The sequence below is a fragment of the Passer domesticus genome, chromosome 1 (genome assembly GCF_036417665.1).
Source record: "Passer domesticus isolate bPasDom1 chromosome 1, bPasDom1.hap1, whole genome shotgun sequence".
In the NCBI taxonomy this organism is placed as follows: domain Eukaryota; kingdom Metazoa; phylum Chordata; class Aves; order Passeriformes; family Passeridae; genus Passer; species Passer domesticus.
Window position 1 is genome coordinate 66,872,226 of NC_087474.1, and position 109,549 is coordinate 66,981,774.

At 38.7% G+C, this 109,549-nt stretch overlaps 1 protein-coding gene and 1 long non-coding RNA gene across 11 annotated transcripts; one reads left to right on the forward strand and one right to left on the reverse strand.

The window, feature by feature from the left end:
* Window positions 1-11,490: 11,490 nt before the first annotated feature.
* Window positions 11,491-19,978, forward strand: LOC135301625 (uncharacterized). 3 transcript variants are annotated; one of them, XR_010363398.1, is made up of 3 exons: window positions 11,491-12,368; window positions 14,191-19,142; window positions 19,664-19,978. It is a non-coding gene; the product is annotated as an uncharacterized LOC135301625 (long non-coding RNA). The 3 variants fall into 3 exon arrangements; XR_010363399.1 differs by having other exon boundaries at window positions 14,191-18,825; window positions 19,092-19,978; XR_010363402.1 differs by having other exon boundaries at window positions 14,191-18,825; window positions 19,108-19,978.
* A 2,859-nt stretch (window positions 19,979-22,837) lies between these two features.
* TPPP (tubulin polymerization promoting protein) lies at window positions 22,838-95,357 on the reverse strand. 8 transcript variants are annotated; one of them, XR_010363396.1, is made up of 8 exons: window positions 95,200-95,357; window positions 81,760-82,011; window positions 52,605-52,758; window positions 40,583-40,773; window positions 39,803-39,853; window positions 30,484-30,591; window positions 25,837-25,937; window positions 22,838-22,973 (listed from the first exon to the last, which is right to left on the reverse strand). XR_010363396.1 is itself a non-coding variant. In XM_064421850.1 (6 exons), the coding sequence occupies exons 2-6, from the start codon at window positions 82,005-82,007 to the stop codon at window positions 22,888-22,890; spliced, it is 780 nt and encodes a 259-aa protein (XP_064277920.1). In that variant the 5' UTR covers window positions 82,008-82,011; window positions 95,200-95,357; the 3' UTR covers window positions 22,838-22,887. The 8 variants fall into 8 exon arrangements, 4 of the variants coding, with proteins under 4 accessions (XP_064277920.1, XP_064277931.1, XP_064277945.1 ...); XR_010363394.1 differs by having other exon boundaries at window positions 29,868-30,591; XR_010363397.1 differs by lacking the exon at window positions 30,484-30,591.
* Between the last annotated feature and the right edge of the window lie 14,192 nt (window positions 95,358-109,549).

Genomic DNA, 109,549 nt, shown 5'->3' on the forward strand with positions numbered 1-109,549 from the left:
ACTGAACAAAATACTTCTTGCAAGGTTATATGTATGCTATGGCTTGTAAATGTTCTTCTATAAATGACAAGCTCTTCTGAACGCGAGCATTTTCCCATTCGTCATCTGTACACATCACATCATGTTTCAGCCAAATTTGCATTACAATCCAATTAATAATCAAAGTTTTTAAAAGTGATCAATAAAGACACTAAGTGCCTGAGTGATATGCTTCTGTCTCTGCCTATACCTATATTTCATTTAATGTAAAGTCCCTGGGATAAAAAATGTCTATGATTGCCATGATGAGCATACTCAGACCCTGAGGTTTTACAAAAAGAGAAACTGAGTGATACTCTTACTTAGATCTTATATGGAATTTGTTAATACGTTGTGGAAAGAGATCAAAATCATTATAATTTGCAAATCAGGATACAATAACATAAAGAAGATTGCCTAAATTCACTGACTACCTCAAAAACTGAGCTGAGAGCAGATCAACCCTGCTTTCTGTCCCTGTCATTGCTTGAGAAACTACAGGTCCTAAAGAGGGATGGCTGCATTCAGGATCTGTCTGTGGTCTTAAGCAATGCAGAAGCATATCCCTGTCATTTAACTTGATGCATGACACGTGACAGGAATCCCTGTCACCAAATGCAAGTGAAATTGCATCCCTCTGCCATTACTATGCACCTTAGAAGAGCAAGCCAAGATATTCTGGTAAGGTTATGCCAGCTGAAGAACTGTCTAGAACAGGAAATTGTTTTTTACTTTTTCTATAAAAATGCAGTGCTTCAGCCAGCTTTCAGATGTGGATGAATCCTTTGAAGTCTGAACTTAAGTATGGAAGCAGAGGTGCTCTGTCACAGTACACACAATAGGGGAAAAGCTAAACTGTCTAAGTGACCTAGTGACAGCAGAGCTGTGGGACCTCTAACAATTCTAAGAGATAAACAATTTACAAAAAAGTCACCATTGTTCTCGGTTTGCTGATGATGTAAACACAAAAAACCCCATCTGTAAACACAGAGAAAGGATTTCCCGCAAGTTAGATGGGGTATTCAAAGCTTGCATCTGACACAAATTGAGCCAAAAATGGAAGACTTCTTAGGGGATGTGCCTGTGTCTCTATGTGCGCATGTCAGTAAAATCCTAAGTGCTTCCTATTTCTTAATTGCTGCAGGGGTTATGTTGTGCTGTTTGCACAACAGCAGTTTCCTGTTACTAATATTTATGTATTTTCTTTTTGAAAGTATTAAAGTCAGGAGCAGATTTTACAATCTTGGTTTTACTGTCTGAATCACTGAATGTGCTGTCGATTGTCACTAGATATTAGTAAATTATATTTCTGGTACTAGAATGTAAAAACACATTCATGTGGGTATTTTAACTAACATACACTGTGGTCTCAAGAGAGTACCCTGTAACAATTCATAGAGCTGGCAATGAAACCCTCAGATCAGCAGAAGCTGGTCTTTGCAGACTTGGCGATGATTAAATGCAGTTCATGTGGAAGTTTAAAAATGCATTATTTTTCAAGCTAGCTAAACACATATTAAGTTGAACTAAATTGTGTACTTTAGAAGGGCTTTTAGTAAATGGGAATGAGAACTTCCTCAAATACATGATTTTATAAGATGACAGCATAGTAAGGAAGAACCTTATTTAGCAAAGATGGCTTATCAGTTCCCCCTTTCTCAAAACTCATGCCTTCTGACTGCAGATGACCAACAAATTTCCAGCACCACAGTTCATCAAATCTCATTGTGGGTGGAATGTTGTCATTAAGATCCCAAGTTTCTGCTAGGAGAGATGTCTGGACTGCTGGATCTCTTCTGCTCAAAGTAGCAAATCAAGAAATTCTGATTCAGAACCAGACATCTGACAGAGAGAAATGCTCATAAGATTTTTCCTCTTGTTGAAGGATGGAAAAATAATGGTCAAACTCTCAAGTTCTCATGAAAAACTCTGTTACCAGGTTTGTTCAGTGTTTCTATAATTATGATCTTGCTAAAAAATGTTCTGCTAAACAAAGATCGTTTGTTCAAACTAAAAATCATACATTTCACATCAACATAGAGATTGAGAGAGACTCTCTTTAAACCCTAATGTAGTTCCAGTCAGTGCTGCAGCATTGTGAACATGTGAGTCTCACAATTAAAGAAAAGCCCTAATTTCATTATAGCTCAAGCAAAAGCCCTTGGTTGCTTTTTTAACTAAGTGAATTACTTAACTAGTTGAGTTGAACATCAATTCAACTTTTTTTTTCTTTTTTTCCTTTTAAATAAAATAGCCTTTTGCTCTACTGGGGAAAAAACAAAAGCAGGAATTTTCCTTGACTCCTGAAAGGATGCAAGTTAATGACATGTCTAAATACCTGACAAATCTACTTTTTCAAGAGTCAGCATTTGCCTGAAACTTGTCTCAGTAGTTTCTTTGCTAAAAAAATACCATGCCCTCACAATTATATTAACTGATTAATGAAACATATTTTTTAACTGAGGGAAATACTCCTTTTTCTCACCCTTTATTTCATTAAGTCTCCAACTGCTGTCAGCTGAGCTGTTTTCACTTGTTTAACACCTGCTGAATCTACAATCAAACTGAACGCACAGTCCTGAAAGACAATGCTAATCTCTGAACTATCTCAAGTGAATTTTCTGTGATCAAGAAAAAACCGGGATTAGATAAGGCTCCAGATCCACTTGCAAGGATTGTAGGAACAAAACAGCTGCTCTGCCTTAGGAATTACCAGTTTCCTGAGCCAACCTCAAGCACCTCCAGAGTTCATGACAATGAAAAAAGAACAATACAATCTTAATTACTCTTCGCGCTGGTCCCAATGTGTTTGAATGGGTTTTTAAAGAACTATGTGACAGCAAATAGCACAATTAACACATATATAGTGTTAAATGCTGAGTGCTTCCATCTACTGAGACATGCTGTAGAAGAGAACAGCAGATTACTTCTAGATTCATCACAGGACCCTTGTCTGCCCCGCCATCACTCACAGATCACAATTATTTGCTAGTTATACCCCATAGAACTCTGGTATGTTCATGCCCTTTACTCATCTTAAAATATACTAGAGAAAAACTGAAAAATATTGTAAAGTGTTTTTTGCTGATAGAGTTTTCATTATCTTTCCACACCTTGGGGCTAAGTGGATGCACAGAATGACAGAAAAACTTAGAATCACAGAGTCACAGAATATGCTGAGTTGGAAGGTGTTATAGGCAACAACCAGATCAGGCCAAATCAATAATTTGAGAAAGCCAGTGTTATATATATAGATAAAATTCCTGCTGTTCAGAATATGAAATGAATATAGGTTATGATGTTTTAGATTATTTAAATTTACATGCAGATTCCGAGAAATCCCACAGGCTATAGGAAGACCACATACCATTGCAAAATCGCAGTCTTAAGCAGTCTTAAGGGAACTAATTTGCAATCGAAAGGGCCTAGCCAGGATGGGGACCACCTGCACATATGGGAGATCAAGACAGTGAGGACCATTGAGAGAATTGCCTCCAAATGCAGCTATTGCTGTCTGCCCGGAATTGTATTGTACAACACTACACGAAGGAAGGAACAACATACATATGCCCGACCTGTGTTCATTGGTCGACAGGAACTGAATTATTCAGTTCAGCTCAAAGAAAGGAGTCCACGTGAATATGCCCAACCTGCGTTCATCGGTGGACAGGAACTGTACTCTTCAGTTCAGCTCAAAGAAAGGAGGCAGCATGAATATGATTTACTATGAAAAGAACAAGAGGAGACCCTGCCTCAGGCCAGAAAAACAGTATAAAAACAGACTGTACCAGACCGCAGTTGTGAACTGTGGGGGATTTGGGTGCGATAGAGGCCAAATCTGTTCACCCAGTTCCAATCCTGGGGTCGGGGCTGTCCTTGATTGTTGGCTGTCGGGACTGTATATGGGTCGCAAATAAATCCTACTTTTATTTTTATTAAATTGGCTGTATTGATTTTTACCTATAACAGCCAGATTAAAATAAAAGGGGAATAGATTTTATTTCGTGAATCGAAATACAATCTCTGTCAGCCACAATCAAAAGGACAGCATCGAGCCCGGGACTCGACCCTGGGTGAACACAGGTCTGACCCCCTCTCGCATCAGATCTGTGAAGTTCACAAAGTCCGCTCTGGTGAGCTCTGGTTATATACTGTTTTTCTTGCCTGAAGCTAGGTTTCTTTTGTTTCTTTTTCTTCGAATATTCATACGGTCCTCATCCCCTGTCTGGTGCTAGAAGAATTCTATCTTTGAGTAGACAGAAAAAGTGTCTGGGGAAGGATTCGAATATTCATGTAGTACGCTGTCCCCCTCTGGTGTTGGAGGAATCCCGTCTCCTGCTGGGACAAAGCTGTCCTGGGGAAAACAATGCCGCGTCCCTGAAGGGAACAGAAATATGTAAAATACAAGTTACGGGAACCAGCATTCACATGCTAGTCTAGAGCTGTCCTCACCAGCGCCGAGATTCGCTCAGAATTTCCGTAGGACCTACTCCCTTCACTTGCTAATTTGGACTCTTGTTCCATGAACACCTCTGTGTGCTACAATCTAGTGAGGTAACCAGTTTCCTAACCCTTGTGTGAGATTTTCTAAAAATCTGGGTGCTTTTTGTAACATATTCTAAAGCATGATTCGATATACATATATATATTCCTATATATTCCTAAGTACGAATATATTTATTACATTTATTTGAGCACGAATTTGATACATTTATTACAGAAGGGAACCATCAGGATGATTGAGTCCAACTCCTGGCTCATGAAGGATGAAGACAGAGGCAAATAATGCATTAAACACTTCTGTTTGTCCCTGTTTGTGAGAGGGCCATCCTTAACAGTCATTTGCTGTTAACATATTTGAAAAAAACTCTTTTTATTGCCCCTCCACAGTTCATCTCTAACATCATCACAGCTTCATCTCTAACTAAGCCTTGACTGCATAAATTTTCTCCCAACGCTGGCAAATAGCATCCCTGTATTCTTCCCAAGTCACCTGACCTTGCTTCCACTGAACATAACCTTCCTTTTCCATTATTTTCAAGAGAAGATCCTTGTTCAGCCACGCTGTCCTTCAGCCTTGTTTGCTTGACTTGTGACATTTAGGAATTAACCATTTTTTATAGCATGAAACTACTCAGAGCTGCCGTAATTTTTTTTTTTTTTTTTTTTTTTGAGGGCAAAGAAAAAGGACCAGAATGATTTTTTCAAATTAGTATAATGAAATACTTCTGTGGCATTTTTGCACTCATACCATTCCAGCACTAAGGCATAATTTTTAGTTCTGATTCAAACTAAGTAATGTTTATTACACAGCCAATCTTTGGAAAATAAGAAATTCTGTCTTCCCTGGAACAGTATGTTTGTTCACATACTCCACAGTGAGTGTAAAGCTCACAGTAAAACAAGCTCAGATGGGATGACGATAAAAAGTATGAATGAAAAGGATAGGGAGTGTTCATAGAAACAGCTCTGTAAACAGATTTTAGAGGCTTTATATAGCAACAGGAGCTAGCTGACCACTAGAAGCCAACTACTACTGCTTGGAAGCAGTAACTTACTTGCTTATATGAGCAGCCAAATGATTTACACATAAAGCATAGATTTATACACCCAGAGAAATGTATCATCTCCAGAACAACAGCACATTCCAATAAAGGTTACATGTATTCTAAATATTTCTTCCAGGAAATCAAGACTTGTATGCACATGAGATAAATACTTACCTAGGGTGGGAAAAGTAGTGGATAACTTCTTGGTGTCTGCCAAAGCTTCTGTTTGTGTTTCAGGAACTTGACATTACCAGTGTCAGGAAGGTCAGACAGCCAGCTATGTAGAATGTGTGTGAAAGGACTAGTCTAGAAGCCTGTCATGTTTTTAGTCCAACAACAACTTCAAAGATACAGTGTTCACTAGAAATATGTCATTGACGCTGAAATATTCGTCCAGACTGGCAAGTTGCACAGGACCTAGAATTGATGGAGTTGTAATAGAGCAGGGTCACAGCAAATCATTTCGACATCATGGGCAGCTTGCCAGGTCTTGCCTAGGAGAACTTTTGCTTTCTACAGGCCTATTTTGAGCAGGTGCAAGGAGAGGTTTTTTTTCACTTCTGGAATCTTGGTCTTTCATTCTTATGGATGTGGCACTGTATTACATCTTGGTCTTACCTATATATCTCATTACATGTCATATCATGTAGGTGAATTTTCCATATGCAGACCGAACACTGGTATACCACAGAGGAATATTTTTCTCTGTTTATGAACATTGGGATGTAGAGTTAAAAAAAACCCTCAAACATTTTGACAATCAATAGACTTCTTTGATTTAGAGAATGCCAGCTCTGTAAAATGATTTGGTTTTGGCTGAGCCTGAACCAGGCTTTCCTTTGCAGGTCATCCTGATTCACAAGTTACTCTCCACTTTGTATATGTTGGCAACAACTACCTGTGTTTATCATAATTTGCTCCTGACTGCCTTTCTTCACTACAAAAAGAAATAGGGTAATAGAACCAAGTGGGCAATAAGACCAATAGAAGGGAAACTTTGCTAATGACAGAGGAGCTTCAAGTTTGAATGAATTTGTCCCACTGGGCAGTGGGAGTGTGCACAACAAGCTTTGTACAAACCAAGTTAGACAACAAAAAATGAATAAGTCCAGCACAATGATCACAGACGTATCACATGGTGTCGTGCTCCATCTGCTGTGGTAAGCATGACAGAGACAAGGTGGGTCACTGGTGAGAAGCATCCTGTAATAGGTCATTCCCATGTGGATGCTGCAATTGTAAATTGCACATCCCCAGCAAACATGGATTTGTTTGCTCCTACTGTTTCAGGCACAGTGCTGAAGATTTGCTTCTTTGAGTGGAGAGATAGAGAGGAAATAGCAAAATTGTGCTGGTCTTGCCTTCCATGTTCCCTTTGCTGCTGGATGTGTTTTGCAGACGTTCAGGAGAGCAAGTAAGAACCTTGCAAAGGGAGTAGAAGAAAAGCAAGCCTGGTAAGTCAGAAAGGAGAACTCACTAAAATGAGACAAAATCAAAAATGAGGAATGTATTGCACTCACATACTGATAGTAATTTCAGCTTTTCATCAGTATGCATTTTTTCATAGAAGACACTCTTAGGAATGCTGCATGTCTTCTTGGCTCAGTGTACTGTTTATTATAGTTTAATCAGATTTGATAAGTGTTACCACATTTAATGGTTTTTTTTCTGCACATTCATGCAAGTTTGTAATGCAGACCTTGTAACAAGGTTGACATTTCTGTGTTATTTCAGAGTCTTTGAATATGTTATGATGATGAAATAAAAGGAGGATCAATGATCCAAAACAGTCATCAAGTCTTTTATTCATCAGATAGCAATACCAAAAAACTAACTTATCTTGTAAAAATATTGTAGTAGGCTTTCATAGCACTGTGTAGATTCAAATGACTACTTCGGTATGTATGTGAAGAAGTTGTTGGCCTTTGCATCATCATTCATTACCCCTTTCTGCTCCCCACTCTTTCTTTTGCATGGCATTAGAGTTACAAGGAAAACAGGAGAAAAAGTTGCCTTCCTCACATGCATAGCTACTCCCCAGGTGCGATATGAAGCTTCACACTGAAAACTGGTAGCCTTGCCAAGCCACAGAATTTAATGACCACTGATAAGCTGGAGGCTTCTGTGAATATTGTAAAGATACATATTGACAGTATATTAGTGGAAAGCTGAGAGTTACATGTAGCCATAATATTTTATCAAAAATCCTTTGCTTGGATTTTTCCCTCCTGAGGAGCTGAGGGCCTCAGGAAAGAAATGTAAACAATAATTATCTGCTGCTGTGGAATGCGACAGGTGCATCTGTGATGGGAGCATGTTGGTTGTTTTTAATTAATAGACAATCACAGATGCAGCTGGCTCAGACTCTGAGAGTCACAAGTCTTTGTTACGCATTCCATTTTTGTTCTTTCTAGCCTTCTGAAGGATGCTTTTCTCTCTATTCTTCTAGTATAGTTTTTAGTATAGCATTGTAATATAATATATATCATAATATAATAAACCAGCCTTCTGAAACATGGAGTCAAGATTCTCATCTCTCCACTCATCCTGAGAGCCCACTACAAAGCATTCACCACAGTTACTCTTTGATCCTCTCAAAGATATCACTCACTCTTCTCTGTAAGTCTGTCTTTAAAACTGTCACCTGAACAACACTCTTTTCAAAGATTCAGAGTGAACTCGGCAGAAAGGAAGAGATGATGAAGCACCATGATCTGGGATAGAGTGGGACACTGTTTCTTCTAATGTGTACTTAGAGAAGTAGGGAAGTGCCAACAGGTCATATGCAGTACAGCTGAACAGAAGCCAGGATGCAGGCAAGGTAATAGGCAAAGCACTTAATCCATGAAACAAAAAAAGGCTGGAAAAATGTGCCATTAACTTATTTAAACCTCCCTACCCTCCTACACTGAAGGTGAATATCATTGTATTAATTTATATTTACTGGATTTCACCCTATTCATTTTGTCCTCTGCTTGTGATTCAGGTTGATTCTTCAGTTTTCCAGGGTCTTCTAGTTCCCCGTATGTCTGTAGGGGTTTTTGAGATGCATTGTGTTTGACATTCTCGTGTTTATGTTACTGAGACGGCTAATGCCCACTTACCAAGATATCATCAAACTTTCCATAAGAACACCAGATCACTTATAATTCTTATCCAGAATATACTTCTGAGATATTTGGCAAAACCAGATTTAATCCCATTTATTCCTTCATCTGTATAATGGTGACTTGTTTATACAACTGCAGATCAGTTTAAATAATGCAGGTTTTCTCCAAGCTTCTCAGAATATGACTCCATCCAACATCATATATGGCAGATGAAGCACCAAGAGCTTTGGTTTGTGAACTCCTTATGAACTCAGCACGACCACATAAAAGTCTTCAGGTCAGTGTTTAAACAGCACAAAAACAATTTCTATAATATGTCTCCAGGACAGAAAAGGCAACATGGATGGACAGAAAACATAGAAGCAGCAAAATAAAATAGAAGAACAATGGCAGGTTTCGACAGTCTTGCAACATGACATGTTTTGCAATGCAGATCATCCATACTGATTTTGGCACAATATTATTTTGGCACATAATATTATTTGAGTAAAATTCCAATCATAAAAGCGCAATTTAATGTCAGATAATTTACAGTAAAGCATTTTAATCTGAATGTAAGACATTGTAAAATTAATCAACTCAGAGTAACCCACAACAGTTTTCAAATGTAGGCATAATCCAATGACCTCAGAACCAAGCACACTTTGAGATTTATTTGTCCCTGACTCTTTGTAGCACTGTAATAGCTTTATTAGTTTTATACTATCACACATTTCTGACCAAATCAACAGACTCAAAAGGAAAATACTCAGAAAAGGTTTCATGTTCAGATACAGCAAAGGGTGACACACTTGTAACAGACACAATTACAGATCAGTTGTGTGCTAAGTACCTGCATAGGAACATCTGGGTTTTACTACTGTGTGTTCATATAGTGCACTATGATGGTGTTCATTCATCAGCTGCTACTGCCATCTACTGGGAAAATTATTAAAACACAAAAATTACATTATACTGCTAGCAAGGGATCTGGAGTACACTATCCTTTCTGGAAATAAATTCTCAACAAATTATTGCACATGAAAACTGCTTCAAGGACATTATCAGGGACTGTTACCTTAGATCCAGATACATTACAGGTATGAAAGTATAAATGAAAGAATTTTAGCTTAGTTCAATTTCAGAACTGTTTTTAAAGTTTGCTTCTAAAATACTAAGTGTTTGTAACTGTTTTCATGCCCATGCTCTGCCCCACGCAGCTGTGCTGACTGCTACTCTGTTGCCTATAATCCCTGTACTTGCACTTGACTTGTGACACTCAGAATCTAAATTTATACACTGAAATGCTGCAAGATCTTAAGTATTCCCAAGGAAATCAAGTTATTAATTTACTAGTTGCATGACACTCATAAATTCGTTTCTTTCTAGCTATAAGTGGAAATTTTCCAGCTATTCTCCAGTTTTACACATAAGGATCTGATTTTTATTTTTTTTTAATTATTGGATTTCTTGATTGTTGCACAACACAGGGTACCTGTAAAACCTTATTCTGAGATTTAAGAAATTAATTTATGTGACTTTACTTTTCAAATGTAACCATTTTTCAAGATAAGAATGGTGTTCATCAAGTCCAGATTCCTACATTTACAAAAAAAAAATCCTTGCCACAAGGACCACATGATCCAGGCATTTTTTGTGCAACTGATTCTGGGGTGACATTTCTTTCTAACCACCTATTTCACAATTTCAGTAAGAAATATTTTTCCCTTCTCATTCTATCTCGAAGCAATATGGCACAAAATGTCTTATGACCTGCTTTAGTTTCTTATGAATAGCCTTAATTAGCCTACAGCTTCTGTCAAATTACTTCAAAAAGGGAGTAAAAACTGTGGTATGCTGCTGATTTGGATAACCAACTCATTTGGATTTTATCTAGTAGAAATATTTAGAAAAAATGCATTAAAATACTCCAGTTATACCACTCCTTTCTGGTTTTTTACACTTCACTCTTCAAAATGTATTCAGTCCTTTAAGCAATTTAATAAATTCTGACTTCATGTTCATCAAAGTATATAGAATTTCATTAGCGGTTATCAAAGTAGAGTATTATCTCTGGCAGGCAACTGAAATTGCCAAAGAACTCAAGACAGAAAATACGAATGAAAATATATAAGGATTTTATTGATTTATATTTACATACATCGACACATACATATACATATAAAATATAAATGTACATACTAGAACTGAAGTCAGAATTTAATGGAAATTGGTGAATTCTAATTTCCTGTATAATTTCAGTCATGAAATTCAGATTTTTAAGAGATTTTTAGATGAATTAGGCATACTAAACTTACAGAAATAAAATTTAAAAAAAAAAAAAAAAAAAGAAAAGAAAAAGAAAGGAAAAAAACCACCCCACTTTGATTTTGAACTAATTCTTTACCACAGTGGAGAATACAGATCTGAACTGAGAATTAGTGCCCAACATTCCAGATTTCTTTCTCTCTAGACACCCAACACAACACAGTAAGCTATACACTTGGCTTTGCAACTGGAAGAAGATTTTAGAATTCTAAAATTACTTCTCAAGTCTCTAAATTATTTTTTGCACTGTATCATTGACCTGCAAAAACATCCCTTTTTGTTGAAATGAAGGTTTATATCAGTTGAGTCAAGGAAATATATTGATACTTAAATGAGGAAAGACCAAGACAGCTGGGATTTAGTTTAGCAGAGAAGGCTCAAGGGAGATCTTATCAAGTGTTTATGTATATCTGCATGGTATATAGAATCACAGAAAGGTTTGGGTTGGCTGGCACCTTAAAGATCACCTGATCCAAGTCCACTGCCTTGGGCAGGGATACCACCCACAAGATCAGGTTTCGCAGGGCCCCACCCAATCTGGCCTCCAACACTTCCTACAGTGGGGAATTGACAGCTTCTGTGAACAACCTACTCTAGTGCTTTACCACCCTTTGAGTAAATAATTTCTTCCTGTCCTCTTTTAGTCTAAAGCCATTGCCCCTTGAGCTGTTATTGGCTGCCTGTATAGAATCACAGAATCATGGAACCATAGAATGATTTGGGTTGAATGGAACCTTCAGAGATCCAATACCACTCTGCCAATGGAAGGGTCTCTCTTATCAGATCTGCTAGCTCAAAGTCTTGTCTTTCTCTATCTTTCTTATTACTCCCTTTATATATTGAAAGGTTTTCCCTGGAACTTTTTATTCTCCAGGCTGAACAATTTTTTTTTTTTTTCCTTCCCCACAGGAGAGGTGTTCCATCATCCCTCTAATAATTTTCATATCCTCTTCTGGCCCTGCTCCAATAGATCCATGTCTTTCTTGTATTGAGAACTCCAGAAGTGGGTGAAGTACTCAAGTGGGGTCTTATGAGACCAGAGCTGAGAACCACCCCCTCAACCTGCTAGCCATGCTGCTTTTGATGCAGACAAAGACATGGTTGGCTTTCTGGTCTGCAAGTGCACATTGCTGGGTCACGTCCTACTTTTCATCTACCAGTATCTATCCTCACATCCTTCTTCACAGGCCTGCTCTCAATCCCTTCATTCTCCAGTCTGTGTTGATATTGAGGAATGCCCACATCAAGTTGTAGGACTTGGCCTTATTGACCTTCATGAGGTTCACAGAGGCCCACTGCTCAAGCCTGTCAGGGTACCTCTAGATGGGATCCCTGGCCTCCTGCATTAACTGCAGCACTCAGCTTGGTGTCATCTGCAGAACTGGTGAGTGAGAATCCCACTGTATATAAAGCCAGACTCTTCTCAGTGGTATCCAGTGGAAGGACAACAGGTAATGAGCATAAACTGAAATTCAGGAAACATCATTTAAACATAAGAACAAAACCCCTCATTGTTATGGTGAGGTCAAACACTGGATAAGATTGCACAGAGTTTCCGTCCTTGGAGATGTTCAGAAATGACCAGACAAGGTATTAAGGAACTTACTTTAGCCAACCATGCCTTGAAACAGGGGGGATGGCGATTGGGCACATGGTCCCAAGAGATCCCTTCCTTGACATGCAAGAAACAGTCTCACACAAAGCAAGAACTGGCTCCTAGTCTGGTATGGCAAACCTTAGAAACAGACACAAGAGTGAATTCCATTCACTTACACAATCTTCAAAGTTGCTACACTTTGTAGCATGATTTTATGATTATGTAGTGTCAGATAGTTTTAGATGCCCTTAATCTTCCTGTCTTTCTTTTTCCAACCCATATTGGTAACTGTTTCCTGAAACATGAGATGTCAGATCAAAACATTTTAATGAGTTTGAAACTGAGGTAACAAATTTGCAGCTGTTTTAATGCTAATATTTTCAATCCTCAGATTTTTTAAAAAACATTTTGTAGACGTTTTTTAACCGTACCCATTATCTTCCAATTCTCTCTTTTTCATCTGGTCAATAAATCTGGGGTTCGGATCTTCTTAATCTTCCCCCTAAATTAGACTCTTAAAAGAAAATGTTGTCTTTTATCTTGAATACAGTGTATTTCCTAGCTTTACTATAACTCCATTCAGAAATTGATTTCCTGTAGGCCTTCCACAGGAAGAAATTCTTTGGGGCACATTTTTCAAAGGTAAAAACAGCAGGTAAGAAATCAATCATCAATAAAAAATATTGTCCATTGGGTCCCACTTTCCAGCAATGCCTTTGGAAATTTCCTTGCATTCCTTACATGAGACCTGCAAATGAATGTTAGAATAACAGACAGAGATTAATTTCTAATGGCTATGCATCATTCTTGATGGCGGAACAAAAAAATAGCACTTCATGAACTGCAGCTGTCCTGAGCAGAGGGAACATGAGCACAACAAACAGCCAGTTATTTTGGGGCTAAAATAACTGACATTAGAATGAGATGTTCAGATGGTGAAAATTCTGGTATGTAGTACTGTGTTTGAGTCTCTTCATTGGCAGTATAAGGAATCTGTTCTTTTTTTTTTTTTTTTGCCATAATTTATTTAAAGTAGATAATATGTTGCCTGCAATAAAAAATTTCTGACTGTTATAGACAAACTGTCTATACTGCTTTGAAAAATCTAGCATTTAGCACTTACAGAACTGTGTATGCTTGCAAAAACACATTTCCACCATGAAAAAAAAAAACATCTTCCCAATGCATAGAAATACATTACAATGTCTGAGTTCTCCTATGTATTTGTTGGAGAAATCCTACTAAAGATAATATAAACAATTCCAGACATTATCATATTAAAACTATATTTAAAGATAAACTTTTGAACACTGGCAAAACATCAAAATACTTTATCCTGTGCTTCCTTCACAGAACAAGCATTAAAATATTTTAAAATCTGCATTATTTATACAACTATGATTAATGAAAAAAAAATCCCACTGAACAGAACATTATTGGGCAGCTTCCAGCTGGGGTATGCCCGGTGGGCTGCCTTGGCCAGGATAGCTCAGTGGTGCTCAGCACAGTATGTCCGAGCTCCCAGCCGCAGGCAACCTTAACAAGCTCAAGTGATATTAGCTTTTTGTGATTATCAGCTCTTTGTGATTTCAGCTCTTTTGCTTGCTAGGTGCCGCAGCTGACGCCGGGAGAGAGAGGAGAAGCACTGTGTGTGGTTCTGAAGAATTTTTTATTGGGATCTTCCACGAAGGTTCTCAGTGACAGCTCTTCTACTGAACTGGGCAGAAGTAGGGGTTTATATACCTTACAGGGGTTTTGGAAATTGTCCAATAGTAAGGGTCAAAGGAAAGTGACCTATAGGCTTACAGAGAGATAAGCACAAGTCCAAAGGTGGAAGAGAGGGGCTTCTAAGGTCCAGTCATCACGCCTTGGCATTTCCTAGCTCAGGCTTCTGACCTCCAAGGAGCCATTGCAGGCACTGGGCATGCAACATGGATTAGACACATTAACCCTTCAGTGTGTGAGCAGAATGCAATTTCCACACATACGCAGGAGACTTATTTTTCTGAGTCAACCTAGGGGGAAAAAAAGAGAACTCTGCATAAAATCACTTTCTTTTCTTATGAATCTTGTTTTTTCCTATCAGCAGCATTCAACTGGTACTCAAAATCCTCTTTTAACTGTTTTCTTGCAGGGACTTCTTAGCAGCATTATATGAAGTGGGGCTTGTTTTTAATAGGATCCATCAAATAGGATTTGGATGTCAAAAAGATTTTGGGAAAGTAATGTTTAATTTCTCCTGGTTAATGTCCAGTTGAAGGTACTCTGGGAGCTAACTATACTATTTTAAACTTGCAAGAGTAGCTTTTGTTTTAACAAACTTGTATTGCAAAATTATGTAGTGGTAGAGATAAGTTACTGTTCTATGTCTAAATAATATTAATTTGAAAAATATTTATGATCTGCAAATTTCTTAGTTTTCATATCCATTACTATGATGAACTATGGAAACATTGAACATGGAAAAAAATTATTGAATTAGCATTTCCACTGATGAAAAATCAGATGGGCTGCATTGCATGATCAAGTATTGCTGAAAATCAGGAGACCTGTAGAGGAAAATGCTGCTGACTACCATACCCAGTATACTTGGTATATTCATTTGTAGCCATTACTTTATAGAATCTTTTCCTCTCATTCCTGGCAAAATTTGTATGGTTAGAATAAAATGGGGGTGGGGAGGAATACATCTAAATTTAGGGTGAATGGGCAATGTACATAGTAAATACACTGTCTCTTTTTAATCCACTTTAATACTTACAGAACTTGAATTGAGAATAACATTAGAATAAAATCTGGGCAGAAGTTTGACAGATGTATGCCAAAAGCCTCCTGTCTGACTTAGTCAGGATAGACAGTGGTCTAAAACTGTTCAATCTCTGAAATTTTTCTTTGACCATAAGAAAAGAGAAGAAATCCTTCCCAGACCTACTAGCAAAAAAAGTGTCAGATTGTTTGCTTGAATGTGATAACATGAAAAAAAACCTGACTCTACTTTTAGAAGTTATTTTAAAGGCAATGATATTTATTTGACCCTGCTGCTTTTCAAGTTTCACCTTTGAGTTTTTGTCTTGCACACTAATCTCAAAGTAACTAATAATGGCATTAATAGATTGATGAGTATCAAATACTATCCAATTTTCAAAAACTGAACAAGAACTGAACAAGCCTCCATGCATAGTCAGCCATATATTATAATGGTGATAAAATTAGGCCTTAAACAGCTAACATAAAGAATGGCAGGTAGCCTAAAGTAGAGCAAATAAAAAGGTAAGATGATTGAGCCACAAAAAGTCTTATAGGGAACAACTATGTTTACTATGAAAAATGAAATGAAGGAAAAAATATTTTAAAAACATCTCCTACTAAGAAGAAAGAACATTAGGAGACAGGATGGAAGGAAATGGCATAAAGCTGTGTCAGGGGAAATTCAGTTTGGGTATTAGTAAAGAGCTTGTCACTGTGAGAGTGGCCAAACACTAGCACAGGCTGCCCAGGAAGGTGGTCATGGCCCCAAGCTGTCAGTGCTCAGCAAGTGTTGGATAGCGCTCTGACATGCTGTTCAGCTTTTAGGCTGCTTTGTGTGGATTTGGGAGCTGGACTTGATGATCATTGTGGGTTCCTTCCAAATCAAGATACCCAATGATTCTGTGGGTTTGGATTTGCTAGACAGGTATTTCGAGTGACATGAGTATAATCAAAATAAAGGTGCTATTTAATGTATAGGAATTAAGAGAAAAAAGCACACAAGTCAGATGTTTAACACCATGATGGATATTAATGTTGCAACTACTTTGCTCTATTGAGTCTGTTTTCTTCTTTCTTCCTAGCATCCCTTAAAAACCACAAACAGCCAAATATACACGATATAACCTGCACTTCAAGTTATAGAGGAATATAGCAATAACCCATCTGCACATTAACCTAACTACATGCATTCTGGCCCTCTGTCCCAATTCACAGTACCTCTACAGATTTTACATTTAGCAGTTCTTAAGGCAGAAGATCATGTGAGAAGATCAGATCTTGTGAAGAGATTTGGTTTCTTTTCTATTTAAGAAATTCACCACTACTCAGACTTTTTATCGGTTCTTTATCATTAATCCAGTTCCCTTTAAACCAACAGAAAGACTCCCTATTTATACTGAAAGAAAATAGATTCATAATCAACATGATGTAAATATTTTGGGAGGATCAACAGAGATAAAACCAGTTAGACAATCAGTGCTCCAGAGAGTTTGTCTTTATATAATTTTTTTAAAAGGCTGGCAGTATGGGCAGGTAAAAAGACAAGACTCTTTCAAGGCTGAATATAGTAATGCAACATGGTTACAGTTTAGAGGACATTACAGACTTCTTCACAAACACTGGGTCTAAGTTTGCTGTTTTAAACTGAAACTTTGTAAAAAACTGATCTGCTGCATTCACAGACTATACACATACCACAGCACAAAATGTCCTCACAACAGAAAAAAATTCATGAAGGCCATCAAGTTAAAACATATTTTATTTTCTGTCATAATGCAACCTTACACCAAAATGTAATTACTTTCTCATCACCAATAAACAAAACATTTCAAGTGAACAGTTTACAAGGGGTAGCAGTGCAGCAGGCACGCGCGCCGAAGGGAGGACAAGCGCAGGGATGCCGCATTGGCTGCGGCCAGCCGCAGTTTGCTGGTGGGGCTGGAAGCGCCGTCCCAGGCCCGGCAGCCTCCAAGGGCGCAGACCGGGCCGCTCACGTTTCCCGCCCGGAGCCAGGGCCGTGCCCGCGGCCCGTTCCCGCCTGCCCCGGCCCCGGCCCTGGCCCCGCGCTCCTCCTGAGCCCACACGCTTCCCCGGCCCGCACGGAGCCCAGCCCCGCTGCCCGCGCAGGGCCGGGCGGGCGGCGGCTCCGGCCGGGAGTGCCCGGGAGGGGAAGCGGGAAGGAGGGAGCGCTGTGGCCGAGACAGCCCCTCGCAGCGGGCCGAGGCAGAGACGAGTACGTGCTACTCCAGTGCTCCCTCGGCTCCCGCTCGCTGCAAACCTGAGCGACCGCAGTTACTGTAATATGGGAAAATTTAACTGGTGTCGCTTTCCCCTGACCAACAATTCATGCATTGATAAAATGACACCACAGTGGTTCATGTCAGCAGACCATTAAACCCAAGTTTGGGGATTTGGCACCACAGATGAATATTTAATCGTAAGAGCTGTTCTGTGTTTTGCCTACAAATGTAGCAAATAAAACGTGTTCCCAAACAGAAGAAAATATAGATAGCGCTTTGTTGGTCAAGAGTTGCCAGGAAAAGAACCCAACCACACCACAAGAACACACTGATTTTTATCTGCTGTGTACACCATTCGCCAGAATAGTTATAGTTTGCTGATTCATTAAGTCCCTTGTCACCTTGCATTTTAGGTGGTAGTTTGTTTTATGTGCTCAAGGGATATAAATCTCTACAAAATCAGAATGTGTAAATTCTTAGTCAGATGTACATATATTACATAAAATACAGCAAGAGAGAAACATACTCTTAAATTTGATTTCTTAATACAGTAAATTAAAAGGTAGTTGATACATGGAGGTGTTTTGTTTTTGTTTTTCCTCATTGCGCTTCTTTCTCTTTTCCTCATTTCTAGTGCTGTATCTTTCTACTTTGCACCATCTCTAGTGCTTATTATCTCATGCAGCATTACAATTAATTTGGTAATCCAGAAAAAAATTCTTGCATAATTCTGGTTTCATTGTCTGTTAGTCCATGAAAATTTATTAAATTACTACCAGAGTCAATGCAGAATACAGAAGCAGGAGAACATACCTGGAAGGAAGGTTGATATGGGAGAAGCAAGATTTAAAACTGTAGGCTGTAGGTAAAAACCCCTCAGGCTGCCTTATCTTCTTTAAATATGCCAGAAGGCTTGGAATTCCTACATACTAATTTCTATTGGTTCCCAAACTCCTTTCATCTGTTTGCAGGTAGGGCAGCAGCTATTTGTTTTGGCTGAGCTGACATCACCTTTACCTCTATTAGCAGATTATAGATCATAGAACCACAGAATGGTGATGGTTGGGCCTTTGAAGGATGACCTTTAATGCTCATCTACTCCAATACCCTGCAAGAAGCAGGGACTTCTTCAACTTGACCAGAGCCCTGCCCAAACCTGGCCTTGAATGTTCCCAGGGGTGGGACACCTACCACCTTTCTGAGCAACCTATTCCAGTGTCTCACCACCCTCATCATAAAAAATGTCTTGCTTATAGGTAGTCTGAATCTACCCTCTTTTAGTTTAAAGCTGTTTCCCCTTTCCTATCACAGAATGCCCGGTAAAAAGTCCCCATTTTTGAAAATGATGTAATGCTGTCCCCATTTTTCTTATAAGCCCCCTTTAAGTACAGAAATGCTGCAAAAAATTCTCCCTGGAGCCTTCTCTTCTCCAGCTGAACAACCCCAACTCTCTTTCTTCAGAGGAGAGAGGTTCCACCTCTCTAATAATTGCTGTAGTCTCTCTCTGGAATCACTCCAACAGGTCCATGTCTTTTCAGTGCTGAGGACCCCAGAGCTGAATGCAGGACTCCAGGTGGGATCTTGCCCCAAGCAAAGCATCTCTGAATCACCTCCGTTTACCTGCTGGCCACACCGCTTTTGATGCAGCCCAGGATGCATCTGACTTTGAAAGCTAACTTAATTTAGATGTGCCACTGACATGCTTCAGTAAATTTTGAATTATTTCTTGAACTTTGAGTAATGTGAAATACGAAGTATTTTTCATAATTCAGTGCTTGAAAACTAAACAGTTTTTGAAAATGATGTAATGCTCTAACATCCCACGGTACTTGGAAACATTGGAAAAGCATTCACTTGGAAAGCATTCTCAGATACGGCAACTAAGCTCATTAAGGTGTATAAATGCTTCAGAAAAGAAAATGCTACATGTGGAGTTAAATCAGGGGAGGGATAAAGGTAATGCCTGATACACAGACTGAGAGTAGGAGATCTCAGTTCAGAAATATATTCTTTGCTTCTTGTATCCTGGCTAGATTTTACTCTGGATGCCTTCTGCACTGTATTAATACCTTTTCTTTACATTTGTTCCTACAGAAACACTGTCATAGAGTTCAGCAGAGATAGGCCCAAGACCACTGCAAAACCCAGGGAAATGCACAACCCACCTTCTGTCTCATAAATTACCTCTACATTAAAAAAAATAATTATAACTCATATGACTCATCTAAAATGTTCTTTGTGGGCAAAACCCTAATATATTTAGAAACCGAGGTTTTATTCTTCCACATTTCTGTCCTAAGGAAGATCAAACTCAGATCTATGTACCTGATGTGTGTTCTCCCTGTATATGAGAGTGATTTAATTCACATAATATGCACCTGCTATAAATACTTGTTTTCAAGGAAAAGTTGGAAGCATAGAGGTTATTTTGTTCTGCAGAGTGATATGCAGGGTATTGAGCAAGGTCTGGTTTCATATTAAGTGGCATTTGAAAGACGTAATAGTTCTTTCTAGCATCCTTTTGCAATGCTTACCATGTAATTAATATTACTAGTTCTGCCATTTAAGAAACCACCAAAAAAGCCCCTCAAACATCAACAAGAAATTAAAGTTTCCTATTTTTGTTTAATACTAAATTCTTGATGTACTGCAGAATAGCTTCATCATGCATTTTGTATTAATCCAATTAAGTATTATAACGTGTAGAAGATATTACCCGCCTTTCTTATAAATATGCTGAAGTTATGGATGTTCCCAGTCATGCCCACACCTGGCCTGCCCTTTTGCTCTGAAGTAGGTGATGCACCATCCTTGCTCCTTTCTCACAGGAGAAAATTACTCCTTTTTGAAATTCTTTGAAAAAAATCAATCACCTGAAATCCCTAGATCTCTCTCATAATGCATTGGTTAGTTTGGAGGTAAGGATGTTGGTTGGTTGGTTGGTTGGTTGGTTGGTTGGTTGGTTGGTTGGTTGGTTGGAGTTTTCTTAACAGCTAGGATTAGGAAAGATGTAACCAATACACAGCAAGTCTTGAAAGCCTATGGAAGACAAGGTTAGAACAGTGTCAGCTGTGCAGAGCAACATTGCAATAGTTACGTTTTTGAAATGAGGGTCTTTCAGTGCCTAATTCCAGTTAAAACATATCACTGTAAATAAGGTGGTGATTCCTGAGACATGTATCCTAAGAAGTGGGTACATTTCATGCTGAGGTGGTAATTGTACTTCTGCACTTGATCCATCAGCATCTAAATCTTATTTTCCTGTAGCTATTCAAAAGGCACTTCAGAATGCATGCATGGATTTAGTCTATTTCAAAATGAACACCCAAAACAAACCAACCTGTGGCAGTAGTCTGAGTGAAGAAGACTTAGAGCTTGGATAAGTATTTCAAACTTTTTGTCTTTCACAAAGATTATATTGCACCAGTGGGTGTCTATGCAGAAGGACAAATTGCCTCTACATGTTGAGCTGACAACACTTGGCGGAAGTTCTCTTTAATAGCAAATGTGATTTCACAGGAAGTCAAGCACAGTAAATCACAGAACTCTGGGTAACATCATGGGAATCCCAGGTGCTTCACATGGGGATCCTGAATATTTGTTTTGATGCCATGATGATTTTTTGCCTTTTTAAAAAATATATATTTTATATACCGTTTTGTATCTTCAGCACTCTCAGCATCATCCTTGTAATTCTTTAAGTCTGATAACTTAGCATAATCCTGGTATTCTGTTAGACCAAACATCCCAGAAGTCTCGCAGCTGGAGGCTGGAAGGCCCTATGATGTCTTGAGAAATTAAAGTCCTCTTTAAAGTACATCCTGTAAATTAGGAATACACCCCTCCAGGGGGGAATTCTTCAGGATGGGGAGATATCATGCTATTCATTCAAGCCTCTCATTGAGGAATCTTTATTAAATATGCTAATTTGCAAGGTCTATAAAACTGTATGCATGATCTGCTGGGGATGTGCATTTCGACACATTCCACCTTGGCGAAGTGGTGCACCATAAAGATCCTTATTAAATACTGAAGTAAAATCCCTTTACCCCTTAACCATGTCTGACTCTTAAGTTTTAGGACCAAGGAAAAGGCACCAGTTTCTGTTCTAGAGTTATTTTAGTTACTTAAGTCTTTTTTACTGAAAAAAATGGCATCACTATATTACTACTTTTGAAGTTTTTCTGACTCAGGTGGGATAGCAATTAAGTCTATAGGTGAACTGAAGCTGAGCAGTAGTGTCAACAAAACAAATGTATCTGCTACTTCCTATCACAAACACTAAGACATTTGTATGGCTGAAGGCTAAAAGAAATGAAAAAAATTTATATATATGTTTGAAAACCAAAAAATACCCCAGTTGGTTATCTTTCAACCAGATCAGCTTTCCAGTTAACTGTAGCGATATAACACCTGACTTATTCAAAAGATATAATATAAAAAATTGTGTAGGAATAATTGACTGGAAGTGGCAAAGGAGAAATAGCATTTAGGTTTCACATACTGCTTTAAAACCTGGTTATCATGCATTACACCAAGATTTTTTTTTTTTTTGAATTACAATGAAACTTGCCAGTTTCACTTCTACTTTTTATAGTTTTTCACAGTGGTAATACAAAAATAAAACCATTCATTTTTCCAGGTTTGTGACAATGAGAATATTTTCATTACAAAAATGAGTGAAATTAATGCCTTGCTGATGCAGCAAAGAATAGCTTTTATTCCTGTATCCTCCTTGTCATGGCAGAGATCCTACCTCACTCCCTGATCCATGGCTCCTGGCCACACAGTCCTGCACATTCCTTTGCTGTCCCTCTGGAACTCATCAGACAATTCTTCAAGTCAGTTCAGTTCATTAATTTATCAGAGAAGAGTCTTCTTTTTCCTGATCAACTTTCAGGGTATGTGAGCTTTTCAATCAGGTCATCTTGACACGTCACAGTCTCAGGTTGATGAATGTCAATATTAAAGGAGAACAGAATTTGTAATTCAGTCTTGTTTCTCTTCTAACTTTATGCACATCTAAATTAAAAGGCTTTTGCTTTGGGCTACTCTGGCTTCTGTAAAATACAAAACTTCTATTACCCCAGACTCTATTCTGGAAATACAAAATTAGTTCAGTTGTTTTGAAGTAGACATAGAAGTAAAACTCATGAAATACAAAACAGTACTATATTTTGCACTTAAGCTTTTATATTACTGTCCTATGAGGACATGCCTTGATTAATTCACAGGTATTCACAGGTATACACAAATCTCACAAATTGATGGTGTTTTTGAGGAGACAGCTTTATTTCTTTTTCCTTGGAAATGTTGTCTTATCTCGTGCTCACAGTAGCATCAGGGAAGAAAACTAGATTCTGTTTCCCCTGGGAAGCTGGGCTGTTTTTAATTGTCTTTGGAGCTGCAAAACAAATTGCCATATTACTGCTTTGTAAACTTCCATCTGTCATCCATATTGTAGTTTATTGCTTTATCACTGATCTCAAAGGCCACAGGGAAGATAGCTACTTCTATTTATAGTTACTAGTATAACTAACACTATTGACTGACTAAACAACATAGCAAGAGGTATATTTGGAGTGGAAATCAACTGTGACACCTTCTTAAGTTTTCCGTGACTTTTGTAAAGTTATTTTTGTACTATTTTTGCAAGTAAACGTTGTTGTTCAATCTTCCCTGTTACCAAACTTCAAAGCAGACAGTTTGCATGCTTACCTTTATATGAATGAAATCACTTCATTTCATAGGTAAGACTAAGTTAAAGGACAGTCATCGTATTCAAACAGTATTCAGAAGCTTTCCTAGTTGTACATGAAGTACCAATGCTATTGACATTAGTGATCAATTTTGGCCACAAAGCCTAATGCCAAAAATTCTTATTGTTCAGTACCAACCTAAATTGTCTACATGCCTTGCTGTTGCATGTTGTTGCTCTAAATTTGTCATGCTTTCTTTATATTCCTAGATATATATTGTAAAAGTAACATAAAGTCAGCAAGTTTGTTCCTAATGCTTTCTTTATAGCTCTAACATGTGCTGTCAATGGGAGATGTATAGTTCATAATTGATTTTCTCAAAACAACCATTACAAAGTAACCTTTTCCTGACACAAATTTTAAAAAATTAAAATCCTTCCTCTGAAAAATGACTAGATTTACATGATTTTTCAAGGTTTTGTGTACAGTTACAATGTCAGCATCGATTTAATGTCCTAAAGTGCTATCTTGAATGCACTTACTTTTTTCATTAACATTTATTACCCACTTCAGTATTGATTCATAACATTACTGAATTAAAAGACAGTTTATCAATCAAATCTGAAAGGTTTTGTGGCATTGCTCACACTTCCTGACTTGAATACTTGTACAAGTCCTAATTTTATAATTTCCTTTTGTAGATGATTGTCCAGTGAGTGATAATTGAGTGAAATGCATCTTTGGTGCAATTTAGTACAGATAATACATTAAAATTAGGTTTTCCTGAGCAACAGAATCAAACAATTGAAGGTATAAATGCATTAATTGAAACGGTGATATTGCAATGCTGTCACAGAAGTTTGAGCTTCATTCAAAAGTGAATAGTTAGGTGAGTTCAGGAAAAACCTGTAGTGAAACACAACAACCTACAAGACTTCATTCGACATTTGAATTTTGCCTAAACATTTTGGAAAAATAATTACAAATATAGTACTGCAGCCTTGCAGTGTGGTGCAGTGGTTACATACAGCTTCATGCTTCAGTGGCTGGAATGTTTCTGGTACATCACATGTCTCATTTAAAAATAGCTCTCTCACAGCATGCTCAGCAGCACAGATATAGCAGAGACATCTAACAAGTCTTGTCAGTTTCTTGCGCGTTAATTCACTTTTGGAGGTGCCTTTTCAGTTGGCATCCCATGTCATCAATTAGTCTCTTGACATTCATAGATGATTGGTGGACTCATTAAGACATTAATTTGCAACACTAGCATTCTATGTTTCTGCTAGCTTGTCTGGAAACATGGAATGGGTTTTGCAAGCATTTTGGGAACTGAGTATCTCTAGTTAGCATAGAGGAGAAAGTATTTCTGACGTATTCAGAATGGATCTGCTGTTTGAGTGTTCTTTGGTTGCATTCAAATTTCCATTCTGTTGGTTCTTTGTGTTTATGTAACTGCATATTGTTCCTTTAAGTGCCCCTTTGTCAATAAAAAACAAATTTATTTATGTTTTGAATGTTAGTTTTGGTACTATCATTTTGTTATGCCAAGATACAGTATCAGAATATAGTAATTACCATTAGAGTAATGTATTTCGGTGAATTTTAAAAATAACTTAATCTTTTTTTTTTATATGTATGCTCACATAAATACAGGTACAATATAATTTTTAGCTTGCCCAGTGTTTTCTACTTCATCAGTGCTCTGTTATCTCCTTCTTACCTAGCATACTGCAGTTTCCTGAGCTGTTCTCAGGCAAACCATGCTGCCATTAACTGGTCTAAATTAGCAGGCTTATTTTAGCCATCTGATTATAATTGTGGAGATGGCTAACTCATCAGGCTTTTAGTCTTACATTTTAAAAGCTCTCACAATTATTTACTTGTAAATAAAATAAAGGCTTTACATAATTTTTACCATACCTGTCACTGTCTGAAATACTTTTATCAGTCTCCTTTCTGTAAAGCTATGGGTAGCATATAAAAAGTTAAGCAATATAAACCTTCTAACAAGAACTTGTGTTGTCTAGTTTTATTCAGTTGAAATGTCTCTCCAGCACATGTTGTATGTAGAACTTGCTCACACAGAGAAGCCATAGACTCTAGTATCTCTATTCTTGCTCATTTTAGGAACTTGTCTTTCTGGATATGCAGCCAGAAAATTGTGCAACAAGAAAAAACCCCTGTCATTTACTAAAATTACATTCCTCAACGTGCTCAAACTTAGATGTCTAAAGTGGACTCATCAACTTATATTCAGGGCCATCACCTTCAGTTATAACTGGTTTTTTTATATGATTGTGGGATTCTATAGATATCTTTAAAAAGGTGAGTCAATAGAGCAGGTTATTCCAAATAAATGTATTCTGGGTAAACTTACATTACTTTTCCTATTCCAATCCCAAAGCAACAAGATAATTTCTAAATTGCAAGGAGTTTCATGTTCACAAATGTGTAGCAAATAAAAAACTGGACTTGGCTTACTGTTAGTAAGGAACAATAAAGCTTGAGAAGTTGGCAGACATAATTGAGTTCAGCAGAGACATGCAGAGAAATGCAAAGTGGTACCTTGGGCAGAATAAACCCATGCAGCAGGTGCAGGATCTGACAGGTTATGTACGAGCTCTGCAGAAAATTTGGACTTTTCCTGGGTAATGAGCTGAACATGACTGCAATGCAAGTTGGACTTTATTAATGAGAGCAGATTGAGAGAAGTTATGTCACTGTACTCAACACTTATGAGGCAGTACTATATTCCACTTTGGGGTTCCCCATGTAAAAGAGAGATCATAAGACGTAGCAGCCCAGAGAAGATGGTACAGGCTAGAACATACACTAGGAATAGGTTGAGAGATATGGCTTTGTTTACTCCAGAGAAGAATTGGGGAAAAGTGAGCAGGAGGAGAATCTAATTATTGTCTTCCACACAGGTGCATATGGAGAAGATGAAACCAGATTTTCACCAACACAGACAGTAAAATGACAAGAGGCATCTAACATTTCCATGGCAACAAAGACAATTCCAGCTGGACATAAAAGATGGATTTTTTCCACTGGTCAAGCACCTAGAGATGACTTTGAAATATGACTCAAGAGAGCACTGTGCAGCAGCTTTCTTGACATTGAAGTTAGAGAGCTCATTTAAGCATAAGTTGGACAATTGAGGATGGTGCAGAGGTCCCTTACAGCCTGAGTTATTTTATGATTTTAACTAAGATACAAGCAAGTTGCATACAGTGTAATATTTTAAATCTGACTTCTTCTCTGAAGATGGTGTTGGAAAATTATCAAATACATAATTGTCTTTCATTTAAATCCTATTCTGAAGTTGTAATATGGATCAGTGGAGTCACATGCAGAACTGTGGTGAAAAATGACACAGACTGTAAGTCAGAAAAAATTATGATTGATGTCTCCATTTTATAAAATTGAAGTTGCAGCACAGAGATGACCAACACAAGAACAGTCACAGAAATTTCTGACAGTGTCTTTACTGAAGATAAAAAGGCTGCAGTCTTTCATGATTTAGTCATTTGTGTATACCTGTGGTGGGTGGCTGGCTAAGTTTTGTGCATGCTGGCCAAAACTGCCTCTTGCTTAGCAAGCAGTGTGCGTGAGAGTGCTTCTGGGGCACAGGGAGGTAACGGCTTAAGTAAACATAAGGGGTACTGTTGTAGAGGAAGACACGCACATGTGTGTACAGAAGAGTATCTCGAGCTAATATGGGATATAAAGGACACATATCCTGTGGTGGAAATGACAGGGAACAGCCTTCTCCTTCCTCCTGTGTGATAGGAGAAATGGATGTGACCTTTGGGTTTCAGCACAATGTCATGCATTAGGTATTTGATAGTTCACACTCGCCCTGCTCTACTCTAGCAATATCATATTGTGCAGGCTTTAGGACAAAAGGTTTTGTCTTTTTAGCAGTAAGATTTGGTTTTCTTCCAGATGTAGTCATTGAATCTGCATAGAAATGCAAGAAGACTTTCACTGGCAAAGTTAAATTTGCTTGTATCCTGGATTTCTCATTGAGGCTTTTTATCAAACATTTTAAACTTTGATTTTGGGGTTACTTTTGATTCTTTGTGATGACTTTTTTTTTTTTTTAATTGAAAACAGTTTCTAGGTGTCAGCTAGGTCTCCAGAACACTGCCTGTCTCTCCTATGCCTTGTGCACCACCTACTGGATTCTTTTTAACATCCTGCCAAAGACTTATCCTTTCACAGATCCACGAAATACAGGATTTACTTGTTTCCAGAAAGAAAACTCACAACCCCATTACTGGGGTGAAAAATGTGTCTTAACTTATCACAAATAAGGCTTAATTAATGTCTCCTGTTCAACATCCAGTTGTATTTAGCAACATCATAAAGTGTTCTTATTTTAACATATGGCATCAGTAATCATAATTAATGATCAGTAATCATAATTAATGGCATTCTGGTTGGTGTAAAATATCTGAGGAAAGCAGCTACTTATTCAGTAATTAAAACAGGAGTTGTTATATGGTCTACTTCTGCAAAGTAGTAAAAATTCTGGTTAAATTTTTTGGTTAAAATGAAATTTTTAAGACAATCTCATATTACTTCTAGAAATAATTAGAAACACACTTGGTCCAAAATAATCTCAGGTAATGTTTAAATGAGATCAGGCTAGGGTCCAGGAGTATGTAGAAGCCCAGACAATAAGGGGCTAATGTGTATGTCTCAAACACCAATAACCAGACAGCCATGGGGTTTTGTGCCAAGAACAAGATTTGCTTGGAGAACAGGACCATGTGGATGTAGAGTAGGGACAAACATTGTTGTTCTACTCCCTGGAGGCACAACAAACAAAAGATAGCATCAGTGAAGAAATGGGCATGAACTGTCAACGAAGGGCCATATCCAGCAGGAGGATATGACACCACTGTGACCTTCCAAACTATGTCCAGATAGGTCTGAAAGAACAGACTGCAAATGATAACTAACTTGCATAGAAAGCAAGAAACTTGTCCTCAATGCAGGCAAAACTGATCTGTAAAAAGGTACTTGCATCAAGCCCAGGCACACACCCCCAGGACTCTGCACATCCCATTGGCCAAAGAGATGATCTCTTTAATTCTCTTCCCCTCTTTAATTCATCTCTTCCTTTCTCTCCTCCCTCTGACCCTGCCCCTTCACCCAAAACCCACTGCTGGCTTACAGAGTAGGTCAGGGACTAACACATCAATTTCCATGCCAAGTGTTTAATTTACTAATAAAACTTTGTGGACCCTCTGACTTTTGTCGCTCCTTTTTGACCATGAGCATTTTTCAGTCTTGGGTGCTTCCTTTCCCATACAGTGGGACATTGCAGAGCAAACAGACAAGAAAATGAGAAGAGCAGAATGAGACACAGCTCAAGATGAAAGCCATTGTCAAGTGCTGTTTATGAGGATGATGAGAACGAGAAGGCGATAACAAGCGAAGACTGCACATAGGACAAAACGCTGTGATGCGTTTTAAGGCAGACAAGATTTACTTAAGTAAAAGATTACATCCTTCAGGATGTCTGTCTCATGGCAAACAGCTAAAGCAGGATGCCAAAATGAACATACATCATCACTGTATGTTGACATACTCATACTGCTGACAGTACCTAAGAACAGAGATGGAGTTTCAGATAATGGGAAACATTTTATACAAATTTCAATATGTGTATATATATCTAGATATATAGATATGTTTTAAATATAAAGATATAAGAAATTTTAATCTTATATTAAAAAAAACTGTATTTACTTTTCATATTTTATACTCTATCTGGTCCAGTGACATCAACATATGAAACCTGCTCTCATTGAATAAACGTCAGTGTATGACTACAATAATTTTTTCCATTAAGAAACTTATAAGAAATGTTCCTTTAAAGAGTTTGCTTTGTAGTTAAAGTTCAAATTAGTAGTACTAAAATAGAATAAACCTACTAAAATACTACTGAAATGAAATATTAAAAAAATTAATTTAGATGGGGTAATGAACAAAACTGGTTGCTTGAGTTGTTTTAATGTAAAGAACTTTAATTTCTATCAAGAATTGGCAGACATACAAATGCCTTGAGACTCAACTTGAGCAATTTAATGGGAGCTATTATCAGTAAAGAAACACAACAAATCAACATTTTTGTAACAATACAGGCAACAACAGATGTCAGTACCATTGCAAAGAAGGCAAAGTTGTTTCATGATGGTAATGTTGATGGACAGAAATCCTCCACGCTTAAAATAAACAAAGCCAGCACCACCAAAAAAACCAAAATCAGTTGCAACAAGCTGTCTATGGCTGACCAGGATGAAGGGCTGCTAGTAGCAAACATGCATATATTTAATGGGATTCCCTCCAGACAGCCTACCCAATGGCTAGTGCCTAGATCACTATTTTCCCCTGCAGCTGGAATCTGGACATGCAAGCCTATGAAGATCACAGCTACACTTCATCTGCTGGTACTGTCCCATGTCATCATTCCCTTCCCAGCTAATGCACACATTGGATCCCTTGAGTTAGCAGGATTAGATGTGCAGCCAGCTGAGAAACTATCCCACAGATTCTATCATCTCCTGTGTAGAGACACACACCATCAGACCTTGTAGCCTCCCCAGCAGTTATTAGGGACTGTCTGGTCCCTCTGGTATGTGGTTCCAGCCATCTCAGAGACACATATATATCTGGCCCAGCCTTCTGAATGCTTTGGTAACTGAGCTAAAGCCCCTGCTTGCTGTCAAGGTTCAGCTCAGTATCTGCTGGCAGCCAAATGGTGCTAGACACGCCCTCACTTGGCCCAGCTGCTAGCACCCCAGGCATATGGGTTCCTGTCACCCACAGACCCCGCTCCAGTTGCTGGCACCACAGGTAACACTGGCTATTGTGACCCATGGTATGACTCCAGCTGGTTAACAATTACACTTCTATAAGCAGATAAATACTTAAGCACAGAACAGAGAATCCTCTCACCCAAGAAAATAGTTAGACATTTAATTTAATAAGACAGGGCAGCTGGCACTTAGGAGTTCCAGGACATCACCAAATAACTGCATGGACCAGGGACTAGTCCCTTATCCCTCTGTTTTCCTGTGCTTGTTCCTCCCCAGACCACCTACATCCCTGACTTTGGTTCCTTCCATACATATTCACTATTGTTGTGGAGAAGAGAAGGAATTTTGTGGACTGAGAGGGGATTTAATGAATACTTACCAATAAGTATCTGACCTTTCAATGTTCTTGGGTTAGTTCACATTATTATAATGTGAATAATGGCTATTCACATTATTAATGAATCAGTGCAGTGAGTTAAATAGAAAGCTAAGGAAATTAAAAAAAAAAAGGCTAATTAGAAGACCAGGTTAAGTCCCCTGAAGACTCAGATTTGCAGAGGTAGGCTTTACCTCCACACCTCTGTCTGTGCAGTCCTGGCTGTGGTAGAACAGCTTGACAGAACCAGGAAAAATCAGCCAGCACGTGATGTGTGGACATGAGAGCAGGAGCATGTAGTTATTGCAAGAGTAGCTACACAAAGTGAAAACTAGCCCGAACAATTATATTCCTGGAGTAAAGAGAACACATCCTAGCAGAAGGGGGTTATTTTCATTTTAAAGTCATGATGTGAAAGTGGTCTGTAAGGGTGAGTGGGCATTTCTAGAGGCCCTATAGGAAAATAATAAAAATTCTTTTTTTGAAGGAAGAAGGAATCCTCTTTTGCAAATACAGACCTTAAGTGTCTTATATACTCATAGGGCAGAAGAGTAATATCTTTCCCTATCTTGAAGGCTTTTTGAATGGTAAAGAATTTGATTTTTCCTTTAGGTTCTGCTTCACTGTTTTTTACAGCTTCAGTACCCATACACGCTAAGAGTTAAAAGGAGTATAGGAGGCATAGTCCATGGTCTCTATGCTGGAAGAAAAGCTATCTCAGGACGCAGCTGTATTAGATTTCACTTAAAAGGCAGTTCTAAAGAAGGTTGTCTAGTGTGTGAGAACAAGGAATACCATTTCCAGTTTGAGAACAACTGGTGAAGAGACAGGGTAGCTGTAAACTGTTTAGTTATGTCTCCTTGCAGTTGCTAACCACTGGATTAGCAATTGACTCCTCGTTTTGTCAATTAACAATTGACACGGCTACATTTCTAGAGCAGTACTCTGACTTTTTGTTTTGTCACATTATTACTTATGTTATTACAAAGTTGTGAGTTAAATACTTCAGTCTTCTGCTTCTTGAATAAAATCGTTGTATTTTTGCTACTAGAAAGCTGAGTGATATTTTTTTTTACAAACAGAAGGTCCATATTTGCTTTTGGATGCAACATTATTGAAACAATGTTCTATGTAGCAAATTACTTTCTTTCTTTACAAGTAAAGTATTTTCAACACCACTTAAGCTCAGAGAAGTAACTCAGGCTTTTGCACTGAAGATCAATCTAAGGTAGCTAGTTAAGAATAAATGGCTTCATCCCAGACAGATCTCATTTCGTGGATTACCATTATAATGGCTATTCAAGCATCATACAAGAATCCTCAGAATATTAATGGCCAGCTTTAGTCATTATTCAAACTAGGCAAATAAATGGTAAAGAATAAATCAATTCTGCTCAGAACCAGACAGCTTAATTTTCAGAGAGTATTTTCATGTAATTTATAAATTCATCAGCAACTAAATTAACATCTAAACTGTAAAATAAGTGTTGCTTACAAAGTTTATCAGCAAATACCATTTACTCAATAAATTCCAGAACTGATGTAGTAACACATTTATTGATCACTTTACCAACTAAAAATACAATTTTATACAGTCAGTCAACAGCAGTAATGTACTTTAGGAGAAGCTATGCTTTAACAAAATAGTGTTTAAAATATGGATTTCACTGTAACTTGTCAAGCCAAGCTTTTACAGTGCTAATCAAAACAACTGCTGCACTTGAACTTTTCCCCTAAAACATCAACAATAATGTTGCAGACAAAGTAGTTTTTCCATTGTTAATGTGGGTTTAGAATTTAACAAGACAACTTCAAAAGGTTTAAAACATCTGTAACATTGTCATTACTTTAACATTCACACAGATAAAGTGATACATTTAATACTTTCTAGCATTAATAAACAGTGTAAAAATATATTGCATATATATATATATATGTATATATAAATTTGTTTCCTTTTCCTGAAAAAAACCTAGTACAAACTAGTAGTATATGATCCCCCCTTCAAGTTTCTTTTACTTATTTTAAAGATTGAAGAGTAGTAGTTTTAAATTAACAGAAACAAAGACATGGAAATAAGAGAATCACTGTTGTGCTCCCCCATAATATCTTGCCATGGTTACTATGCATATTAACCCCTTGGTAATGGTGGTTCTATTTTTGCCAACACCAGCTAGAATTTTGCAACTGGCTGCAGTGGAGATAAGATTTTGCCCAGTGTGCTTTGCACTGGATGGTGCCTGGCCCCCTTCATCAAGCGGTTAAAAATCTTTGCTTAGGACATGTTTTTCTACTATACTTAAGATTTAGAAATGTTCAAGTTGTCAATTTGCAATAATGAAAAGAAGATTCAGTGTTAAATTGGTGAGAAAAAGTAAACTTGTAAGGTTAAATGATCATGTAAAATTTTTTACCATGTTGAAAACTTCACAGTGAACACAGTAGGCTAGTACAGCTGCATGTTAATGTTTGCAATGCCTGCAATTTTAAATATTGCAGGTAATTATTAGCACATAGCAGCTTCCTGGTTGATGAAAGACAAATGAAAAGAAGAACAAAAACTAGTAAGCTTCACTGAAGGTTTTTATCATAGTGTACAGTGCTCCAAGGAAGACTATGTCAAGACCTATCTCCATATCCCAACTGCTTAATTCTTAAATTTTAATTAGTGCTCTAGGTAATCAAAGACAAAACAAAGTTTTGCCTTCACCCTTTATGATCAGGTCCTGACAGCATGCACATCCAGATTTGAGCAAATGACGAATCAAAACATCTAAATCAAATTAGAAATGGATTTTGGAACAGCATGGAGTGATAAACATGCTAGCAAAGGAATAAAGCATAATGTGGATAAATAAATCGTTCATGACTGAACAAAATCAATCTCATTCAAAAATTATACTTCTGTATAAATATATATTTCTCCTCTAATATTTAAATCTGTGAAACATCACACCTTGCTAAGAATAAACTTCAATATACTTATCCAACATTGACAATTTCTCTGCTTTATAGAATGTAAAGACAAATTACTTTGTTTTATAAGCATTATACAAAAAAATTTCCCTGCTGCAAGAATTTGCCAAAGCTGATATATTTTGAACCCAGCATAAAGATTAAAAACAAACACTTTTTTGCACCCTATAACTTGTTTTTGCCTATGATCTTACCTTTTCATACACTACAGTGCTAACAAAAGTAGCTTGCCAACACGATTTTATACAGGACATCAGTTTGTAGGTTAACTGACTTTACACAAAGCCTTTGTAAAGATCTAGTACATATTTAGCTTGAATATTACAGACATACACAGCATTTCAGTTGCATTAATAGAACCCTATTTAACAGAGCCCAGGCTGCATTATTTCACATTATTTAATTACTTTGTTTAAAAATAGCATTTGAGCAAATGAAAGTATACAGAAACTCATCTGATGTAAACTGGAACTTAAAATAATTTACCACTGTGGGGATTCATAGTGCCATCTTTTTTTCTTATTTTGTTGTTCATCTATAATGTAGCTCCTGATCAGAATGCAAAGATGGATGAACTGAGTGTATTTTTAGGGCCACATTTTTAATTTAGTAGAATGTAACTTTACTCATGTTTCTGATGCATTCTGAAAAATGTGCAAAGTTGTAGAAAAACTTTGCATAAAGATAATTGGAGGTAAGGGCAAATTAACACGAGCATTATCATTGAGGTCTTTGCAAATGTTTACATCAAAACTCAGCACAGTGCCGTAAGTTTTAGAGTATCTCACAAAAAAGACATGCTTTATATATGTAATTGAAAATTAATTCCCTGGCTATTTAGCTGCAATGGAATATGGTAGTAACTTATCATTTTTCCACACCAGGTTAGTCAGTTGGGCATTTCAATGTCAATTTCTAAATGCAAGGTTTAAAGGGAAAAAAAAAGTCTCTTCTGTAGTTTTGCCCTCATGTAGATCCATGTCCCCAAGCTGTGCCGGTGTGCATGTGCATGAATACAAAAGATAACTTCTTTAAAAAAAAATTGTTTCAGACTACCAGAACTGAAAATGTGTGTCAAGAATGCTCAGCCAAGAGGCTTGATTTCCCCCCCTTTTGTTTATGATCAGGCTTATTCTTGCCAAAGTCTACCCTGAGTGGATGATCAATTAGTTTGAATGAAATAAGCCAATTCAAGTGTTTTCTGACAACAAAGTCAAGAGTTGTATCTTAAACTTGTTTTGAAATCCACCTTCTCCATAGGGTTTTTAAAGCAATATACCAAGGTTAATATACTGAAAAACATGAAAAAAATACCAAATAGATTAACAGATATTTTTCCCTGCAAGAATAAATTACTTGGACAATTAAGACATGGAGGTTCTATCTGCAGTATTCTTTTACTCCTAGAAGCATTATTCTTAGCTGGGATGTCATTCAAAGCATTGGCTTTGAGTTTAATGAGCCAGCATGAATGCAACTACTATAGGTTTCTTAGTAGTTCTAGGATTCTGAAGACTTGAAAAGAACAACCCTGACTGTAATATTAAGTAAGCCAAATGGCCACTTTGGGGTTGCACAAAATGAGCAACTGAATGTTAAATGTTGTTTTATGGGCAAACACTCCAAATACAGGAGGTACACATGTATTAATTTGAGGTACTCCAGACTTTAAGAATTTCACACAAGTTTAAGAGCTGTCATTATGCTTTTGGTATTTAATCATATAAAGGTTCAAGCAACACTTGAGTCCATAGGCAATGTATGACACTCCTGTTCCCTGTTCCCTTCTCACTGTACCACAGCTTTACACTTACTAACAGATGATGAACAACTCTGTGTTTACGCAGTGAGTGTCACCTTGCTTCACAAAGCTGGGGCAAAGAGCCCATGCAGAGCATAGTTTTACATGGTTCCTGAAGAGCACTCAGAGGAAAGCTTGCTTGCTCTTTCTCTCTCTCCTACTTCCTCACCATGCAGAAACTCCTCTTGTCACACTAAGTATGTTAGAATTGCTGAAGAGTGAGCTCTCTCAGAACAGGGTGGACAGGTAAAACCATAAAAGCCTCCTTAGATCTTACCTTTATGGTATGAAGGGAGAACGACAACACCCTCAACCAGCCAAGCTGAATAGCACTGGCTGCAGGACTAGAGCTTGGCCCTAATAAGATTTAAGTTTTTCATCAACATTTATACAGTTTAATTACTTAAGCTGGATCCAAAGAGCATGTCTACACACACACAAACCTACACAAGTCTTGTGCATTACATTATGTAATACCAACTAAGTAACAAGCCAAGAACATAATATTCACACTACAAACAACATACACAAAGGTGTAGTTATTTTGGCACATATGCAAGTCAGTTAAGAGGACATATACCAGTGCAACATTACATCTGCTCTATCATGAAGGTAGAAGGTTTGCTCTTGGCCAGTACAAACGAGAATTCTTAGTCACAGATGACAGGCATGTGCCCCCAGAATACATGCAAACCTGAAGGCAGGGTTATGTTTTGACTATCATACATGCAGGCACAAAGAATTAAAATTCATTTCATAACTATGAAAAGTCTTAAGGAAAAAACCTATCAATTACAACTTTAAAGTTTTGGTTTTGGAGGAATATACATGAGGATTTTCTCTACAGATGGTTACAGATGGCTGGGATACCTATCACTTGCAAGTCAAACCCATAGTAGTCATTTGCCTTTTTGTTCTGCTTTATTCCAGCTACTATAAAAATATTAATTGAGCCAACAGAGGGGAAAAGAAGGATGACTTCATGAACAAAGTGATGGTGCTTTGTGAACAAAGCTTTGTATAATGCTGAAAAATTGTCAGACTTCATAATTTGTCAGAATTTTTAGTTTACGTGAGGTCAGTAAAATACATACTTCAATTCAAAACATCTTTGAAAGACAATCTCTAAGCTGATGAAAAACACAATCTGTGACACTTAAGTAGTTTTCAAATCTCCCTTTCCCTTCCCTAAATGAAAAGGAGGTAAGAAGTATTATAGTTTTTAAAAATAGGGGCTAAATTTTGGTTATAGTCTAATACTCAACATTTCCCTTGGGATTCCAAATATTTGACTACAATTAATTACAACTGTTCATATAAGACCCATGAAACTATGTGTGTTTTTTAATGCCTGCTTCTCAGTAATGCTGTTGTGATGGCTTTAATAACCACAAAGAGCAGGACAATAATTTTTGGTTTTGATATTTCCATACTAATGGTTGTAAAACTCTCAGCAAAACTCTCAACTAAAGCTCATGGCGTGACTAAACAGAATAAGTAAACAAGTCCTAATACAAAAATCCCTTTTGACTGCTACATATTTTACTTAAAAATGATGTTATTTTTAGAAAATTATTTGTAATGACTATTCATTTGCCTCAGTAAGGATTTTAGTTTCTTGCCCTCAGTCTTGTCAGTTTTTAATGGTCAGGTTAGGCTTCAGTAGAAACACAGGTAAGGACTGTGTACTGCCACAGTATTTAAATGAAATTTGAGTCTGTTCTTTAAGGCAGTTATTTCTAAAAGCTATCTGACTTTCTGATCACATTTCTTTTGGTAGCATCTACTGTAGTAGTGAAAACAAAGATAGCTAGGAACAACAGGGTTTTATAGAAGATGTCACGTAAGACAGTGCTATGTAGTGGAAGATGCTGAAAATTAAGCTGAAAATTTAGATGGAATCAATTAAGATGCCCCCCAAAAATGAGAGGACAGTAAACCTTATTAGGTTCCCATGTCCTTTCTTCAGACATGACATTTAGTTACAGTCTGCAGCATGGTGCATTGGAAGGGAATATGCTCAACAACACCCTAAGGGCTGAAAATGGGGCAGGCACGTCCTCAGCTATCCCTTCCTGTCATCTTTGAGGTATAAGCTGTACTTACTGTCCTGAGAATTGAGGGAATAGCAGATGAGTAAGAAAATGTACTTTGCCTCATTCCCAAGCAGGCCTGGAACTTAAGAGCTAATAATCAAGCAAGTATTCAGGCTTTTAATTTCCTACCAATATTAGTGGAATAGTAAGAGCTTAAGTAGGTAATGAAACCCTAATACACAGCTGCATAAGATGCTTTTATTCATAACCATTATCTTTCACACCAAGCATAGTAAGAGAAAAACCTTTACTAAGTACTATCATCCCAGCAACAACTTTTTAACTGTCACATCAGAATGACTTAATGTGTCACTTTGAGGTTTAAAACTATCAGACTGTAGAAATAAAGAAAAAAAAGAAGTGTGTTCTTCAAAATAAAATACTGCCATCTGAACCATCTTCTCAGGTTCTGATCCCAAGCTTACTATGCCATTGAAAGAATTACAAATTTTGAATCAGGTACAAATAAAGTGCTTTGGTTCATGACAGGGATTTTATACTGCACAAGCAATGCCAACTCTGGCAGAACCTCTGCTTGTTCCATCAGCCTCTTATAACTCAATTTCTAGACAGTGTTAGCTTGGATCTGTCTGCACTTGCATTCCCTTGCATGCCTTTTTATGAGTGTGCTGATCTCTCTCTCACTTTGAATCAAGAGCTTAAAACCTAATAATATCTTAAAATCTTCCTAACCAATCACTCCTCCTGTACGGAAACATTCTGGCATTACAGAATCTGTATTTGGGCACCTGAGAAAGCCTGTGTTTTGTGTACCTAAAAGCAAAGTGTCACCCAATGTAATGACAATAGCTAGCAACAAACGCCCAGGTCAACAGTGTGCTCCTGGACTCTGCAGTAGGCTGGACTTCACCCTTTAGTGAGGCTGGGTCCAGAACTTTTCAGTTAGCAGTGAGTTATTAGTCAAGTCTTAAAGTCAAAAGGAAAAACAGGGACTGATTTTGCATGTAACTCAGCGGAAGGATTCATCAAGGGCTGTAGGCTCAGCCTTTTTATTCATTAAAAGAAACCAGGACTACACTGGAGCCATGTAGTGCACAGGCTCCAGTGACAAAGAGGGCTCTTTACATTTAGACAGCTTACTACCATGCCAGAATAATTTAGCCACTGTTGGTATCAAGTATCCTGTTTTCTGCTTTGGAGTATGACAGGTCCCCAGTGCAACACAGCAGTGGATAACCTTTCACTCTTCAAGAACACTGGGTAATTCTTGGAAAGGGTTCACAAAGCTGAACACTTTGCATCCTGAGCATCTTTACATACACCTAAACTCTTCACAGGTATCCAAAGCCATCCATGGGAAAAGCAATTTAAATCTTTATAGGAGCATGTTCTGTGTTTTGGCAAATTTCCCTTCCAGTTAAAAACAAACATCAAAATGAATTAAAACAAACAAAAGGATGTCCAAGTCCACAAGGAAGCCCTTGCCTTTTGTTTGCTATTGTTGTTTTTGTTTTAAGCTGATGTATGGGCTCAAGGGGTCACTGAAAACAAAGTTACAGGACAGGCTACCACACAGTGTCAGCAAAACAAAACATGAACAGTTTAAGGGCTGAAAATCAGTGCTCCCTTTCCATACATTGGCCAAATACAGACTGTTCACCTGCAAGGCATATGACAGCTCACCCACATTTATGTACTCTCAGTGGGATGCTGGTATGGGTGGAGGGAGAGCAATACATCTATTAACCTTTATTAAGAGTTTAGCATGAAAATCAGGGCACGAGCTCTTTTTGAAAGAAAGCAAGGCAGAACTGCTAAGAGCTGGTTTTGAATACTGAACACCCTAGCGCTTTCATAACTTTAGGGAAACAGAGTAATACATCAAGGTACTTGTTCACCTCTTGCAGAAAATTGGAACGACCTTTTCTCTCCTTTTCAACCAATATTAAAAAGAAATTATTTTTATTCCAATTAATTTCTTTTGGCATTCTGGACCCCAGCTAGGTCACACTCAGCTGCCTGTACCTTAAACCTGTGGGACTGGTTCTCCTGGTAACATTGGAAAGCCATCCCCAGCAATACTATTACTCCCAAGTCTGGTAGCAAAAGTGAACAGATAATCAAATCCCTTGGATTCAAATGAATCTACCATGAAATGTATCCCAGTTATAATGATTTGGGGTTTTTTTTTTTTTTTTGGGTGGGAAAATTGCACCTAATTACATAGGTATTAATTGTGAATGTCCTTACTCCAAGGGGCCATAAGCTTTCCTCACATATGTTAGAGCTTAAAGGGACTATGTGTCAACATATGTGCAAAACAATGTTCATTTAATAGGAATCTGATTGGCAGTGTTAAGTCATAAACAATATTTTAAAGCATTATTAGCTTAATGCCCCCTTCACTTCCAATGTGAGGCAGTGCAAACTTGAAAACAGACTGTGAAAATCCTTAACTATACTTTCTTAGTAATGTCTTGTTCCTCACCTCTCAAGTTAGTACAATAGCTCCATCCAAATCCAGCCAGTCAGAACCATGCTACAGTACACAAAAGAACAAGCACAAAGTACAGACAGGAGGAAAGTAAGAGCAGGTATTTTCCAACTCTTTCTGTTGACACAAAATAGTTTAGAGACTATCTTGTCCTAGAAATAGCTTTTTTTTTTCAGTTTTCCAATGAGTGGTATATGACAATCACAGGTTAGAACCTAGTATACTACTACCACTTACTTCCCAATAGTTTATTGTTGAATGTTTTAAGAAAAGTGCTAGATCCCATATAAGACATTTAAAAAAACCCTAAAACAACAGTCAAATTAAACTGCATAAGTCATGGGATATTCTTCAGAAAGACTGCTACAAAAGATCCTCTTTTCAAGAGATTCTCTTTGACATCATCAGGGCAACTGAACACCAAGGAATGTTGGAGATATTTTGCTTGAATTGACAAAGTGTGGTATAACTTCTCTTGACTTTGGCTTTGTTGTTTGTTGGTTTGGGTTTTTTCTCCCTAAAGCTCAACAAAATAATGTATTTTTTATACCTACATATTTATTTATTTTTGCCAATATATGCATGAGGAATGTAATGAAGTGGCATTGTGCTGCAAGTAGCTCAGCAGATGTTGAAATCAGTTCCAGTTCCTGAAGACAACTTCTTGACAACATAGTCTCAACATTCACAATAACTGAAACATGTGGGATTCATAACATCATCCTTACAAATATATACTCTATTCCCCTCTGTGTTGTAAACCCTCAGCCTTACTTGTTTCCTTGTACTTTATGATCGTATGTGCCTGCATGCTTATAACCAGATACATATCCTGAGTTATCCACCAGATCTTCTCGGCCAGCTCTGCCTTTTCCTTTCCCGCTGGCATCAAACCTCTCTTTGTGAGAACCCGTGAATTTTGAAGTATCTGTAAGGCGTGAAACAGTTGGAGATGCAACAGTTTTCTATTGGGAAAAAAAAAAAAAGAAACAAAACAAAAAAGACACATCAGAAATCAGCTATTCTTAATACAGATATTTTTACATGCTACCAATATTTAAATATTTGCTAATGACAAAGACTATGCAAATACCTACTCGTTCCCAGAAATAGCATACAAAAGATGTTTGTTTCTTGCCATTACATACAATGACAATAATAATATAGCAGAAAAGGAAATAGCACAAATTATGTCAAAACCTTTTGGAAGAGACTTTCAGTATGAGATACTTTTAATTAATAATCAAGTTCTATGCACCAATGATACAAAGTAGTTTCATCTTGATTTCACATTTTGAACCGTGTTCAAAATCCATTATGTCAACATGAAAGTATAAAAGCCTGGCTCCACCAATATAGAAAAAGTATTCCAATACAACCAGAATTCATTACTTCAAAAGATAATTTAATTCTAAATTCTAGGATTCATGAGAGAAGTAACAAACTGGAAGGACTGAAAGTAACGTCTAATATTAGGAAATTAGCAGTCTATGAAATGGCACTGAACAAAGACTTTTCTTCCACTGAGTCATATCAGGCTCTTCAAAAATCAGTTTTGTTGTCACTGGGACAAAAAAAAAATTGACTATAGAAACAAAAAAAAAAATATTTCACATAACAATATAGAAGCATGATAATCTCTGTGCTTGGACTAGGAGCAGCCTCTTTGATCCTTCAATGTATATTGTATAATTTTATTTATTTCTATTAATTAATTATCTTTTAATTTTATTTATTTATTTAGAGTCAGGTGAAGAAAAAACACACTAGACTTTTGAGCTAAAGTAAACAAAGAGCGCTAAAACTGGGCACTTTTTTATGTGCACCACCTGTCACTATCTGAAAGTAAATGACCACTGGAGCATTCTTTGCTCAAAATAGCATTACTAAATAACCTTTAGGGACTTCTGTATTGTAGTCTTAAGAGTACTATTCACAGAGGTGGTATAGTTTCTATACTGAAAAAACAGGTATCAAGACGATACTTAGGAAGAAGTATTGGTCTAATATATGCTGTTTACTTGCTCACATTGACCTGGTAGCACCATTTAACAAGAAAAACTCCAAATGCAAGACAAGGGCAATATATTCAATATGGAGTTAATTAAACTTAAATCATAATTGCCTTCCTTGTATTTAAAAACCATTACTTGACAGAAAATCAATTTTGTCTACACTTGCATATACTGTCTACCATCACATCCACAGAGAAGTCTCAGAAACTCTAGTTGACTGCCCTTTCCTTTACCTAGTTCATTCTCAGGACAGATTGCTATTCTGAAAATTTCTAATGGTAAACTTAATCACTATTTAAAAAAGAAAGACTGCAGCTTCTGCTCCTCTGTTTCAAAGGTGTGGCATGAAATGTATGAACTTTTCCTCAATACACAAACTACAATAAAAACATATGAGAATTTTTGTACAGCAATGTATTTAGTAACGTACTAAATACTAGTAACGTACATAAAACTTACATGAATAGATGGAAATGCATACATATTAACAGGGAAGAAGAAACAGTAAAACAAGGACTAATAGAATGGGTCATGTCAACAATACAGGATGTTCCCAGAAAACTATTCCCAGTGGTAAACTTCAGAAATGTGGTGTTTATATCAAGACACCTGCATTCTGATAAGACCTCAACACACATGACTTACAAGGCGCATCTTTACAAGACAGCAGCATGCCACACAAGCCCTTCCCCTTCCTATTAATATGTAGACATGTTTCTAACCAACAAAGAAAACTGAGGATGGGCAACAGCTTGGCAGGTTAAAAAATATTATATTTTTGTCCCAAAAAACAATTAAGCAAAACCTAAAACCACAGCACATGGAACAGCACAAATCCCGGGCAAGAGCAACAATGATCCCACATCAGGTGGTCTTTCATCCCAAGATGGATCAGAATGCTTCCTGCATCACAGGAGTCATAATAAGTGAAATGAACATTAAAGGCAGTAGCTGCAAGGCAAACATTTTTTCTCTAGATTTTTTTTTACTGAGTAAAAACTTCAGCCTTCTCCTAAGTTGTATGTTGAGTCACTGATGTGCCCCTTCCCACATATGACAGATTATTACAATTGAAATCCTGTTGATTTGCTCTTGGCAAAATTCCTATAAAATGGGAGACTCACCTTGTTTCCAACAACACAAAATCCAAGCAATGTTAATTCCCTGCACGTTATGTTCTCACTCCCTGAAGTGATGTATCTATATAAAAGATCAGAGATGAGATGCTTCTATAAGGATATGCAGAACACCTTATTTCTCCTTTTCCTTCTTTGTTGTGATGAAGATGTGTACATTAAAAAGAAAATATTCCTTTTTTTAAGGTGGGGTGAACATTTTTAAGGTTGTGCTAAGATGCTTTCATTCAAAAAAGTCTTTGTAAATACAGAACAGAATATACAACAACTTCATACCCATCCTGGGCTCCTCAACCACAAGCAGCTAGTGGTACTATATATCACAGAATCATAGAAAAGTCATGTTACTGAGCACTACTGAAAAAAAGCCTTGCTTCATCATCACTGCACCCTATCTTCAGGTATTTATATACATGGATATGGCATTCACCCTTGAGCCTTCTCTTCTCCATGTTACACAGTCCCAGCTCTCTCAGCCTTTCCTCACAGGATATATGCTCCAGTCCCTCAATCACCTTTATGGTCCTTTTCTGGACTCTCTCCAGTAGTTTATCAGTCTTCTCCAGGGAGCTTAGAACTGAATGCAGGACTTCAGATGAGATTTCAGCAGTGCTGAGCAGAGGGGAAGGAACATCATGTTTGCTTGGCAATACTTCTAATGCAGCTGAGATACCAGTAACATTCCATACAGCAAGAACACCTCTTCGGTTCATGTTCAGCTTGGTGTCCATTTCAACCAATCTCTTTTCCATCTGCATAGCCCCCTGCACGTACTGGTGAATGGGGCTCTTCCTCACCAGTTGCAGGACTTCGCACTGCTTGCTGAAGTTCCTGTCAGCCCAGATCTCCAGCCTGTGAGGTCCCTCTGGATGGCAACCATCCCATCGGGATGACCAATCAGGCACTCCTCCAGCTCTGTGTCATCAGTAAACTCACTGAAAGTATACCACACCCGACCATGAAGATGATTAATGAAAATGTTAAACAGGACTCGACTGTGGTGTACCCCTGGGGTACACCACTGTTTTCCAGCCTCCAACTAGACTTTGCACTGTTCATCAACACCCTCAGGGCCCAACGATGCAGCCTGTTTTCAATCCACTTCAATGTCTGCCCATCCAGCTACTGCAGCTTGAGGGGCTGTGAGACTCTTGTAAGAGACCACATCAAAGGCCTTACTGAAGCAAGGGGTAGACACTGTACTACTCTCTTCTTCCCCTGTCTACTTGGGTAGTAATTTAATTGTAGAGGTTTACAGGTCAGTCAAGTACAACCCTCCCTTGGTGATCAACCATGCTGATTACTCCTGATGACTTTCTTCTCCTTCATGTGCTTGGATATGATTTCTAGGACTAGCTGTACCATTACTTTCAGTGTCTTAACCTGAAAAGTTTATCATAAAGATTCCTCTATGAGCTGATGACTTATTTTTAGTGAACAGCCTTTATAAACTGAATGTGCAACCAACTGTTCTTATCAAAATGGTTTTTTTTGTTTCTGAACAAAACCAACTATGCAGATTAAATTGGCTATTGAGCAAAAGGCAAAACTAATAGAAAGGGTGGCCGTGAGCTCATTCTCTACAACCCATCTGCTCATTACTGCACAAGGGTATGGGGCGGCAAAGAAAAAAAGTAGGGGGTGGGGGAGAAAGCTGACCATCCTTCTTAAGTGAAGAAAAATGTAGGAAGAAATGTAGTGAAGAGCACAAAGGGCTGGATGTGAACTGTTTCCACAATAGCAAGTTAGTCTCTCCCTTCTTTTTCACAGTGAATCACATAAAAATGATTCTGCCATGTCATACAGCAATTCTGTATTCTTGAACTGTTTACTATCTAGAGTAAGTTATATAATCTCTCTATTTACATTATTCTAAAGGCAATAAATTCCTTGGGGCCAACCTCCTCATTTTTTTTTCTCTGGGACCACAGAAGCCTTCATTTTCCGTCTCTTATTTGCACATACAGTTAACCACAAAGTTTGCATATCACAGAAGGTGCGCGTGAACTTCTATTTTTTATTTAAAAAAACCTTTGTCTTAGGAAGAAAGTTTTACTTAGCACAACAGAATCAAACATAATCATTTAGTGTTCCAAATTGAGTTTACTAATTTTTTGGCATTTTTTCTTCAAAATTCAGTATTTTTCCTCACTTTGTGTTAATGTCTACAAAGAAGTGCTGCTAAGATAGCAAGGGGTTTGGAGCATGTGACATACATGGAAAAGATGATGGGAATGTGTTTATAAAGACTCAGAATTAAAAAAGGAGAAACAAATCTTATTCCTGTCTTCAAGAGAGTGGTTATATTAGAAACAGAGACAGTTTAGAAGTAAACAATAATGGACATGATTTGGAAGATACGAAATTCCAAATAGACATGTGAGAATTTTTCACCACTGTGGTTGGGCAAACCTGGAAAGAGTGGGGGATTCTCTGTCCCTGAGGATTATCAAAACTTAAAATGACTAAGTCACAGAACAATTTAGGTTGGAAAGAACCTTTGAATATGAGTCTTTATCTAGCATAAGGCCCTGCTCACAGCAAGGCTCAAAGAGGCTTATATAGAAACTTCTCCAGTTAAGTCCTGAACACCTCAGAAGTCCCACAGCCTCCATGGATAACTTATGCCAGGGTCTTACCACACTGCAGGTAAGTAAAAAAGCCAAAAAAGTTCTACATCTCATCTAAATTCCCTATTACCAATAGTCCAACTTCTTTCTGAAGCAGCCCTCTTACCAGACAGGAAGTGAAAGCTATTGTCTTTAAACTCTGGAAACCTTAACAAAAGCCACATTCCTCCCTTCCCCCCTCTTGAGAAAGTCAACGCTGCAAACTTACAGATTTTGCCTGCTACCTAAAGATAACTAATGAATCAAAGACCAATTTACAGAGGAAGCAATACAATCCATTTCATTATTGTCAAGAATTTGAATTAGTTCCAGAAATGCATTATCAGCCCTTAGGATACTGAAATGAACTACAGTAAAAAGGAAATGAGAGCACAGAAGTCAATAACATGTATTTTGTCTACTGTAGTACAGAAGTATATAGCAATTTGCCAAAGAAAAATATATGAAGTGAAAGCTCTGCAGCTGCACTGGCTTGGCTTGTTTGTGGCAGGAAAATTGTATGAATTTTATGGACTCAAAAGACCCCATAAAATTAACTCTTGTGTCAAAAGGCTAGAAGCATCACATGAAGCCTCAACCATGAAAGTAAGGTAACAGTGCGAGACTGGAAGATTTCCCACACTTTCAACGCTTTTCCTTCCAGAACAAAGCTGAGGCAAAGAAGAGGAAAGACAATTCAGTGCTGCCAAGGTAGTGTTCCTCATTTTCTGTCAGCACACATTACCATCCCCTCCTCAAAGCTCACAGTTCAAAACCCAAGCAAAAGTCACAAAAGCTTTGCACCCAGCACAGTGCAAAGGGCTCCACGAGCAGGGCAGTGCAGCACCACACTCCTGCAGCTGCACAGGGCTCACTCCTGCAGCACCACAGCCCCTGGCAAGCTTGCGGGAACTCTGTGCTGGGCAGCTCTGCACACAGCATGGCACCATTCCCAAAAGGCTCTCCACAACCAGTTCCTGGGAAGGAAAAGCACCAAGAAAACCTACTGACCTTCAGGAATATCACACCTTCCCAACAGACACCGAGTGCCCTCGCTTTCACAATGAACTCTTGGCTCCACTGAAACAACTTTGCCTCAAGGTATTTTCCACCGCTTGCCATCGCTGACAAAGATTTGGGCTTGATTTAAAGCTGCTCCACAGCTTAGGCAGAAACTTAATGATGCAAAACCCTGCAGTTGGGTTTTCTGGCTGGTTTTCCTTCCTGAATTAAAAATGTCCAGAGAGTACAGAAACAGTCCCTGCCTGCCTCAGGGACTGACTGAGTCTCTTCAGCAATCAGTGTTGCGAGTGCCTGCACTGCCAAAACACTCGCGACAGGCAGTAGGTGAGCTGCTCCTCTTACTCCTCACCAGAAGGATGCAACACCTTGGCCACAGTACTCCTGGCTACACTGTCAGCTGCAGTCAGCTTTCCTCGCTGAAACTTAATGCTTTCCAACATTTGCTCCTTCCACCATAAAACTTCACTATCTAACAGCACACCCTCCTAGAATAAGTTGCCATGGAGATTTCTTTATGCAATTAAAATGGTCTGGGAGCCTGCAGAATCAGCACCAACATTCACAGGCTCAGCAAGGTTTTGAAATTATCAATCTGCTGGTAATATCCACAACCTTTGTAAAAATAAGAAACAAAAAATTACTGTAACATGGAAAAAAAATTCAACGGGAAAGTCTGCCCTTTTTGGGGGTGTGGGGGGCATTGTACTAGAACTTCATATTAAAACTGTATTTACTTTGGTTTTAAATTCATGGGAATACATGCACATGCATTAGAAGTCTGCAGAAAGTCAGAAACAGAGATCAAGCCTTCAGATAAAATTTGGATTTCATTCGTGTTGCTTTGCTTTACCACACGCACAGACACACCTACACAAACGTAAATAAGCACCTCCACTTCAATAATGCCAGAAAGTAACACCATTTAATCCTGGTGAGAACTTTCAATGGAGTGGTTCCCAGTAATGCCACTCAGATGATATAGCACTGTAAGTCCTAATTCTATATACAGTACCTAAACCTTCTCATTTATTAGGAGTCCAGCCAGAACTAGATAAAATACATCAAAAAGGTGCCTTATATGTGACACCACTTTCCATAAGAAATTCTCATAAATCTGTCAATTCCGCCTGACCCATATCTAGCTCTATCAAGAGAAGACCATGTGAAGTCCAGCCATAAGGGCAGATCAGGTGTTATTAGGCAGCCACAAGAGAACCTTCCCTTTTCTCCTTTCTAAGATTAGCCCCTTAACTCCAGTTCTCCAGCATTTCAACAGTTTAAGTCACTGCATGATCCCACCTCATGGGATCTAGCAGCCTGATTGATATGACCTCCCACAAAAACAGTGTGCCAACACTTCTGAGGAGTTTTTCATTCTTGTTGGTGGTGAATACAAAACAGAAAAGGAAATATATTACAAACACTTTTTTTTTTCAGTGAGTGTGTTGCTGAATCCTTCTTCATTTTAATGTTACAACCAGTCTTTAATGAGACTTAGTCCAAAGCTAGATGCTGTTAACTTAAGCCTTTACATAGAGTACCATCCCTCTTCCTCATTTTTTCATGTATTTCCTCAAGAGCCTCTATTCATACAGTGCAGCACTCCAGTCAGAAGAGAAGTGTTAACACACCTGCACAATCCCAGTGAATCACATCTCTACAACTAATTTGCCCTGCTTTCCCCATACTATATGCTTTCGTGTGCAGGCATTAGAGACAGACCCCATGTCCTGCTGCATTCATAGAAAGGCAAAAACCTCTCTTGTCACACCTGTCACCTAAACGTATCTGCTCTGCCCCTTATGATCTTTCATCTTCAGGTTATGGCAACCTTCCATACCCAGTCTAATAGTCTCCTCAGCAGACCAGTAAGCTTAGTTTGTAAAGATACTCTTGTTCTACTTTGTTAGATTTATTTCATCCCTGCTGAGTAGCCCTCATTTCTGTGGTCCTAGAAGCTAAAGCCCCATCTTCAAGAGAAGCCATGCAGTCCACTTCTACCCAATCTTTCCTCCTCCTGGGATTGGCAAGACAAGATCTCAGTTCCTTACCCATCACCCTCATCACTAAAGCTCTGTAGTTCCTCTTTACATGCGTCAGGGTTGCCTCCAGAGCAGTACTCTGGGTACCCACAAGGAAGAGAAAGAGGAAGAAGAAGTCCATGTGGGGAAGATGGACAAATCTTGGCCGTGCATCTGCAACAATCCCAGATCCTGGCACCTACCAAGCAGTGAAACTCCTGAGACATCAGGTGAGATCGGAAAATACATGTCTTGATCATCCATAAGAAGAGTCTCCAGTAATGTTCTGTGACTGGTACCCATTACTCCTGACTCATGGTACAGCACTGTTGCCAGAATATAGTGTCACCCATTCAGGGAAGTGTAATTGCACATGAGATATTTGGGATGGCAAAATCTTCTGTGACTGTTCACTCAACTCCTTTCCAGATTTTCACTAACAGCTCATGCTAAGGCCTGATATAACTACAAATCTGTGGCCAGCCAAGGATTCATTCAACCAAGGATTCTTAAAAGAAGCTGTCTGTCCCCACAGTGTGAGACAGTGCTGGTCAACATTATCACTCATTTTCCCTTTTTTGTGTAAACATTAAATTCAGGCTCAGCTGACTCTGATGGGTCTTGTTGATCCTCACCAGAGCTTAGGATACTATATGTATTCTGAAATTGAGCAACTGCAGGTGGAGCAGATCTGTAAATTTTTGAAAGCCACCAGCTTTCAGCCTTTTCCATCTCAATAATCTCTGTCCACTTGGTCTTCAGTTGTCACTCCTACACCTTGTGTAGCTTGGGTTTTCCACAAATACCACGTCAGTCTCCTCCTCATCTTCTCCTGCCATCTGGAATCTCAGGACCTCGACCACAGCACATCTCCCACAAGAGTGGCCACCACCGCCCTGAACTCTGGGAAGACACAGGAGCTCTCTGAAGCATTCAAGGTGGATATAGGACTTCTTCCTAATAGAGCCAAAGACTCTCATGTGCTAAGGGCAGTTCTGCAGACTTCTACATATTAATGGAAGTCCATGTGCTGGACAGCATCTCCTGCAGCTTTTTCAGACTACCACTGTATAGTCTTCAAGCAGATCCACATAGTCTTAAGTGGAATTCCTAGGCCTCTTTGCACTTCTGCAGCAACAAGTGTTTTGTCTCATTTACCACACTCTGTGGGCTTCACTCTGGCTTCCTTGCTCTTGCCCTAACAGGTATGTTTTGGTGAGAATATGATCTTGCCCACATCAACATCTCCCTGAGCATCCATCATCCAGCTTTTCAAGTGCTGTTGCTGCTGTACTGCCCTGCCACCCATACTCCTCTCACCGTGAATCTCACTGGACTGAGCCCTGAACAACCTGATCTGGCTTTAAGTTAGCCCTCTTGTGAGCAGAAGTTTGAATGAGATCATCCCAGATTCCTTGCACTTGAAATTGCTCTGCATTTCTACGTCAAACACCCTGATGAATATACACTGAAGTTCAACTGGTTTTATTTTAACAGCAAACAATAATCAAGGTAAGGATCTGTTCCCCAGGAGGTGTAAAAATGCATATAGCATTGTTATGGCACACAGCTCTTGGTACAGGAAAAGAAAGAGCCTCAGTTTTGCTCTTTGTAACCTTTGTGTAGGAATGAGGACAATTAAAAGGCCCTAGACTTCATTTACATGTCTGTTTACAAGCTGTCAAAGTTACATGACCTGCACTGTAGATTCTCTTCAGAGATCACCACCAAGTGAGCTAATAAAGCCACTGGCTTCATTAACCTGTATGACTTTCCTCTTCTTCTTCCTGTGTGACAGTCAATCATACATGTTCTGTTCCCAGATTAGAAAGCAGACTAAAATTCACTTGGTTTCAATGTCTGGCTGCTGAGCCTTCTCAACCACATCAACAACAAGCAGGGATTTTTGTAATTCTATGACATTCTGAAGGAGAAGAAAAAATAAACAGAAGAAGATAAAAAAATCTTCTATCACTTCTATCCTAACATGCACTAAAATCCTCATTGTCTGATGTGAAGGTCAACTTTCCAACTGTCCTGCTGAAGGAGTGCTTTCCCCACCCCAGGCTGCCATTTAGTCCACATACTGCCCCTACCCACTACCTCCCCAGAATACCCAGTACAGAAGAAAATGAGAAGAAGCTAAGACACCAAATTCCCACAGGCTGCTGAAGTATTATCCACAAGCTTCACTTAATCATACTTTCAACTCCTTCCCTAATAGGTTTAGAGTAATGTGTCAGTAGTCACAAACTTTTCTGTCTGAGACCTGAACCAAATCTACATGACCTATAGCAGAGTTTTACAGAGCAGGGCACACACGACATGGCATGACTAACTTACCTTAGAACTTTTAAGAAAAGCTTAATGTAACCATACAGAAAGGAGCACAACTTAAAATTTCCACAATATTAACTTCCCAAAGTAAACAAAGCATTAAAAGCTTGTATAGAGAATTCATATATGCACTCCTGGGTTGCAGAAGGAGCGTGGCCACGTATTCATTTATTTATTTTAATATCTTTAATTGCCAAATTTGCGGGTCTTTTTCACCATCCAGGAACTAAATTAGCATGAGAAAACAAACATGACATTTGGTTTTATATACACACACATAGATACACACACACACACTCCCAGTCTGCAATCTCCCTCCTTTTTATGCTCTGCCTCCTCTCCCTTACTTTTCCAGGTAGCAGAAGAAGATATTCTGATCCCCCTTTCTTAACTTCTTCAACTCTCCCCAGAATGGCATATATTGAACAGTCAAGCCTCACATCTTTGGCTCATATTCCTCTCTGCTCTTCTCCCCCTCTGCTGCTGGCACACTCATATACCTCTGCTGAACCTATATGATGCTGCTTTGCATCTGCAAAGCTCTCTCATCCATGCACCCCACACAGAATGAGACTTTTCCCTTAGTAGCAGACACTGCTCATTTCAATGCCTGCTGAAATACCAAAAATGGAATCAGAAGTGAGGCCTAGAAGAATGTACACAATTTGAAGGAAGAATCCCTGTACAGATGAAGAAGTTACTCCAATTTATTAACATAAGTGAAGAACAAAAAGGAAGGTTTAAGTTTTAAGTCCGTATCAAAATTACCACTTGTTTTAAATGAGAGTAGAAGAGTAATAAAATAAAATAAAATCTTGCAAAAAGCTGACTTATTTTACAACTCAAAAGAGTTCTTTTCACTTTATGTTTATGCTGATCATTTGTAGAGAACCAGTTTCTGAAAAGATTATGCTTTCATTCACAGCTTTACAGGCAAAATTCAGGAGGATCACAAATTTTAAGCAGATGAACTAAACTGACAGAACTATTCGAGTTGATGGTAAACACTCCAGTATTTCCTAAAATACTGGATAAATGCTTGCCTAGCCTGGGCATCTAAAAGGACAACCAAGCTAATGTACAGTATGCTTTATAGCTGCCTTTTCTCATACAAAGCTTAATACCAGTATTTTAAAATTAAAAAGAAAGAACATAGTAGCTGTGACAGACTTTGAACAAACAAGAAACAAAGATGGGACCACATGATAATTAGTCACAGATTTCCAGTGTTGTGGGATTCACATGGTGTAAATAAATGTATTTTAAGATGCCTTTGCTTTTTCGTATTTCACAAAACATCTTAAAACTTTTTATTGTGGCTCCAATGTCATTATACTCTTTTTGATTTGGATACACCACTGTTCATGAACATTTCATTGTTCTAAGCATACACAAGAGCTCAGAATATTCCTGATGTGCTACAACATGCTAGTACAATTCCTAGAAGAAGCAATGACAGTAATACACAAGAACACACAGTAGCGCAATACTCAGTTGTTGCATAGTCTTTTCTCCCATTCTCCTTTGCAACTGCTGCCTTCAGGCTCACAGAGAAATTGGATTTGTGGACTGTAGAGGGAAGTGGTGAACATAACAACACTGCAATAGGACAAAGGACAGGTAGAAACAATCTGTCCATTAGACCAGTAACATACCGTTACTCCAGTTAAACCTGGGCCTTTTCCTTCAATTAGTTTATACATTTCTTGAAGTGCTTCCTCATCACTTTTGCCTTTAAATCGCTTCTTGGAGAGTTCTTGAAGAGCTTCCTTAAACTGCTCAAAAGTAATAGTTCTTACAGACTTTCCCCTGTTGAAACACACAGCAATTGAAAGAAATTACAAAGGAGCATAAAAGCATTTCAAGAATAGCAGAATGGCTTCAGTTTACCACAGTGAACAACAGACAACTGCAACAGAACAGGAAGGCCCATGCAACCCATTTACGATGTCAAAAAAAACATATCCCAGGAATATCACTTTATTTTTATATGTACATCAGTAGGACAGCACTTCATAGATTTCCCTTGATGAATATTCAGAAATAAAGAGGAAATAAAGCAACTGGGTTTACTGTCAAAATGCCTGCAGCTCGTCAAATTAAATACAGTCTCATTTGGTTGATCACTTATAATGCCTGCATGTATAAGACAAGACCTGAAGCGTGTTAGGTGAGTCTTTTTATTTACTACTTTTGATTCCTCTTTGAATAACTTATCATATTACTTATAAGTCACTATTCATGTGTTCACAAATAAATTAAGAATTATTCTGCTATTGTGTAAAGCAAACTACTGAAAAGCATTAAAATCCTGAAATTCCTCCTCAATTGAAGACTGACAAGTTTTTAAATAACACATTTAAATTCAATACTTGTTTTCCTTTGTAGACCATCATCTTCAAAAAACATTTAAAGGTATGCAGAAAACACAATATAGTAGCCTGGTAAACTCATAAATTTTGCTGTACAAGTGTGTGGTACAAATTCTGATAATGGGAAATTCCCACTTTACAAACACCAGTTTACACTGTCATTCCTGCAGATCTTTTTTGGTCCATCACACCAAAGGTTTCAGTTGACAGAACTCTTACAAAGCATTCACTACAGTGATATGTTTACCCAAAAGGAGGTTAATGCATGTCTATTTTGTAGCATTTTAAAATATTCAGTTTGGGCAGGAGATAATGTTGCAGAGTATGCACTGCTCCACTCAATTCCCTAATATTAATCTAGTTTTAGTGTTCCTCATTTTAAAATTCAGATATGAAGCAACAGCATTAGTGAGTTTACTCACCATTAAACAAAAAACAACTATTTTTACGAATTACAGCAGAGACAAACCACATCTTTTCCTGTTTTAGTAAACTACAGATTCTCTGATCTTTAGAATAAGAATTTACACCCCAAAATTTAGCCATATATTTTGAACTAAAGTTTGGCAGATCAAATAGAACCATTTTCAAAAAGATGTTTTGATACTTATACTGATATAATCTTAAACAGTACCATCTTCAAAAGCAGAAAATGTTTACATTACAAAAATCTCTAAGTTAAAGTAATATTTGAGAGTCCATGTTGCTGGGAAACATGCTACTACACAAGTTTTGTTTGCTGCTTGAGCATTTCTTTTTGTGCCAATTTGGAGAACATTTCAAGCAAATCAGGGGAAAAAATAACCAAGCACCACCACACAACCCAGACCAGTCCTTTCAACAGAGACAGCTGTTTATATAGGAATAAACAATAGATGCTAGGATAGAGAAAGTGTGCACCAGCAACAGAAATCTTGGGCTAGAAAAACAGTACACAGCAATCTAATTTTAATTCGAGTGTCAAAAAGACCACCGTGAAGAGCAATTCATCTATATGTCATGGATTTATCTTTGATCTTCTTTTAGATACCTTCAGTGGTCAAATCCCTCTCAGTTGGGGGATGCCTCCACTAATGAAAAGGGGAAATGAGATTTCTGGTTTAGCAACCAACAGTTAGAAAGTAACTCTTACTTCAATTAACTAAACAAAAATGAAATTTTATCCCAGGCTTTTACAACAAAGAGAAATCAGTTATTCAAAACAAAATTCAACACTAAGGGAACCCTCTAAATAATTGTTCATTACTAGCATTCTTTATTTTCAATGCAGGCCAACATATGTATCAAATGTCAGCAACCCCCACAAAATAAACTTTATGTGTTTTTTGACCAAACATTGCTGTTTGCAACTACTTGTCTGCTTTAGGTAAAGCATGTGCTGGAATATCTCAGAATTAGCTGGTAAAAGAACATCATGACAGTAGAAATAAAGAATATAATCCAGCATTTAATTAATCAGAAAGACAGGTGGAATAAACTGCAATTAACTACCTGGAATTTCTCCAGGATTCTCATTAATAGGATTAACATCCGTCTTCTGATGAAACACATCCAAGAACTTTTAAGTAGCACAAGAGGTCAAGACTTCATTTTGTTTTGCCTCTTATTTAGAAAAAGAAACCACTGTCAATCACTGCAAGGCTTCAGCATAACAACACCCTAAGGCCCTAAATTCTCTACAGACTCACTGCCAAGCCTAGAACTCAGGCCTTGTCAAAGGCAGCTTTCTGTAGCACATAGGTTTAGCTTGGATCATCAGTTAGGATCATTGCAGCGGGGAAGGGAATGACCACTTTCAGCAAAACCAGCAAAAATTCATGTTGACTTGTTTGTTTTTCACCAAATATTCTGAGTTGGAAGGGACCCACAAGGATCATCAAGTTCCAACCCTGAAGTGGTCAAACACAAGACCTTGTCACTATTAGCACCACATTCTACACAAATGAACCGATTTCAGGGTTATTTTAACACATGAAAAATTTCTGCTTGCCCACTTATTAAATAGAAGAGCATAACTTTTTTTTGGTATGAATTAAAAGGAAAAATACATAAATATGGCAGTCATGAGGAACAAAGAGCATTTGGTTTAAGACACATTTCATCTCTTCCCTGTCACTTACATGGGGCAAGGAAATGAGTGGATTTTTCCCCTTCAGCTTAAGGTAAAATCACAAATTAGACACATATGACCAAGGTACTATTGCAGCCGAATCCCGAAGGAGAAACAAATGTGCATCATAGCTGATACTCTTTACCAGGCAACAGCATTAATTGATGTTAAAAATAGGATTGGGAGTGAAGGAATTTTTTGCAACTATATCCCAAGTTTACTAAATAAAATAGCTTTAATTTTGAAATTTGTTATCTTTTTCTACACTCCAAAAATACCCCCTCTCACTCCCTCATATACTACAAAATTATCAAATCCACTAGTAAAGCACCAAAATTAACTCCAAAACTCTACAGCTACAACATATGCCAAGTCTTGTGGAAAACCCTAGGAACACAACATGTTCTTGCACTTTTGGTATGTGAGGTATGGTACATGTATGCCATGTATTAGCATCTAAATTATCAAGCAGCAATCCTATACCCCTCCTCTATCTAGAGACAGATCTCTAAAAGCTCTGAGCAGTTGCTGTCATCATGATTACTAACTAGAACAGCATGCTCCCCTCTCCTCTTTCTGTACAGTCATGGGTTGAATGTATAGGAGACCACTGACTGAGCAGGTAGAAATTACAGGAAAAGTCTTTCAACGAACCTTGATTTTACACACTCTCTCCAATCCAGGTCCACAAAAACACCCTAGGGGTAATGGACTTGTGAGTACTATTGGATGGAAAATTGGACATGAGCCAGCAACATGCACTCCCAGCCCAGAAAGCCAACAACTGTGTCCTGGGCTACACCAAAAGCAGCATGGGAGCAGGGTGTGGGAGGGGATTCTGCCCCTCTACTCTCCTGTGATGAGAGCCCACTTAGAGCACTGAATCCAGCTCTGGGGTCCCCAGCACAGGAAAGACACTGACCTGTTGGAGTGAGTCCAGAGCAGACCAGAGAGTTGATCAGAGAGAAGGAACAGTTCTGCCATGAAGACAAGTTGGGAGAGTTGGGGTTGTTCAGTCTGGTGGACACATGGCTCCAGGAGACCTTACTGCAGCTTTTAGGGAGCATACAAGGAAGGACTGGGGGCAGGCTTTCTAGCAGAGCTGTTGTGATAGGACAAGGTAATGGCTGCAAACTAAAATAGGGTAGATTCAGACTAGATATAAGGAAGACATTTTAGGAGGGTGGTGAAACACTGACAGCAAGAGGCTGTCCAGAGAAATGACAGATGGCCCATCCCTGGTCAGGCTGGATGGGGCTATGAGCAACCTGGTCTCATGCAATGTGTCCCTGCTCACTGGGAGAAGGGCGAGGTGGTGTGTTCACCTGGATGACATGTAAAAGGCTCCCTCCAACTCAAACTGTTTGAAAAATTGTAATACTATGAACACAGCATAATACACAAGGCTCTCATACCCCCAGTTTATTTTCACCATTTTTAATGTCCTGTTCACATTCAGGAAATCCCTTCCTTGTACCAGCTTTTCAGACCTCATGAACTTAAGAAAAAAACCTCAACCCATAACACCCCAAATAAACTAATTCCTTTTTATTAAGCAATGGCTACAAAGAATCAGCTTCTTTGTGTATATTTGTAACTTGTTTTTAGAAGCTCATTATAAATATCTCGTTTCCATGGGAATAACAAAACAAATATATTCACTTTCATTTTCCAAGTGTTACAAGTTCAAACAACTTGTCTACAATTAAGTATGCCAAGGGTGATCACTCAGCTCTTAACACTCATCTCTTAAGTTTAGCATTCCAGAGAGTTAGCATAGAAAGAGAAAAAACTGTATGTTTAAAAAAAAAATTTAAAATCAAGGCATCAGAATGAAAATTGAAACTGACCAGAAAGTAAGACAAAATGGAAAATAGCAACAAAGAAAGGAAGGTAGGAGGGAAAAAAGGTTTTTACAAAACGATGTGTCATAAGGTTGGCCACTTCAATGAAAAGAATAAAATATATGAAGGACATTAATAATAAAATTTTTAAAGCCCTATACTTCATTATGACACAAAGAAACCTTTATGTTTGGAAAGGATACATTCTTACATACCATTCTATTTTAAGCTCTGCTTCTTACAACAAACAGAATTACTGTAATGCATCATCCTTCAGTGGTGGAAACCGTATTCATGGTACAATAATGACAGCCTCCTCTACCTATGCCTACATTTGGGAACAGAATGAACATACTCAGAAGAATTTTAGGAAGCTTCCCATTACTTCCCGTCTTTGATAAGTCTCTCCATGTGTGGCTACTACATAATGGGAGATTCTGAACTGAAGGTCAAAATCCTCAGTTTGCTCTTGGGAGCCCAAGTTCACCTATATAAAAGCATCAGTTCTGTATCTGGACATCAGCACAGTAAACGGAGTGTAAAGTGTCAATCATTGGCCCAAAGTAGATTGGAACAGCAAGCAATGCAGCTTTCATTTGCAAATATTACTACTAACAGTGCCCCAAGTTCTTAAATGTGAAAAGTGTACTGCTGCAAATGGATACCATGGAGTTGAATACTATTTGGATTAACAGTTGTCCACAATTTCAGCTGAAAAGCTACACAATTACACTCCATATGCCCAATACACGAAATCCTTGACTGATATTAGATATCTTTATCTCCAGAGCACTAAAAACAGCTCAGTGTTAATAGAATAAAGTCTACAACTTAATGGGTCCTGCTGTGATCTTCAATCTACCAAAAGTCGTACCCAATTCCCATCACAATAGGATACTTTTCTATTTTCTTACACTGAAGATAGGAAAGAAAATGTAGAATAACTGAGAGAAGCTTCTATTTTTGTTAGTATGTCAGACAGGATTATGGCAGGATACAATATCCAGGACTGTTCTTCTGTGGAAATTGTCATCTATGGTCTAAGCAGGTCTGACAAGGGTCTAAAAACACTCTAACTAGAAGTGGGAGTCCAACAAATGTTTTTGCATAAACTTTAACAGCAGGAGTTTTGTTTCTAATTCTAAATTCACCAGGGACTTGAGTGTCTCATCAAATGAGCAGTCAAGTAAAACTCAACAGCATCTTTTCTTGTAAATTAGAACAGGACTTTGGGTACTTCCTACATTTATTCCCTTCTAAGGCAGTCTCATTCATTCAGAAAACAGAATGAAGAACCAAGCTGGCAAGAGAACGCACAAGCAGCTTATTTGTCACAGTTTCTGACCTACTGGCACAACAAGCCTGATCAGACTATTTCTGATTTGCCACTATTGCTCCCACATCTACGTAGGCAACTGCTAACTAATACTGGAACATTTCTTAATTATCAGAAGTAAACACTGAAAATTATTCAAATTAATCACATAAAAGCACCATCACTGAGAACAAGACCATTAGTCAGGCATTTTATCCTGACTAACTAAAGGCATATTTCCTAATGACATTCATCCCTGACTTCACACTTTAGCTGTTTCTCTTTTATCTTAACATGCCACACCAAAAAGTCACTACAGATGAAACTTATTGATTTTCATACAAAGATTTTTCTTACTTTGCACTTTACAGCAGCAACTTTATTATTATTTCTGTTACGGCCCAGAGCATTCACCCTTCTTTGTTTGGTAGAACAGACAGTTTCTCTTCCTTGCTACTTGTAAAAACACCAGGTCTTCACCATGTGGTCTATAAACATAATATACAGCGATAACAATTGCTAGCGTTACTTGTACTGCACACCTTAACAATCATAAGGTACCACAGACAAATTCAAATTCCTTGAAGCAAAATAGGTTTGTACCCATCTCTGCAAAACACAACACTCATCTAACAGATATATTTTTTCACAAGAATATCTGCTGTAATGCTATCACCACAAAGTCCAAGGCTGTGTAGCCAAGAAGCAGATTATGCTGCAGGGGTGGTGGTTAATTTTTTTTTTTTTTCATAGTTTATAATTTTCACTTTCTCCTTTCTGACACAACTCAGAATTTCTGCAGGTTATCAGCACAATAATTCATAACCAAGAAGTCCCAAACTAAAGGCAGGCCCCTAGGCAGCTAACCAGGCCGGTAGAACTTTGCAATCTAATGGAGTATTAAAGACATCCTGTGAAGGTCTGGTTTTCACTATGTATCAGTCAAGAACAGAATAAAAAACCTCTTAGATATATAGTGCAAAAAACCCCTTAAAATTAGAAAGAGAGGATTTTCTTGGATAAAACAGAACAGTGTATAATTAACCCAAAGCACAGGCTTGTGTACTAATTTTAAAAATAGAGCTGAGGATAGATGAGCAAGTGAAGAAATCTACTTCAATACTATCAGGATATTTGCACTGTACTGACAGCTCTGAAGAGATATGGTGAAAAAAACAAAATTAAGGTAACAAAAGTTCAGATATCACCTAGCATCAGACTTCTGCCCAATTATGGGTAAGACTGGGATACTGAAATTAGACATCTGTACGTTGATGCAAGCAGGAGTAAGTTGGCAAATTGTAAGGAAAGAGGCACTGACAATATTTTCAAAAAAGTGATCCTAGGAAGAAGCTACAACAGAGATCTTCAGCTGAAGTAGTGGTCACTTCTGGAACACAGGCACCTTTGAATGCATGGTTATTTACCACAAGTGGATTCTTTTGACGGGAAGAGTACGACTGACATCCAGATGACCTTCACAATTACTCTCTCTAAGATAGATAGCATGCTGGCCAAGTCACAGTACAGCAGCTTCATATACCCCATGACCACAAGTGAATGCCATTATCAGTTTTCTAGGAAAGAAAAACAAAACAAGCACAATGCAAAACACAGTACAAAATTCTCTCACTGTATCACTGCAAATAGTCTTCACTTACAGAATCCTCTCTGGGAGTGGGCCACAAGGGCAGAACACCTCAGATCATTTACTCAGGAACTGAACCTGGAATGGTCAGTTTTTCCTCCTGGTGCTTTTTGTTTCACAAGTGAGCAAGGGTAAAGCAGAGTATGCCCAGTTTATTCTAAGTGTCTGAAACTGGGACAGCTGCTAAGCAAGAAAAGTAGAAAGCAATGAAAATCTGAAGCAAGAGGACATCAACAGCTCACTAAACCAGCAGCTGACTTGATTTCATTGCAACTTAAATATTTCAGGGCTCTCTTACGAAAACTCTGTTTTTTGATCCTTCAGTTAACACATCTCTCCTCTTGACTTTTTTTCCTATCCTATGTGTTTCACTCATGGTGAAAATTCATTTCCTTTAAAATAAAACCTGAAATTCAAAAAAGACAAACCCAACAGCTATGAGCCAATCAGATAAAATAGTATTGGGAAGGGAACAAAGGGGGACTGGAGAATGAATATGATTTGGCAAAAACATTACTAAGTAAAAGCTTCCAAAAGAAAGCAAATCCCATAATGAGTTAAAGGGGTTAAAGAGATTTAATGGGATTTACAGAGGATGAGGAAAAGAGAAAGTCCAAGAAGACAGTAGGTCTGATAGCTATATACAGCTTAAAGGAATAGATTAAATTAGCTAAACAGAGTAGCAGAATCAAATTATTTCACATTCATTTGAGGTTTTCTTCAGTTTAAGAGAACAAAAATAATCTTGCATTTGAACATTTAATAATGAAAATTCATGTAATGGTTAGCTACTGATAAGAAGTATTAGGAAAATTCTGTGAAGCCTGAAGAAAGCACACGCCCCAACTTACATTAAGGAGTATGCAAGTGTATTTGGCATAAGAGGCACGGACCAGAGTTTGGAAAATGATAGAAACGTGCTCCCAAGTAGTCTGGGAGTACTTCAGCTTTTCCTTGTTATAGAAGAGAGTTATCCATCTTCTGGTTGTCAATCCTGTGGACTCTACCCAAATTACACACACAACAGATAGAAGATAATAATTTTATCACTCCTTAGAATGCCATCTACTCCTGTGAAAGAATCCAATGAATGACATACAACTTGCAGATAATGTTCAGTAACACAGAAATCCATTCCTTGGGTGTATGAAGGATTGGTACCGTTTGACAGCACAATATGGGTGGAAGTTAAGACATTAAAGGACATGACAGGGGTGAGTGAAACTAGCAGGAATATTGACCAAAGTACAGAAATATGTAGGAAATTCGGAGCAATTCAGAAAAGAGGCTGCAGACAGGTCTTAGATACAAATGGTAGGGAACAAACCAGTGCTGAAGCAGAATGACAACACCTCAAAATCAGGCTTCTGGAATATATGCTTGTTTCTTCTCTAGCAGGCTCAATTTATTTGCCATTTTCTTTGGTTCTTGTTATTTTAAGGAAATGCACTAGGCTAGGCATACATACAGACCATAGGGGAAGGGTGCAAAAACTAACCACAGTGTAACAACCCAATGCAATGCCCAGCTGCCAGAGACACTGCTGAGCACATCCAAAATACAAAAATCCAGGAGGACGATGTCATAGTGCTTATTAAGTCAGCTTCAAATAAATAAATTAAAGCAGTTAAGAATAGTTTAAGATTTACTAAGCATTCTTAATAGCTAATCACTTCATCTATCTGTCTTCCCCAGGCTGAGCTTACCACCATACAAGCTAGTGGTAAGAAGCTTTTTTCATACAATAATACCTACCATTTTATTTTGAGAGAGCTGAAAAAGCTGATACACCACTGCAGTTTCAAAAGCTCTTTCTGCTGTTGAAGAGCAAGGGCTTAGGGCAAAGGCTTTACAGCTGAGAGGACAGGGCAAAAAACCAACATCACTTGTACTTTCTCCACCAGTTAAAGCAGTGCACATGAACACACTGCCTGATAACCCAGGGAAAGAAAAGTAGAATACACAGATAAGGCATCCTTCTGCAGCTCACCAGCAATCCCATGTGAGCTGACATGTCTCATTCACGTCCCAGAACAAAAAAAAACCCAAAAAAACCCCAAAAAAAACCAACCAACCAAACAAACAAACAAACAAACCAGATTTTGGGTTTATTTTGATTCTCTCTCTTGATTTCACACCTAATGTGAAAACATGTGATTAAAAATGAGACAAATCAAAGTATAATGAAACAAGATCCAACACAAACATTGTTCTAGACTATTGTGACAAGCCATGACCATGAGTAAGGTCAACGCTGCATGGCCAAACATCTTCTAAGCAGAAGTGAATGCATTTTATCCCAAGCAGTTAATTCATAGAAACTATACAACATTGTTCACAAGTATGACTAGAAAAATATTCTCCATGACAGCTTTCAGATTACTAGCTATTTTTCAGGACTTCATTTATATTACTAACCTGAATTTATATAAATACATGACACTCAGAGATAGGAAAAGAGACACAACCTAATGAACTTTCATATTAGCACCCTCAGGCTTTTGGTAACCAGTAGCCTTCCTCACTGCTTTCTCTTTACATACAGTATCGGTGTTTTGACTGAGCTGACATACAGGGAAGACATTACCTTTTTTGATGAGACCAGTTAACCAAGAACAGCACATGACATTTGACAGGGGAATAAAAAGTAGAATTTTTACAACAGAGAACAGAGTTACTTAAGACTGCTGTTTTTATTAATGAGACCCAGAACAGAAAAGCTTCATATCTAAGAACTAGATATTTAATGATTATATGGTATGACATCTTACTTGATTTAGAGAAAATTCAAACTCAGGGGGACAAAGAACAATGGCATTATTAAACAGGGCTGGACATAGTAAGATCTTAACTCCTTAAGTCTCAAGATATTAGATATTAGAGCTTAAATGATGCTTTCATTGAGAACTGAACTGGACTTTGAAAGTAAACCATTGCACAAGGGACAGAATAATAACTGAATCCAATTCTTTATTATGGGACAGCACTGAACATCCATGCTTCTGTCTAACAACATATTACTTAAAAATTTTTCTCCTCTCAGTTTTTAAAATTACATTAAAACAAAAACCCTAATTTTATGTGCTACTGACTTTCCTGGAAATTCTTTCTTATTTTCCTCCTCAGATACTGTGATGTTTCAGCAAAAACTCTAGCTGTGTATCCTTACAATGTCTAATATCATGAGGAATTAATTTTTAATTCCCAGACAGGAATTTAATAACTACCAAATTTTTTAGCCATTTTTCCTACATTGAGCCAATCCAGATCAGAGCAGCACACAAAGTACAATGCAAAATGGTGGCAAGGTAAAGGATGAGTATTGTGGGGACATGTTTTTAAATTACTACGAAGCTCAAGTAAAACCACAAGTACAACTTGAACATTTTTTTGCTTGTTCCTATGGAGAAAGGTGTCTGGATTACTTTTTCAGTGAGGCCTCAGACAAAACTCCCATCCTAATTCAGAAATTACACTGGTCAATATAAAGAAAAGAAGTCCCAAGCTGATGACAAGAAAAATGAAGGAAAAGGGATGAGTAACACAACCCTGAATTCATATAGAGCATATTCAATCCATTATTCAGGCATGGCAGCTGTTTGTTAATCACCATAGTGCACCAGGATACAGCAAGTTTACTTGTATTTCTTGGCCAAGAAATTCAGAAAGTGCTGTCTGATAGCTGAGGTAACCAGCTCCAGGACATTCCTCCCCACCCTCCAACTAAATATTTCCAGTTGCAGACTGGTTTTTGGTGACTTTTTTGTGAGAAAGGTACAATACCGTTTAATATTATACATAAGAAATATTATACATATTTTAAAAAATAGTTTTGCATTGTTATTTCTGAAACATAATTAAAACAAAGCAACACAGCTTCATGTATTTGGGAGCTGCAGCCAAGCTCAGCAGTAAGCAACTCATTGCTTACTAAAATACAGCTATGGAAGCCAGAGCAGCAGTCCTCTAATCCAAGGTGGAATTTTCCTTTAGAGTTTAATTACACAGAATTTAAAACCAAGAGTTTTAGCAGATTGTCTCACTAAGAAAATATCATTGTCAGATGGTTTTACTACAGCACCATTCCAGTTTTTCAAAGGATTTCACAGAGTTGGATTGTTTTCCATGTCAAATCACATCTAACCACAAAAGCAATTTCTGAATCCAGTGACAGCTCAATGATAGGGAACTCTCTAAGTAAAAAAGTATGTGTTTGTGGAAGAGGTTGTTTCAGTGATCCTGATGACAGAGAGAAAACACGGATGTATGTATATCTGCTAACATTTTTTCTGGCAATATGAGAAGGTGGCAGAATTAAAAATAGACAGCTGGTGTTAACTGATGCCAGCACGACCTCAGTGTGTAAGAGTCATTGACCACGGTTGGAGATAGAAAGGTGTGAAATCGTGAAATCAAGAATGACACACCAAGTGAAAAAAGAGAAACAAACTACAGTGTTAGTCCATATCCATAGGTCACATTCAAAGAAAGCCACAAAAATGTTTGCCATAACCAACAGCCAAGGACCAAAACATGACCTTCAAGAAAGGAGAATCCAGACTGCAGCTATGCACAGAGCAGAAACCAGACATTTTCTCTTTCAAAGAAAACAAGAAATAATGAATAAACTGCATATTTCTCCCATACTGGAAGACTGCCTTCCCATATGAAAGGGAAAATTGGATGGTGACAGCAAAGCTCTAAATACACAATTCCCAACCTTGGAGAATTTCCCATTCTATGTCTGTTTCTCGCAAAGGAGATTTCACTCTATGTTAAAATGACAACATCCACAATGATGTTCTGCTCCCCATGTCCTTTTTACCTTCATGTCTTATGAAACAGCAATTAGAGATGCAATTGTCTGCATTGGCAGCACTCTCATTTTACAAAACAAAAAGCAAGATAGAAGAATAGGTAGACTGTGGCCAAAACAGTCTCGCAAACAGTTTATGAATGAGAGTTGGAGAGCATTTGAAGAGGTATCCACTTGAAGAGAACAATACTATTTTTAAAATGTGCAGATGGAAAATGTTAAGGCTAAATTATAGAGCAGCAAAACCCCTGTAACACTTATACATGAGAGTGCCTCATTTTCACTACAGATCCACAAGACAAATCCATATGTCTGCTACTGCTGGTGCAGAGAATATTCTTTAATAAGTTCTTCTGCCATGCCTTTATCACTTCTTCTGCTATGCCTTTATCCTTAGCGTAACTTGTGGAGATCGGTACCTACCTTTGCACAGCTTAGAGTAAAAATAGCTAATGCATCTGACCACTTACTTCATATACCTCAAGAGCAATCTCTAGGCACTTTTCATCTCAACACAAGGTTGTTGCAGTTGACAATGCAACCCTCAATCTGAATGAAGATCCCCCTACTAATCATAACCAAGAACAACTGTATGAAGCTGCTGTATACCTCACAAGTAATTAGGGCATGCCTGTGAGCTTAGAGACCAAAATAATTCAACATAGGCAAAGCACAGTTTTATCAATCTCCTCACAAAGAAACCCACAACTCAAAAGAAAGAGAAAGCCTGCCAAACAACTAGTTATAATAAAGCTACCTCCAGCTTCAAAAAGAAGCCACTTTGACTCCTTGGGTGAGAGAGACTGATTCTCTCTCTCTGTGTCCAGAGCAGGGAACATATTTTCCAAATGGAACTCTCAGTTGTACCACAGAATCTGCAGAACAGTCCATGCCAATAATGTCTTGGCACTTTGTAAAAGCTATAAACAGAGAGTGACCAAATTTTCTACAGGGATCTGTCACCTCCCCTGGATTAAAGATCTGTATATCAATCTTTACAGTGCTGACTCATGTGCATCTGAAACCAATCCAAAAGAAAGGCAGAAAATTATGACAGTTGATACCAATACAGATATTCTCTCATTTACGTTGCACTTCTCTATTCAAAACATGCAAAAGTTTACAATGGAGGTTTATCCACACAGTTGCAGACATCATCATCACAAACCAAAATGATAAGAAACAATTGGGAAGACTCCAAGATGCTGGACTGAATTGTGAAAGCAAAGAGGAGACTATAAAAGAGCAAGCATACACACTTTTGGAAATCTGTGACTTAATAGACCAACACCTACTGAAGGAAGGTATCGAGCCAATGCTGGGTAAGATTGCTGCCCTCTTGATTTTTGCTTTGTACAAAAGGGTACTTTCATCTACAAACACAAATTAGTACATTCTTATGCTAGCAGTCTCCAGCAGCTCTCAGTTACTTACATTCAGAAAATGAAGCTTCACATCCATTTTTCTTGGATTACTATTTCAATTTTGCAAACTGTTTTCTTCAAAGCCTACGATTTCACCAGCAGAAGCAACAAAGTATTGCTCCAAACTGTCATCCACTGACATGTTGGTGCAAGAATATTCAATGTATCTATTCCCACAATGTTTTGTATAGAAGGGCAAGTTTTCTAAATAGCGGACAGTAAATGATGCATTTAGTATTAAGACTTCTGTGCCCTTATCCCAATGCATGTCAGAAAACTGTCTTACTTTCCAGGTATATACTAACTTATCTGTGGTGCAAAATCTTCTGAATGAAGACTACTGATGAATTTCCATAGGACCTAACTTGACATATAGGGGTCTTGCCCTCCATCAGCACTTCTAATAGGGTAGATGCTGTTTGCAAGCAAGTATATCCTCATAACCTAAAAAGCACAAAGCAAACTGGCTCTTGCAAGAAAACAGATGGTACAAAACCAATAGATTAACACAATGTATATAATACAGTTCAGTTCTATGTTTTGTGTTGCATGTATCAGCCCTGTGCAAGTCTACTCTGAAACCTCCCAAAACACACAACTGACAAACATCTTTGCAGGCTTACATGTTGGTCTTTTTTATTACAGAACCTCTACATTAGGAATATTTAATCAAGTAGTCAATTTAATTTAGCGTAAGTTCCTGATGGATGTATTTATGGTTATTTAATGTCTCACAGTAACGACAGCAAAACCAGCACGAATTCAACAGCAAATGTTTTGGGCAAATTCTCTCCTTCAATTACTTAAAGTTTGACAGGGTAGAACACAATCAAAGCAAGTTTTATTCACTCCTGAACATCTCATCCTACACATACAGAGTACCCTATACCTACAGAAACAAAGCTCTGAGATCACAGCTACAAAAACTCACTTTTTTAAGTCTTTATGTCTTTCTAACTTGCAGCACTTATAGGGTGCCTACCCCTTTAGAGGCATTAGAAGCCAAATCTTCTCACACTTCAAAGCTCAAGAAAGCCCTCCAGATTTTCAAATGGAGCTTCATAAAGATGACAAGCAGAAATTCTGGCCAGAAATCTTCTGAGTACATGCAAACCAGGTACACTCTACATGCTTCATTTTCTAAAAACAACAGCATATGACAATTAACAATGCTGTTGAGAGGTAAGTCAATACTGTAACCCCTTTAAAAATTACTATGTATGTTGCAGAAGCTGTGCTCTTCAGCAAATTACTTCCTCCAAGATTAAGAGATCATACCTGGGGCAAGCACATATAGAAATCTAATCAACACTTGGCCTGAGTTTTGGGTAACTGTCTCTAGAAAATATGCCTTGTCATCTTCTTTATCTCGACACTTTGACAAATTGAGTCAAAAAACTTCCAAAAAGAGCAAATGTTATGTCAAATAATATCAAGCCAATGCCCCTAACATTAAAGAAGGCCAACCCTCCATGGGTAGTCCTCCTTAAATCCGATTGCTCTTATTTACCTCTCCTGTTTACCTCAGCTTAGCACCACTTCACTGTCCACCCGGACTATGGCTTTCACAGATTAGTACTCAAAGACAAGGAAGCCAATGACTGGGTGACACACTGTAGCATCTGAAAGGGAAATAAAAGGAACAATCTTCCAAACATGCATGAGATAGTGTATTGTTGGACAAAGAACACAAAACTACATCAGGAAAGGAATTATCAAAATTGTTCAAAATGGCCAATGCTAACTGAAGCTGCAGTCAGCTGGATTTGCAAGTCAGACGCAAAACTAGAATGTTAAATCAGCACACAGAGTTCATCCTATTCAGTATAGAAGCAGGAAAACTAAGCAGCTTATTAACTGCCTAGTACCCTCTCTGTAGCTTTTTCATCTGGTTAGAGGAGTTCCAGTAGGCAACAGTCTGTTGTCTTGAAAAAAAAAAAAAAGGATCAAGCTAGCTCTTTGTAGCATTTTAGTACAACAGACTCCCCAGCTACAACATCCACTTCAGCATAATGTAAAGCTCTCAGCTGAGGTGATGAAAGAAAAGAAACCTATCTGGAAGAGGACAGCACAGCTCCAGCTTTTCTGTAAAGGTAAGGAAATAATTTCTATTTGATTTTACTATGAAATCTTGAGAAAAAAATCATGCTATTTATGTTTTTTTTAATAAAGGATGGATTGCTGAAACACATGGCAAATGCACTGGCTCTCTAAAGGATCTACTAAATTGAATATTCTCATTGTTCTCTTTAAACTGGTACCAGGACTTACTGGAAAAAAATTATTTGATCATATTATAGTCATTAATTTTAGATTTGCATTCACACTCCATTAGCTCTAATAATTAGCATTAAAAAATGTCCTGAACTCAAATCTCAGACAGTCCACCACCATTTTCATCTGACATCCAGAATTAAAATTCTTTATTCCTGGATATACACAGGACAATCACCTAATAGACTGGCTGCCACATGGCATATTTTCTTTTACTATAACTACCTTTCTGTACCTACCCATATTGTTCTGTTAGACTTGAAACCTATCTCTCAACCTACAAAGTTCTTTAGACTGAGAAAAGACAGAACCTATAAATGTCAAATTACTCCCTTTTTCTTATTCTTCCTATCTATAGGCTCTTTTAAGAATACCAGCTCACCTGTTAAATTTTTTGCTGAAAATTAAAAATGAGACAAAAAAAATAAAATGAAACATCCTCCCTAGAAACCGTCTTGTAGAGCTGAAAACATTAATCAATGCATACTGCTTAGAAACCTATGAAACCTTCTGTTGGCACCATGCCAAATGCAAACAGTTTGACACATGCTGATCTTCACTGGGATTACAAATGCCCCAGGCATCTATTTCCATACAACATCCATGACAGGAAGAAAACGCAAACAGCCTAAATTTGGAAGAAAGGTTTCAAAATGCAACACAGGAATACAGCCCATAAAGGAGTATCAAAATAGGACTCCTTGTGTTCCCCTAGTAACACAAAGTATCTTAAGTGTGGAGCAGCAGTAGCTGCTGTGCACAGAAACTGATGGGAGAGCTGATGGTAAATACTGCAGTCCTCACTTTTTAAGCAGCCCATACCACAGAGGATTGTTCTAGCAGAAGCAAACACCTAACACCTTTTTGTGAAATACAGACTGCATATGATGATGACCCTGAACTGCCCATCCTCAACTCTATGATCCTCTAGTCAGTAGCTTCTTTTATTACTCTCACACTGGTCTGGGTCAGATAAACCCTCCATTCTCAGTGCTGTCAGTTCTATTCAGAAGTTTAACAAACACTACCCCACAGAGAGTAACAAACACCTCAAATATCAGAAAACAGCTAAATCCAGGCTTAATGGATTTACTCATTACAATTTCCAGTGCAGTACCAATGGGTTACCACTGGTACTGCACTGGAAATTGTAATGAGTATATGTGGAGATTCTGTATAACTGAGATAGATTCCAGACAATAAGCACAGACTCAATTTTGTTATCTCACACAAATTTTACAGTTGTGCTGTAATGAACTACTATTGTGTTACAGTACCACTGTATTATATATTGTTAACTGCAAGAAAAACAACTTCTCTTGTACACAATTATAATGATATAAAAGCTATCAGTTTAATATTTTACACACCATTAAAAACACCATACTGACAGTACAACAAATACTTGTTAGCTTACATTCATTTTTAAACAGTATCTGCAACTGAAGGGCATATAATAAAGATCCAAGACATCTGGGCAATGAAGCAAGTGCTGTCATGTGTCATGAGAGTCACAGCCTGGTGCCAAAGATCACCAGTGTTCTGCAGCTGTTTATGCCCATGATCACAAACGGCACTAAGTGGTACAATGCTCTCCTGTATCAGCAGAGACAAACAGATGAGCTGGCTCCTGCTCACCAGATGATGGTGGTGGCTTATCCTTTTTTTCAGAGTCTTCTATGTTTCTGCCTAGAAGAAGAGCGCTGTAGAAAACTTTTAGCTGTTCTGAGCTAAATGAGAATAAGGTAAGAGAAGTATATACCAGTTAGCGAAGGAAAAATATATTTAGTGGAAAGCTCTGCAGCTGCACTGGCTTGGCTTGTTTGTGGCAGGAAAACTGTATGAATTTTATGGACTCAAAAGACCCCATAAAATTAACTCTTGTGTCAAAAGGCTAGAAGCATCACATGAAGCCTCAACCATGAAAGTAAGGTAACAGTGCGAGACTGGAAGATTTCCCACACTTTCAACGCTTTTCCTTCCAGAACAAAGCTGAGGCAAAGAAGAGGAAAGACAATTCAGTGCTGCCAAGGTAGTGTTCCTCATTTTCTGTCAGCACACATTACCATCCCCTCCTCAAAGCTCACAGTTCAAAACCCAAGCAAAAGTCACAAAAGCTTTGCACCCAGCACAGTGCAAAGGGCTCCACGAGCAGGGCAGTGCAGCACCACACTCCTGCAGCTGCACAGGGCTCACTCCTGCAGCACCACAGCCCCTGGCAAGCTTGCGGGAACTCTGTGCTGGGCAGCTCTGCACACAGCATGGCACCATTCCCAAAAGGCTCTCCACAACCAGTTCCTGGGAAGGAAAAGCACCAAGAAAACCTACTGACCTTCAGGAATATCACACCTTCCCAACAGACACCGAGTGCCCTCGCTTTCACAATGAACTCTTGGCTCCACTGAAACAACTTTGCCTCAAGGTATTTTCCACCGCTTGCCATCGCTGACAAAGATTTGGGCTTGATTTAAAGCTGCTCCACAGCTTAGGCAGAAACTTAATGATGCAAAACCCTGCAGTTGGGTTTTCTGGCTGGTTTTCCTTCCTGAATTAAAAATGTCCAGAGAGTACAGAAACAGTCCCTGCCTGCCTCAGGGACTGACTGAGTCTCTTCAGCAATCAGTGTTGCGAGTGCCTGCACTGCCAAAACACTCGCGACAGGCAGTAGGTGAGCTGCTCCTCTTACTCCTCACCAGAAGGATGCAACACCTTGGCCACAGTACTCCTGGCTACACTGTCAGCTGCAGTCAGCTTTCCTCGCTGAAACTTAATGCTTTCCAACATTTGCTCCTTCCACCATAAAACTTCACTATCTAACAGCACACCCTCCTAGAATAAGTTGCCATGGAGATTTCTTTATGCAATTAAAATGGTCTGGGAGCCTGCAGAATCAGCACCAACATTCACAGGCTCAGCAAGGTTTTGAAATTATCAATCTGCTGGTAATATCCACAACCTTTGTAAAAATAAGAAACAAAAAATTACTGTAACATGGAAAAAAAATTCAACGGGAAAGTCTGCCCTTTTTGGGGGTGTGGGGGGCATTGTACTAGAACTTCATATTAAAACTGTATTTACTTTGGTTTTAAATTCATGGGAATACATGCACATGCATTAGAAGTCTGCAGAAAGTCAGAAACAGAGATCAAGCCTTCAGATAAAATTTGGATTTCATTCGTGTTGCTTTGCTTTACCACACGCACAGACACACCTACACAAACGTAAATAAGCACCTCCACTTCAATAATGCCAGAAAGTAACACCACTTTAACTAATCCTGGTGAGGATTTCATTTCCAGTCTTTAATGAGACTTGCTCCAATTCAGTTGCAAAAAAGTCTTCCTAAACATCTTGATAATGGAAAGAATACATCAATTAGGCTCAAGTCAAGCCCCTGTTGTTTTTTTAAGGAACGCCAAACAAAAACGTTGAAGAATGATAAACACTACATCAGATGGAGCACACTTGCATTCACAAACATCACATCCCAAGCAGACTACATCTAAATTGTTTAAGTAGTTTTACACACATAGGCAGATTAAATATATCTAATTGCAACATACATAATATATTAATCCTCCTTCTGAGATGAAGGATTTCTAGCTCATGTCTACTTTTAGGAGTAAATAGCATCCATATACATACATTTTTTTCCCTATAAAATTTCCACTCCAACTTCAAAACAAGAAGTTAATTTTTACTGCCTATACAGGAGCACAAAGAAACTTGTATTTATTTCAAATGTCACCATGTACTACAACCAGCCCCGGACCATCTTGGTGGCCATGCACCACGCCTGTTCCAGTGTATCAATCTATTTCCTGCACAGGGGAGCCCCAGACTGGGCACAGCACTCCCAATACACTCTTACAAGTCCAAGCTGCATGCAAGGATCACTTCCCCAGACCTGCTGACCACACACTGACTCAGGCAGCCCAGATGTAGCTACCACAACTTCCTGTGACAACTCACATTCACTGCAAGGACTTCTGTCACCTCACCTTCAGAAGTTTCTTATCTGTGCTGGTTTTGGCTGGAGTAGTGCTAATTTTCTTCACAGTGACTAGTATGAAGTGGTATGTTGGAATTGTGCTGAAAACAGTGTTGATAATATGGAGATGTTTTTGTTAATCCCGAGCAGCACTAGAACAGCTTCAGGGCCTTTTCTGCTTCTCCTGCTGCTCCTTCAGCAAGAAGGCTGGGGGTGTGCAAGGAATACAGTCAGGACAGCTGACCCCAGCTGACCCATGGTATATTCCATATCATATGATATCATGCTCAGCATACAAATGTTGGGAAGGAGGAAATGGGGGATATTTGGAGTTATCATCTTTTAAAGTCAGTATTCTGTATGATGGAGCCCTACTTTTTTGGGGATGGCTGAACACCTGCCTGCCCATGGGACAAGGTACTTCCTTAGTTTCCTTTGCTTGTGTGAGTGATTTTTCCTTTTCCTATTGAACTGTATTTACTCAACCCATGAGTTTTCTCACTCTTATCCTTCTGATTCTCTTCCCCATCCCACTTGTAGTAGAAACAGAGTGGCTACATGGGGCTTATTTTCCAGCTGGGTATTATTAAACTACAACATTGACACCATCACCACCTCTACAGCTGCCCCTAGACTGCTGGCTCACTCTCCAGCCCACACCTCATCGATTTGGTGATGATATGCCTGGAGTCAAGTCCTTGCCTTAATCAATGTATACTAACTACACCCCTTTACCCACAGTGTCAGTCATTTCATCAGAGAAAGCAATGAGGTCAATCAGGCATAACTGGTACTTGGCAAATCCATGCTGGTTGCTCCAAATCACCTTCTTGTCCTCTGTGTTTTAAAAAAGGACTTCCAAAAGGATTTACTTCATAACCTCCCCAGGGACTGAGGTTATGGCGATTGGCCTGAACTTCAACTTTGCTCACTCTGTTTCTTCATGCATGGGCTTTATTCCTCCCACAAAGCCTGTCCCTGCTTTGGTCTCTTTGCATACCTCCTTCTCCTGGGTCCAGCCCAGTCAGAAGCTCCACATTTATTCTTGCTAGCCCATTGCCATGCTTCCTGACTTCCTGCACATGTGAATGAAACGTTCTTGTGCTCTGATGAAGTTGCCTTGAAGACCAACCAGCTCTCCTGGATGCCTCTACTCTCCAGGGCAGCTTCCAGAGAAAAAATGCAGAGGCCAAGATCTGCCCTTCTGAAGTTCAGGTTTGTAATTCTGCTGTTAATCTTGATCATTCCCCTCAGGACCTTAAACGTTACAATCACCTGGTTGCTGCACACAAGGCTGCCTTGTCCTCTGCATCTTAATCATCTTCTACTTCAATCCATGAAATCAAAACTGATATTTAACAATCTGGAAAATACTTGCCTCTTACTTAGTTTATTTAGTCAGTAAAACTAAGACAGATTTCACATAGCTGGTTTTATAAATGAAAATTTGGTGCAATTGGCTGACCTGCAAAAGAAACCCAAAACAACAACTGACTTCTACTCTAAGCCAGTAAAAGTTTGTGTAGCACACATGTGGAATAGGCCACAAAGTGTGGCAAATACCAAGTATATAGTACTGTGTATGACATCATGCAGCATTCCGTATCAGCTGGGAAATGAATCACCCACCACCTAATCTATAGATTTTCATGTGATGTCCTGTAAAATGGTGTTTTTAAAATCCTAATCAGCAAACATCATTACAGGTATAAAATTTACCCATTATACATGCACAAAACAGGCCTGTGTTACAGCAAGTGAATTGAAACCCATCTTCTTTCTCATATGCAATCACTGTTTTGCTTTTAGAATTTATGCCTCTTGGCAGAAGAGCTGCTTTGTTTTTTTTTAAAATAAAAAACATCTGAAGAATAAAGTGCAAATGGCAAAACTACATTTGGTTCTTTAGGAAAAAGGGCACTTCGCTCTTAATTTCAACTAAAATATAGATGTGGCAAAAAAGAACACTTTCTGTTGAAACTTACCTACATTTCTACCATGTTCTAAATGCACATCTTCATAATTTGCCTAAGACTTATCAGAAAAGATTTTGCTCTGCATATTGTTCTATATCCACTTAAAACTTATTTCCTGATGCAGGCATACTAAAGTACAAAAGTTAACTGTTATGCCTACTTCATGCATAAAGTAGGATTACAAAAATCCTACAAAATTTTCACTGTCAAAAGAATGTCTCCAATAGGGATGTAAAACAAAGCTTGCAACTACTAGATAGTTCATTTACATATAAAGACCACTACATGCCTATTTAAATACTTGAAAAATTTAAGAGAGGCTTCAGTAAAAATCTTCATTAAAGACTATTTACTTCAGAGAAACCTCATGGACAGATACTTTTTTTTTTTGAATGAGTTCAGGTGTCAAAGTACTAGTCCTTTCAAATACAAAAAGAAAGCAAGAAGCATCATCCTCATTAAATACAAAGAAAAGACAACAATTATATTACAGCTGACAAATGGGGAAAGCACATATTCTTGCCAAGAGTTTTCTTGCCAGCTTCTCAGAGAAAACATTACCCATTACCCAAGTCTTGCAGCCACAGTGAACTACTGCTGCATTAAGGCTCAGCTGTCTTCAGGTAGAAGTACTCCTGCACAGACCTGACTGATCCATGCTGTGGGAATTACAGTAAACAGCCAAGTGCACAAGACAGTGCGGACAGTGCATGGCTGGGTCTGCTCAAAAGTCAGGGCACAATAAAGTGTGTTGTGAAGATTCTCCATAGGAGCAAAACCATCTTTTCTCAAAAAGATGGAGGAGAGTTTTCTGGGCTTTAGAATACATGGCTTCCTCAGCAACAAGAAAACATGTCAAAGCAACATCAGGAACTACTAATGGAATTTCAGAAGACAATTATGCTTCCACTTGATCTTTTACCAAGAATATTTTAGAGGGCAGGGAGTAAGGTATATTTACAAAGCTTCTGTAGCTTAATTAATCTTGAATAACAATCCAGTATAGAACCACAAAAATTTGTTTAAAATTTAACACATAGTAACATCAAAACAAACAAATGTTTCCATGGAGATGGCTACCTAAATAAATGCTCACAATGGATACAAGGGCTGACGTCACCCAGGCCTGCCTGCAACCATAGTAACATGCCAGCGTAAACAGAAATATTTTTATTTTTCTATCTAATAATGTCATAGAATTAGCAGTTTTATGGCAGGGCTTAAAACATATTCTTGCAGTGCTCAATGGTAACACTTCTAAAATAAGAGCAGAGATATTTATATAGGGACTATTACTATGACCATGTTGACTACATACAACAAGTGGAGTATGTGTACAGCATTGCTAACGTATCAAATTTCCCCGAGCAGTTGTTGACCCTCAATAAACAAAGAAATTTAAGTTCCTACGGCAACATGCTGGAATGCTGGTAAAAGCTCAGTAGCATCTATTATTCTTGGGTGTTCTGCTCTCCTTAATACAAAAATCCTGAAGTTCTTAGACTGTTGTGTCTCACCGTGTTGCTGGAATAAGAAGAATGCAGCCACATGTTGCTTTTCATACCAAATGCAGAACTCTTCAGTCCCCTTCTCCTCTGTCACCAATGACCTTGCTTTCTCCAAGGCAACAAGATCCACTAAATCCATACTTGCACTCTGCAAGCAAAATACAAGACACACACCCTACAAACTTTTGGAACTCCAGAAGAGTACCAGGAAAGAAACATTTAACTAAGAACTTTTCCAAGAAAGCACGCAAGTGTTTCAGTGACTGAAAAGATGCCCATGGAATTCTCACTGTCATGAAAAACATCCATCTTCAAATGCTACTGCATGCCGGCATATTGTATGTCTCTAAATTCAGTGGGCCCAGATTGCATTGCTGCTTTTCATTAAAGAACTATAAAAGAAAGCTGTCTATGTAAGGTTCAGATAGTAAGTGAAAAATCAATGCATTGAATGATCTAATGTTACTAAGATATTTATACTAAACTACATTTTAGCAGAAATCTGAGATACAGGGAAAATGAAGATATTATCATAATAAAAGAAGTCAGAGTACTAGTTTTGGTCCTGTCACAAATACTTCAGCTACAGTAATTTATGAAAACTACCTTTCCCACAGAATATGACTATGACTTATTCTTTGTCTTCAAGTATGGCAGTGAATTTATGGACCAGTTAAAAAAATCACTTCCTAGGAAGTATTTTCAGGCTTTTTTTTTAACAATTCCGTAAGCCATTTTTTCTGAGAAGAGGTTGCTTCCTTTGCCATTTACAGAAAAAAGGTTTTCCTGGTACCAGTTAGCAGAAGGGACTTTCACATAACTTCAAGCAAGTAACTTTAGGCTAGCTTTGAAATTAAAATTTACCCTGTAACTGGTGTTACTGTTTTATGTAGTCCAAGGAACATATGAAGAAAGGAGTACAACATCTCAGACGTTGACCATGAAACTACAAAAAAGAAAGCTTACTCCATAATTGCATTTACAGTTATGTACGCTTCTGTTGGCTTTGGTGCATTTTTTAACAGATTTCATCCCATAAGATACGGTAGAACTTTTGTCATTCACTCTTCACAACTTCTTTTGCTCTTCCAAGTACAGGATTCATGAAAAGTTAATGACATGATAAGAGATAGCTTTATTGTAAGCTTTGTAACCTAAAAAAATAAGAAAAGTGTACCCTCCTATTAATTACAGAAACTGCACACTGTTCCAACTGCATTAATGCAATCCAAATATTTAGCACAAACGTAGGTGTTTCAACTCTGCTCTCTAGAGAAGCAAATCATAAATATTCATATATATGGCTACTCTTATAGGCAGGCTTCAGCTTTTCATTTCAAGTAATTCCACTGCAAAATTCTTTTGCATTTCTTGTATGTTCTGAGCTAACAATTTTAACAAACATAAAATTGTATTATAATCCACCAAGTTGGAAGGACTTGTGGGACCCTACAAATAACTGTTACACAAAAATATTTGGGGGGAGCAGGGGAGAGATCACCCAATTTACATATTTTCTTACCAAAGAATGCAATTCTAGCAATAATTCTTTCATGTCTGCTATTGTGGATTCTTTGCATTAGACTAGTCCTTCTTCTTATCCTCAAATACATATAAATGTGCTCACATGAAGGCCTTCAGTAGACCTTTTATGCAAGATAAACAGACAAACTACATTTCAGTCTGACCTGACATTCTCATGCATTCCATATTTATTTTCTTATTTGTAACAAAGGTTCAATGGAATTTCTTCAACCTTTATAACACCACTAAACTTCAAATGAACTAATCTCTGAAAGACAGACACATAGGTCCCAGCTTTCAAGAAGTATCACAGACTATTTAAAACTTTCAGGAGTTTTGTTCACTTGGGTTTGGCAGAGGTGGAGAAAGGGTGTTAAGTCTACAAACATGTTCATTACTTCAGAGGTAAAATTTCTCCTGGAGCAGAGCAAGTTGCCAATTAGTGAATAAAACATTATCTTTCAGTAGCTCTTAAGTAAACATATCTCCTATTAATTTTCCTTGTTACTTTACCCTATCTGCAATGTTTAGTTCCTACCTATTTTGCCAGTATCTACTAGAATAATAAATAAAGCCTGGGAAAGTTAGCAAGACAACAAATGTGGGCTTTATACATAGTAACTCATAAATCCAAAGAACATTTCTATTAGATTAATTATTTTCTAGTGTCTGAACAACATGTGCCATTGTCATAAACTCTTAAGTACAGCTTGCTAGAAAACAACCCTGCTAGGTACAGTAGCTTCCCAGTAACAGAACTAACAGAAAATATGTTTGGAAGTTCTAACACAATGCTAGATGGCAATTGTAGTTGGGTGGCAAACAATTATTTTAAATGTTTGTTGTGCTCCCTGGCTAGCCTACAACTGCTAAAATCCACGAGCCACATCCTACTGAACCATCACTTTTGCTGAACATAAGAATCCCAGGCTGAGGCTAATCTTGTGAGACACACTTTAGCTCAAGAGCCCAAAACCAAGAGTGATGCACAAAGCCTTCTGGTAACCATAAGGAGAATTCTTATTGAAACATGGAAGTTGCACTTCGCACTTTTGGAGGGAGTTGGAGATTCTTCTATAGTGACTAAGGTTTTACATTTAACATAGATGGGGAAAATCTTAGTTTGTCAAAAAACCAAAGAGCTCTGCTGGGAAAGAGCTGCTTGTAAAATAAAAATGAGTGTGAGTTTATTATGTGAGTATGCCTGCTTTGATGCATTCCCAAATCTATCATTATCCTTGCCTTGAGCTTAGGGTTAAATGTGAAGTAAAAGAGAAAGCAAGGAAAAACAGCCGTCTGAACATGCTCAACAAATCCTGTATGCCCAGCTTATGCTTAACCCTCCTAAGTTAAAGTATATTACTGACACTTGAGTCCCTATAGCCATTAGATCTTCCCTTTTTAAAACTTAAAATATTATATGTGAAATAAATGTGATCTAGACTAAAAAGACTTGCTGACACATGCACTCAAGAATAAAAATGTAAAAAACTCACAAAACCCTAACAGTTAAGAAAATGTGGAAGTATACTTACTGAAAGCATACATTCAAAAAATACAGACCTTCCTAATAAGGACAGCAAATCTCAGCTCCCATATGCCACTTATGCAATATAATTTAAAAATAAAATAATTTTAAAAGAGAAGAATACATAAAATATATGTTATATGTACAGGTTGAGGAATTAACAAAAATTAAACAATTAAAACTAAGATACTTTTGCATTTGATGCAGTTATCTACTAAGCTATTAAATACTGGAGTGCTGGTGTTGGCTAGGGTGGAGTTCATTTTCTTCACAATGGCTGGTATGGGGCTGTATTTTGGATTTGTGCTGAGCACAGGGCTGATAATTTAGTGATATTTTTGTTATTGCTGAGCAGGACTTCTGCACGTCCAGAAAAGCCAAGGCCTTTTCTGCTTTCCATACTGCCATGCTGGCAATGAATGTGGGGGTGCTTGGGAGGGGACACAGCCAGGAAAGGTGAAGTGACCCGAACTGACCAGAGCGATATTCCAGACCACACGACATCATGGTCAGTAAATAAAGTGGAGGGAGGAAGGAGGAAGGGGCGGGGGGGGGGACATTTGGAGTGATGGTGTTTGTATTCCCAACTTGTTATATGTGATGGGCTCTGCTCTCCTGGGGATGGCAGAACATCAGGCTGCCCATGGAAAGCACTGAATTAACTTATTGTTTTCTTTTGCTTTTCCTATTAAACTGTCTTTATCTCACCTGTGAGTTTTCCAGCTTTTACTCTAAATACTCTCCCCAGTGCTGCTGGTGGGGGAGTGAGCAAGCGGCTGCACAGAGCTTGGCCACTGGCTGAGGTTAAACCAGGACAACTGGATAGAGGAAAAGATGGTATGCCTCTTCCAAGAGAAATAACAACACCTAACAGTGGTCACAGCAGCGAGGTCTGAGAAACTGCTGAGCTAGCCCTCCCCCTCAAGAGGCAAAGACAAGAACCCTCACGCTGAGCTGGGAGCATTCAACTGGGAGCTGGGAGCAGCAAGGGGATTTGCTAACATTCCCCGGGAGGCTCAGGTGCCTGCCACCTTACAATTCACTCCTGCACAACAGGATGGGATTCTTTCTGCCCCAGTCACCAAACCTCATACTTCCTTACATCTGCTAATGCTGTACATCTGTTTATGCCATATCATGGGGTCATCCTGTCACTACAGAGTCCAGAAACTTATATTATAAAGTACCACTAAGATTATATTTATCTACAGGAAATAATAAAACAATTTTAAGCTGATGAAAGTCAAAGAAAATTTCAAATAAGCCAGCTCTCTAACTTCATTCAAGTAGGGACTGAAACAAGGACAAGAGGGTGGGAGTGTGCATATGTAGTGTTTTCAGTTATCCCTAAGATAAGACCCTCAAGGAGAAAAGAAACAAAGAGAGAAATCAATCAAATAAGTAAGGTCATTCTAACTATATATGTTACACAGACAATTTTCAAGATTAATGGTCTTTTCTTCTCTGCCTCTCTCCAGTTTGATGCAGTCTAAATGGTCAGTGCTTGTAGCAAGATTTTCCAACTACCTTGCAAGCAATGCAGTTTGCATGTTCTCCCAGCATTACACCCCAACAGTTGAGTGCACAAGCCAAGTAAGTGTTCCTACAGGCTACAAGTACAATTAAGGGACCCCTTTAAAAAGTATGTCCCACAACACAATGACATGTGAGACAATTTGAACAATTAATGTGGTAATAAAAACCAGAAAAGACAAGATTGTCATATCAGATGACATAGGAATATGAAAGGTGAAAATAATCCAATTCTACACATAAAGCAAAACCAAAAAAATTATTTGGGACTTCATCCAGAACATGCCATAACAGATTACTTACTTGTTAACATATTTCCTTTAATATTTCTCTTAGATTTGACAAGTTTCTGAGTAAGCCTGCCTAGGTTTTCAACTGGGGACAGTTTCACTAAAGCTCCAGTCACAAAAATAAGATCAGATGACCAAGATAATCATAATTCATCATAGCCAAGGGTCATCATCAGTCTGGCATGGCCCTACACTTCAAAACTGAGCTGGTGTTGTGCTGGACATCATGACTGTTAGAATACTGACTTTTAGTACATATCCCACCTAAGCCTCCGTCCTCTGAGGCCAAGCTTTGGCAAGATCATCCTGACATCCTGACTTCATTCAGATATCTTTCAGGAAATATTAACAGCACTTACTGCAGACCAGTTTATTGGAATAGCCTGCATTTATCCTGATCACATCATAGTCTTTGTATAGTGTAACACTTGTGAAACTGAAGTCAATTTAAGATAGTAGGTCAGAAGCTGAAAGCTGTATTTTCAGATCAAGCAAGAAAATTTTGTAAAGGAACAAGAAAGAGATTGATTTTGTCAAACAGTGTCTCACAACATCAGAAGCAACAGAAGGTAATGGTATATGGTATCTATAAAACACAGTGGCAGGGGGAGGGCGGGGAGAGGGAAGACAATGAAATTATGGCTAAAATGAACTTACTTGATTTTACTGAAGACGATGTCAACATCTGTGGTTGTCACATTCTTCCCATCTATGATATTGCAGTCCTTACATAGCTTTGACCAGTTCTTCCCATGCATTTCTTTTCCTGTGGCTCTCGTATCACCATGGACGGCAAATTTTCTAAAGGCCTCTTCCAGAGCACTTATTTCTCCTGCCGTAGCTCCCTCATGGGAGTTTGATTCTGAGGATAACCGTTTTGCTGGTTTTGCTGATTTTTCAGCCATTGTGCTACAAAGAAAAGGAGGGTAAACTTATCGCATTAATTTGCACTAGATTACTTTCTGTCAATCTACATGCTAGAATTCATGTCACATAGGAAGTCCATATGAAGAATAAATGGTCTATAAAGTTAGAAAGAACTCACTACCCTCCACCATCAAAAATCAGTGTAAACAGAGAACTCTGCTCATCTGGGAAAAAAAATTCTAGTGCATAAAAAAAAAAGGGTACAGCAAGAAACTAGGGACACAAAACTAGTTTCACCATCATTACATCAGCCATCAAAAGAACACTTAATACTTGCTCCTTTTTTTTTTCTTAAATGGCAATCATCACAGTCACTCTGTTGATTTGAACAGAAGTATGCCCTTTACACTGTAGGCATTACTATGTACTTGTATTTCTGAAGGAAACATAAAGATCCCTTTATTTTCTGGACTTCAACTTAATTTTTCAGAAAAAAAAAAAATTATATGTATTTTTGAAACACAACAAAAATATTAATGTTAGAACCCTTATGTTACATTATGTAAGGGCTAACAAGTACAAGACAAGTCTCTCTTGTTATCCAGACCATTTATCTCTCAAGTTTATGCCCAAAGAACTGCAGCTGAGAAATTCATTTGGAATGGACATATCCATGATGGAGGCATACTGAGAAGGGATGTCATTACTGCAGACAAGAACTTTCAGACTACTCCAAATACACATAGTTTAGGTTTGCCTTTTCAATGAAACCTTAAACTCTGCAACAGAATACTATTTCCAGGTGTCTTCACAAAAAAAAACCCCACACTCAAGTGCCAGAAGCACATCATAGAAACCTTTGTCTTCTGCCCAGGCACTCTTGGCATGGCAGAAGTAAGACACAAAAAGCCTAGGGACTAAAAGGCCTAGGGACTAAAAAGCCTAGGCACAGGGCACACTGCCTGCCTGCTCCAACAAGGTGCACACAGACTGACACCACCATCACAACGGTGGTGCTGTTACAAATTTTTAACCCATAAAGAGATGGTTAAAGTATCAGAAATCTGGCAAATGCTAGATTAGGGCTGGAAAGCCCATCATACTTACCCAGCCTTTCTTCTAAAGCTCCAGCTGTGTGTGGGATGTGATTAACATATGCAGAGATGGGTAGGTATTTCTAGTTAAGGTTTTATTTCCTCATCAGACACAAAGTTCTTTTGGTTTATATACTGTACATCAGTGCGCCTCAGCATGGGAAAGGGTTCTAAAATTCTCTCTCCTCCTATACTGTTTAAATTCTGACACTCAAACAAACATGACATACCCTTCCCTGCACAATGTAACAGAACTAACCATAGCTGCTTGCTACACAGCAGTTATTGTCGAGGTTTTTGATTAGAAAGAATCTTTTAATTAAAAACATACTAAAAGGACCTCTGTCCTTCACACTTGAGCAAACACAGCATGGTCAAAGCACTACTGCCTTTTTTGAAAACATGTAAATGCTAAATAAATCCCTTGTTATATCTTAAGCCAGGGGATCCTTCTGTTCTGTTTACACAGTCAGCACATGTTTTGGCCAACAAACCAAAATGCTAAATTAAAATTATTATGACAGAAATTTACTAACTGTAGCCTGCGAATTGTATGTGCACCTATGAAATAAAAAGTGAAGTACAGAGGGGGGAAAAAGAGTTTGAATATGTCAAGTTCATTAAAAAGTTTAAAAACTAACCAATTCCCATTTCTATTTCCTTTGCATTCTGCTTATTGTCCAAAGAGGAATTTTACCTCAAAAACCTTATCTGAAAGCATCCCAACACTGAAACTCTAAAACAAAAATGTGCAGTAAATTAAATGCTACTGCAAACATTAAGACACACATATTTTCACCAAAATGTGTCCAGATAAAATCTTCTGTTTCATCAGGCTACATTCTTTTGCCACCAAAACAGAAGTAAAAGAACATAAGAAAAACCAAAAAAACCCTATTGACCTAACGTATACAACAGAGTATTTCATTAAAAATCAGATCATGAAGATCTATGATGTACCTCTACATTCAAGAAAGCTTGACTTCCAAAAGCAGAAGTCTCTTCCAAGCTTGTAGCATTTCAAATCAACTGGAGCTAAAATACAGAGCCAGAAATTTTCCAAGCTAATATTAACTGGCTAGAGAAAGAGAGTACAGATCAGCAAAAAACAAAGTCTGCGTAGGATATTAAAAACCAAAGTTACCTTCGTATGCAAGAAACGGGACACGAAAAGGTGAAAATTTTCAAAGGTAAGGTATGCATGATTTCCATCAGTTTGTAATTCTATCTTGTAGCAAATAAACTTCCCAAAAAATTTTCAGGGATAGCTCCTGCTTGCTCTTAGCAATTCTCTTAGGAAGCTATACCCAGAGTGAGTATAGATACAACAATAGCACAGTTTACAAACTATAAAGAAGAGAATATCTGTGCCATTCTGTCTCTTCTGAAATTGCAAAATATAACCACGTGCCTACATTTTTAAGTATCTCCTGAACAAAATCTTTCCTTAACCAGTGTCAGTGCCTTGCTGGCCAATTGCTTAATGATTTGTTGTGTATAATCATAAATCAACTTTGCACAGCACAGCAGAATCATGTTTTATTATCTTATGCAGTCTTTAATATGATAGCTGTATCAACTGAAAGAATTTTTTACTTATTTTCAGTAGCTAATAAATTTAAACTTTATAAACTTGCTATAGGAAAAATGCTCAGGAACATATTTGGCCTTCAGAAAGATAGCTCCATACTAACTTCTCTCACTCATTAATAAATGAAGTTTGTATTTGGGTTTTTTGACTTGTTCTGGATCAGGCTGAACAGACACACTACAGAAAAGGCTTTAGTTTTGAATGGTGAAATCTGGTATGCAAAACAGACTCATTTCAAATAAATCCTTGCCATCTAAAGCGGAAAGTCAAGGAGAGATTAAAACCAGGGCTCTGTGGTGGTTGCCAAATATTATTACGGACACTCCTTGTTGAATCATAATTACAGTTTACTTGTTAAAATCCTATGTAATAGCATGAAATATATTAAAAAGAAGCTACCTGGATTTATGAAAAAATTTTCTAGTCTCAATTTAAATTTTTCTTTCTTAACACTACAAACAACACAGTGTGAAGAGAACTATATTTGCTAACATACTATAATTAGAAGGTAAAGAACTGCACAACATAGGATATAAAATTAAGACTTTGAATGGGGCCAGCTCCTTTAACTATTTTTAGTGATTAGAGATAAGGAAGGAGAACATGTCATGTTGAAGAAATGATCTGTCAAACAGAAATAAAGAATATGCTATTTGACAAAAATTCAACACCAAATGCTGTTCTGAGTCTTCCTTATCCTTTTTCCCTGGACAAAGGAATCAAAAGGTGCTTGGTACATTCTGCTAGAAGTAAAGATTATGAGTAAGTTGGGGCAGGACCACAGTAAGAAGATAAGCGAAAGACAAAAGGAAGTGATTACTCTAGAATACCAACTATAAAATACAGTAAAACAAAATTAAGCCACTGTTGAAAAACACGAGCTGTATAGATGCCGACTACAACAACTACTGCTAACCAAAGAAATGCCTTTCATCACCATCCAAAAAGTCTAATATGTATACAATTAGACAATGCCAATTTCCAGTCAGCAGAAAGAAGGCGGGACTGCCATCAATACAATCCTCTCCAAATACTGCATGCTCCAAGCAAGCAGGTCCACATCACCAAAAGTAGCCAGACAAGCAAGAGGTACAAGCAGATGCTAGAGTTTAGGAGGTTTGCAAAAGAACAACTATTCTCCAAAAAAATGGAGTTTCAGAAACCCACTGAATACTTAAGACAGTTAGGTGCTGTGTTATGAACTGCTATAGTCTGTGTCCTTTAGTAACATGAAAAAAACAGTTCTTCTCCCTTCCCTCACTCTGCAATAGGTAAATAATACAGCACATTATACACAAATTGAGCCAGGGATCAAACTAACTCATGTTAACTGATGCTAGCCACTGACTTCATTTTACTATCTTATGCTAAATAGACTGAAAGTGCAGATCCATGTTCTCAGCACATGCCTGAGCCATTAGAAAAAGTTTTCTAATATCATCAAACTTCCTTTTAGCCAGAGACTAGAAAATATACTCATCTGCAGACAGATAGCTGGGAGGCCTCCACTAGATAAAGTCACTTATTAACCTGGATTCTTGCATAAAAGATGGGACAAGAAGTAAATGTTTCTGTGAATTTCAGTTGTCAATTTCTAGAGCTGTGTGAATAACCAAAGCCTCAGTACTAACCAGCTGCCGACTCTACTGAAGGATTTATATTAATTTACACTCTTTCACTTATCCACACCCTCTCCAGGTGTCAACAAACTGCAGGAGTTCTGGTATAGTGTTGATTTAAATTTGTGGGACTTGCTCTTACAACTAATCCAACTCTAAGCAGCAAGAAGACTCACTAAGTCCCAGAGCATTTTTTCCAACAATTTCAGAAGCTTTTGCAACTCTGAAGATGCATGTATCCTAACAGGTAAAAATTCACCACTGCACCTTTACTACACCATCCCTGACAACTAATTAATGGCTTATTTGCTCACCAGAAAGCTTAATACCTGTAACACAAATTATTATCACTGCCATGCCATGAATAGGGAAACCAAAGGAGTGGGACGAAGAAACATGTCTGTTCTGTTCCGCAGTATTCAGAACATCATGAGGACCCTGGGACCTATATTCTACACTACTTTAATTATTACAGTCACATAAAGCAGATACATGAGTGTAATGACTACTCTAAGAGCCAACATTCTCTGATGTGATAAAGGAAATAAAATATATTCTCACTAGCTGCAAATCTATTAAACCCCTTTAGGATCTCCACATAAAAAACCTATTTTCTAAAAAAAAAAAAAAAAAAAAAATATTATATATATATATATATATATATATATATATATATATATATATATATATATACACACACACGTTACAGAATCACAGAATCAGTAGGTTGGAAAAGACCTTCAAGATCATCAAGTCCAACCCATGCCCTAACACCTCAACTAAACCATGGCACCGAGTGCCACACCCAGTCTTTTTTTAAACACATCCAGGGATGGTGACTCCACCACCTCCGCAAGACCATTCCAGAACTTTATCACTCTTTCCAAGAAAAACCTTTTCCTAATATTCAACCTATATTTCCCTTGGCATAGCTTAAGACTGATACACATATCAGCAGGATACAAAAATCTGAATGCCTATTTTTTTCTGCCATACCATGTACTTTTTCATCCGCTTTGTCTGGCTCACCTCTAATAGCTTTCATCTGCAGGAAGTTTTAAACAGTATTAAAAAACAGTTTTAATGGAAGTCATCTCACAACATCAACTGCCATGGAAACAAATATGAGTGTAACTGTATAACACAGAACAACAGACTAGAACATTACAGCATTATTACAGCCTCAGATACATTCACATTAATGAAAAAGGCAGTGTATTTTTCAACTGTTCATGCTTTAGAATACTTATCAACCAAGAATTTGCTAAAATTAGGTCAAAAGTCTAGTGTGAATTAAGGGAAACTTCCAATTCACACTTTTAAAGAGCAGAATCATTCAAGAATCAAGCAGACCTCTGACTGCTAAGACTGATGAATTTTCAGAATTCAACAGCACAACGGCACAGCTGCAATGCAATAATGGTACTGCTAGCACCTCCTCTTTCCTGTAACACTCACCTTTGCCCAGGCCAGCCTTATTTCTCAGGTGTAATACTCACCTCCAGCACAACCCGCAACACGACAGCACAAAGTTATGTTTACAATGATCATCAAGGCCATCATCTAGCTAGGAAATAAAGTCTGCAGTGTAAATTCCTCAGGCTCCTGAAACCTAAAATGCACTATCTGTTCATGGTCTCAATCTTAGCCCTGATACCTCCCTAATTTCTTAATCCTTTCTAGCATACACCCCAGACAACTAGTTTTATATGTTCAGTGTTATCTGTTTTTACCTTCCATTCTCCTGCTCATTTTTAATGCCCACCAAGTTTTGGTAAGCCTGCAGGTGCTTAGGGCACAATTTTTATCAGAATCTGTTACTGCACTGTTGGTAAAACCCATCCAATGTACCACAAGCAGTTGCCATCCAAAATTTCTTAAGACCTTCTAGCCAAAAAGTAAAAAAGAAAGCAACTTTTCAATGAGCACAGGAGGTGTTATTTCTATGAGTTAATTGAGTGCATAATGAATTATGAAACTGTGCAACGCATTTGGATTTGCCTGACTGCATCTGGTTTATTTTAGTACTTGATCCATCTTCTCCTTGTTATAAAAGCTTAACAAAATTGCAATGAAAGGGAATTCTCATTTATTTTCCCTCTGTAATTATTTATGCCAAATAAAAACAGCGGAGACAAAGTACAGCAGATGGAATCTTTTTCCCACATTTCTGCATAAACATTCAAGCTTAGGGAAGGACAAACAGATGGAGAAATGCAACATCCTCCTAATAAAAAGCAATGCTGTAGACCGCTCTTAAAGCTTCCCCTAAGCTTCCTTCACAGCTACCTGCAGGAACCAGAGTTGAAACATTTCTCTTCAGAGATCTGCTCTGACTATATTTCTCCACATGTGATGAAGTGAATGACAGCCATCCATTTTCCCTAGCATACAATACAGAAGGCAAATGAGCAGAGATCACTGCAAAGCTAACAAATCTATCTACAGTTAACCCATCTTTACCTAAAGAAAATGAAATCCTTTTGCAGGCTTTATGAGGAACTGCATATAGCTGAACCTCAAGTTCTCTTAACAATATATGTGAATTTAGCACTATGGACAAGGGCAAGGCTGGCCAGATCATGCAGATACATTTAGACCTTCAGCAGGACACACACAGAGTAACACAAAAGGTACCTACTGGTAGGTACCAGGTAACCTGCCCAATGTTTCTCCTCAGCAAAACAGTATTTCAGACTGTGAACATATGCCATCACATATGCCATTAATGGACCTAACTTAGAAAACGTGTTTTCCAGCACAGAGATTATTTTGACTGCTGACAAATTATTGTTACTGTTGTATTTCTAAAAACTATTGCTATTCAGCTAGTTACTTCTACAATGTTGCTTGAAATACAAAACTAAGTTTAGCTTAGTAAATTACACTCCTCCATTTCAAAGAACCACTTCATAAATATCACCTCTTTATATAAACAAAGCATTTGTACACAGACACACAAACCTTTATCAGTAACAGATCCATTGCAACTTATTTCTTTCAAAAAACATGTTCACCTGACAACACTTAAAACTACACAAAAATTCTCTATCTAGCTAACTCTTAACTAGCTCCACAATATCCTGTAATACCACTTACAGGATACTTACACAAGGTTTTAACTATGAAGATAAAAGCATAAATAAGGCATCCACAACATAGACATGTACTGGTAAACCCTTATGCTTTTTTTTCATTATGCCACTTCTCCATTTGAGAGTTCCACTTTCTAAGTACTCATCCTAACCTCTGCCAGGCTGCTATCACTGGTAGATGAATAATCTGGACACAAACACTCTGCAATTTCATACACAAGCCAGTCTAGAACTGCCTTCACAGTAGAAAGTGAATATGACACCAATTAAAGAACGACGAGACTCAAGTGTTTAGATGAGGTATTTTTTCATGGTGTATCAAAAAAAGACTTCGAATCACAGATCCAAAAAGAGTGGAAGACAGCTGCTCTCCACAGTAGTCACACAATTAATTTACAGCTCCAAATAACACACTGGGCCTGTCATCACTTTAGGATTAGTTGAGTACAGGTTCCACTACAATTGTAGTAGAGCTTGCTTAGCCTCACTTCTTCATTGTACATTGTATCCTCCCACCACCCACACCCAGACCAGACTTTACTTGGAACTTCCACAGAACCCTTTCAAAATATTTCTGGAAAAGCCATGAGTAAGGAAGATCCACTCCATGAAAGCGGATCAAAGATTGTACAGAAAGATCACTTCAAACTCCATTAAGATGGGGGACTTTGAGTACCACCCATAAGTATCTAGAGAATCAACTATTGGCAGGGACAGAATTAAATCTAAGAAAAACTGAGCTAACAGAGATTCAAAAGCATTGTAAGATTTAGTAGTCACAAAGCACCGCCTCTGATCAAAGAAAGGAAGATGATACAAGAGATGCAAAATCATGAGACAAGATGTTTTACCATAAGACACTTTACAAATTACATTGGTGGAATTCTTGAGAGATCCAAATACTTCTGCAGAGAAACTGAATCACCTACCAAAGGGCTCTTTACCACCAAAGATCTCAAAAAACTCAACACTTGAAAATTCAGGCTACACCTATGCAAATTAGAAATATGACTTCCTTATGAAGAGACAATAAACCATATCAGGTACTAAAGCTAACTCCCAAGAATAGCTGCAAATACTTCACATCCTTATGTTGGCACATTAGACTGCCTTTAATACAGAAGATATATTTAGTCAAGTATCTCTGAAAGACAGAATTTTACCAAATCTAAGTTATTGCTCTTGGATAACTAACTCCATATAACCAATACATTAATCAGGTTAGACTGTCTAAAGTTCAGTTATGTTTTTAAAATCTGCAACTTCACTTTTGTCTGAATCCAGGAAAATAAACTAACCATTAAGTACAGATTTTTTGCAACCACCCACAGCCTGGTCCAAAATAAGAAGGGAAATACTTTGCTAAATCAGTAAGTTCTTTCACATCTATAAGCGCTTCTAAGATGAAATATTTGGGTACTACTCTTTCCAATAGTCAAATCAGAAGAGACAGGCCGAAAAAGGTTTTTAAACTAAACAGTGTCATCAACAATGGAAAAAGAATTTTGTGACCAAGATGTCTTAGCATTTGCACTACTACTGCAAGAATTTTCTTAGCATTGATCCATTTAAGAATTTGAACTAGGACTGCAACCCTCAGAGACTCAAGCAAAAACTGTTATTGATTTTTTTTAATTTCAAGTTTCTCTGTGCTCATTTTGTCAAATGCTCCCAATATATGAACACTGACACAGAAGGATATTCCTGGGATTAGCCAAACTGAGAAAAAATTAATATGATTATTTAAAACAGTAACATTGCAGATTCATTTTTATCATTTCATCAGCCACATATTGCATTGAACCTTTGATCTGTAAACTTTTGGTTGCCACCTCTTGGGTTTCCCTCCAGGACAAGGAAAACTCATACCACAAATGCAGGACACTATGACGCAGGAGAAGGGTGAGGAGGAAAAGAAAGAAGGAACCTTGAGACAACGAGCAAGAGTAAGAGCCTGAGCTTCTCCACAGCTGCCTCAGAGTCCTGACAGAGTTAAGAATCCCTCTTAGCAGCAGCAAAATGAATTGCCTACCCACCACATATAACAACTAACAATAAAGAAAAACTTCCTAGCTGTTTTGATGGACATACCACTGGGAGCCAAGAAAACTGAGTAGCATAGAATCAGTCTGTTCTGCTCTGTCAGCACTTGAGATAAACACCCACTCAGGAAGAGTGTCCTGAAACCTGAGCAGGATACGCATACTTGTCCTGTAACACATGTACAGTCCCATGGTACTTAAAGACCTTATTTATATAGGGGTATTTTACCAGTGACATCCTTTCACTGTACAGTTCTTTTCATCACTATTCCAAAGTATCCCAAAAAACAGCCTACAATGAAATGGGAAATTCTTGCAATACTTCTATGTTTGGGCAATTTGGGAAATGTCTTTTAGCTGAAGGTGTAGTTATTATTATGTATTTCGGGGGGAGGGGGGTTAGGCACATGAGGGAGAACAGATGAAGAAAGAGCTAGAACAGCTTACAGAAAACATTGAGGAAAAGGAAAAAGAACATGAAATACAGGAAAAACATTATTTTCCGGTACAACTGGAATTTGAAATGAAACTCCATTTCAAAATTTTAAAATATTACCTTAGATTTAAAAAACTGTAAAAATTAGATTGTCTGAAGAGAAATTTTTTCATATGGGTTGATGTAGATTTTTTACCTTAGTTTTCAGCATTTTGTCAAGTTAGATGTATTTCAAAATCCCCCAAACCCAAGCCATTCTCATGCCCTAACGATAACCCTCAGAGAACAGTGGCAATCTTACATTAAGTTCTACAATTCCCATTGCTCTTACACAAGAATGAGAAAGTACACAGCTGGATAATGCACACACATACCAATGTATCCTTCTTAACATCAGCCTGATTTCTCTTTTGCACCACTCACAGCTCTTTGTTCTTTATTTTGGATCATAATATTTAGGGGGCCATGCCCAAGTTTTAGTTCCATTATACAGGACTTAACACATTAGTAAAGGTCCCCGACCACAGCTTCCAGACACTATGGCAATACAAACAGTAAGCAAAATATTTCCTTTCAACTAACTGGCAGAGACTTCTAGAAGTACTTACGTCCACAGTAGTCATGCCAGTACAGCAGAGAAAGAGTAGGTGTTGAAATTATATACCTGCATTTAATTTCAGTTAGGCACAGCATAAAAATGGGTTTCAGAGGGGAGACAAAAAAAAAAACGTTGCTGCTTACTAAAGAGAATCCATTCCATTTATGCAAGCCTACAAGCAGTATGCATGTACAAATAAAAAATTTAAAAAACAATTACATGATTGAATGACTCACTATGCCACAGAATGACTGCTCTTGTTATAATATATGAACATATAAAGATAGATGCTTGTGAGTATGGTCACATCCTCACACTCAAGATTTACATAATTAAAGTGTGTAAAGCAAGAAAAACATCTGATATTATTTTATTTTGTATTTTAGCTTATCACCTGAAAGCAAGTTGTAAGGTTAAACATTGCATGGCTTATTCTCTGAAGTGCCATGAGATATATTGGGTAAAATTAATTGCTTTTACCTATAATGAGAATACTTACCTTAACATAAATTGACATAACTGACTGCCTCAATCCTTGAAAGACTCTTATTTTATTTTTTCAAATAAAAAAGACTCTTATTTTATTAAGCTCAAGAAAAAAGAAGCAAAACCAGTTTCTACCATACATACCAATACCACTACCAAATAGCAAATTAATATAAAAATAACAAAACCACTACAATCACACAGCTGCCTTGAGAAAGTAACTGGAATAAATATATCTACTATAAAAATTAAAGACATGTTTTTTTCAACACAGTTAAGCCACAGATTAAATATGACACAGAAAGAACTACTTGCTGGATGTGTATTTTCGTTTATAAATATCTTTTCTTAGATTTACAAGGGTCAAGTGCAAGCATTGCAGGAGATTCCTATGTGAACTTTATCTGCAATTTGATCCTTGCATGGGAGACTGCTAAGCATTACACTGTACTATAATTTAATACTGGACATACACTTCAGCAGTTACAAATGATGGACTATTTAAAAGCATGTAACTGTGCCCCAGACATTTACATAGACATTCAAAATAGCATTTTATTTTGGACTGGGGAGATGAAAGGTCAAGTTGGGATAGGGTCTCCAAAAACATAAAGAAGTGGCTCATCAGTAAAGGATTAAAAAAATGGCCATTGCCACTTAAAAAATAAGTTGTATAGGTTCGATAAGCAGTGATGCTATTTTAAGCCTAAAGCTATTGAAGTGTACAGCTATCTCTTTGGTTTTCCCCAAAGTTTTCACAGCACTAGAGGGGACAAAACCCCATACCTTAATGTTTTACTATCATGCTAACCCTTTCCAACCCACCTAAAACATGCTATTTAATGATGCTGAGAAAACAGCAGGACGGCTCAGTAAAAGACAGTCTCACATCATGTGTTTCATTTCAGGCTGGGGTTTGGTTTGCTCCTCCTCTTTCTTTTTTTCAATAAACATGAGGAGTTATGCAACCCTCTGTAAAATCCTAAAAAAACCTGTCCCCTCCCAAACCTGCCCTTTGTAGAGCCTGCAAAACATGAACAGGGAAACTGGTTGCCAGCAGCATCTCCTACATGACTGGAATCTGTCAGTGTTTAAGATGCTATTCGCATGTGTGTTCAGCACGTTGTAGCATACTCCCAACTCCCCTTTGGAATAATTTCACCAATGTCCAAGAGCTTTTACCCGAGACTGGAGAAATATTTGTTACCGCTGGTGATCTGACGGGGGAGGGGTCGTACTTATTTTCAAACGAGCTAGCCAGGGTTACAGATTAAAACACAGGATTTTGTCTTGTCCTTGTTTTCCATCCCGGCGTACATGGCTGTATACCTACGGGTATTACCCCGGAGGCGCTAAACGGTCTCCCACATTTGATGCTGGTTTTGTGGAGGACGCTATACAGCAGCGGCTCTTGAAGACGAAGCCCCTCCAGCTACCGCTTGGGGACTTCAAGAAAGAGGGAAAAAAAAAAAAAAGAAATAAAAAAAAAAAAAAAAAAAAAAAAAAGAAAAGAAACGGCAAATAGCCTCTCCTCATCGGTCTCCATAAAAGGGGGCCGCTGCCTCCACACGAGCGCACCAAGCAGCAGCAGCCGCGGCGGCCGAGCTTTGTTGTTGACTGCGGTTTGGTGTGTGTGCGCAAGGTGGCTCCTTCCCGGCTCCTGCAGGAGCCGCCCGCGGGCGCAGCGCGGGGCTCGCCAGCCGCCCGCAGCCAGCCTCCAGCATCGCCCAGCCACGGACCTGCTGCCGCCGGGAGCCGGGAAGCCGCCCCGGTCCCACGCTGGCTGCGGCCGCGCGTCCTTCCTCGATGGCGATCGAGGGATGCGGCTGCAGAGTCTATTCCCACGGCAGGAAAGGGCGTGCAGCCCCTCGCCGAGTCCCGCTCCCCGCCAGTTCCTCGTCCCCGCTCTCGGAGGGGAGCACAGAACATCGGGGGACAGCACGGAGGTGAATCCCAAGGAGAGACACGGCACCGCCGCCCGCAGCCCCCCGCGGGCGTTACATAACGGCGGCGGCGGCTGTGCCGGGCTGGGCTCGGGCGTCCCTCCGGTGGGGGCTGGCACCGGGAAGGGACACCGGAGCCGCCAGACCCCCGGCAGCGCCTCCACCGCCCCCTCCCCTCGCGCCATCGGCAGCCGAGCTGCGATCGATTAGCGGCGCGATGGAAAGCAGGGAGCGGACAGGGCACACGACACGCACCCCACCCACCTACCCACCCACCCCGGCGGAGCGGTGCTCGGCCGGCCCGGGAGCGGCGCCCGCGCACTCACCGCCAGCTGCGGAGGGCGGCAGGTCTGGCGGGGCTGGCGGAGCTCCGTGCGGCGCGCTCGGCAGCAGCCGCGGCTGTCCGCAGCCGGCGCGGCCGTTGCAGCGGCACCGCCCCCCCCGCGCGGGCATTGGCGGGCGCGCGGCGCCGCCCGCCCGCCGCGAGCGCCCATAGGCGGCGCGCGCCGTCCGGCCGGGGCCGCGCCCGGCCCCGCGGGCCGGCTGAGGGGCTGCTCGGCCGGCGCTGCCTTACATGGCCCGCTGGCGCGGCCGCGCTCCCGCCCGCTCCGTTTTCCCCTTTATTCCTGTTTTCCCCGTCATCCCCGTCGCCCGAAACGCGCCGGCAGGTGCGCTGCGGCAGGCGGAGCCTCGCCCTGTTCGCGCATCCTGTGTCTCCCACTTCCGATGCACCGAGGGGTAGCGATGTCCTCTGTGCTCTGCCGCGCCCTGGCAGGTTTGGGTCTGGGTGGCCGCTCGGCTGTGCTTGAAGCTGGGATCGTCAACGTAAATGAACATCGTGTGAAAGACTGGGCTGTGTGGTGCAGCAGGCATTCAGTGAAAGCTTCACCTTCCCTTGGCTTGCCTCTCGTCTGGGAGCAGCCTGAGGCCGGCACAGAGGAGAGGCGCTGCCACAAACCTACCCCGCAAATCAACCCCATCCAAAAGCCTGGAGCACAGACACAGTCCAGGAGTCAGCAGGGATCTAGTCAGCCGTTATGCACCCTCATCTGTGAATTTATAACCAGAGTCCAATGACCCTGAAGAGCTTGGTGGATTTTAACTTGATTTCTGCTGTGCTGGAATGAAGTTAAAACAACCTACCGACAGTCATGAGGGAGGAGAGCAAAATGCCAATGTGCAATGGATTCTCAATTTTTCAAATGCAGGAGAGATATATATGGATAATTTTTAAATTGGTTATGTAGCTATACTTGCCTCAGGATACAGAATAGTTTACAAACTATTATAAAATTAGCTTATAAATTCTGATTTCAGTAACTCAAGGCAATTATTGAAATTACCCAGAATGTCATAAAGAGACTTGAAAGGACCCTTCATGTTAGGATTAAGTTCGTCCATAGTATGAGTGAAGGTTTTATGGTAGTGTAGGGCAAATGAAATTGTGATCTCTCATAAGAGAAAAATCAATGTCTGCAAATCAATCTGCAAACACCTCCAAGTCCTTCTCCCCAGGGCTGCTCAAAATCCCTTCATCCCCCAGCCTGTATTGGTACTCAGTAATGAAACTAAACGTGGTTTTGGTAGGCACAGACATACAACGTCATTTTGGCAATACCTATGTGCATAGACATGTGGACAGCTACACAGATCAATACAGCCAGAAACACTCAGCACTCACACGAGCATGAACAGCACCAATGGTCTCATCTTGTTGCCCTTTGGCTAATCAGGATGAAAGTGACTTATTAGGAGATATATGCTCTGTATAATGTGGATTCCTCCGTTAGCTGACCTTAGATACTCAGTCTACCCCTGGATTCACAATGTGCCCCACTGCCCCCCTGGGCATACGAGCGCCTAAGACTTGCAGTCCCAATGTAGTTGCCCTTCACTTGTCATCCACAGACATACACCATGAATGGTGGTGGTACCTGAATCTCCTATCTTCCCAGCTGCTGTACCTTCATGAATGAACACCTGTCCAAGGGCTGGTGCAGGCCTCCTCACTCACGTGCACCATGGTTCTCTCAGTAGCTGGGCTTAGACATGCAGTCCACCCAGTAACTGACTGTGGATCCTGGGTCACCCAGTTACTGGCATCTGGACATGCTATTCCCCACACCTCACAGTCCCACTTCAGCTGCTGGTACAGATTTCCTTACACACAGCAGCACAGAAGCATGCACACTGAGGATCTCTCCTGAGCAAACACTACCCAGTATCTTAGACAGGCCCCCCTTCCAGCCTGGAACACTGTTGTCCCCCGCTTCTTCCCCGCACATGTGCACACACGCACACACACACACACACACAGAGACACATGCAGTCTCTCAGCTTACCTTCAGATTTTATATTCTCTCCATCAGTTGACATAGACTTCTTGGTCCCTTTGGAAGTCACCTTCTCCAATTGCCTCACTTTCAGAGACATACTTTCGTCCCAAGCCTCTTAATTTCTTCTTCACCTAGTTTGGTTCAATATTTGCACTCTCACTTGGTCCAATTGCTTGCACCACAGACACATATAATCCCTTATCTGCAGTGCAGTTATTGTTGCTTGTTTTTACTCACTCCAGTCTCTTCAGTTGATGACTCTGCTGATTTGCAAGCCCTATAATCCCTTGTCCGATTTCAATTGCTGCCTCCTAGTCATCCATAGAATCACGTCCACACAGAACAGAGTCCACTCATTTAGGATAATAATTAGAAATGGAATTTAGGAAGAATACAGGACAGCAGGTGATCAGGGTGTGGGTCATGGCCAGACAAGTATACTGCCCAGCATCCTGTTTACACATGGGCAACTGCTTTTGTCCTCCTAGCCCTCTATGATGCATTTTCTCGAAGCCAAGATAAGCCCTCCCTTCCTCTACCTTTAGGTTTGTATCCTACACCAGCCAAAAGATGTCTTGTGTAATCCTAAGATTCCCTGAATGTCAGGAGAGGTTCAGACTTGATACTTGGAAACATTTCTTTACCAAGAGGATGGTCATACCCTGGAACAGGTCTTCTGTGGAGGTTACTGATGTCCTGTGCCTGTCAGTGTGTGAGGCATTTGGAAAATGTCCTTAAAAACAGCTTTAACTTTGAATCAGCCCTGTCACAATCAGGCAGTTGGACTTGATGAACATTCTATTCTATTCTATTCTATTCTATTCTATTCTATTCTATTCTATTCTATTCTATTCTATTCTATTCTATTCTATCCTACTCCCTTGCATCCCACAGTAGGTGTTATACCCTCTAGACAGTGTTGCCTTTTGCCCAACCTGGAAATGAAACTCAAGATAATTTTAGTAAGGAGGTAATATAAAAGATCTTTATTTGAAGGCCTTCAGAGGCAGTTATGGAAAGATGTCCACAAAAGCCCACCCACCCTCTCCCAGGGATGAGTTCATTTTTATAGGTTTAGGAAATTAGTATAATGGATAAAAAACACCAATTAGGAGAACAAGTGGTGATGCAATTCCCCCTCCCCCCAGGTCAAGCCCCTTCTCTGGAGCCCCCTTCGGCACTAGTTGTACTTTGTCCATGAAATGTATCTCAAAGAGTTGTTCTGAGCCTTGGTTCCTAGGAAGAACCAAGATAGCATGGAGCCCTGTACCCTCCAGGGCTTGGAGCTCTGGCATTTGTTTTATCTTTCTGCTTAGGGAAAGGCCATGGAAAATTACTGGGAAAACTAGCTACTAATACAATAGGTGACAGAGTTACAAAAAGTGCTGCACAACAGCAGCTGATGGGTGAGAGAATGGTACAGACAACTCTTCAGATACCAGGGTCTGGAGTAGGAGGAGGTGCTCCAGGCACTGGAGCAGAGATTCCCCTGCAGCCTGTGGTGCAGCCTGTGGTAAGGCAGTTGTGCCCCTGCAGCCTATGGATATCCACCCTGCAGCCTGTGGAGGAACCTATGTCCAGGCAGGTGGATGCTCCCTGAAGGAACCTGTGAACCAAAGAAGAAAAAGCCCATCCTTGAGTTGGCCTCTCACAACATCCATGACCCCATGGAAAGGAGCCCATGATGAAGCTTGTTTTCTGGCAGGACCTGTGACTCTGTCTGGGAACCCAGACTGGAGCAGTCTGTTCCTGAAGCACTGCCCAGTGTGGAAAAGACCCACACTGGAGCAGTTAATGAAGAACTGCAGTCCATGGGAAGGACCTGTGTTGTATAATTTTGTGAAAGACTGTCTCCCATGGGAGGCACCCCATACTGGGGGAAGAGCATGAGGAGGAAGAGACAAAACATTAAGAACTGACCTGAACCTCTATTCCCCATCCACTGTTGAGGAGGAAGTAAAGAAGTCAAGAGTGAAGTTGAACCCTGGAAGGAAGGACCAGTGGGAGAATTGTGGTTTAAGATTTTGTTTTTATTTCATATTATCCTACTTTTGATTTGCAATAAATTAAATTAATTTACCCACACTGAGTCTGTTTGGCCCAAGACAGTTATTACTGCGTCATATCCTTACCCTTATCTTGAACCATGAACCTTCTGTCACATCTCCTGTTGAGGCAGGGAAGTGATAATGGGATTGGTGAGCGCCTTGCAGGCTAGCCAAGGTCAACCCAACATATTTTCACACAGTCTTAATAAAGTAATGTAACTTTGGGTTCATCTTAATCCTGTATGGAAATTAACTTCTTCCATATTTTAAAGCAAATTTGGAAGTTGTTCTTTGTCTGCATTTATTTTAATTTTTGTCTTGAGAATGCTGTCATTGGGTCCTACATGTGCCTTCGACATTTTTCAGAAGATGAAATAATGTGAATGCCAACATATATGTTGTGGATTTCTACAGCACTCAGTACACTTACATTGCATAATACAATTACACTGTTACAAATAATTCCTGAGAGTTCCCAGAAGCCCTCTCTCATTCTTGCACAAAGAGTGATTTTTCTCAGTCCAGAGAATAATCTATTCAGTTGTACACTGATGAGACAGTAGTGCTCTGCCACAGAACAGGGCCTTGCAGAAGATCCGGAGAGTAGTCCAACCCTTGATTATCTCCATCTCCTCAGGAAGTCTATTCTCTCACAAGAGAAAAGACCCTTGACCACAACCTGGAGATCTCACTATCTTATCCTAAGATTAGCTGCATTTCCCCAGGAGGCCAGTACACAGTACAGCTGTGTTTGTAGGCTGTTGCTGCGGATGAAGGATACCATCTTTTCTTCTTGGCACAGGCCAATTGTGTGCGTTCCCATGAGACCTGACCTGATGATTTTTCAGTGTGACCTAGCATTTTAAATTCTGTTTTGCTCTTCTAAACAGACTAAATGACTGATGAAATGTCATTGTCTCTGACACACTCTCATTAAATACTCCCAAGCTACTGCAGCAGGAGTACATATCATTAGAACCTAGGAACAGAGCAGAGGGCAGGCACTGCCTATAATCTGGGTCTCACTGGGACTTTCAGAGTACAAAATTCCTACAAGATGCAGTTTAAGGATGAACTTTCTTGCCTCTGGTCTGATGGCATCTTTCTACAGAAAGTAGAAAACTTGCTCTACATTTTCCCTTTCCAGAGCTACACAGAAAGTAAAGCACAACCAGATTTCATGTTGAATTCAAGAATATTATTGATTTTAATTAACACTGCAAGAAGAACACAAATCTATTCATAATAAAACTGTATGTATTTCCCTACTTCATTCTCTCCATCAACTAACATGCCACTTCTTCTGTTTCAAGACAAAGTCTTCGGGGAGGGATGCAGATCTCTTTCCTGCATCAGCTTCTTTTCAGGCTTTTATACTTACTGCCCATTTCTGTTATTTCTATGTCTAGCCTTATATGAATACTGTTCAAAAGTTTTGTTATTTTAAATTTTTTTTGCTATTTCTTCTTTCCTTGCCTGGTTCTCCACAAGACACAGAATTCTTTCCTGTTTAGACAGCTTCTTTGCTAATATATTAAGCCATTTCCACCAGAGTTGGAAAACTTTGTGGGCAACATTAGTTCCCAGATTGAGAGACATGTGATGTAGCAGTGACAAAATGTTGGATTACATAAATCTTATGTTACTCAGTGAGTCAGAAGACACATCCTGTCTTGAGCCAGAACTGGTAAAGAGTAAATAAAAGAATTTCTTGAGCCATCAGGCCTGGGTAGGGAAATGTATCGCAAAGATCACATAATTATTATTAAAGATCACTTTAGTTCACTTGTAAATTTCAAATATGATAAGTTTTATCAGAAATCTGTGTTAATCAAAGAGCATTAATTTGGTTGAAACTTCCTTCAAAATTATGGAATAATTATTAAATGCCTAGGAGTCACTTCATTTAGAAAAATAGAGGTTGTTCAGTTTTTTCCTTGTTTTAACCACTTCATTGGGATAGTTACAGAAACTGAAAAACCACCAAGCCTACTCCATCTTGTGAGAATTATGTACAGCTTTCCAAGTTATACCAATAGTCATAAATAATGTCGTATATCTAAGTGCAATGTTCATATTGCTAATATATTAATGTCAATATGTTATACTATGTTACACAGTCAATTTATGTAGAGCTACTTGTATAGTTGTAGTCACTTTACAGGAGGGCAAAACTACTACCTGACAGATACCCACTAGCAGAGCAAATATATTTCTAAATATATGAAATTTTAAGGAGTGTTTAATCGCATGAAGAATGTGGCAGAAGTTCAAATTGGTAGCCAAGCATAAAGAGCCATTCTCATACACAGAAAGTTTGACTTAGGACATTCTGTATTTTGCGGTATGCAGTCCTGTAACTTTGTAAAGAAGCGAATCTGATTATATTTAAGGAATCAGAACTGCTCATCACTTTTACTGAACTATAAATAATTGATAAAATCATGCAGATATGGAACCCAGACTGCAGGAGATGTGCACATGTATTAATGAAATAACTTGATCACTGTAACAGTAGAGAGCGTAGTCCTGCAAATGACTGACCATGATAAAATTTTCATTGCCAAGTCTTCAATCAAAAATTTTAATGAAAAGTTAAGTTTTAAACAGAGCTTCAGAAGCTGTAAGGTTTAAAACACCCTTTCACACTTAGTCTTCTCTGTAGCTCATAAACCCTTTTTGGGAGAACTCATCACATGATCTTTCTCTCAGACGGAATGCTGTTCCAACTTCTATTACATTCACTTCCCCAATGCCCTTCCAAAAAGTTAAAATTAATAAAAAGTAGGACAATGCAGAACAGCTGTAGGAAAGGATAAACTTTGCAGCACATCCAATGCTTTGGATCACGATTTAAGAAACATGGATTCCAGTAGTGTATTTTGCATGGGCTTTCCATGGAGAAGCTATCAACATTCACAGTTTCCTTCTGCACCTGTTTTGCTCACATAAATTTGGGATAGTCCATTTTGCAGTAAGGAATCTGAGCAACATAGAATATTGTAGCACAAAGTCATTACTTAAAGGCAAAAAAGTCTTTTTAGGGAAGCATTCAGGGATGTAAGGATTAGAGGTTGTAAGGACAAGACAGGTCCTTCATCCACTGAATAGCTTAACTCTGTGTGAAGTGACACTGTAGTTAAAGCCACTGACTTTGTAGTTAAAGACAACACATTCAAAAGCCAATACCACTGAGCCATTTCTAAATATCTATATTCCATATAATTTCATACAATGGACAAAGACTGAAGTACTTGCTGAAGCCTTAGTAATTCTCTGATTTCTTTCTTCCTCAGTTAATCATTGAAAAAAAATTTGTTGTCCCTTTTTGGTGGTTTATTCAGTGTATCATGTAGAGTCCCTTTTTCATTCTATCTTTGTTAACGTTGTATACTCTTTTCAAAGCCCTAAAAACTCTTAGGAGGATATATAAATCATACTTCTCTTTCTGACAGAAGGGGAAATAGCCGGGAAGTGGACTTCAGAACTGCAGAGAGGGTAAGCTTCAGTGAAGCCTAATACCTAAGATTCAGCATTGCAGGGAAGACAGTAGAAAAGCTTGATGGAATTTGTATGGAAATGGCCATGCCATGCTGTTTCCATGGTGCAAGGCTTTTTCAGCACTGCTTTTCCTTACTTGACCTACATTCTGAGATGCTTCAGGGGGAGTTGGGAAAAGTCAAAGTGAAAGAGGAAAATTTTAGCAAGACTGACCACAGAGCAGAAGCTTTCTGAAGAGGTACTTGCAGCAGTTAGCTGCTGGAATCTGAGACGCTGAGTATTTTTTTGTTTAGTTTAGCTTTAATTACTTTGTGTCAGAAAATCACAAAATATATGAAGCATTGCTCCAAGTCACCTATTTGTTCATCTCAAATGTTGCTGACTGCCCCTGGCACTAGATTCCACAACTATTTTCTTTGTGTGAAAGTAAGAATTCTTTTACTGTAACATTTTTTAACAGACAACTGTTAACAAGTGCTCATTGATTAGGAAATGAATTGGTAAGAGATGTAGATTTGTGTTAAAACTAAGTGATTGTTATCCAAACAGCTACCACATGTAGCTTATTTCACATGAGCCTATCCAACAGACTTATTTGTGATACTTTTTTCTACTGGTATTAAGACAAACAGATCTTTGTCAGAGCTCATCTGATCAGTGTGAATATGCACTGGCACCATAGATTGATTTATTGAAGTTCAACCTAAAATCAACATGTGAAGTTCTAGCCCCATTAAATTTAAGAACCTTATCATTAACATAAAAGGTGGTAGCATTTGATTTGCAATTTCCTTACTTCTCAGTTACTGTGACTATAAAAAAATTAGAAAACTCAAATCAAAGCCCAAATAAATGAAACTAAACCAAACCACATCAAAACATCACCTTTTCAGTACTGCTTAGGACTGTGGTTCAACATGAAGCAAAGGGTTAAATACAATAAAGGTTCTCAAATTCTGAGCTGTTTTTGATTTAGATCTAATGTCATATTTGGCCACTTGGTGCCTATTCCTCAGAAGCGTCTGAATAGCTGCATCCATTCTTAATTTAGCTCTTCATCTATTGCAAATAAAAACCAAACAACTAAAAAATATGAAGTAAACAGTCAACTAGAGTAAAATTAGAGTACTTTCTGGTCAATAATTATGATTAATACAACAGTGTTTTCTAATAATCAGTGGAATTGGAGACTGTTCTTTCTACACTAAAACATGCAGGTGCATGCTCTGTAACTTTGCTGAAGCTGATCATGTTATCCTTGTATTCAAGTGTTTACATTAGAATTCTTCACTTCTATCACCACTGTAACAGGATGTCTGAGAAGAGTATTTGTCCACATGTCAAACAGCGAATTTTATACTCTGATGTGTCAAAGTACTGCTACATGTAGATTATTTTGTGTCAGGCTATGAATGGGAATACCTAAGTTAGGAAAATACACTCTGCTACTTCTACTTTAGGAATGTAAAACTCTTGCAGTGAACAAGAGCAAGTTAGTATAAGAAGGAAAAGAACTCAGGCATTAAAATGGGGTTAAATCAGGCATGCATTGCTAGAGGACATTCAAAACCTCAAATGTGGCATCGTCCTTGCTTTTTTTTTGGTGGTGAGGGAAGACTGCTGTGGTTTTGTTTGTGATTTGTGTGTGTGTGTGTGCACACGGAGCAGCCATACAAGTCATGTCAGACAAAAAACAAAGCTACACTGGGATCAGGCTTCTCCTAGAATAGTCTCACATCACATTTAAATGTGCATGGTTGAATGATCACTAAAATCATGTCAGTTGGGTTACCCAGAGCAAACATGATGTATTTTGTCAGCTTTGTACTTCTATATTGGATGGATATCCTATTTAGGAGAAGAACAGTAACTAGTTCTTTGATTGCATCACAGAGATGCAGAATGAAAATACTTGATGTGCCACAAGGGAAAAAAACCCACAAACATAACAGAAACCCATCCATTAGTACTAAATTATCAAACAAAAAACCTTTCAACACTGGAAATTCATTCAATGCTCCTACACTCTTTCATTACAGTAGAAGAACTTTTAATATGAGCCAGAACAATTAATTTGTCTCATATGGCAAAGAGATATGGAAATAACTGGAATTAAAAGGGCAGCTTCTTCAGGTTTCTAAGGACATCAAAGTCCCTAAGGCAGTTGACTACAATGTACTCAAAGCTCTGATTTCGCAGCTACCATCCCAACAGAGCTCTACAGCTCAGTTTCCAAAGCTCTGGTTGTGTGAATTGTTACAGCTAATGATTAATAAATAATTGGCTTAAAATAATATTGATTTGTTTTATTAAGTACAGATGGAAAATATTTTTTCAAAGCACTATTAGTCTACCAGTTGGGTAAAACAGAAAAATGCTAAGCAAAATACCAAAATTAAATACAAGGGCTAAAAAAAAAAGCATGATAGAGAGAAATCTCTGTGAAAATTATTTGGCAAAGGTTTAAAATATGCAACATAATCTACCTTTTTCCCCAACAAAATAAGTCTTTAACAAAGCCACTAAATTTTGTCCTGCCATTCTTCATATATTGAACTATACACAGAAGTGACTAAAAAAAATCTCAGGTTATGTAATGACTGTGTCAGAACACCTCTGTCAGTTCATGTCCAGAATAGTATTTTACAAAATAAATCAGAGCACTGTGTTTCATTGGCCACCAGTCTGATAACCCAGTCTTGTGCTTTCTCTTATAGCAAGCAGGAAAGGTGAGTATGATGATGGATGCAGCTTCTTATTTTGGATTCTTGTTTCTTATTAAAAATCTTTGGATTTTTAATTTAAAATAGAACTACTTTCACAAATAGGTATTTTTTAAAGTAGAACACTTCAGAGTGTTTTTTAAAGTAAAATACTTCTCTTACCTTTTTTGAGTCAAAGGGGAAAAAAAAGCACTGAGTGAAAGAGACAGAATTTTCCACTATATTCTAGGAGCAACATACAAAAGTAGCATTGCAGAGAAACAAATATTGGGACTGGTATGAATCAAGTATGAATGCAAATATATAACAGAACACAGAAAAGGAAAAACAAACAAGGAGGGCTGGTAACACATAAATCAGTGGGCATATTTATTCTACCTGGGAAACCACTTGCTTTAGGTAGAGGAGCTGCTGATCTACATCACAGCTTGCATGAGTAGGCACAGAGCTGCACTGTACTGTGCTGCACACCCAATAAGGCCTTCAGGCTGTGCTGTGCTTAGCTGTATTGAGCTGTGCTGAGCTGTGCTGTGCACACCAGTGTGGCCCCCAGTTCTGTGTGTGTCCCATTTCTGCAGGGTCACTTCAACAGCTGGCTGCAGCAGAGGAGCCCACAGACAGCTCCTGCTCTGTCTGCACATCTTTGCCCTTGTCCAGCAGTGCAGCCAGAAGTTCTCACCTCAATAACCTTCAGGAGTAGAGTTGCTTAGTTGTAAAAACATTATGAACTATATTGAAGGACCAAAGACGAGGAACTTCTGTCCACACACAGTATGCACAGTTTGCACAGCATACTGTGCCTAAGTCCGCCCAGGGTCCACCTGACGCTGCTTGCATGTGTCCTCAGCATCTGAAGCGACAAAAGGTTTACTTCCTACCTATATTCCTGGTTTTATTCTGTCTTATTTATTCTGTCTTCTTAAAGCAGCCGTTTTACTAAGCTGCTTTATTTATTAAGCTATTTATTTCATTTGTTGTCAGGTCTTTCATACTAAGCTGCAGAAGGTGCCCTGCCCCTTCTTTCTCACCTCACCCACACTCCAGACCTTGGTGCAGAACACCAGGTTGTCACAGCCTCAGCACATAAACATGAAACTTATCAAGATATCTAATTAGGCAAACAAAGGACAGACTATTGTTAGAAAAGGAGGCAAAAGGATAATTAATAAAATTGTAATGTTAATAACACTCAGGGGTAAGACATGATGAAAAAAAATGAACGATAACAATCGCTGTGAACTTAAAAAGGCACAAAAATTATGTTCAGGAGAACCAGGATTTAGTTTCTGATAATGAATAATCCAGGACCACACAGGATGTGTGCTGAGGACTTAGTAAGCAGTTGTTTATCCCTTTAAATAGCCCCTTGTTCTGCTGTGCTGTGGTTTAATCCCAGCTGGCAAGTGAGCACCAAGCAGCCAATCACTCACTCCCCTTCCCCTTACCCCAATACCGTGATGGGGAGGAGAATCAAAAAAATATGAAATCCATGGGGTAAGAACAGTTTAATACTCAAAATAAGTTTAAGTGTGATAGTAATTAATAATAATAATGAAAAGCGAGATAACAAAAAGAGAGAGAAGAAAATCCAAGAGAAACATGATGCGCAGTACCATTCCTCTCCACCCACTGACTGTCGCCCAGCCCATGCCCCAGCAGTGATCAGCCCCTCCCAGCCAACTCCCCCAGTTTAAATACTGCACATGATGTTCTGTGGTCTGGAATATCCATTTGGCCAGTTCAGGTCAGCTGTCCTGGCCATGCTCCCTCCCAGGTCCTTGAGCAGCTCCTCACTGGCAAAGCACAGGAAACTGAAAAGTCCTCGGTTCAGGGTAAGCACTACTGAGCAACAGCTGAGCCATCAGTGTGTTATCAACATCAGTCTCATCCTGAATTGAAAATATAGCCCTGTAGCAGCTACTTGGAAAAGAATTAACTATATCACAGCAGAAACCAGGACATGTTGCCAGAAGTAATCCTGGCCACACCACTTGAATATACACACCTCGGTTCTCCTGATGGAATGAGTGAAATATAAGTGAGTGAGATAAGTGAGATGAGCTTTAAAATAAAAATCACCATCCCATTCTGTATGGTCACACACAGAGTTTTCTTACATTATGTGCCACATTAATTGGCCCTCCACTGAAATTTGCCAATTTAGACATAACAGGTTATAATAAAAAACTAGCACATATCTCCAGCCATGGAGATAGGAAAGGAGAACAGATCTAACTGTGATATAAATGAGGAAGTGTCACAATTAGAAAAAAAAAAACAGTTTCAAGTCATGGACAAAAATACAGCAATAATGGCTACACCATTCTCTGCTGGCCAAAAGTGTGCCTGGCCATTCTTAGTGAACAGGAATAGATTGGAAATCCCAGGCAGTTATTGCATGATACCAGCCACACTGCCTTCACAGATCTGCTTGAACAAGAAGTATATCTCAAGCCATTTCAAATTTACTTCCCTTTAAAATACATAAAAACCCTTGATAGCGACAAGGGAAAGCTGCATTTACAAGAGGATGGATTCTGCCTGGTGTGTAATCCCAAATTAATTCTCTTATTTAATTTATGCTGAATTTCATTCCTAATATACTGATCAGCTTCCCCATCACTTCCAAAAAGTTCATTCCTTTGGATCAAATGGGAATATATTAGGGTACAAAAAAGGAGTATCAGAGCTCTAAACTGAATTTTGGATGGAAAGCAAAGCTGCAATCAGCACGCCAAAGCAAGACAGCACCAGAAATCCTGGCCTGAAATGAGAATGAAAAATGGCATGGAAATTAGCACTTTTAGAAGAGCTTTTTAGCCACATGTGAGAACACAGAATGGGTAAAAGCTCTGTTCTTGGAAATACTTCCTCCCAATGCCATATTATCTGCCATTAGAAAAATCTATGCTACTTTCTCCTAGGAAACTGTATCACAGAATATGCTGAGTTGAAAGGGACACACAAGGGTCATGGAGTTCAACTCCTGGTATATTTACTATTTAGCTAATTATTTAGCATAATTATACTAATAAAAAGTTATTATATAGTCAAATATTAGCAATGAGGTTGAAAGCTGTTTTACAGAAAAATCTGAGAAATGCAAAGCACCACCTCAGCATTTCTCAAAGGAGCTTAATTTCCACAACTGTTTCTCTTTAAAAGTCACAAGCAATTAACTTACAGACATGTTGTTAATAGTTGCTGCGTTATTTGCAGAGGAACTGTGTAATTTCTAGTAGAGTTTCTCAGTTGCTCTCTCACACTAAAAACATTCACAGGACTAAGCTTAAAAATAGAGTAAAATGAAGTTTTAGGTGAGAACAGACAGGGTTATGGAGCCTGTTCTAGAACCAGTGTCAAAGTGCACTTTAAATTGGAAATGGAATCCCCTCTTTCGATGTTTTTATACTACTGGAAAGGAAAAGCCACAGGCCCACTTATATCTAGGTCGGAGACCCTCAGCAACTTGACAGCAGGCAAATCCTCTCTTTGTGGTCAATCCTTCAGGTTTTTTTCCTTTGACCCAGCTCAGAAGTGATTCAAAAGCACATTATGTCATACTCTAAAGCTGCTGTTCCAACAAACTGTTTGGCTGCCAGTCTGTGACAGTCTGAGTCCTTCCCAAAGGCAACAAAGCAGAGAATATCATCTGCTTCATCACACCCTCAGCATACTAATGTTCAGTAATAAAATAAACATACAAACCCATGCTTATTACTTCCCCACAGAACTCATTAAAAAACCACCCATTAAACCCACGAAGACAACACTAACTGCAAAGAGGAGGCAGCATTTTTCTCTCTCACATTGACTTGAAGGGGGTTGACAGAGCTCAACAAAGTTTTTCTGTCAATTCTAAGAACAAAGAACATGCAGTGGGGCACAAATTATAATAATTTTGTCAAAGGTAGTGTGAACAAGAATTCTAAGTAAAAAGTGGAGCTGGGAAGTGGAGAAGTATCTCACATGGAAAAATAGTGTGCTTTACCACAACAATATCTCTTCAGTCAAACCCACTTGAGGGCTTTAGACTCTTGTACGTGATTTATACAGTTCTTCTGTATA

Coding starts and splice junctions, on each gene's coding strand:
- TPPP (XM_064421850.1), bottom strand. CDS start 82,007: ATGGCTGAAAAATCAGCAAAACCAGCAAAACGGTTATCCTCAGAATCA. Junction 52,759..81,759: donor ATCGTCTTCAGTAAAATCAA/GTAAGTTCATTT, acceptor GTGTTTCAACAG/GGGAAAGTCTGTAAGAACTA. Junction 22,974..25,836: donor ATGGGTTTATTCTGCCCAAG/GTACCACTTTGC, acceptor TTTGTTTTGCAG/CTCCAAAGACAATTAAAAAC.